The 121,896-nt window shown below is 42.3% G+C and overlaps 1 protein-coding gene across 1 annotated transcript; it reads right to left on the bottom strand.

Annotated features, from left to right (window-relative positions):
- Positions 1-4,304: 4,304 nt before the first annotated feature.
- Positions 4,305-86,683, bottom strand: ZNRF2 (zinc and ring finger 2). Its single transcript, XM_019497765.2, has 5 exons — positions 86,165-86,683; positions 42,213-42,308; positions 12,338-12,443; positions 11,450-11,527; positions 4,305-10,366 (listed from the first exon to the last, which is right to left on the bottom strand). The coding sequence occupies exons 1-4, from the start codon at positions 86,544-86,546 to the stop codon at positions 11,470-11,472; spliced, it is 642 nt and encodes a 213-aa protein (XP_019353310.2). The 5' UTR covers positions 86,547-86,683; the 3' UTR covers positions 4,305-10,366; positions 11,450-11,469.
- Between the last annotated feature and the right edge of the window lie 35,213 nt (positions 86,684-121,896).

Here is a 121,896-nt window from a genome sequence, read left to right as displayed (position 1 = left end):
CACTGAACTTGGATGACATATTGGAAATAGCTGAAAGTCTCGCAACATTACCAGCAGCAATGTTTTTTTCAAAATTCACCGTATCAGCTAGGACAGAAGAACAAATATGAGTGTTCTAGCTCAAGTAAACACCGTCAGCTTTGAAACCATGTTTATACAGTACCAGTTCCATTGGACAGGACATCTCATAAGGATGCCTAACAACCAGCTCCCAAAACAGGTTCTATTCTACCAACTCAACAGTGGTCAGTGCTCTAGAGCTGGGTAAAAGAAGAGATTCAAGGACACCTTGAAGACCAACCTGAAGAAATGCATTAATAACAATACTTGGGAGACTCAAGCACTGAATCTCCTACAGTGGCGACATGACATACAACGAGGCATTAATCCAGGGGCAGGCAATTATTTCAGGTGGAGGTCCGCTTACTGAGTTTTGGCAAGCCATCAAGGGCCACATGGGTAGCCCCGCCCCTTGACAGGTGCCCCACCCCCTGGTTTCCATCTTGGGATCAGAAGTCCCACCCCTTAACACTTGACATTTGCCACCAAAGTCCCTCCCCCTGCCCCTGGAAGTACTCCTTTCAGCAAGGGGTTTTGCCATCTCTGAACCAGAAAAATACTAAGTTATATTCTAAAAATCAAACATGTACTACAACATTCATTAATTTAATTAAAAAAAATATTTTTGTCCTGATTCACATGTGTTTGTGTAGTGCACACACAGGTGATAGTATAATAGCTTAAAATGAAGTCTTGCTCTTGTATATTGTGGGGGGTGTGGGTGGGAAAGATTTGTGGGGTGTGGGAGAGGGTGTGTGCGCTGGATTTGTGAGGGGTGTGGGTGGGTATGGGTTTTGTGGGGGACTGAGTGTGTGTGGGGAGGGTGGCTGGGGAGGGATGTGACATGCATGGAGGGGGAGGGCAGAGCCCCCACCAGTGCTCCTGCAAGCCCAAGCTCTGCATTCCTGATACTCTTGGCCCTGAGGTAGTGAGTGGGTGTGCAGAGCACACCAACAGCCAGGTGGGAGTGCAGGGCCCGCACCAGTGCACTGGGGCCAGTGCTGGTGGGGCCCAGAGTGGGATGGTAGGAGCACCTAGTCCAGGCGGCCAGAAATTCTATGGAGCCGGGGTATGCCGCTCAAGCAGGGAGAGGAGGGAGCTAGCTTGGCTCCACAGAGCCCCTGCCAGCCCGGGCCCCATGCTCCTGCTGCCCCACTCTGGGCCCTGCCGGCACTGCCCCTGTGCACCAGCATGGGCCCCACACTCCTGCCCAGCTATCACTGCACTCCGCGTGCCCGCTCACTGCCCCTTCCCTTCACCGGCCACAGCCATTTCCCCACTTGCTTGCCCACCCACCAGCACCACGTGGTTCCCAGCTGCACCATCATCATCGCAGGAGCCCACCTGGCTGGTCCTGAGGACTGGGGCAATCCCCCACAGTCCTCCCCTGCCGCCCTCCCCCCCACCTTATCTGTATTTCCCTTGGCACAGGGAGGAAGGAACAGTTCCAGCCCAGAAGCCTCCAGAAGCCCCTGATAGGTAGAGGCTTCCCGCTGAGGCAGGGCCAGGCCCGACTTGCTGCTGTAGCTGTTTAGTTCTGTCGCTGGCTCCCCCTGGGTCCTACTGCCCCGTCTCCTGTCATCTTTGACAGGCAGCCAGGGGCAGATAAATATTAATTTAGGGGCCCGGTGAGCTGGATAGAATAGCCTGGAGGGCCAGATCTGGCCCACAGGCCATATTTTGCCCACTCCCGCATTAATCATTTTGAGGAAACTGGCATCACTATAGTGGACAGTGAGAAACACAAAGGGAAAGAGCCATGGCTTGACATCACCAGGATCCACTCCTTCCCCCTGGAACTATTTTCCACATCTGCAATTGACACACGGATCTCAAATCAGCCTCTTCAGTCATCTCTAGACTCACCAGTGACTTCCCTATTTACTGGAAGACTGGCAACAATAATGTGGTGGTGAAAGAATGCCTAATGTGATGCAAGATGGTCTAAGAGAAACTTATTCCTGTCCTTAGAAGTTTATCATCGAAACAGAGAAAATGGGAAAAGGTTGGGAATGGGAACAAATGTAATGGCCTGCCTAGGAACACAAGCAGGCCAACAATAAGGCCAGGACAAAAAGAGGCCTCTTCTAGCCAGTGCTCGGAAACATTAAAACGTATTTGTTTCCCTGTCCAAGAGGCAATGCTATTTAGTGGATAGGCTGGGATTAGGAAGAGGAAAGAACCAAAATCTGCTCCAAATTAAACTGGTTTAAATTTGAAACTGCTACCTCCCAAGGAGTCACTCCAGCTCCACACCTGAATTATAAAGCAAGCTCTGGACCATTAGTTGAACACAACTAAAATTTGCAAGCAAGTTGCTCTCTCTAGACAGATTCGCTTCCCCCACCAAACTCCTTATCTCCAGATGCCACCAAACTTCTTAGCCACGTGGAAAGGAATTACAAGGCAATACAAAGGAAGGAAATTGAGAAACTTTCTAGAAAGGATTTTAGCTGCTGTATGCTCATTACTGAGGCTCACTCAAATCTCCTATCTGGGAAATTGTGTATTTTAAAACATTCCGGATCTGTGTTATGTTTTTTTCCATCAGTTGCAAAAACTGACAGATTAGCAAAGAAATCCTCCCAGCTGCAATATCACCAAGAAACCCAGGAAAGATGACATAGTTTTGCTGCATGAATAAGTGTGGTAATCTTTGTGTGCTGTGAATCACCCCAATGGCTGTTCAGGATCAGGATGCAGGCAGTGGAGAAATAACTATGTAAAGCTAATGGCCAAAATGGCTCATGTGAAGAGCTCATGTCATGCTAGGACTTGGAGGGGGAAGGGACAAAAGGATTTTTCCCTTTAGCTCTCACCTCAGTCCCCTGCAAAATACTCCTTTATTTTGATTTTGCTCAAAATACCAGGAGTTGGCTGTAAAGCACTGCAATTCAATGTGCCATTCACTGTGGTCTCCATAGCAATGCTGTAACAAACCCCCTGTATCATGACGCACATGTGACAGCATTACTGTTTGGATTAGACTCGTTTTAGCATAAGGCATGCGCTTCCACACCAGCGTCAGCACAGACAAAAAACACTGGTAAGAGCTCTAATGACTTTGTTAAATCCTTCTACTTGTATCCACAGTGCACAAGACACTGCCTAGATGAGCTGTCTGGCTTATTATCTGCACTCTGCTGCACAGGGATTAAGTTTGCAAGAAGCCACTTACCTGCACAAATTGCTCTGTCCTCAACAGAAAGAACATTTGCACGCTGTTTTGCCACCATCTGCTTCTTCCACGGCACTGCACAATGATTAGCTCCATTAGCAGCCAACGTGCGTCTGAGGAAGCATGCTGGCCAGAGACAGACGTGGCAACACCAGTGACCATTTGGCAAGACAAGGAAATCCACTGACAGCTGAGCTGCGTACATATTAATGAAGCATTAAAAATCAAAAGAAAGTTACAAAGAATGTTAGTAAATGAGCTTGGATTAAATGGTATTTAATACATGAACCAGAAGGAAGTGACCAGACACATCACGCTTGATCCTCTAGTTTAGATGAACTCTGCTCAAAACAAGACCAAAAAGGGAACATAAGGAAAGTCTCCTGCCACTTTTGCCACTCCCACACATCTAGGACAGGCCAGTGGTCTATGGATGCTCAAACTCGATGAAGGCCAGTTAATGCCAGGCAGGTATCACCACAGTACACAACACACTCACTGCCCTCCTCCCCCAGCCACACACTCTAGCCCATGGATGACTGGTGCCTCCTGAGACTGTGGGGGCAGTTTGTGGGCGGCAGCATTGGCAGGTGACTGCCTGCAGAAGCCGATGGCAGCTGCAGGGGGGCAGCGAGCAGCGACTGTCCACAGAAGCTGGCAGCAGAGGTTGCCAATCTCAGGGTGGCACATGCCCCCCACAATGGCCCCCAGTTGCCTATGCTCTAGCCTGATGTGGCAGAAGATCAACTAAAATAACTCCATGCTACCAAGGAAACTTCTAGCTGATTGCTCAAAGGTCTGCTTCACATCTGCTTTACAGTGCAGAGGCAGAATTGGGGGTTACAGCAGGGGCCAGACAGTGGTACTGTACTTTGAGTTTCTAGCTGCAGGCCTCCAGCCAGCCTTCAGGAGAAGAGTTTTTTTTAATTCCTGTATCTCCACACTGTTTCAACTGCCCAAGGATGCTTTCAACATACTACTTAGGGCATCAAGAAAACCACTCTACCAAATCCACAGCATTATCTGTTTTATCAATACTAAAGTCACCTGGAATCATGATGGAAAGTGTGCTTCAAAAGATTTATTACATATATTTGTACATATTTTACATAAATGGAATGTTAAACATAGAACCCAAAATCAATAAAAAAATATTTCATTCATGATTATGTACTGGCAGACCATCAAAAAATGTACCTTAACAACATAAGTCATCTTCCAATCATACTGCTCAATTACAAAAATTTACAAACATGTTTTACATTAGACATTGCAAATTACATTCTTATTTATGCTTAGGGTAATGAAGGAAGACTTCTTGCTCATTACCACTAAATTAGAGCATTTTGTAAGCTACGAGAGAGTTCCATCTAACAGTTTGGAGACAGTAGATTTTGTGGAAAGAGGTGTGTAAAAACGTGGATACTCTTCATCTTTTACCATCATATAACATCTTCCTAATGGTAAGGAGAGTTAGCACAAGATTCTCCTCAGTCACGTGGAAACATGAATGTTACATCATCACTTGTTGAATGTAATGGTGCAGGTTTTCAGTTAAGTTTAAAATAGTCCTCTCTACAGCTGAGCTGCCTCTCCCTGTTCTCCTAATTTTTTGCAGTACTTTGGCAAAGTCAGCTAGAAGAGTGATATTTGCTATTCAAAGATCAATACTTCAACTTCAGTTCATTATGTATGGGAAAACCTACACAATCATAATGTGATGTCCTCATTAAATTCCAAACCTGTTGAGAGCTTGTGCCATTTATGATTTTAACAGTGAATACTTTTCAATAAGATAAATTGGGGGCGGGGGGGGGGGAAGGAGAGACTGGTTTGAAGAAACCAAGGGTAATAGGATTTATCAAGAGAGGCTATTTACTTACAACATGGGGGGTTTACTTGCATTTGAAATTCTGCCAGAATCAACTGGATCCTATTTATCATCATAATACCTTTGCCAAAGCAAACCTGATGGAGTAAGGATGTCAAACATTTGTGGACTGAAAGCTGCCACAAGCAGAGCAACAATCAAAGAAGCTTCTTTCAAACAGGCAGCAGGCCCACTAGGTATTGTTTACTGGCAACTCATTAGGGGAGAAGATTGTAGCTAACAGAGAGAAAAGGCATACATTAGATCATTAAGTCCAACCTCCTGCATATGCAACAGTTTTGCTAAGCAAGTCTTCAGTATCTAGCAATACCTCACATTAAATTGTTACAATTCATCCAATCAGTGGTTCTGACATGGATATTAAGGTGAGATAGTCTACAGTCTCCATAACACTGTGCAGTGGCTAGACAAATTTCTGCAATAGGAAATTTAAATACTTGATTTCAATTTTGGTGCTGCAACTCCACAACCACCAAATGCATAGCTCAGGTGTAATGAGTCCTCCTTCCAACACGGGGGAAATACGGGGGGAATGGGACACACATTAAGGTCCAATCACTGAGCTGATTTTAGAAGTAAACATGAAATTGTATGGAATTTATTTAGTGAAACATAGTTTAAGTTCTACATTTTACAAAGAAAACTTGGCCACTCATGACAGGGCCATCTGGGATGGCAAAAATTTAATTTGTGCAACCTGTTGTACCTGGTGGTCAAATGCAGTTAGATTAGCGGTTGCAGCAAAGGTTACACTAAGTGCTTTTCTTGCAGGCTGATGGGGTAACATATCATTGACATATCAATGCCAAGAACAGTCCTTCTTTCCCAAAGAAAAAGGGCAGTGTAAGCTCCTAAAACTGTACAGTGTTTGGGGGTCGGCAGAAGAGACTGACATAAAAAGTTTGAGGCATGAAACCATGACTAGCAAAATCTTGCACTGGTAAAGTTAAGAGCCACAATAACCCACTAGGAAACTTCCCACTTGCCCTGGCCATGTTAGAACTTCTGTATTCTGAAGCCAAGTATAATATGTGGCCAGATAACTCCCACTCTGCCATAGATCTGATGAATGTAAACAGCTATAATCAATCTAAATAGAATCACTCTGTTGACTATGATAAAGCAGCTGAAACTCATGGAAACATGGGGAAGTACTAAAGGTGACTTGAGGCAGGGGTGTAACTGGAGATGTGAGCACCATGGGTGGCAGTGTTGCACAGGGCTACGTCACTGGCTGTGCTACAAGTGGCAGCAGGTAGGTTGGTAGCAGATCTGTTGCTATTTTTGCTCCCCAACCCCCAAGAACCAGCACCAAGATCTGGTGCCCTAGTTGGCCTCTCTTCATTATGCCACTAGACCCAGGTTTACCTGCCCCCGCAACAGTGTGTGGCAGTTCTCTTGGAGATCAACAACATTAAGTCTTGAAACTCTTGTTTTTGGTGAAAGATTGGAGAACTGGAAGGAGAGTATTTCTAAAGCCCTCCAATAATAAGATTGGGGTACTGAAATTTCCATCAAGAACGAGTCTCTTTCAAATCTATTTCAGGAGTTAGATACAAATTAGAAAGAAATGTAAGTTTCAAAGCAACCGACTAAAAGTCTCCCTCCGCACAATTGCTTAGGTTCCAGTTTCTGGTGAACTCAGTCTTACTGGATTGCTCATCTTCCACAAAAACAAAACAGCACTGACATTTGTCATTTAAAACATTAGCAGAACTTTTTAAAAATAACCTTCAAGAGCTTTTCTTTGAAACTATGGAACTTTTTACAACATAAAAAGCATAAGAAGTCAAAGAAATCCCCCCACAACTTTGTGAGTTCCTTTCCAAATTCTTCATATACAAATACGGCAGTATACTCACCCTGAAACACAAGAATTAAGACAGATGCTCCTGCTTGTAATTCATTTATGCTTCAGTCTTTTCCCAAAATTAAATACTGCAAGTTTGCAGTGTGCTTCATCTCTTTCCTTTCATTTCCCACTCAAATCAATGTCCAACACATACGCACAAGGAAAACTAGTTTACTATTTTAAAAAAATGTGAAAACAGATGCACTAAATATACATACAGCTTCCTGTAACTGTTAGCAGCATGCTTCTCTTGGAATAGGGTCATAAAATCCAAATCATAGCAATTACACCCCATCACCTTTATGCAAGCTGCTACTCAAGATATATGGTAAGTGACAAGCTTCACCTTTTAGGATGTTATATTTACTCTTCCTCTTCTGGGAAGTAGCATGTTTATGGCAAACCTGAGTATGAAGATAAGCTCACTCTCTTACACACTTGGGCAAGATATAGGCCAAATGAAATTAAATCACCTGAAAGAACTGAAATTGGCAATTCCTATATTTGTAGACAAAGAGTGTGGCACACCCTAATTTAACTTATTGCTTCTGAGTACACAAAGGTGACCTTCTCCTAGACACAGCACTTTTTTCTTTTTTGAAGCACTGTGATCTAGGACCTTGAAAAAGGAATATTAAAAAAAAGAAATTAGAATATTTGAAAATGGCATTGTTTAGAACTAACAAGGGAGCTGTATGTTTTTGTTTCATAAGCATTGGCAGACAGTATTTTGGGATGAAAGTTTACATACATGAACTTCCACATTAAGTTTCAAATCCAAACTCCAGTCTAATCTTTCCAGTCCATCCTAAGTATGGTCCACATTAATGGTCTAATCCTGTATTCCATTGCATAGCCAAAACTTTACCAACTTCAGGAGAAGTTTTGTATGTATCCAGAATTTAGGACTGAAACCACCACAACCATCCAAGGAATCAAAAACAAAATGAAAAAGGGGTTGCTAGGCTGGCCAAGTGACAGAACCCTGACTGCAAAACCATAGGTAAGCGTCTGCTATTAGAATGGCTCTCAACCATTGCATTGACACCGGCCTTAAGTTTAAGTGATGAAAAACACTGGAATGTTTGTTCTTTCAATCATTTACTTGCACATTTAAATGTAGAAGATCAAGGTTTAGAGAAAGCAACATACTGTGAACAGAAATTGGGCTTAAGCTGTAAACAGATTTATGTTTAAAAACCGATCTAACTTAATCCCCAGCGAAAGGACACAAGCTACTACCTTGGAGCACAGGACACCAAAATACCACTAACCTCCTTTGTGTATTACAGTAGTTTCTGCCAGCATTAAGTCAATCAAGAACATTAAGTCAACGTAAATACCAAAACTGCCTCTCTCTCAAAAGATGCAGGTCATTCAAAACAGAACAAAATGTGACCCTGTGGGAGACGATGTTACTAGTAAAATGCTACAGCTGCTGTAATGTTTTCCCTTAATATCAGAAGGCAACTAAACAATTCTGTTACAAAAGAAATTGTGTAGGAAACTGCTGTATGGTAGATGAGATTATACAATTTAAAAACGTGACAGTGGTTCTGCTTGCACTGCTATCAAAGGGAGTACCACTGGGTGCCACAATTAGCGATTCATTTAAAATGGACGATGCAAGAAAAATTTAAAAAGCACCTGGGAAGCTGTACCGCTGGTTGTTACAATTAACTGGTTTTGATTTCTTTAATTTTCAGCATAACAAAAGGCATTTTCACAGCATAAAGTTTATGGGAAGATGTTATCTAATCTAAAATCCCTCTGCAAGCAGAAGAGACTTATAATGTGCAACACAACAGTATTTCTGGGTAGCAGCAGATGCTCCAGACTTGCCCAATATGAAACAGAGTAGCAAACAGAGGGGGGAAAAAAAAGACAGACAAAAGAAAAGCTGAATTAAGCAGACATAAGACATGCTTAACACTTGAAGTGTTTGTGCAACTTAATTTTGCTACTGAAACTTACTAAAAACTGCAGTCATTAATAAATATTCATAATTTTTCCCTGTATTATGAAAAGCTACTATGGATCAGTTCATAATATAAAAAAAATATATGCTTTTAAGCCCTGATACCTTGTCCAGGTTTTCTTTTGTTTTCTAAATTGTGGTATTTTGTAGGTATTCATATTTATCCACAGCTCTGCCTGGCGTATTTCCCTATAGGTATCTCCCATTGTTTTTTAAGTCCTGGTAAAGCCAGTATAACACGGTAGAACAATAAATTAAACAAATATAGGTGCTTGTTAAAAAACAGTCAAATGCTAATCTGTACATAAAAAGACCACTGATGTTAGATGCAAAGACTACAGATCTGCCATCAAGTAAATTTCAATTAAAAAAAACTTGTGTATAAAGTGTTTCAAAAATGAAACGCAAATCCTACCCCTATGTAATCTCAATGCTTAGAAAATTCTTTACTGTGCCCATTGTTACAATTTTCTACCTAAACCTAGGGAGGCAGTCTGGAGATGAAAGTAGTACAATAAAATAATTACCTAAAACATTTTTAAAAAATACCCGTTAAACAAATTACCTCAACTGGCAGCACTTAAAATGGGATAATTCTTATTCTATTAAAAAAATGTTGCATAGCTGCAAGATTATACTCTGCTGCATTTTTTTTTTTTTTTTTTTTTTTTACCCATAAGCAGTAAAAGAGAAATTTTAGTTTAAATTGCAGTGCAATGTGCAGATTTCAACAATCCTATAGCTGGATCAATATTAATTAGTCACCTGCCTTGGCTTTATTCTTTGGACTGCATTCTGACAGACAAAGGATTAGTTATGAAACTCTGAAATACGTTTTTTCTTATGCAGAGGAAGATTACAATTTCCATTCTTGAAATACATGAAGACCATACACCCAGGTGCAACTTCAGTGAATTAATTCGCATAGCGAAATTATTCTTCAGTTGCCATTTAGTCTTCTTTAGCCTATGGAAAGATGAAAAGCTTCCACTCAAAAATCTGGTCATCCTCACATAAATGTTTCAGACAGTACTGATTCAGAATGCGAATTCCATGTGTGGGAAGAAAAGAGACAACCACAACCTGCTTCTGCACAGAACTTAATAAAAGTTAGATTGAAATTAGTAACTTTGGCCTTTAAATACAAAATGTTGTCATTAATGTCCATAGGGAGAAGATTGTTACAGAATGTGCAGCATTTTCAAAATCCCTGTGTGTTCTCTGTATAAATGTTTGGTACACTGAGCTCTATTGGAAAGCAACTGGTCTTCCTGCAGCCATTATTCCATGTGATTATCCATCTTTGCCAGGCTCACAGCAGCACAAGTCTGAAGCCAAGTATGTTCCCAAATTTGTGTTAAAAAATGGAATCTCAAGTCTCCTACATCTTCTGATCAGTGGAAGCAGCTGCAGGAGTGAAAATAAAGAATGATATCTTCAGTTTTACAGTAAGATGCACCCAGTAAGCATAACTTTCCAAAACATGGAAAGCTAAGATTGTTCTTGCAGTCATACTCCTCTGTGGATCATTTTTATCTTCTGGATATTAAATACATTTGATTTAGCAAAAAATCTATAAGCATTTACAAAGACAAACATCTTTAAAAGCATCATGCTGTGCTTCTCCTGTGGTTTAAATACACTAGGGGCAACACGTGAAGCTCTATGAAGGTACCTGTCAAAATAAAAAATTAGTTCTTGCACTGAGCTACGGGAAAAACAGCAGCCTGCACACTGGCAAGATTTTTCTGCTGCCTCTGTGGTGATGTCACAATTATCTCTAGCATCACAGCAAATGTGAGCCATGGCGCACAGTGGTACAATGAAGCGCATAACACTGAGGAATGGTATTGCATTAAAAAAATCTAAATTGGTTGAGAGAAAGAGTTTGAATATCTATCCCTATTGCTTACAATGCTCCTATGAATCCAGGTGTGTTTTGTTACAGCGGGACCTGGTAGCTTAGAGAAAGCTTAAAAACAAGTTACCCAAAAAAATAAAAGTCCATTCATAAACTCTGACAAAGTAGGCTGTCACCTACAAAAGTTTATGCCTCTTTGAACCAGTTGGTCTCTAAAGTGCTACCATGCCCTTCCTTCTGCCAGAAGGATAAAAGTGCTCCTTTGGCCTGTAACATCACCTGAAAATTAAGACATATTCAAAATAAGAAAGTGGGGCTCAGCCCAGAAAGAGATATCAGTGTTTACTTTGCTACGAAAAATTCTTGGGTTTTACTTTAGGGAAATCTAGTTTCCATAATAAAAATAGTCTTAAAACAAGCTGCTAGCTATTCATAAGAACTGCTTCTGGTGTCTTTCTAGTTTAAAAACTAGAATTTATCATTGTTGTTGTGGTTATGAGCATGCAGAAATCTTTCACGCATACCAGATACTTACTGATTAGTATCATCTAGATCTGAACATAGATCTACTTCAATACACTTATCTTATTATTGAAAAGTACAACGTAATACGTAAAAAGAGAAATTACCAATGAACAGGAACCTGGTCTTAATCTGAAGGATGTTCAGGGCAAGATCTATTTACTTCAAACCATTCATCTATGCAGCTGTTGAAGTGTAAACCAAAAAAGAAAATAAATGAAGGTTAAACAAGGTATTCAAGTAGAATAAATTATCATAGTTAAGGTAAGTTGAATAGAGACATTTTATAAAGTGCTTATAAATATAAAACACCATATACAAATACACATGCACAAATCAATATATTGCCCATCCAAATGCCTCCCATAGGTGAAGGAAAATGCTGGGGAAATCGCACTTCAACTGAAATGTGTGGCAAAGTATTTTTCAGCATTCACTGGATATTTTTGTAATACCCTGAACAACAGACGAGACCAGATATATATGATTATTGTGTATAAAATCATATTTCACTCCTCTTTAAATAAGCTATAATAATAGTTTATTTGGGAAGTGTTGCCTATTTTACATGTTACACGCACTTATATGTACACGTTTTGTGTTGAGGGACACCATCACCTTAATCACATTGTTGTATGTCAGTTTTAACTAATGTTGTTGTAATCATGATCTAAAATTAACATAACAAACGTTAGAGAAAATGTGTTGTGATTTTTACTGTTTTCCTAGCGTAGCCAATTTCTCCTTTTGTTTCTCTAGATCTTGCATATAATAATGACAGAAAATAACAAGAAAGAAATTTGACTGTAAGATGAAACAAATTGATAGCACGGAGACCTGAAAAGTACTTTTAACTATTTTTTAAATAAAAAGGTGACTAGATCTTTAAACGATAGTGTCCTTTTAATTGTTCCTTACAAAAAAATGACTCAACACATATTGGTACATGGAATTTTTAAAGGATTCAGTGTATACAGATTATGAAGAATACTTGCCCTTTATGATATATGCATAGACAAGGCAGTCGTGCTATAGTATCTCCTTGCTGCAGCTCTTCCAGGCATATTGCACACTCCCCAGCATCTTTACTCAACACATCCTCTGCAGAAACAGGGCAAGTTTTAAAGGTTTAACACACAACACTTAAAACACCATTTTTTAATTATAACATTCAATCAATCCTATAATAAAAACATTTTTGTATATTTGTTTTAGAGTATGGTGTAAAGTTGAACCTAGTTATAATGATATGTGATACAAGTTTCCCTTGCCAACCACAGTTTTGAGTATCCATGCTTAATATTCTATATACCATTTTGGCTACCACAGTATATACAGTTTTGAGTAACCATGGTTTTCCGTAGCTGCGCATCAGCCCACCACCTGCCATTTTTCCCATAAGCCTTTTGTCTTGTCAACCAGTTTTGCCAACCACGGGAACTTCCCAGGAACCTAACCCCAGCAGTTGGCGAGGGAAACCTGCATAAAGATTTCTTATAGGTGATCAAAATAAAATCTGGATGCGTTTTAGGTCCCATCTGCTTAAACTCAGTGTAGGACAAAATGAAGTACAGTATAACTAAGCAAACACCTGAATTGAGGAGTTACAGATAAAATACATATTTATTTACTGTGGAGCTGCGCTTAAGGATCAGATAACCCTGAAGTTCAGAGAGACTATGACTCATTCCCTGCACGCAGCGTTTTGCTTTGAACCCTACACAGCAAAAACTATAGCCCAGTAGTGCAATGGAGGTGACCCATGAACTCTCTAGACCTGGAAACAGTACACCTGTATTAGCATGGTGCTGTACCCAATCTAATAAGCTCTGCTCCCTAAGCAGAGGTAATTTCCCCAGGCACATCACTGCACAAATATAACTATACTGCTCCTCATTCAGAAGCTAGTATAGGACATCTTAGCATGAGACCATTTTACACTGTCTGGGCATAAATGTCCAGTCTCATGTTTCTTCCCATACTTTCCTCTGCTGTGTGCTTCTGTCTTTGACTTGCCAGCTCTCTGTTTCAGTGTCTTGTCCTTTTCCTGCCTTCTCCCAATTCCAAATCAGTATGTCTGTCTTTCTCTCATTCTTGGCTAGCGATAGAAGTTACAGTAATCCCATTTAAGTAATCAGAAACTGGTTTAAACCTGTACCAGAACAGAAGTTTAGTGCACATAAACTAGTTTCAAAATGGCCAAAACTGGTTTAAGATAAACCTGGTTGAATGTAGTATCAGATTTAACTGATCTGGGTCAAACCAGTTTATGAAACTTCTGTCCCAGCCCCCTCCCTGGTTCAAGTTAAATCACAGTCCCTGAGCATCCCAGCATGCTTTCCAGCCCTGGGCTGGGCTGTACTGTCTGCTCCAGCAGAGAAGGGTTGTGGGGAGGAGGGCAGAGACTGCCTGCCCCCTCCCCCCCAAGCAAACCCCAGCTGGAGTCTGTGAGGGCCAGGGAGGGGGGGTTAAACTTCCCACACACAAACTTACTGCTGGCTGCAACTGTGGACTACAAGTCCCAGAGACATCTGGAAGCAGCCCCTGCCCACGCCTGGAAGCAGGAAGAGTCCTGCTGCTCTGAGTCTGGACTGTAAATTCCAGAGATCTTGGGGGATGTGGCTGCATTTCCTGAGTCAAAAGTAAATGTGTGTCCAGTTGTTTCTCAATTTAATCTCTGCAGCTGAGACTAACCTGCAAAGACTGAATCAAATCAGCCTTGGGCTTTTATACTGTCTGTACTTAGCCCTCGTCACCCAGTAGTTAGGAAGTACGCATCAACAACCTAAATTATGATTTATGTCATCATTATTGGGTCCTATGGTAAATGAGGAGAAAGGCAGCTCCCTGAAAGGGAATAGAACAACTCTAAAATCAAAGATTTTGTAAAAATATTAAGTTCCAGGACTTGTATGAAAGTCTTTTTTTTCTATGTACACTTCTTAGCAGAACTGAATTGTGTCACAAGCTGCTAGTGTTACAGAAATCGAGGGGTCTCGCTACAGAATTTGGGTTCATTATACTTCAGATCCAGGGACTGGTTGAAGTTGACAGTAATCTTGTGCTGTGCACAGCACACTGCACTAAGCAGAATGGCACTTGCATGCATGTTATATAAACAGAGCAATTCACAGCAAACCTGAAAGATGCCCTCCTAAAATGAGGTAACCTATGCATTCATGCTACTGTAATTATTTAGGGCATTTACATCATTTCAAAGCCACTACATAATTGCAGATTCATTTTAAATTGTGATCAAAGCTTCTAAAGTTTCTATAGCAGGTGAGGAAGGTCTTTCCTTTTTAGCTGATGGGAATGACTACCTGAAATGGATTTCATGATGTCCAAATGAGATTCTGTAACACAATCAAGTCTCTTAAAATTGTTCTCTTGGGCCTCTTGCAGATGTTACACTTAACATGTGATTAACCAGTAAATAGTAACCCAGCAACATATTCAGGCAATTAATGGCTTGATAAAACAGGGAATAAGCCACCAAATTATTCCAAAACCCATGCATAATAATTTTGTGTCTGGTTTCTACCAACCACACCTTAAACTGAACGTATGGCAGGGTCCCCATCATGCAGCCTGATGGCATCTGCACTGCAGGCTTTGGGACCAACCCCACTGTGGTCTCAGGATTAATGGTCAGCTGATCACTGGTCTCAGTCCCAGGTCCACATGAGGTAACCAGACACCCAGTTTTCTACTTACCAATTCAGGGACAGTCCAAGGATCATGATCCTAGGCTCTCTCTGCACTGACACGTAGTAATGGCATAACTGGGATCTGATCCCTAATCCCAAAATCACATGTCCTACCAGGCACATGTGGCACAGCAGAAGGCACAATTGTTAGCATCAGGGAACAGATCCCATCACACCATGAAGTTAACATGTGCCAAGAGTCTTAGCTATTTCTATTCCTCTCATCAGCAGACTAGCTAAATGCTGCTTAAAATGATAAGCAGCAAAAAGTCAAATATACAAACAGGGATGGACAAAGCAGATCTACTTTGTATTCATCTTGCAGCTTCTTGGGCTGCTTAAGGGTTTGCTTAATTTCAAAGTCCTTAACTCCAGTATCTCAGTTGGTTACTATGGAATATTGCATCACATACGTAAAGAAGAGCCACCACGAGTACATGAACTAACTAAAGAAACATCATACCCTAATAATTAAGAAAATAAAGAAAACATCAGCGCATATTTTAAAAACAAACACACAACATGTTTTGCTTTTAACAGAATATTAGAAGCTTGCATGAATATTAAGGACAATTGTTTTGAAGTAAAGAAGGCAGAAGCCATACAAAAAGTCTCTTGCAGGATCTACTTTCATCAAAAGGCACTAAGAATTTGTCCAAAAGAGGTGCTGGGGGTGCATGTCTCTCGTCTTAAAAGATGTTTTAATCTGATGCCAGAAGGCAAAAAGGACAAAGACAACTACATTTTTCTGTAAGCAAGAGACTGGGCTTTCTCCAAGGGTTCTCACATCTCGCTGCTTGTCTGCCTCATGCTTCCTCTTTCTACAAGCACTGCCCTAAATATTATTTTTTTCAGTCCCTTACACAAGTCTACTCTCCTCCATTGCAAGGTCACACAAATAAAAGTTTCTAAAAATAATTCACATTCATCACAGTGAGATGTGTGAATTCAGTAAGATTATCTAATAAAGCCATCTGTGCCACTGCCTTCACTCTCGGCAGATATGTAAACAGCATACAGAACCACATGCTACGTTCTTTACTCACAACTTTCCCCAGTACAGTCAGATGAGCACTTTAGTCAGTCCCAAACCACATGGTAGGCATCATGCTTTAAAAATAAACACATGCCCACGTGAAGACAGTCTTACAAGAGAGAGAATCAAATACTAGTCATTTTGACATTATAAATATGTCAAAAATAAGAAAAAAAAAGCTCAAAGATAATGCAATTCATGTACAAATGTTTTACACATATTTTAGATTATGTGTTTGTATTACTATTTGCTATACAGACTGCTACTTCATAGTCCCAATACCTGTTCCTTTACTTGGGGGGGTAAGGAACTCTGATATAACTGGTTCTGCAAAAAGTGTAAATTTTGCTACCTAGCAGCCAAAAGGTACTGTATAATTTTGTAAAATGAAGCATTTATACATATACATGTGTGTACATGATATAACATAAAATGTCCAACTGTTATAAATTCACAAGTGAAACTGGCATGACACATCAATAGATACCAAATCAATATATTCTTGCAAATGATTACATGTATGGAATGATGACATTGCCAAAGTACCTATGAGACTTTATATTTAACTATATTTTGTTTCCTTTAAATGAGTCCAATCAGCAGGCTAATCAAAGAAGGCAAAAACCTTTCATATCTGCATCCAATCAGGATTCCTAACTGTACCTATTTTAAACAGTCTCCGACCACATGGAAGTCATTTTGCGGTCCTTTTAAAAACTGACCTTTAAATGCACCTGTCATGGAAAGATGCAGCAAATCAGTTTATGTCTATCCAATGCAGTGTTCAACAGTCCCTTCTCTCTCTTATATGCCCCATGCAGTGGAGTGGATCCAATAGCTGCACATTAACCCAAAAATTAGTTAAATACTTAAGTTTTTGATTACAGCATCCCATAATACAGTAATATCACTATCTCCAAATGAAAGGTGAAGAAAGAGACAGATCTAATCCCACAACTATACCTTGTACAAAGTAGGAGCCTAGGAAGTAAAGAAACTCCTCCATTTCAGCAGCTGAAGGGCATGCAGCTTCACATTTAGACACCTAACAGCTAGAGGCTGATATCAAAGATGGATTGGACATGGCCCAAATCCTTTGTTTTCTTTTTTGTTTATGTCTAGCTAACAAGGCTGGTATGCCAAACAGTGTGTGCCACTTAGCAGAGATCAACTAAGTTACTGCCCCATTCACCCACCCCAATTTAGGTTACTGCTCAGTAGTAAGCTTCTCTCTCAAGCATGTTTTTGTGTTTAACATAATTTAGGTTTCGGCTTGTTGTTTTTTTAAATACCACACCTATATTTATAGCAAAGTATATAATACTGGATGAAAGGATAAACACCACAAAAAGTTCACAGACACGCACACACAAAAATCAATAAAACCTTTTCTATAAGATTTCATAGACATTAGGGCTGGAAGGGACCTCGGAAGATCATTGAGTCCAGCCCCCTGCCCAAAGGGCAGGAAGTCAGCTGGGGTCATAGGATCCCAGCAAGATAAGCATCCAGTTTCATAATAAAGTCTTTAAAAATTCTGCAGGCATAAATTTTAAGACACAACTGAGGAGAGCTTGAAAAGTTCAGCCAGCAGCTACCAGTCCAAGGTCTAAGGCAGGGAGGAAAAAAATTCCTGTGCTGATGCATCCTTCCAATTTAAACAAGTGGGTCAGCTGAGTACCGCCTGTAATGATAGACAACAGACTGACAAAATTTAAAAAGTATTATTTCTAGACTAGTCAACTACTGGAGTGGCCAATAATAGAAAAGAACATTAGAAAAATATCGTCCTGAGAAACCAACCAAAAGGTATCAGAATATATTTTTACTGATCAGCTCTAAACTGATACAACATTACACGTCTAGCTAAATAAATTATTTAAAATACTCATTAATATCTATTAAATAATGGATTTACTCAATGCTATCTTAACAGCCTCATTAATTACATCTTTCTGGGTTCTATTATATTTTCCTTCTCCTCACCTTTCTCTTATAGTTCTCATTTTCTCCTTTTTCTTCTTTTGTCTAATCCCATATGAGGAGCTCACTCTTTTTCTTTTTTTTTTTTATACCTGCCTGCAGCCAATACACAGTTAATATATTGAAAGCTTCTCTTCCAAGACAAAAATGAACACTCTCCTCCTTATGATTCCTGACTATGAGAAGGCCAAGTAGAGTCCTCCTCCTCCTCAACCAGCTCCAGCATGCTATTACTACTCACAAGTTTCCAAACAGGAACAAAATGAAGGCAAAGCAGTTCCTTCCTGCCCAAGGGAACCTCAATAATATCAGTAATAAAGTAAAGAAGTCAGTCGTTCCTCATCAAAAGACTACCTCTGAAGATTAGGGCAATAGCTTTTTGAACTGTTGCCTTTCTGAAGCCTTGGGAAAGCAGTACTAAAGCAGTTATACTTGGTTCATATGTGGGAACTCCAAAACTGTAAGGGAGGAAAATTTAATTTGTTGTCATTGTATTTTGTTTTTGCTTTAAATGGCAAGTTTACATCCTGAAGAAATTATTAACTCTTGGCCAGAGAAGTTTCTTAATGCACACAGCAAAGTGGAATTTTCGAGCCCACTCTATGAATTTATATATCAACTATTTCTTCTAAAACCTTTTCTTAATATACTGCAGTTCTGGAATAATAATAATAGACAGTCAAGTTACACTTGCAAGTCTGGAAGTTTAGTTTTGGATTCACAAGCAACTTTACTCTTCCACCCATCCTGTATTGGAGAATGATCTGTTCTGACATCCATGCAATACCCAAATATATACACACTGTACACTTACACACAGGAATATACCCCATTACACACATACCTGCATCCCTTTAGGCAGCCCACACGCAAATTCATAAGCTACCCTTGTAGCCCATCTAACCAGGGTACGGAAGTTCTTCAAAATTCATATTTATTCACAGAAACAGATCAATAACTGTTCCTCATGTTCACACACCCTTATGTCCCTGCTACAGAAAAAAAGATAACACTCCTACAAACTCACCCTAAATACAGTCCCCCAAAACCATCACTAACATGTTACTGCTTACCTAGGACGCAAACAACATTAAATAAATCTTTCCCCTTTACAGTGTTGAGTCAAGCCCCAGACATTTATATATATAAATATACAGGTGACCCTCGCCATTTGCGGGGGATACGTTCTTGTATCCCCTGCAAATGGCAAACTCCACAAATAAGGCACTGCATTCATGAATGCAGTGCCCCCCAGCGGCTGGGGGGGGGGGGGGGCGCGCGACTCCAGTGGCAGCGGCGGTGGGAGCCTGGCAGCGGCAAGCACAGTGTTCCCAAGGAGCTTCTGTAAGTGTATAAAGTCTATTTAAAATGCGGGTTCGGCATTCGCAAATATTTGAAACCGCAAATGCTGAACCTGCAAATAGCGAGGGTTTCCTGTACATCCAACTTGAATAACACTTGCTGTAAAAACACTAGCTATAGTACTCAATTATGCTATTGTTATAAAAATGTTATCATATAAATATATCAATACTGTATAGGGATCAGAGGTGACAAATTTGAAAAGGTATTTAAACTATTTAGCAAAGAAACCAATTTACAAAGTATGCACAGTGAAAACTACAAAGGACCATAGAGAGGTTACTGAGATTTAGTTCTACGTTTCTACAATATCAATTGTTTTTAAATTATATTTGAGAAAGCAACCTTCACACATAAAAAGTGTCCTTCAAAAATGATGTTTGAGAAATAGCTAGACATCTCTCCTTTAGAAAAATACTATTTTTATAGTAATGAAAATATCAGTTTTGCTGCAAAAGGACAAAAAAACAGAAATAAGTAGAAACATTTTAAAAGTTTTTTTGGAGTGGGATCAACCAGAGGCCTATATAGCTCCAGCTTATCATGATCTAATTCTAAACTGATCTACCAGCCACATTACATAATTTGGAACAGAAGATATTTTGTATACTGACAAAACATAGATCCTTTGATAACTATAGGACCCCACTTAAGAAACAAGAGACTTAAGGAATTGAAAATGTGCATCATTTTATATAAAATATTTTCATGCGCTACAATACTCCAAAAGACTTTTTGACTTAAATAACATAGATTTTCATGCGACCAATGATACAAAATTAAATATAATTAGCATACTGGTATTTCTAAGCAAATACTTCTACAGTAATGCAGGTCAAAGCAGCACGATTAAAGCAGACAGCAGTAAATAAACAAAATAAAAATCCATATTTAAAAAAAAAAAAAGAAAAAGAAAAAGTTTGCTGCTCTCATGAAAGGCATCCAAAGAAGAAGTCCATGCTTTACTTCCTAATGGGAGTAACTGCCATTCAGACCAAGCATCCAAAACAAATAATCTTTTCAGCATATAAAAAGACGGGCACCATAAGTAGATAGATTAAGATCAGGCATGTTACCTGAATCTTTTTTATTATTATTCTCAACCCCCTAATGATAGCAGTAGAGAACAAAAGCAGCTCATATGGGCACTTCCCCAGAAAATTAAGAGTGACAATGCATTTACATCATTAACTGTTCAACAGCAAGTACGTACAAAAAACATTTTTGTGGCCAGTGGCAGCTGTCTTTCAGCACCTATTTAAATAGGCTGAATGCTATTCTTTGTTCTCTCATTTTTTGAAATGCTGACTTCTAAACCCAAATTTATTTCTTTGCTCCTTACAGAACAGTAGTAGTCAATAATTACTTGTAGCTCATAAAGTTGAAGAGTTTACTGCGTGTAACATAACTGGTTGTCACGCACACAGTAATAATCCCAAAGGTTTATGAGGAACAAAAAAAATTATAAATTTGTGCAAGAGATCAATTGCTCATGAAATCAGAGAGACAGATGCCAAATTAAAGAAGTGGTATAATCCAATGAGTCATCTATGAATGTTTATTTACATATAAAGAATACAATATTTTAAAAATATTAATGAAAGATATGGAGAAGCATGCAAGCAATGTCAGGTACTGACTTGATTCTTAACTTAAGCACAGTCAAAATATATTTTAAAAAGTAGTGAAAAAAAGCATGCAAATGCCATTCTGTTACTACTGAATTTATATTTTCAATTTACTGAACTTGAAATTTAAGTCTGGGATACAGTTAGATTAACAGAGTTTTGTACACAAGGTAAAAAAAAAAAATCCCACCTTTGCTTCCACCAAAGTGGAAATAGCAATAAGACTGAAAAAGAATTGCTTTAAAAGAATCATTTCATAGATGTCAAACATCAGGTAAGTTTTTGGTTGTAGCTGTGTTGGTCTAAGGACATTGGCAGACAAGGTTCTTTGGTTAGATATGATATCTTTTATTAGACCAACTGAGTAGTTGGAAAAAAGTTCTTAGCAAGCTTTTGGGTACAGTCCCCCTTCTTCAGGGACAGGAAGTCTCTCCAGGTCCAATAAAAGATATTTCATCTACTCAAAGAACCTTGCCTGCAAACATCACCTGAATCTCTTGTAAGGAAAGATCCAGGGTGTTCTGCACAAAACAAGCACTATTGCATTTGTGATAAATTTGTTCTTAGTTTTTTCCCCCGCTGTGTTCACAAATGCAGACTTGGGGATTTGATCGGTCAGAATTGGGATGGAGTTTACAGGCTCAAATTAGACCCAATCTAGCATAAGAGTTAGTCTCCTCATTCTTCTTGAGGGATGGAGGTAGCTTTAATAAATGAAGTTACTATGAGGAGCAGAGAATGACACAAAGAAGAGACTTAGGCATGCTAGTGCCTTTTACCAAAACCGTTTTAAAGGATACTTCACATTGCCTTCATACTTCAAAGGTTTGTGTAGTAGAGTAAGTATAGCCCAGATTTCACAAGAACCTCTAGAAACTCCTCCTTCCCCTTGAAACTGATACAAGTTGTATTCCCTCGTGGTAGCACCACTGACAAGTAGCTTTATCTTCCAAAATTCAGCATGGAGAACTCTGCTCTTTGCCTTGGTGAATAAAGTTTGTGGAGTTTGTTTCACACCTGTGCAAAACAAAAGGAGCCTGCACAGCAGCAAGAGGCAGTTGCTTCTGTCTGCCAGAGATGGAGTTAGTGGAACTGAGAGTTACTTACAGAAATGGGTAAGAAAAGTTTAAGGCAGGGGCGAGCAATTATTTTGGGCAGAGGGCTGCTTACTGAGTTTCAGCAAGCCATCGAGGGCCGCATGACAGGCAGCCCAAGACAGATTAATATTAATTTCCTAATTTTTTTTACGGGCACCGCAAGCCGGATAGAATGGCCTAGTGGGCTGCATCCGGCCCCTGGGCCGCATTTTGCCCACCCCTGGTTTAAGGCATAATCATTGATAATGACCCACGCTTTCGTTCAGGGGACTTGCTTGGATGGGATGGGCTATACCTCTCTTCTAAAGGCAAGCGTGTCTTCTCTTCCACGTTCGCTGATCTTGTGCAGCGCGCTTTAGACTAGCTTCGCCGGGGGATGGGGCCACAGGAAGATGTGAGGACACCTCCCAACCAAGACAGGTGACATACACAAGGAGTACCCAGGTAAGCAGCAGGGGTCCAGATAGTCCTGAGAATCGGGGGATAGCATATGCACCAATTCAAACCCTTAAATGCCTCTATACTAATGCTCGTAGTATGGGGAATAAGCAGGAGGAACTCGCCCTCTGGATAGCTAGTTCAAACCCGGACATAGTAGGGCTCACAGAAACCTGGTGGGATTCATCCCATGACTGGGCAGTCAACATTAGGGGCTATAGGCTATACAGACGGGACAGAACAGGGAGAAAAGGTGGGGGTGTGGCGCTCTACATCAAAGAGCAATACACATCCTCAACTAGCAGGATGGGGTCAGAGGAGGGGCAGGCTGAAGTGCTCTGGGTCAGGACACAAGGGGGTCGTGGGGAAAGGGACTTAACGGTGGGGGTCTACTACAGACCTCCCAACCAAGGGGAAGAGCTGGACCGCGAATTCTAGGGTCACCTTGCAGAGGCCCTTAAGGCAAGGGATGTAGTTGTCATGTGTGATCTAAATTACCTGGACATCTACTAGGAGGAGCAGTCAGCCAGGTCTGACTGCTCATGGACTGCTCATGTTTCTGGCTGAGATGCAGGACCTCCACTTAACCCAAGAGGCGCACAGTCCTACCAGGGGGAATGCCCTGCTGGACCTGGTTCTGGCCACAGGTGACAACCTGGTGAGAGGACTCCAGGTCCTTGACCACCTGGGCAATAGCGATCATTACTTGCTGGAATTCACCATCCAGTGCAGGGTGTCAAGGGCCTGCAGCAAGGCGGTAGCCTTAGACTTTAAGAGGGCCAACTTCAATGAGCTGAGGAGATTAGTGGGGGGAGACACTAGGGTCCTGGAGAGTAGGGGAACTAGGTGCCCAAGATGAGTGGTCATTCCTTAAGGAGACGATCAGAGCCCAAGGGGTGACAATCCCAGCAAGAAGCAAAGGGGGCAAGAGTGCCGAAAAGCCCCCCTGGCTCACCAAGGGCATTCGTGAATGCCTGATTGCCAAAAAGGAGGCGTACACCCTGTGGAAGGGAGGGGCTAGCACCAAAGAGGAGTACACCTCCACCACTCAGCTTTCCTAAAAGACCCCCCTACACACCTAAGGCAGATATGGAACTAGGGCTAGGATCAAGGATAACAAAAAGTCCTTTTTTAAACACACAGGGAGAATGAAGAAGGCCCCAGGTAATGTGGGGCCCCTGCAGGATATGCTTGGCAATCTGGTGGTTGCACCAGAGGAGAAAGCAGACCTCTTCAACAATTTCTTCGCCTCTATTTTCTTGTGCAGGGACCAGGACTCCCCTACCGAGATTCAGGATGGACTCGGGAGAAACTCTGCCAAGCCTAGGGTCAGGGAGGACTGGATTAGAGAACTTCTGGAGGAGCTAAACATGTGCAAATCAGCAGGTTCAGATGCTCTCCACCCCAGGGTGTTGAGGGAATTGGCAGGGGTTATTGCAGGGCCCCTGGCATGGCTTTACGAGCACTCGTGGTGCTCTGGCCAGGTGCCGGACGACTGGAAGATGGCCAGTGTGGTCCCCATCTTTAAAAAAGGGAAGACGGAGGACCCGGGCAACTATAGGCCCCATTAGTCTTACTTCAATCCTGGGGAAGCTCTTTGAGAAGATTATCAGGGGGCACATCTGTGATGGGCCAGCAGCGGGGATGATGCTCAAGGACAACCAGCAAGGTTTCATTAGGGGCAGGCCCTGTCAGACCAACCTGACTGCCTTCTACGATCAGGTCACAAAATCATTGGACGCAGGTGTCACAGTGGATGTAGTCTTTCTGGACTTCAGGAAGGCCTTTGACACTGTCTCCCACCCCACTCTCATTAAAAAGCTAGGTGACTGTGGCATTGATGCCTACACAGATAGATGGATTGCAAATTGGCTGAGGGGTCACACTCAGAGAGTGGTGGTGGACGGGTCATTTTCGACCTGGAGGGAAGTGGGCAGTGGCGTCCCCCAGGGCTTGGTCCTCAGGCCCACACTGTTCCATTTCTTTATTAGTGACTTGGACGATGGGGTGAAGAGCAGCCTGTTTAAATTTGCAGACGGCACCAAGATTTGGGGTGAGGTGGGCACGCTAGAAGGGAAGGACAGATTACAGCAGAACCTGGACAGGTTACAGGGGTGGGCAAATGAAAATAGGATGGGATTCAATACTGACAAGTGCAGACTGTTGCACTTGGGCAGTATGAACCAGCAGCATACCTATAGGCTGGGGAATTCCCTTCTCGAAAGCACAGTGGCAGAGAGATCTTGGAGTCATTATTGACTCCAAGATGAACATGGGCCGACAATGCAAGAACACGGTCAGTAGGGATAACCATACCTTGTCCTGCATCCACAGATGCATCACAAGTAGGGCCAAGGAGGTGATCCTCCCCCTCTATGCAACACTGGTCAGGCCACAGCTGGAGTACTGCCTCCAGTTCTGGGCGCCGCACTTCAGGAGCAATGTGGACAGCATTGAGAGGGTCCAGAGGAGGGCCACTCGCATGATCTGGGGACAGCAGGGCAGACCCTATGAGGAGAAGCTATGGGACCTTAACCTGTTCAGCCTTCGCAAGAGAAGGCTGAGGGGGGACCTGGTGGCTGTTTATAAACTTACTAGGTGGGGACCAGCAGGGTTTGGGAGAGACCTTGTTCCCCCGAGCACCTCCCAGAGTTACAAGGAATAACGGCCATAAGTCGTTAGAGAGTAGGTTTAGACTAGACATTAGACGGCACTACTTCACAGTCAGGGCGGCTAGGATCTGGAACCAACTTCCAAGGGAAGTGGTGATGGCTCCTACCCTGGGGGTCTTTAAGAGGAGGCTTGACTTTTACCTGGCTGGGGTCATTTGAGCCCAGTTTTCTCTCCTGCCCATGCAGGGGCTCGGACTAGAAGATTTACAAAGTCCCTTCCAACCCTATATCTATGAATCTATGGATCAGTAAGACTTACCCTTTGCTATATGTTTGATACCTTTGTGGAAAAAAGACTTTGTTTTGAAGATACTATTTCTGCATCACTTCAAACCTATACTGGAACAAGCTTAAAAAATAAACTACTACAGATTATTGCAAGATACCAAGATCAGATTTGGGCCTGTGGGATATACTCATGAGAACTAAAAGCAGTTTACCCTATTAACTATGCCACCAAACATGGGGGAAGGATTGTAGCCCTACTTTGCTATGATTTCTAAGAACTTATATTGGTCTTTATCTTCAGAAGCTTTTCCTAGAAACTGAACCTCTTGACACTCTGAGCTGATGTCCATTCCTTATCAAGGTTTTAAACAAGAAAAAAGAAGTCTCATTTCAAATATTCACCTGGAGAATCCTCCTCAAATAACTATACAGTGAAGACTCAGAATGAAGGCACTGCATTTTGCTCAGATGGACCAGTGTCTACAAATCAGAATGGATGCTTTTGACAACGTTTGTAGAGAATTCAAGCCAGGCCAAAGGTAAAATCTGAGCTGCAAATGGAATGAAAACTTGAAATATGCCCAATGGGTCACAGCAGTAAGAACATACACAGAAACCTGTTTCAGCAGCTGAAGCTAGGAATTCCTACTTCACTAATGACTGCCAAGATGGGGAGAACAGAGTCTTTAGTCTCTTTTTTCTTTTTTGTAAAACGGTGGACTTATTTATGAAGTGCTCAAGACCTCCCCTCAGAAGAAGTGAAAGGAGGTGAAGGATGTAAAAAAACCCAACACTGGAGATGTACAGGATACACTGAGCAAATCTAGGCAGCTTAAGATTCTTCTGAGGAAGAGAAAAAACAGAATCTTCAATGGTGAAAAGCAGGTAGCTCAAACCTGGTTAATTTATCTACTCATTCTGGAGTCCAAGGGTGTTTATACATGTACTCCAGGAGTGGGGAGCACATTTTAATAAGGGCCACTCTAATTAAAGCACCCAAAGCATCACATGCATCAGCGTCCCCACACTGAAAAATGTCAGCAGGGGCGTTTTAACTAAAGCTCATCAAACAAGCTTTAGTTAAAGTACCACCACCACCTTTCAGCATGGGGACACTGATGCATTTGACACTGGAGTCTGCTGGAGCGCAATAATTGCCATGCTCCAGCAGACTCTATTAATGGAGTCTGCTACAACACGCTGTAATTACAGCACGTCGGAGCAGCCTTGCTGCAAGTGTATAGGTGGCCCCAAAGGTGCTTTTGGAGGCAAGTTCTGGGAATAAAAGCTATCAAATCTGAAAGTGGGGCTTAGTTCCACACCCCTTCTTTAAACTCCTTGCGGTTTCTTTTACTAGTCTTTGAAATTTCTTTCTTTAAAGAGGAAGGTGAAACAGAGGGAGTTTGCCCATTTCTCTTACTTTCAGCCATCTACTTGCTGACAGACTTCTGAGCCCAAGTTTGGAGGGAAGGAGTTGTTTTGATGTAGTGTAAATGCACAGGATGAATAATGAAAAGTGGGAGTGAAGGCCCAGTTTCCAAGTGTTTTCTTTCTAATTCATGGTAAACAATACAAGACTGAAATTGGAGGTAAGAAAAACAGTGCTTCTGCTTGACAAGATTGTTTCTATTTCAGTGAAAACAGGATGAATACAAGAGGAGCCTAAGGTACATAGATGGCGATGTCAAAAGCTTAGGTAATATTTCTAAGCTATTTGCCTGACCTCAACAAGACAGGACTTTGCTATTGGACACCATACTGTGAGAATTTCATTTTGCACATATGGAACAAGTATCTGGTATCACCAATTTTGGATCACCAACTTTGAATATGAAAGAAAAACTAGGACAGTGAAGCAAAGCGACAACAAAACATTTCCTCAAGATCATTTTTCCTATTCAAAATGGATTATGTTGTAAAGTACTCTTACTATAAACACAGTCATGTTGGGTATACAAACTTAATTCACAGCTTTTTTCAGAAAAGGGCAACACCCCCCCCCCCCATAATCATTAAAAATTATGGAGTGCTCCAATTATGAGTTTTGAAAATAGTCATTTATTTGCCTGGTCTACACTAACTCGTAAGTAGGGATGTACCAAAATTGTGATTTTGCAATTTTTGTGGAAAATGGAAATCAGTAATTTTCCACGAAATCAGAAAAATCCACAAAAAAAAAAGAGCTCCACAAAAAAGCAGGGCTTAGTGTAAAAATAAATAGTCCCCCCAAACCCCCAATCATGGCTGCTGTCCCTGCCCCTGATTGCTAACTGAGCACTATGCAGTCTGTCAGCCCTGCAGCCCAAGCAGACAAGGACAGGCCCAGCCCTGTTTCCCCACCCCCCAGACAGCCACAAATGCCTAGCCCAGCTAGGCCAATCCCATGGTAAGTGGGTGTTATGGAGGGTGGGGGACACGGCCCAGAGGAGCCGAGCCAAGCCAAGCCAAGCCAAGCTGGGGCAGGGAACTGGGGCCCACCCCAGGGGCAGCAGGGCAATGGTGGCCTGTTCCCTGTGCCAGGCCAGGGCAGGGCTTATTTTTCCCCACATGCAAGCCAGGGCTAGGTGGGGAGCAGGGCCAGGCTGGACCAAGGGTCAGTGGCAGCCCATGTATCTGCTGGCTGCCCCAGCCAGAGGCGTGGGGAGGAGAGATGGGAGGCGACCACGATCTGCTCATGAAGCTGGTGCCTGGGGCCGCAGTGAGACCACAAAATTTGGCCCCTGGCTCCATGATTTGAGTACATCCCTACTCATAAGCCAATATAGCCAGCCACTGACAATTCTAGTGGAGACGAGGACTCACTTAGTTCTGCCACACACCATTCAGTTAGAACCCAAACATTTTCCGATACCTTGATTTCAAAATGATTTAAAAAAATGTATTCTAAGGCAACACAAATTCAATTCTCTAGCTCAATGCGAATTTCAATTAAAAAATGCATACTAAATTCAATGGTATTCTCAAATCATTTTCTACAAACATTCATCAAGGTGATTTGTGTTTGCAACAAAGCTTGTAGAAAGCACAATCTTTGATGCCACCACAAATGCTTATGAATTAAAATTTGTATAATGTACAGCTGTATTTTTAACCCTTGAGGTGAAAATCAAAGATATCAATTTCAGTGGCTCATATCTAAGACCAGTAACAAATTAGTTCAGTGAACAGTTACCATTAGCAATAGTGATGAACTGAAGCAAATCAACCTATAGGTTAATACATATCTGTTTGATAGAAGTGTTTAAATAATTCTCAACAAATTCATAAAAACCAAATCCCATAAGTGGACAGAAAGATAGGTAAATCAAGCTATTTTTAGATGTTCAAGCTATTCAGTAGTTCATTTGACTATTCAAAATGAGAGGATTTATCTGCTAAACTTTGTACTTTCAGGCAGGAAAAAGATTACTTCATTCAACCCAAAAGCACAATATCAAATTTCTGAAGTTAACAGTGTTAGCAAAGGAATATGTAGATAAAAATGAGTCTCTGAACAGAAACTGGTCTTAAAGTATGAACAATCAAGTTTTACTGAGGTTCCATAATGTTAATATAGTTTAATACTAAGGCCTTCCATTACTACAAATGCAGCAGTGCGATGTTTCATCTTTTCACTAGCACTGTAGGCACAACTCAGTAGAATAATAAATAGCCAAATGAGAGACAACTATGTAAACCTCAGAAAGAAAATGAATGCCATTAGTGAGAATATAGCAGATTAGTCTAATACCCTGCAATTGTGTCACTATATAATCAGTAAGTAGACAAAGTTTTAAAACTATTAAATAATCCCTGGATTTAATTATAAATAATGCCTAAAGCTAGTAAAATTGAGGATAATCTCTGATTTATATGAAAAAGACTTTTTTTTCCCCTCACTATTACTGGTACTCTTGTTCAATTTATTTTCAAAGAGGGGTTAACATTTATTTCAAACACTGAAACCACAAGAGGAGAAAAAGCATAAGCTTACCTTATGACTGGACCATCAGTTAGGAACAGAAATACTGCTCAGAAGCGTAACTGGCTATTTCTTTAACCTGGACAGAACAGGGTTGTGCACCCTGCACAGACACTCCCCAGGGCTCATGCCCTTTCACTCAGCTCTAGTTATACTACTGATATTGTTTAAATAAAACCATTGGCACATTCTTGAAGTGGTTTACAATCAAGAAAAAATAATCTAAATAATAGTTCAGAAAATACTCTTAAGATATCCTGCACCTGGGAGAAAATCCTTGGCAACAAAAAATGCTGCTACCAATTTTCTAGTGTTTTAGAGGAAAATTGGAAAATTCTACATCTAAAGGTAAGCTCTTAATGATTTATACTGAAGTCCCTACTAAACCGTGTGTAGCATTCAGCGAGAGAGAAAAAAAGTCCACTTTTACATCTACTCTAGCTGAGTAAAATACATTTTTGTATTTAAATGTATACTTCAAAGTATTTTTCTTCTGAATGAATGAAACCTGAGAGAGGACTCACTGAAGGGAAAAGACAGACACTTTGAAGGTAATCGTTTCCAAAGTAACTACAAAAGAAATAGTTTCTTTTGTCAACAAAATACTAAAATCTCCAAGTCTTAGAGATATCAAATTTAAGGACTGCAGAAATACTCTAAGACAAAGAACAGTGTCTGCCTTGAGGCAAAGTTCTCAGCTATCACAAGATTGCAGCAGTTTCAGACTTAAATTTGTAACACCTTCTGAATGACCTCTCACACACAAAGACTGATTAAAAGGAAGGACATGGTAAAGTAGTTCCTATGCAACTGGATCACAAGACACAGAGTGCAATGAGTCTGTATTTGCCATTGGGCCTGGGTACTTCAAGTTTCTACTGGCTTGCAACTCAACTTCCTTCATTACATCCAAACAGTACATGAGCAAAATACTTTTTTCTAAACTAATTTGGAAGATTTTAATCTTCAACTGTATAAAATATTTTTTCAGACTTAACTCACAAGAAACGTTTAATTTCATGTGGCATCTAAATACCACCATTATAAGAATGACAACTACTTTAGTATGGTAGACATCTAACTCTACTTACTCAACAGGTAAACAAGATCCAGCATCATAAGGAAAGGTGAATTTAGAAATATCCTACAAAGGGAATAATAGTTACTACAAATTTAGTTATTTAATATACAAATGTCTATTTTTCCACCTAAATTTTCAGCAACAGCGACCTCATTTTGTTCACTGTCCTGGGTTAATTTGTCTCTTGGTGTATACATAACAGTCCTGTGGGATGGATTTAGAAAAAGCAGCCAGTAGGCAAACTTCAGAATATCATTCAGATTGTGTGTCAAGGAGGAGATGTTTATGCAGAATTTTTTTCTGTGGTACCATTCTGGAAACTACAATGCCCACCCAAGGACAAAAGGACTGTAAGGGTTTCCTGGGCCACTGAGTCCAATTCCCTACAGTCACAGGAAGCCATTTGTCTACTCCAAACCCTCTTGCATATTATTGCCAATGATATGTGATATGCCAGGGAATCTTTCTGCTCCCACAAACCACAAGCAGGCTTCCTGAAGTATGAAATTACTAGACATGTCCCATACACAAATAGCAATTCAAGACCATCATGCAACTACCAAGAACTTGAATCCGCATGTCACTTGCACTGATTACTGCTCCCTATCCTATTGTATTGTGCCTTCCACAAACTCATCAAGGTCTATCTGGAAGCAATTCCGGTTCCTTGCCCTTATTACTTTGTTTTGGAGACCACTCCAAAACTTCATTCCTCTGACATTTAGAAACCTTATAATCCCCAGTGTAAATTTGTTCATGGCTGGTCAGTAGCTATTTGATCTTACACCAATATTGTTATTTAATTTAAAATCTTAAATAGCTATTCTCCTTCTTTGATATTAACCCAGAGAACATATTTAGAAAAGAGTAATCATATTCCCTTTCAACCTTCATTTTGCTGAGCTAAATGATCCAAGTTATTTTAATCTCATTATATAAAACAATTTCTCTATTCCCCTACCCATCCTACAAGCCCTTCCTTGTCCCTATTCCCATGTAAGTACATCTTTTTTGAATGCAGGCAACCAGATCTGTATATGATACCATGTATCGTCTCTCACCAATACCTAGTACATTGGTGAGAGACAATATAGCCTTTTTCACAGCTATATCACATTGGCACCCCATCGGCTCCTTAAATTGACCAGCATGCTCAAGGCGTATTATAGCATATCCTAACATCTCTTTGCATCTTCAGCATTGTATTTTAATCATTGAATTAAGTAAAGGAAATTTGCAAATGGAAATGATCACCACATGAAAATAATGGAGTTGGTAATTTGCTTTGGTAATCAGTGAAGGAATCTTAAAAGAAATTATATGAGCCTCACTCCTACATGCCTCTTTACACCAAGAGGGGCTGAATAGGACAAAGACTTTAAAAGCATATCCATAACACACTGGCCTTTGCTAGGAAGTGCTGCCATGCAAACATGTCCCGTGCTCTCACTATTGTTCACACATACCATGTGCCAATAAAGCTGTAATGTAGCTTTTTTTTGCATGCACCCACCTGTTGCTCTCAATCGCTCAGGTGTATTTGACTGACAATGTTAAAATAATTTGACACTGGAAGCGTGCAGGGCAGGGGGAAGTGAACAAAGTGCATTTTCACTGCAGTACTCTCTGGCACACACTGACATAGTGTAGACACACCCTCAATATCCATTTCTAAGCACCTAGAGCAGGGCTGTCCAACAGGCAGCCCATGGGCCACATGCAGCCTGCAAAGGGTTAAGATACAGCACCCTGGCTGCCTGGCTACTGCTTCTCCCACTGATCCAGCACTGAACAGCGGCTGGAGTCTCCAGGCTCCCTCTCCCTCCTCCTGCTTTCTGTGCCTGCCCCAGGGGACAAGGCAGTGCAACAGAGCATGAACCTCAGTACAGGGAACTGACGTGAGTTTAGGGCCACATGTACAGTCCAGCAACATGGAGGGGTTCACCCATGGGGCAGGCCACTCAGGGACCTGCTTCTAATTTGCCCCTAACAAATTAGAAGCTGGACAGCCCTGACCTATAGGAAACCAAAGTGGTCAGAAATAGCCAATATGGATTTGACAAGAGCAAGATACACTGACCAACCTGATTTCCTTTTACAACAAGGTGATGGGTTCCATGGACAGAAAGGAGAGCAGTGGACATGATACACTGCAACTTTAGCTAGGCTTTTGACACTGTCTCCCATGACAGTCTTACTAGTAAGCTAAGAAAATAAAGTCTAAACTCTCAACCCAGGAAAGGTTTAAAGCATCTTTAAAGCAGCTTTGTGCTCTTCTGATGCTGAGCTGGAAAATAGGATTGGAAGGGACCTCAAGAGATCTAGTCTAACTCCCTGCTCAAGGTAGGCTCATCCCTTTCTAAACCCTGCTAGATGAATGTATGTCAAACGTGATAAACTTCCAAGGATGGAGTAGTCTGTTCCAATAGTTAACCACCCTCATAAGAAGTTCATCCTAATACATGACCTAGACTTTGCAGCAAAGGAATGTACAGTTTAGCATGGCAGATTATAGAAACTTCCCCAATGCATTTGAATACAATGTAGAATACAGGACATATTGTAACATACTAACAGTACATACAATGCTTAATTTTTGTAAACTGACCAAAATTGTTTATATCCTTGTCTTTTGCTCACCTTCAGAAAGAATCAGTGGAGATTTATTTTTTGGTTTTTGGTTTTTTAAATTATGAAATGACATTTTTGTCCAAAAGCTGCCTTCCCATTTAATTAAGTCTATCTATGAAAGACAGAATGCATCCCATTGGGATATCAATCAAATGCCTCTTAGCCTGTATTAACAGCTCCAACAAATCCAAAAACAAATATTCAGCACCTTCTTAACAAGAGGGGACAATAATAGAGGTACGCTAAACATCAATTACTTCTCGCGTGCATTAAGGCACAGAAAAAATGAGAAGTGAATAATGACTCTCAGAGAACGTCCAATTAGGCTGGGAAATATTGAGAAATGCATGAATTTAATTATCTTTAAGTTATTTTTCCTTCAGAAATTCTGAGCCTCAGTGATCAAGGAAGAGTACAAAAATGTATGCAGTGTCACTGCGGTCCATATTATCTATGGCATTTCATGCCAACAGCATAGGGCCACGCGGTACAGAAATGTGCTCTGCCCCTGGCAAACATGCTTATGCCCTTGTGTTTTCTGAAAGCTATTTGCACTAATATGAGAAAGTCAAAATAGGCATCACCGTAGCAGATGAATGGAGTTCTAGAAATACCTCTGGGATGCCCAGATTTTAAATCTGCTGTTTCACAGAGCTTTAAAACAGAGGCAGCCAGCCTGTCAAAAGGAAGCTATGCCTTGTATTGCAAGTATCCTGTGCCAATTGACAGTGGTTAAGAAACAACCAGGTACATTAATTGGCCCTCAAAAGCTACTGTCTGATGGCTATAAAATGATATTTAGAGGTTTGCTTTTGGGAAGTGGCTCGTAGGTAAAGTAGATAGGCATTATAACAATGGTCCAGGGCAACGGCAAGGGTTAACTGGTTTCTAAAAGCATGTTTGTGACAAGTTTCCTTCAAGGCCCGCTGTGTCAGACACAGGCAAGCAGCAAGAAGAGAGAGAGGCTGGGAGACTGAAGGCATGTACCACACTGTTCCATAACATGAGACAAGGTGGCATTAGGTCACAGCACCCAACTGCAGTGCCTTGGGGTGTCTGGTTTTGGGAAACAGACCAAATTAGGAGAAGACTGGGAAAGCCCAGATTAGACTGTGTGCATGTGATGGGTTTGTGAAATAAAGGAATATGCTGACAGGACAGAATGTGGACAGTATGATGACCACAGGGAAACCAGTCAGCAATGCCCAGAGATGAAGAGTCAAAGAGAAAAAAGAATACAAAAGGAGGAACTTTAGAGTAACAAAGAATCCCAGAGAGGGGAACCCGAGGCCACCATGGACAGAGGGCATGCCCCAGCCTGTCTCATCCACCCCACTGGGGGAAAGTGAGCCTCAGCCTTCGACCTCCAGGCTACTGGCATCTGACATTCAAGAGAGAACCTCAGAGTGAAGCTCGTGTACTGACCAGGTGTACCTTGACTCTGAACTCTGGGACTGATAGATACAGAATTGTTTCATTATTCTTATCTGCTATCACTGTGTATCAATAAAATTTGCCTATTACCGAATGGAGAGGTCGTGGTCAGTCTGAGGGTCTGGGTCTGCACCACGACATACTGGTACAATTCCCAGAAAGGAGCTCAAGTGGCGTTACAGTAAAAGTCCATAAGGAAAGCTTACACCACAGCATAGCATCTCACTCAGGTATAGCTTCTCTTAGGGATTTTTTGAAGGTGCAGTGTGAGAGGGTAGTGAATCTTGTTACCACTGTTTTTCTTTCTCTTTAAAAGAAAAGTGAGAAAGGAGCAGGAGGTGATGGGGAGAAAAAAAATCTAGAGAACAGGTACTTTAAAAGGCTGAAATGAAGATGCAGAAATGACAACGCTGCATTTTCTGTACTGAATTGCAATAAACAAAGAAAACTCCACGAGAATCTGTGTGGCACAGTATAGTTAAGTCATAACAAAAAACGTATAACTAGAAACTCAAATAAGGCATGAAACTGGTGAAAATATCCACAGCTAAGAACCCCAGAACAGAGCCAGAAGAGGTTCCAGCAGATTTAAGTACCATGGAACAAGTAACATTTTTACGCTCTTCTGGAAAGCATCACTTTTGTCAATAAAAGTTTTGTTTTTAGTGGCCACCTCCTCTAAACCACTTGGGAACCATTATTTTATGGAGCCATAAATCATATTCCAAGTCAAATATATCCTCAAGATATATACAACTTCGGCTAGTACAGTTTGCTTTAATTGGAACCCTACTATACCTAACATCTTTCTGTTCCATGACAAAAGTTATATTTCTGTTGCTTTCGAGTCCCATGTGCTCTTAAGAACCAAAAAATATCAGGGAATGCTATTTTAGTATCAGAAGATAAATACCTTCAATACTTGTATTAGAGCAATAGACAGAGATTGTCTACCGGAAGTCAGTCAAGCAGACACCTTGGTTTGATCAGGAACCCTATAAAGTGAACATTCAGGTTCTAGCCAATACAATTTTTAACAGGGGTTTAGCAAACAGCTGCAAGGCAGAAAACCTACTTTTTCTTCAAGTTTTTTTTCTTCTCCAAAATACAAGCTTTTGAATAGGTATGAACTAATAAAAATGGTGCCTTAATTTAGTGTTTTAATATTGCTTTGAGTCACTTATGCCTTTCCCCAGTCACCTCGTTTTAGTCAGCATAGTATTAAGACTGTGTATGTTTATCAGTTTAATTATGAATGTTCATTATGTTGATTGCTTCTAATTCATATAGCAGTGTTATTGCTTACATAACATTTTGACTCAGGCTTCTGTGCCAGCAGCTCACACTGAGGTCTTACTTACTATAATCAAAATATAATACTGGTATCAGTGGTCCAGCAACTTGACCAAACTGTGCACGTGCTCAGGCAATCCTCTACTGGAAAAAATAATAATTTGTAAGTGGCCCACAGATTAGTCTGAGCTGGGCATGCCAGGGGTAGATAGCTGTCTGAAGGACCAGGTTAAATTCACTCACTCTTGTAAACTAACAAATTAAAAGCAACAATGTTACTTTGAGTACATAAATAAAACAGTACAAATATGCACATCAAACACCTGTTAATGTAACACTAACAAATGAATCATACAAGCAAAAATCACCATCTCGAAAAATTTCTGTTTAACGTGCTTGGTACTCCGGCCCACTGACATACTACTTTAGCTGCATTCAAAGTTGCTTTCAGTCCAAGTCCTGCACTGTGTTCAATTGCCAGCTTCCCTTTCTAAGCCCCAAGTAGCTTTAGATACAGCTGATAGGTCAACCTGGTCAAACATTTTCCATCAGATTAGTGTTCCATCATCAAGTTGTGATTCAATTAAATCAAAACATTCCACTGGAATGTGGTAATTACAGAGAGTCACAGAATTGCAGAAAATTAGGGTTGCAAGGGACCAGCTAGTCCAACCCCCTGCTCAAAGCAGAACTATCCCCAACTAGATCATCCCAGCCAAGGCTTTGTCTAGCTGGGTCTTAAAACCCTCCAAGGATGGAGAATCCACAACCTCTCTGGGTAACCTGTTCCAGTGTTTTATTACCATCCTAGTGAAAAAATTCTTCCTAGAAAGTTATTGCCTGGCTCCCAGATTCCTTGACTCCCTGCACGATAGGCTACAAAAATAGACAGTCCAAAAGCACTGAAAAAAAATACACATGTATCCTATTCCTAAAATCTCATAGCCACAGTATTAGTCCACTGAAGAGGAGCAAACAACACTCCCTACAGCAGTAGCTCTTAACCCTTTTAGACTCAAGGCACTCCTTGGAAAATGGCAGCTCTTAGCTTTCACTCATTTTTCTGAGTATGGAAAATAACAGAGCAATTCTTCTGTTGCAAAGAACTCAAAAAGATCACAACAGACAGGGTTCAAATGTTTTTGGCACTATGGATTCTTATTTGAAATCTCAGGATTTATCTTTAACCATGTAAGCATCCGAACACCTAACAGTGCTAATATTGCATGGCACCCTAGAGCACTCTTAAAAGGATGCCATGGGACCCTGTTTGCAAATCACTGCCATACTGAACCCAACAATGCTACCTTTCAAATTCATGTGAAGAACTGCTGTAGTGTATTATAAACCATTTCTCCCTTCCATCTTCACCAAGCACACTAAAAACATTTTCAGAGCTTACCAGGCTGGGATGCAGACAGAAGTGACAATTTTCACCTGATCTGCCCACAGAAAGCAGTTTATAGCCATGACCAAACAAGTGCACAGGTGCAGACATTAAAAAATGGCCAATCAGGTGAAAATCTGAACCTCATCACATTAGGGGTCAGTTGAAGATGTTTCAAAACAGAGCAACTTCTCTAGCTTCTGTTTGCATTGCCAGACACAAAGATCATGAAATGGATTCTTTGTCTGGACTTGAAGTAAAAATTGCAGTTTTGGAAGAACAGTTATGGTTAAACAATTTGCAAATACAAAGATTATTTGGGGAGGGGAAAGAGCAGTAGAAGCAGAGGGCTTCTTAAAATATTTCTCAACATCTTTAAATGAAAATAAAGAAAAATTTAAACACTGATAGCCAGATTTCAAAACAAGATTAGGCTTCACGGTCTGTCAAAAGAAAGTGCTTCTCTGAGATGGAATCAAGTGCCAAAAAACATGTTTCCTTTGCTATTCTGAGCAGTTTTGTTTCCACTCCTTTTTCTTAATGCTTTTTCCATTTAGCATTCAGAACTCTGGGAAAATATTTAGCACGGACTGCACACATACTAATCTATGGTATTATTCATTTATCACACTGAAACACCAATTCTGAAACACTATGAGAGAGAAAGAACAAAGGGTGCTGCACTCTCATCTTCACTTCAGTGTCTGGAGTGGGTCTCCTGATCAAGTTTTGGCTTTCAAGAGAACACAGAAGTAACACAATAAGGAAATCAGAGGCCTAACACCATTAAATAAGGGAACCCAAGACAATAAGCCAAGGATCCTGATGCATATTTCCCTCTAGATTACCAATGAGGCACAACTGGATTTTCATGATCATGTTACTAGGTGGGTGGGAAATGAATATCATTGTGGACAGGAGTGGTTGGATATTGTCCCAGTTAACTGCAGCCAACTGATGAATTGCTTTTTGCCTTTGCCATGAAGAACCATGCAGGAAGTAAATATTAAGGGCAAAGACAGCTCCTCAACTCTAATCCCACCTAAGTATGAGGCCAAACACACTGATCATGAAAAATACCCTTGTGTTTGCCAGGCATGCACACGCAAACAAGAAAACAGACATTCAGGCTATTTTCCAAGGAACAGAAAAATTCAATTTTCTAGCAGAACGTGCTGCTTTCATCTAGCTCAAAAGTTAGTAACTCTCTCTGCCTGTCTGTTCCAGATTTAACAAACAACTTCGTCATTAGGAAACACACAGTGCATTCTAAACAAAAGGGAACACTTTAAAAAATAAAGTGAAGCCTGTCAAAACTCAGATTTTAATTTCAGAATTCTTTTCACTTAACTTCTAGAAGAGGTCAAAAATCTTTCAGCGTGTGTACTTAGTTGAGTAATTCCATCAACATTGAGAGCTAAATTGCTATTAACAAATTCACCTATTGTCTACTCAAAATATCAGTACAGTAGTAAGCGTCAAGCCAAGTTACCAAATACTTGGAGTTCTCCAAACATACTGCTCCTGCCTAACCACACTATAAAGAGCTGTGGAATTTTCTTATAAGACACATTTTGGCAATAATAAAGCCACTGGAGTTTGTGCTTAAGCCCCTCCCTAAATACACCATAAAATGAAGTATAAGAAGTCTCATACTTCTTATATACTCTTTTCTAAGTCCCAATTATGTTCTGAAGAAACTGTGGAGATGGGAGGGATCAGTGTATCTATGCAATGGATCCACACTGGTAACATCTTGTATAAAAAAAAAAGTTTACTGAGAATTAACCTCTCTGTTTTACATAAAATTGTTTCTGCAGTACTGCAAAGCATGAAAACTAACTAAAAGGTGACAACCTCCAAAGAAAAACAGTTTACTCACTCCTCGCCAATCCTGCCTCTAAGCAGAGAGTGCTAACCATATTCCTGCTATGCCAAATTCTGAAGTGGAAACTTTAGATTCAGACAGTTGCCCTGCATAAGCAAAACACTATAGCTGCTTTGCCCAGAGCAGGAAAAAGCTGCCTTCTCTGGTGCCAAGATTCCTGATAAATTTTAGGGGATTATAATGTACAATTAGATTATCTCCAATAACCTTTGTACCAAAATAATATGTTGATTTCTTTCTGAAGAACATAAGCAGCCCAAAAAATCTTTTGAAACACATAAATTAATAAAGGGCGCTCCTGACATGCCAGGCAGAGTAAGCAACATGATTTCCTGTGATATATCATGTGGTGTTGGAAAAAATAAGGCCTACAAGGCATACTGATTTATTTATATGAACTCAGCAACCACTTTCAACCTATTAGGGCAAATCTGTAACCACTTCTTTTTGGAAGAGTACATGAAGCAGGTCAGCTACCAGACACTCTGCAGTTCACTGATATTTCTTGCTAAAGTTGAACTGCCAAAAATTCCTTGCTCGAAGAAGGGTGGTACAGAGAGCAATTAACTCAAAAAAGAGACTCAATAATGTTGTTAGACCCATGCTCACTGTTCAAAAGGTTTATATGTTGTGATGGGAGGAAATACATAACTTTACTGCACTTTTGAATAATAACGAAGACGTGCAGGGAGGAGAAATGTTAGAATTAAAGAATCATAGAAAATTAGGGTTGGAAAGGACCTCAGGAGATTATCTAGTCCAGGGATGGGCAAAGTGTGGCCCGTGGGCCAGAGGCAGGCCGCCAGGCCATTCTATCCAGCCTGCGGAGCACCTAAAATTTTAGAAAATTAATATTTATCTGCCCCGGGCTACCTGTCGTGCGGCCCTCGATGGCTTGCCAAAATTCAGTAAGCAACCCTCCACCCAAAATAATTGCCCGCCACTGATCTAGTCCAACCCCCTGCTCAATGCAGGACCATCCCTAACTAGATCATCCTAGCCAAGGCTTTGTCTAGCCAGGACTTAAAAACCTCCAAGGATGGAGAGACCATAACCTCTCTGGGTAACCTGTTCCAGTGCTTTACTACCCTTCTAATGTAAATGTTTTTCCCAATAGCTAACCTAAACTTCCCTTGCTGCAACTTGAGACCGACCGTTGCTCCTTGTTTTGACATCTGCCACCACTGAGAACAGTTTAGCTCCATCTTCTTTCAAACCCCTCTTCAGATAGTTGAAGGCTGCTATTAAATCCCCTCTCAGTCTTCTCTTCTCCAGACTAAATAAACCCAGTTCTCTAAGCCTGTCCTCAGAAGTCATGTGCCCCAGCCCCCAAACCTTTTTCATTGCACTCTGCTAGACTCTCTCCAATTTGTCAAATCTTTTCGGGGGGGGCGGGCCACAAAACTGAACACAGTACTCCAGATGTGGCCTCACCAGTGCTGAAGAGAGGGGAAGAATCGCATCCCTTGATCTGCTGGCAACGCTACTACCAATGCAGCCCAGTATGCCGTGAGCCTTCTTTACAACAAGAGCCCACTGTTGGCTCATATTCAGCTTATTGTCCATTGTAACCCCCAGGTCCTTTTCTGCAGAGCTGCTGCCCAGCCATTCAGTCCTCAGCCTGTCAGCGCATGGGATTGTTCTGTCCTAAGTGCAGGACTTTGCACTTATCTTTATTGAACCTCATGAGCTTTCTTCTGTTCCAATCCTCCAATTTGTCTAGGTCAGGGGTTTTCAACCTTTTTTAATAAGTGTGCTCCAGGGGTAGGGGGGCAGCAAGCAGCTGAACACCAAGCGGAGGGGACAGGGGCGGGGTGGGCAAGCAGCGAGATGCAGAGCTGGGGAGTGGCGAGTGGTGGAGCGGTGGCAGTGCAGCATCTGTGTGGCCCTGCTCCCATGAGGCAGCGGTGCAGGGTGGCACTATTCCATCCTCGTCCACCCCTGCGTACCCCCGGGACCTTCCAAAGTACCCCCAGGGGTATGCATACCCCTGGTTGAAACCCCTTGTCTAGGTCACTCTGAATCCTAACCCTACCCTCCAGTGTATCTGTTACTCCCCCATCTTGGTGTCATTTGCGAACTTGCTAAGAGTGCATTCTATCCCATCTTCCAGGTCACTGATGGAAGATACTGAACAAAACAGGCCCCAGGATCAAACCTTGGAGCACTCCACTTGATACTTGCTGCCAACTAGACATTGAGCCACTGACTACTATCCTCTGAGCACAATGCACCCTGCCAGTTTTCGATCCATCTTACAGACCACTCATCCATTCCATACTTCCTTAGTTTGCCTGAGAGAATGTTATGGAAGATTGTATCAAAAGCCTTGCTAAAGTCAAGGTATACCACATCCACTGGTCTCCCCGCATTCACAGAGCCAGTCATCTTATCATAGAAGTCCACCAGGTTGGTCAGGCATGACTTGCCCTTGGTGAATCCATGTTGATTGTTCCTAATCAACTTGTTCTCCTCCAAGTGCTTAGAAATGGATTTTTTGAGAACCTGCTCCATGATTTTTCCAGGGGCTGAAGTGAGGCTGAGGTGAGGCTCAGGTCTGTCGGAACTACAACTGAGGTCTGTAGTTCCCTGGATCCTCCCTTTTCCATTTCTTAAATATGGGCACTATATTCGCCCTTTTCCAACTGCCTGGGAATCCTAATGTGCAGTAGTGTTGCATGGCAGGAAGCATGACACGACACTGCTGTGCAGTAGTCATGAGCCACTGTGCAGTTAGCATCATGAAAAGTTGTTCCACAGCACAACTGCGCAGTAACTCTGATTACTGCGCAGTCAGCGTCTCTCAGACGCAGCCACTGTGTATGCTATACAAACATTTCATAATTAAATCTGTAAAAATCATGCATTTTTCTAATGGATTCTGCTGTAAAGTTAAACCATACATACATGAAAAACTTTCCTCTCAAATTATAGTCTTCGCATAGTCGATTAGTTATAAGTGTCTCAAATGGTTAAACAAAAATGATTACTTCAGTTGGGACTTAAAACAAAAAGACATTCTTAGCTTATTTCTTTCTTACCATTGTAGGTTATCCTTGGCTTCGTCAAACACATCACAAGATGCAAATCCATTTCATCTGATGATACAAACTTTGAACATACAGGGCACTTGAATCCTATAAAAAATAAACATGTATAAATATATATATATGCATATCTCAATTGATCAGGGAGACTAACATTCTATATTTGTTCTAAAGCCAATTATTTTTAAATGCATTAAAAACAAAGCGGCAGCTTTTCTGGAATGAATCTCTCTGATGCTTACTCATCTCTGTTTGAACCCACATTCAAAAAGAACACCCTTTTTGGAGAACAGTTTTGTGCTCAGCAACCCTAATATACAATTTCCAAGATTCCATACATCTCTTTTCTGGGCAATAACAGGTGGGTACAAGTCACTGAAGACACAAAGTTATAGCTTCAAAAAAGTTAAATCCCATGTCAAAATCAGACCCAAATTGTATATAATTCTTATCTCCTCCGCACACTGCCACCCCTGGCATGGTAATGCAGCTGTTGAATTCTTTCTGGACCACCCAATTAAGCATTTCCAAAAAAAAATTTTTTTTAAATGACAGGCAGTAGGGAACATCTTATCCTACAGGAGCTGCAAAGAAAATTAAAAAGCTAGAAAGAATGCAGTCACTAAAATCTGACCCTGGACAAGAGCTCCAAGGTAAACTTCATGTTTACAAAGAATGCCATGGAACTGAGGAACATATAAGGACCCCCGTTTTACGTTTCATTCACTAAACTTCTTCAGCAGTAGAGAATCTCTTAACACCCTGGGTTTATATTAACTCAAAGGTGTCATCTCATCTACTAATGCACTAGCATTGCTTCCTCTTGCACTGCATTTTTTTCTACTCCTCTCATTGAAGTACTAACTGGGCATAACCCTGCTTAGTTTGTGAGGTCACAGCCTGAGGCGATACAAAGAAAAGGATAATGAGAGAGTCTGGACTTGGATGTAACTGCATAATATGCATGACACTGCTTAGTTCTGTCATTTCTGTGATTGCTAGTAGCCTTCCAGTTAAAAAACAAGTCTGGCTGGACAAGTTTTTTTATCCACACCTAAAAGGTTCAAGAGGCAGACTGGTTTTTGCTCTACAGAGCAGTTTATGCATCATGGGGTGCATCTACACATGCAATTAAGGCAAAGAAATAAACTCTGGTTCATGATGGAGTTATTGCTCCTGGGCTGGCAAGAGGAGGGGGGAAAAATATGGTGGAAAAAGCCCTGCGTCATACCTTCACATACAAGGAAACTGCCTGAAATACTTTGTCTATCTTTGATCTGCTGCTAAAAGCAGCATGTGCTCAGTAATGGGAATATATAATACTATATAATATATATTAATTTATATCTATAATGTTAAAAATTATAATTACTATTATGACGTTGATTAAATGCAGCAGCCAACACGCGACCTATATAGGCAAACATGCTGATAGGAACCATGTGTGTGTCCATGTACATACATGGGCGCAGCTCAAAAAAAGAAAAAAAAGCTGGGCAGGTATTCCCTCCACAGGGAACTGGCCTGGTATTGTACTAGCACGTGGATTCTTTGCAAAGAGGAGGGGGCGTATATCTGGAGTACACACATACTGAGCAGGGATGAACTGTCAGGTCACCATGGCTTGAAAAGGTGTTGACTCTGATGAGACCCAGCCCAGCGAACTATGTGGTAAATCATGAGCCTTTTGGCTTTGGACTAATACGATGCAAATTGTATTCTAAGTAGGTACAAAAGTGCTGCTTAAAAGTTTGTTCATGAAGTACCTGTGCTAAAACTTGCAGCAGTCTCAAAAGAAGTAAAATGCATCAATTCTGAATGAATTAAGTCTATGGGTACTATATATAAATTGCTATAGTATAGACAGAATCTAATTTCAATATACAGAATAATATATACATTTATATTTATAATGCTAATAATTATATAATGTGAATATATAAATATATATTACTGGGTTTTTGGTTGTAGCTGTGTTGTCCTAAGGCAGGGGTGGGCAAAATACAGCCCCCGGGTTGGACACAGCCCACCAGGCCATTCTATCCAGCCCGCGGGGCCCCTAAAAAATTTAGAAAATTAATATTTATTTGCCCCTGGCTCCTGTCAAAGATGACAGGAGACAGGGGCAGTAGGACCCAGGGAAAGCCCCAGCAGGGCCTAACAGGGGCTTCTGGCCTGGGACCATAGGGCTCTTCAGGGCTGTGCCAGCACAGGAAATTCAGGTAAAGGGGGGAGGGGAGAGGGGGAGAACTGCGGGGATCGCCCCAATCCTTGGGGCCAGGCCGGCTCCTGCTGAGCCCCACAGTACAGCCATGCAGCCAGGAGCCGGAAGGTGGATGGGAAAGCGGGGGCAGGGGCAGTGGAAGCGAGGGGGAACACGGGGCCTCTGCTGGTGTCCCGGGGTCCGCACCAGCGGGGTTCAGAGCAGGGCAGCAGGAGCACAGGGTGTGGGCTGACAGTGGTCTGTGGAGCTGGGCTGGGCTGCACCAGCAGGGAGAATGGGGAGCTGACCTGGCTGCTGCCAGGCAGTGTTTGATGCAGCCACCCACCCAGAGCCTACGCCATGCTAGGCTGTGGTGCAGCTGCTTCACTGCCACTTCTGTGCTGCCCTACGTGGCAGCAGTGGCTATGTGGAGCCACAGGGCGATTGTGCCTGAAAGCTTGCTAAAAACTTATTTCCAACTACTCAGTTAGTCTATACAGGAGTAAGACTTTATTTTGAGCGATTATGCAATTGCCTCTATATACACTACTCAAAAAATAAAACCAGGACAACCATTTTTCTTAAGTAAAATTAAAATATTATAGTAGATATTTTTAATATACATTTTTATCTATAATTTGTTATCTTCTGAAAGATTGTGTGTATGCAACAGCTCACCAAAACTCATTAAGTGGCCCGCCAGCCAAAATTATTGCCCACCCTGCTTTAACTATACATACATCAGGGGCCTAAATCTAGGTCTCTGCTATCAGAGGACCATATTTAGTAATTACTTTCATTAAGCGAATTAAGATCTATCACATCAGTATTTAGGTATTTTGCCCTTATTATTACCATTAGAAAACTTTTCCAGAACATCACTATTTCCATTACTAGGCCCAGCCAGCTTGTGGACAATTTATACCCATTTGTTCTTGGGCCAACCTTACCTTTTAACTAAAACAGCTCTTCTTCCTCTCTGGCACCTATCCATCTCCCCCTGCCACCTCCCCCCACCATATTTATGTAGAGCAATAAAATCCCAGATTTTAAAAGAACATGTTTAAAAATAAACACCTAACATCTCTTAAATTTTATTTTGCAAAATTATCTTTACTGCATGATTTATATATATGTACTGAGCCCATTTCTTCAGTTCTTAGTCAAGTTGAAATCATTTATTTCTGTAGAACATGCATCTTTCTCCCAGATTTTTCTGCCATCAAACACTTCCAATTTCAAATGCAAGTACAATAGCTGTTAATCAACCCACCAGCCACTAATTTTTTTCCGTCCCTCATCACATTTTTTCCTCTTTAAAAATCTGAATAACTAAACCCTAATAACATTTGCTATCCATTTTTGCCCTAAAATCCCATCCTGTATGCCCTGCTATTTAACAGTAACTTCCTTGGGCCGAAATTGATCTCCTTCAAAATATTCTATCCCTATTTCCCTCTTATTTTCATGGATGTGAAAAAGACATCTCTCTCTTTCTACTATGCATTTTATTCTGTCATCATGTCCCTCTCTGGAGAAACTTGTATTAACTTCTTTCCTAGTAAAATTCCAAAAGTGATTCTTTGCACCTCTCTGATTACAACTTCCCAAAACCATTCCTTAAGCTTCACGCCTCACCTTCTGGACACTGACAACTTATTGTTAGTGTTAACCATTAGCAGCATTTTTAGAAGGAAAAATGACCAAATACAGATCATCTTCATTAGTTTACAAAGAAAAGGATCATCATCATTATCAAGTCTTGAATACTTCATGGAGTTTTATACCAAATATTACTCTGGCAAAGTCTTCCTAATTTGGAGGGGTTTAGTATCACTGCAATTTAATTTGACAGATCCTACAGCATGTATTTTAGACAGGTCTTTACTGCAATTTGTTTTCACCCACATTTTGACACTTACTGAACAATTAAGGATAAGACATAAGTTCAGAAGCAGATGAGTTTTAGAATGCCCTTTTAATGATTCTACCAATTTTGAGCAAACAAAACTATCTGGGAAAGAGGCAACATAGTTGAAAAAGGACAAAAATTGAATGTGAATAGTTAAGTGTTTGACTGTGAGTCTAACAATAACCAGAATTGAAATAAAGTCTACAGAAGCCAAAACTATAATCAAGTTAAAAAAAAAAAAAAAAAAAAGAATTAGCCAAACTTAAGCTGCTCTAGGGATGGAATCTCATGTAGAAAACGTGTTTTACCCTATGAATGCAGGTAATGCGGGGTTTCACCAAGGATGGATTGCTCTAAAAATGCCCTGCTTCTTATAGTCTTCGTATAAAGAAACAGTTATTTGCCACCGTCAGAGAAAGGTGTTTGGGCTATACATCATGACTCAACGTGGCAGATCTTATGTTCTTGGTGCTCAGTCTGCTGGAGCAGAGGACAGAAACTAGAGAGTATGAAAAACTTTGAGCTAGTACTCCACCCACCCCTTCCTGTTTTTCAGAGAGGAGAACAAGACAGGAAAAAGTAGCTGAGGAGATTAAGAAGGGGTTCCTCACCAATATAGCTGCTGCTTCTTGCTGCATAGGGGGAAAACAAACAAAGAAAAACCCCACCAAAAAGTTCACTGTTTTTGCAAGCTATGTTTGGAATGAGACTAAACTCCTGAAAGTTTTTTAAAAAGATACAAATTCTTATATAAATAGATTCTGCAACAAAAATTGTGTTCTGCCACCTTCCCTCAGTTCAAAGGCAGTCCTTCCATGACTCACAAGTTATTAATAACTCTTCTGCAAGAACAAAAGCTCTGTTAGTGCTATTGCATAGTAAACCCAACAATAACATGTATTGTCAATGTTTGCTTTATCACCACCTCAAAGAAAGATTCCGATAACCTTAAGAAAGTTTCACATAAAATCTAAGTAATTGCCAACGAAGCAATGAAATACAAGTTCAAATAGGCTTGGCCTTCAAATGACTTTCTATACTACATTTCTTTGGCTGCTAACAGACATCCACTTAAAGGTGCAATGGGATCTGATATCCAATCCCAACAACTGATATCCAATCCCAACCTTCTGCCATGCCATACACAGGGGGACCACACCAAGACTGGTCCCAGACCCAGCCAAAGAAAACAAAAAAAACAAATCAGCTGATTGTTGGCTGATGGGACCGCACCAGGGTTGTGGGACACCTTGGTGTAATCCTAACCTTGCCACACATTCAATTTAAGACTAATCTGAAACCAGGCACAGAAATATTACACATTTTATATATTATTTCTGTGCTATCCTTAATTCCCTAAACACCTGGCCAGATTACTATTTAAGATATCAGACTAATTGTGTCCTAAGTGTAATGACTGCCAGGAGCTATACATAAATAGTGTAAATGGAGATACACTGGGGCAACAAAGATGAAATGACAATCTCTTGCAGCTGTGCTAAACAAATGCATTGTTAGCAATGATTATAGCTTCTCTGTAGTAATGATATTCTTAGAATCTCAGTTAAAACTGAGTTTCAGAAAGACACAATAGTCGTTTTAAATAAAGCTAAATGCTAAGCACTACACACCTCTAAGAAGATAAAAAAAATGTTAAACCATTAAGAATATTATCTAAGCACATATATGGTCACTACATGCCCACACAATATACCTATGAAGCAGGGAAATGTTGCTTTTATATTAAGAGGAAAAGCAATATGACAAGTTTGGAGCTGCGTGGCAGTTAGGTATTGAAGCCAGCTCACCAGAATACCAGTCGCAAGCTGTCATTCCTTCCAGTATCAGACCCTCCCACCACTGTGTGAGATGCCAAGTAAAAGCCAAGAGAGGTGCCCCCCACTGCTTTTTTCCACCTCGGGAAGGAATTAATTCTGCACCTTAGAAAATAGGACCAACTTGATCCAATACATACCTCATTCTAGTGAAAATAATCAACCGTGTAAACAAGGTACTCACAAGCCTGGAAAAAATACAAAGCCAAGAGCAAAGAGGCAGACCAACAACAGAAAGCAAACCCTTTACTGTAATACCTGTCTTGGTGCCAGACTGCTGTGCATGCCTCCACATTGTTTTGCCAACTTCACCCCTCTGGCAGCATCCTTCTGGTTCTACCAAACTTTTGCTGCCAATTCAATACCTTGGCTATGCACTATTAAATATGCTCCATATACGGTTTTTTGGGGTTTTGTTTTGTTTTTTTAAATAATAGGATCTGCCATCTACAAGTCTTTAAGTGTAACTTTACTCAGAAATATTGGACCCCTATGTGTTTGCTAACATTGTAGCCTTTATTGTGGAATACCTATTTTTGTGGGGGTAAACAAGGCAAAAGACGCAATGAAATTATGTTCAGATAGCACCATGATAGGTGCCACAGAAAATGTACATTGTAATACTAAGAGAAATACTAAAGAAATACAAGACCTCTGCAACATGGATTTGCATGTTCAATTACTGTTTAATACTGATCAAGGGTAATCCATGAACAAGCCCAGGACGACAGAGAGTATGATGGCTCAACCAGGTCAAGATTCATAGATGTTAGGGTCGGAAGGGACCTCAATAGATCATCGAGTCCAACCCCCTGCATAGGCAGGAAAGAGTGCTGGGTCTAGATGACCCCAGCTAGATACTCATCTAACCTCCTCTTGAAGACACCCAGGGTAGGGGAGAGCACCACCTCCCTTGGGAGCCCGTTCCAGACCTTGGACACTTGAACTGTGAAGAAGTTCCTCCTAATGTCCAATCTAAATCTGCTCTCTGCTAGCTTGTGGCCATTGTTTCTTGTAACCCCCGGGGGCACCTTGGTGAATAAATACTCACCAATTCCCTTCTGTGCCCCCGTGATGAACTTAAAGTAAATCTCATCCTGAAGGAAAAATCAGCAAGAACATCACAGAATTCAGGCCATTATAGAAGGATTTGTATATCATTTCAAGTTAAATAGGTGACCTATTCCACTATAGGGCTTTTCTACCCATCTGATATTACTACACCTTTGCTTAAGTTTAGAAAATTGTTGCAGATGATTTAATGGTTATTCTTGTAATATTTTTGATAAAAAGTTTGAAAGATGGCTACAGAAAGACAATACTTGTGCGTGGCACAAACAACCTGGAAGCTTCTTACTTATTATAGAAAACAGCAGATTTTCAAAAATATCAAAGACAAATGAGGTCTGTGTCAAGATATGAATTACTACAGAAGGGTAGAAATTAAAAGGAACATTAAGAGGAAATCTAGTCCTGTCCATCCCACCCCCAGGGTATCTATCTATACCACACCTGAAAATTTTTATTTGTTTTTAAAAACCTTTAAGTGAAGGATATTCTACAACCACTGCCTAATACACTGCTAAACTACCCAGACAGTTAGAAAGCATTTCCTAGTATCAAGCTTAAATGTACAAAGTAGGTTGATTTCTTCTTGTCCTACCCCTAGTAGACATGGTGAGCAATCAATTACTGTCCTCTTCATGATGATGTCTTTTTGCACTGGAACACTTATCTGTCCTCAGTCTTCTCTTTTCCAGACAAAACTAACTATTCCTTCAGCCCTTTCCCATTTGCCCTATTGTCTAAATTTGTAACTATTTTTATTGCTCTCGCCCGTTATCTCTGTAACATCTATTTCTCTCTTCATGGAATTGTGTTCAGTTCCAGGCACCATCTCACATGGAGTCCTCACAAGTTCTACACAGAGCCGAGGCATTACCTTTTATATCTTAGATGTTATTCCTGTTAATGCATCTTAGAAGTGCTTTCTAAAAAAATAGCACCACATTATTAATATTCAGTTTGTCAGCCACTATCATCTTCAAGACTGTCTGCAGTACTGCTGCCAAGGCAGTTATTCCCCATTTTGTATACATGCAACTGACTTTTTCTTCCTAAACATAGTACTTGCACTTTTCTAACCGATTTTCAGCTTGTTGGTTTTAGACCCATTTCTTCAATGTATAAAGGTCACTTTCAATTCTGTTTCTGTTCTCCGCAACATGCTTGACAGCTCTCTTAACTTGCCGTCATTTAGAAATTTTATAAGTATTACCTCTATTCCATCTTCCAAAGTGTTGAAGAAAATCCTGAACAGACCTCAAATCAGGGCAGACCCATGTGAGGCCAACCTGAAATGGTTTTAGTGTTAACAGAGAACTACTGATAATTACTTTGACTGAAGCTTGTTAAACATTCGTGCACCCACTTTCAGGATAATATCAGCTGAACCAATTTTCCCTCCTTTACTAATGAGCAAGAAGTTACACAGGACAGTGTCAGAAACCTCACAAAAATATACTATTCCATTAGGTCAGTTATGATATCAAAGAAATTTGACTAGTTTGGCAGGATTTGTTCTTCAAAAATTCAGACTGGCTCTCTTTACCCTTCGCATGCTTATCAATTTATCAATAATTTGTTCCATTATCTTACCAGGCATAGAAGTTAGACTGACAGGTATAAGTCCCCAGATCTTCCTTCCCCACTTTGTAAAGATAGGTATTTTTTACATTCTCTAGTCATCTGGAATCTCACTTCTCCACAGGTTTGCAAAGAGATCAATAATGGTTCAGAGACTCCCTTCAGCTACCTCCTTAAAATACTTCAATCAGGCCTTCCCAACTTAAAACACATCTAACTGTTTAAAATGTTATTTCAAATACAGAGTGGGCTACTGATAACAGATAGGGCTGGGACCTAAAAAGATTAAAGGAATTCATTCCAATTCTGGGTGAGTCAGACCATTATCTTGGGCGAGTCATTTGGCTTCAACAACCCCATCAACTACTTCATAAAATTAAACAAAAAGTTGGTATTCAGTGAAAAGTTACATGCTGTATTAGAACTATTTGACTAAATTGCCTCATGAAACTGAACAGTACAAATAAAAGGGGAGGGTATTTATTTGTCCCCATACACAAGCACAGAACTGTGGCTTCAGAACTGCATTTGGGGAAACTTATCCTTTTAGCATGCACATACATGCAGAGTTCTTTACTAAATCTAAACCTAACTTTCAGACTACCAGAGTAGATATGATGCTGTCTAAATTAAATTCCAAAATACATAAAACCGAGTTTGTAGACCTTCTTTAAAAGTTCACAAAGGATTAAACAAATGTTACTGTGGCCCCATGGGGGCAAGACACAGCCTTGCCATTAGCTTAAGCTACATGGAAAAAAGTTGGGGAAAAGAGAATACATTAGCTCTACACCAACTAGAGGCCTCTTCCACACTGGAGAAAGGCCCAGGAAGGAGGTACTGATCGTCTTTTGCTCCTTTCATATCCCTAGTCCAAAAGAACGGAACATCAGATAAAAAGAGGCTTAATGATTAAATAGATGGAAGGAAATCATCTCCCTAGTTTCCCAAAGAGAAAGAGAAAAATAACAGAAGCTATGGAAAATTCTGCCAAGGCTCCCCAGAACTACAATATGAACCGGTGATATTTACCCTTCCATTCCATAGCACTGTGATTGTGTGTCCATGTTCTAGTTTTTCCCCTTTTATTTGGTGCCCCTCTAAAAGAGAAATTAAACAAATTCTTTGCTGACCACCCGATCAGGCCCTCAACCTTTGGCAGGATAAAGGGGCCTTACAACTGTCTTAAGAGAAGTATCCCTGGAATCCTACAATGAGGCAATCCCATACTGGTACACAGTCTACATGTGCAATTAACGTGCCTGAATTTTCTTCACAGAAAATTCATGCTCATTAAAGCACTCCGGTGCACACGTCTACATGTGCGCTCCTGTCAAGAGCAAATTGCACTCAATAGGATCATCCCAGCTGCTCCTGCTCTGCTCTGTCTCCCTATAGCAGACAAGAGAACCTCCAGGCTTCCCCAGGGGCTGTCAGGGGACACAGGGGCTGGTCCCGATCCCCACGTGGCCAGGAGAGCCATCCCCGCTGGTCAGGGACACTGCCTGCCAGCCACATTGGGATCCTGATCCCCACATGGCTGGCAGGCAGCATCCTACCAAGCCAGAACAGCTCCCCCTGTAGCCCCCTGCTGGCTAGGCTGACCAGGAGCAATTTGGCTCCTGGTCAGTGTCTACACATGCGCTACTGCAAGGTAGCTAGTGTGCTGTTAATCTAGTACCTGTATTTACTGGTACCAGCAAAACAGTGCATTAGCCTAATTTACTGCACAGTGAGACCCACACATGTGTAGACACTGATGCTTTAGTGCTCATTAGTCTAATGCACAGTAAAGCATCTCATGCAGACACACCCAGTTTGATAAACATTACCTTCTCTCTTAAGGCATGAGATTAAGCAAGGACACATTCAGACAGCAGATGCTGCTTTAGGTTTCTACTAGACAGTGTGACCCTAGGATCAGTGGAAGGGAAATATGGCTTAGATCTACCTTGGGTTTGCACCATGCTCCACTCCAAACCACATCCACATAGAATGTGCCAAATATAAGTCTGGTGTAATTAAAGATTAAGCCTTCTAACCACAGCCTTGTATCCTGCAGTCCCTTATCTTAAATACCCATATCAGTCAAGAGAAAAGGAAAAGTTATAGAGAAGTCATCTTTAACGTTCCTAGATAAAAACAAGTTTGAAATAAAACCAGAGAAAGCTATGAAGTCAATTACTAAAGGTAACAAGTTTTCCTAAGTAATCACACCTGTGAAAAGAAAATAGAACTTCTATTACTTTAACTACCTGAAGTCTCCTCACTTCATTAGTTGGCAAAAGTGAAGTTTTTAGTAATGCCCACTGAAAAGCAGCATAATAGTAGACAGTAAAAAGGAAAAAAGTAGGAAAAAATTTTTTTAATAAACAATATTATATCAGCTAGCTAACATCAGTCACATCTCCATATGACCTGCGCCTCAAACTACTTTCCTAAAGATTTTCATTGACAGTTTCACATTTTTGGAAGCTGAGAAAGAGCAAAAACAACTACTGAAGAATAAAAAAGGAATGCCAAAATAAACACCTGTCCCTCCAGGGGAAAGTTGCATGTGGGAAAAACCTGTAAAGTTATTTATTTTTTTCCATCTTTATCCAAAAGATAGGAGAGCAGCTTTGACAAAAAATATTTGGGCTTTCTATGACCCACTATGGAAAAAAAAACAAAACACTCAAAGACCCTTCCTTTCTCAACTCAAAAAAAAATATAAAAAAAATGAGAAGACTGCTTTTAATGCAGGTCAGCCTATAAGGTTACCCATGTTCTATTCATACAGATTGCCTCGCCCCATAACTTTTTATATCGATATGGCTAATGATATTATAGCTGCGTTTGTTGTTGCTTCATCCTTAAACTTTCTTTTTGAATAACCATCCTTGTGCTTTTTGCATAACCCCTCAAATATAAGTCCACAGCACAAGCTTCTCATGGAAAAGATCAGCCTGTAGATTACATAGAACCAATTAAAAGACCAAATAAGAATCTGATACGGAGTTGGTTTTCTTGGTTTTTCTTTTTTCTTTTTTTTAACTTAAAAACAAGACATTTCCTATTTGTAAGAAAATATTCATATCTGAATTATTTAATAAATTCTCACTCTATATGAAAATGTAGCACACTGAAAAATTGCTTGAAAAATCCGCTCACTCCTGTGTCTGTGATAAGTAGACATTTTTCCCTGAATGCCAACAACTTGCAAAGCCTGTGAATTTCCATTTTTTTTAAATGTAGTGCATTGCTTCTACAATTGCACAGATTCACTTCCAAAACAAGATCTAAGGCAATGAAACCATTCCAGTACTACCATCTTCTTTCTTTTTTCTTTTTCTTTTGGGGGGGGGGCAGGGAGGGGCAGAAGGTATACATTATTATTAAAGGAGAGGTATTGGAAGGGTACCATCCATCCCTTCAGCAGTGGTTTACTAAGTGACACCTTTGGACTGCAGAACCTACAGAAATTACTCCACTGCCCTAAAAGAAGGCTGTATGGATAGACAAGGTTCCTGTCACCCCCAAAAGAATCCTGTACACAAAGGTTGGGGGACAGCATTAAGTGGGTGTTCAGAACTCAGCTAGCAGGACATCATTCTTCAGGCCCAATTACTAGCAGAGGACAGACAGGAAGACGCATGGCTTGGGGCACTATATGTTTTTTGGCCTGGTAAACAGGTGGTGGCTGCATAACTTGGAAAATTTGGAGATTTCCTGGAAATTAACTGGTGTTGTGACATACGCATCTGATGAGTTGTGTTACATGTTTTAGTTTCCCTTGCATTCAGCTTATTAGGTCTCTCCCACATTTTAAAATTCCTGAAGTTCTAGCTCCCATTTTCACACCCTCAACTTTCACCTTTCTCTTCTTCTTTGGCTCCCCTTCTCATTATATCTTTCCAGGTCCCTTGGGGCAAGAACATTTTCCTCTAAGCTCTAGAGAGGCCAAGGGATTTTTTCTTCATCTTCCTCTCCAGAGCACGTCTTGGGAAGTAGGTGTTGTAACTTTACTCCTTTTTATAACTTGCTGAGAAAGATTTTCTGCCTTTTCTTCTTCCCACTGTCCTCTTCCTGCCAGTTCAGCTTTGCTCTGCTCTGCAATCATGCTCCCTTAGAAAGGATGACAGGAAGTTGTTGTCAAAGCATGCAACATTTAGACCAGTACCTGGAGCGTAGATGACTGAGGCCCATCTAGTACAGGGATACCAAGTTTCTCCTGAGGAAACTGAAATACTGCACATATACCATGCTGGTTTTCAACCATCTTCCCATTTCAAACAACAAAACTATTTTCAAATGAATATACCTTCTCACATCAGGTTTTATTAATTATATTCATGACAAATCCTTTTGGGAACAGGACTAAATGCTAATATCCAAGACACTCTTTTTCTTCCCTATAGGAAATGATATATATGACTATAGCCTCTGTACGGAAATCTCATTCCTCAGAGATATGTAACTTGAAAGAAATACAGCAATAGAAGATAAGTGGAGGAGCCAAAAGCTGAAATACAAGTTCTAGCATACCACTGCCAAGGTACAAAAAAGGCAATTATCTTTCATAATTACACTTTGTCTGAAACTATGCAGATGCCTCTAGATGTTCTGATGCTTCAAACTTTTGCATTTTTAAAATATATTTAACATTGTAAGTTGTGGTTCAGGTTGTACTTTACAAACAAGTTAAAGCCTATAAGTATTATCAATGGACACATGGTATTTAAAAGTGACTAAATTGTATTGTTTTGGGGCATACCAACAACCTTATGTCAAAAATTATAGGAGGTTACAGGTGGATAAAATACTGTTTCAGGGCTGAAAATATTTTACGTACATACAGTTCATGATGAGAGAGAAAGATCGATCTATTCTTATATTAAAAAGTAAACCTAAAACATGAGTCTTCCTGTGAAGTCAGTTCTCATTTTTTTTAAATCCAAATTAAAGGTCACTGTCTTCTTATTTTACTTAAATTAAGAGGAACGATGGGGGGCAGGAGGAAGACATGTCCAAAAGAAGATGAAAGAAAGTCCTAGTTTTATCTGAAAATATGCATATTTATGTGTCTTGAAGACTAATGCTATGTAATGTGTTGTCCCACCCCTAGCCTGACCCAGGAGCCAGCTTCCTTATAAAGGCCAGTCAGCATTTAGCTCCAGTTTCCAGTCCATTTGTTTTACATGTGGAAAGCTTGTCCCCACAGCAAATAAAACAAGCAATATAAGCAAATGTGCAAATAATGAACAAAAGGAAAACTTCTGGTCTTTCCTCAAACCTAGAGGGAGAAACAAGCCAGGCTCTGTGCTTTTCCCTCAGTGTACCAGCCTGCTCTCTCCCTCAGTTACTCTCTCTGGGAGCTTTAACTTCCATTAGGGCCATCCAATCACCCTTGTCAGCTGGTCCGGTGCTCCTAGGCAGCCAGGCAACTCCTTCTAACATCCTGAAGCTAGGCTCCAGCCTCTCAGCCATGCCTCTTGTTATACATCCCCCCCTCCCAGGAGTGGAGCCTGGGATGCACTCTTCCAATTTTTTTTAATCCCTCCCCCTTCTCAGGAGAAGTCTGTGTACAGAATTGCATGTACAGACACAGGGCAGTGGTGTATCAAAAAAACCCCCGAATGGCTGCAGGGACAGGTACCACCTTGTCAACCAGGGGCTGGCCTCCCACATAGTATTAAGCTATGTTAAAGGGGCATGGTCAGTGACCAAACAAAAATGGGCCCCCCTAGGAGGTAGTAGCAGAGGGCCTCAACTGTCCACTTAATTGCTAGACACTTCTTTTCTATCATGACATACTTCTCCTGGGGAAGGAGATTCCTGCTGAGGTACAGAATGGAATGTTCTCCATCCTTAAATTCTGGGGAGAGAACTGCCTCCAGGCCTTGCTTCGAAGCACCTATCTGCAATATAAACTCTTTGGTTAAGTCCGGGCTGTGTAGTATCGGCGCACTGCATAGTAGCTGTTTTACTGTCCCAAATGCTGCCTCACATTTGGGTAACCACTGGATCCTTTGTGGCACCTCCTTCTGCAGCAGGTCAGTTAGCGGTGCTGTGATGGCAGCAAATTGTGGGATGAATCATCGTTAGTACTTTGCTAAGCCTAGAAATGACTTCACATGATTTTGTCTGTTGGCAAATATTACAATGTCATCCAGATAGGTGGCCTCATATACCCAGTGCAGACACAGTACTTTGTCCATTAGATGTTGGAGCTCCATGTAGACCAAAGAGTAGAGTCCTGAAGTAGTAGAGTCCCCAGGGCATTGCAAAGGCTGTGATTTCTCAGGACACAGGACCTCAAAAGGGCCTTGCCATGTCACCAGCAACTTACCATTGCTCCCCTCCTCCAAGAGTAAGACTTGATCTCCTAACTAGTAAACCCAGAGCTGGCATTCTTATGGTATTGATGAAGTCATTTGAGCCTCCCTTCCTCCTCCAGGGTGGCAGAGATGTCTGAAGTGGGTTTCTTCTTTGGTGGAGCCACTTCTGACCGAGTCTTGAAGGTAGAGGTAATGCCCCTACCAAGGACCTCCTTAGAGACCAGCCCCGTCTCCCCTGCAGTCCCAGTGTCCTCAGGCCTGGAAGTGGCTGGCTTCCCTAGGGATGTCAACAGTCTACTTCTGCCCCGATTAAGTCCTCTAATTTCCAGGTAGCTTCCTCCAAGCTGACCACCCAGCGGCGGTATACCCACTTCAGGTTTCTACTGGGAGGATGGCACAGAACTGTTCTAGGGTCAGTAGCTCTATGATCTCCTCAGCCAATCAGGAGTCCATGTTTAAGCAGCAGGTGTGTAAGTCTTTTAGCTTCTAGGCCGTGGCTTGGGGCCATGCATTTGGGTCTGATGTCTCTAATCAAAATTTACAGCAATAGGCCTCCTCTGTAAGACCCAACTGATCCAGTATGTCTGCTTTGAGGATCTTGTCATACCAGGCTGAATCTGCTCCCATGGCCTGGTATGCGGCTTGTGCCTCCCCCACTAATAGCGGGGCCAGACTAAAAGTCCATGTGTCCTGTGGCCACTGACAGGCCTCTGCCATCTGCTCAAAAGTTTCAAAGAAGATCATCTGCACGTTCTGTCTTGGTGAGGACCCCACTCTCTATCCTCTGGGAACCAGATGACTCACCAACTTGGGTAGGAGACATTCTCAATTCCAAATACTGCTTCAGGAACTCCTGCTGTTGCTGCTGCTGCTGCTCCCTCTGGAACTGCTGCTGCTAGAGTTGGAGCTGCTGAAACAGCTGCTGCTGCAGCCCCTCCTGTCAGTTTAGCAGGGCTCATATCTCCATGGCTGGAGCTAGATTTAGTCTGCCCATGTTCTCCACCACATGTAGCAGGATGTCCTTCCTTCGGCCTGACCCATGAAACCAGATTCCTTATAAAGGCCAGTCAACTCTTAGTTCCAGTACATTTTACATGTCAAAAGCTTGTCTCCACAACACACAAAACAAGCAACAACATAAGCAAGCATGCAAATAACAAAAGTAAACTATCTGGTCTTTCTTCACACCTAGAGAGAGAGGCAATCTAGGCTGTGCTTTTCCCCTCAGTGTACCAGCCTCTCTCCCTCTCAGCTACCCTCTTCAGGAGCTTTTATGTTCCCTAGGGCCAGCCATTCATCTGTCAGCTGGCCCAGTGCTCCTAGGCAGGCAGGCTATTCCCTCTAACATCCTGCACCTTGACTCCAGCCCCTGAGCCATGCCCCTTGTTACATGCTATAACAAGAAAACAATGAATCTAATTATGATTATAAGAAGCATGACAATAAGTGGAAATGGTAGGAACAGGTAGAAGCACCATGCTGAGAAAAGTCTAATTAACAGAACAGTGAAAAGAATGAAAATATGATATGACAACACCTGAGTGATGGAGAACAGAATGATCAAATCTTTGTCATGTGAAACAATTTCCTGCCAAAAGCAGAGGAATCTTATGAGTAGTCTGGACAAAATATGCATAAAGTTCTATCAAAAATAAGTGAGAGAGACAAAGACACTGTACTTAAAAACTGAGCAGAGACAAGAAAGCCAGCGCCAGGAGAAGGCCACATCATAGTGGAACACAGAAATGAGTGCCATTTGACAGCATGCAAATCAATAATGTCCCTCAGAAAACTTGGCTACTACTATCATCCTACTCCACAAATAAGGTGATGATGGAGACCTGAGAACACACAGAATAAACAGACTACTATCTGTAGTCTACAAAGTTTTCACCAAGGAAAGTGAGGGAAAAAATTCCTCACTAGGGAAAAACTTTGTAAAGTCTGATTTAGTTGAAATACTTACCAATAACCTACTGGTTCCTGGAGAAATAGAGGTAGCAGTGATAAAGAAAAAAAGGAAAACCAATCAATGACAAAAAATTCAGAAAGCACTATTAAAAAGTACAACTTGGAAGAAGAAAGCAGTATATGTATGCAAGTGGCTATGCGATTTGTTCACCAGTTTAAATTTTAAGTATTGCAACTTTTTTACTTTAATATTTTAATGGAAATCTTTAAATTATACATAGAAATCTTTAAGCTGTGAGGGTGCCAGAGCATGGCATGCAAAGGCATTTTGCTTGGCACACATGCCTTCGGGTGGATGACAGGGAGGGGGTTTGGGTTCCTGCCGCCACAACACAGATCAGGGCCTTCTTGGCTCCCCCGCCACCTGCCATCTGGCAGACCAACATCTTACAAGTTGAGGTTGCAGGTGTTTTTCCGCACTCTACCCAAAAACACTGCTGACCTCTGGTCTAACCTATTCATAAAAATACATGAACAACCCTCTCTTGTAACTACTAGGTAGAGAGCTCGGCTGCATTTTGACCTTTGTTTCTAGGAGAGATGCAATTAAAAAAAGTTTCAAGATACATAATTACAGCTTTTCTAAAGGAAAAAAAGGTTTGTGTTTAATACCTCACCCATTCATCACTCCTTCATGTAAGATTAGTTATAACAAAAATAATGTGGATTAAAACTCATGTTCACATCGGTGGTACTGAAACACTGCTTGTATACTGTATACATTTAAAACCCAGACTGTGTACACTTTTCAAGTTGACTAGTAAAAGCAATCTGAATTAAATCATTTTAGCTGCCAACATTTAGTTTACAGAAAGGCCTCACTATACCGAATGGAGAAGCAGAACTCATAATTACACCAAATATACGAAAGAGAGTGAGTGTCCCTTTCCTGAAGAGTTTATAAGCTAAAACAGACAGGATAATGGAAGAAAAGGAGTATCATCTCTGTTATACAGATGGAAGTGAGGCACAGAAAAAATTAAGCAACTTGCCCTAGATTACAAAAGACGCTATGGCAAAACCAAAAAGCCAAACACAAATTTCCCATTTTCAAGAGCAATTCCTCCTCCTTTAGCCAGAGTCAACATTAGTCTTGAACATTTCAGTTCCAACCATAGATTATGTGCTTCGGGGGGGATAAACGTAAGGCGTTAAAGTCTTTTATTCAGTATTTTAAAGAGGAAGAAATGTCACTAGAAGTTTTCTTACCCAGTACATAATCCTAAATCTAAACGCACTTAACACAGGGGTAGGCAAAATGGCAGATCTGGCTGGCAGCTAAACTCCATTTCCCAGCAGCCCCCACTCACATCGCTGCAGCCGGTTTCCATAGAGACCCCAGGAGCAGTGGAGCTGACAGTACCAGGCTAAGATTTCCATGGAGACCAGCCCCAGCAGCACTGGCAGGGCATGCTGTTGGGTGGGGAGCTGCTACAGGGCCGGGACTGGGGTTGGGATCTTGCAGTGGCGACAGCATGGTCCAAAGCCAGGGCAGAGCTGCAATCCACTGCCCGCACACCACTGCCCAGGTTGTGTGGATTGCAGCTCTGCCCCAGCTCTGGACCACGCTGTCACCACCACAAGATCGGAGTCCCAGACCTGCTCCCCGCCCTGCCAGCACTGCTGGGGCTGGACTCCATAGAAACTCTGGCCCCATGCTATCACAGCCCCACAACTCCTGGAGTCTCTGTGGAAACCAGCCACAGCAACGTGGGCAGGGACAGCTGGAAAATGGAGTCCACCACAGGCCCAATCCAGCCCATAAGCCAGTCTTTGCCTCCCCTGACTTAGCACCTCAAAAAAGGTGCAGCACAAGAAACTTTAGGATAACTCTGCAGTGTGGATGCTGCTACCTGACACAGACCCCCTGTGTATCCATCCTCAAGTTAGTTCTATGGTGAAAATACTCTTGGACCTGCTCTAATTCTTCATAGTAGTTTTTCCTGAGAATTAAGTACAGGGTCTCCCTGCTTCCAACAGCACTAAAACAGATTTCTTTAAACTTGCCCTCATTTCCTGCTTTCATTTAATCTTAAGCAGCAGGTAGAAGGAGATTTCAAGAGGAACAGACACTTCTGTAAACTCTTACAAAACTCATGATAGTACTTTGTCTCTTTTACAGAAACTGCATCAGCTAAGAAAAAAAAGTGAAAAGGAAGTTCTGCCAATTTAAAAAATAAATCTGATCTTCATTGTTTTCTTTGAGAAATGACGACACTGGGCAGTCCTGAATTTATACGATTGGGACACTCTCTTTGCCATAAGCATGCAAACAACAGACCTTTCATTCCATTAATCTTACAATATACAATGATTTATTTTTTGTATTTTCTACAATATGTAGGTTCAGTTTTGGAAGTTCTCTCTCATTAGAGATAGTATTCACAGCTACAGAAGGCCTGCAGTGGCCTGGGACCAGAGTCCAAATAGCCTTCCCTCCATGAAGTAGTAATCTCTAAAATAGTGGATGCCCTCCATTATGAGAAATAAGACCTACGCTACAAGTAAGAGATGTCTTTCACATTCAAGTGGATCCTCCACTTTGAATCTGAAGAATACTAACAAAATGCTGAACTCTGGTCTTTAGTACAGTCAATTTGGCACTTCACATAAGCATAAGATTGGTTTTAAATCAAAAGAATACTGAAATCTAGCCTATGGAGGTGAAATGCATAACAACTGCCAACAAAGCAGCCCAGATACAAATAAAAGCTATTTTATGAGACCCTATATGACACATGCACAAGAATTTCTAGAATGATTAGTTAAATATGAAGTGAATGTGCAGATTATCCTCCTTCGTTAGTACATGTGCAATACACTATTTTGTTTTTGTTTCGTAGACATTCAGAATTGTATTAAATATGCAGTTTAACAAAAGAAGTTGTCCACCTTTACGTGCATATGAATTGCATGTGCACAATCACCTTTGTTTCATTTGCTCCCTTTCTAAAGTATCAATGAATTCACCAATTTCTCACATTAATCAACATTTGTTAAAACAGATGAAATATGGAGATAAAAAGACTAATCTTACTGCTTCAATATAGAAAATTAACTAGTTATTCCAGAAATACAAGTACTGAAGGACTTTGTTTCTTGAAAACTAAATGTAAAGAACTATCAGAAATCTTCAAATTAAAGGTTTCAAACCTGCCTGTATGTATAGGGACTTGCTAGACTACAATTTTAACATGCCAACTGAGCTCCAGAATCCTATACATACAGGATTAAAACTCCATTGCTAATAGCTTATTTACAACTTTAGTCAGATAGTGTCTCTTGACAAAGCTGATAAAGCCACAGTACCATTTAGGTACTAAAATACTTAAATAAACCAGAGAAATTGTTTACCATTACAAAGTAACATAAAACAGTCTGAAGTATTTAAAAAGGCAGTTATGACTATTCTATTGTCATTCAAACAATACATAATCATATGGCAAGTTTGATCTCGCAATAAACTAGTCACACTAAAATTCTGATTTCAGCTACATAAACACAATGTGCTACATGGTTTTTATATCCAAATACTAGCATGTCAGCGAATTTCATAAAACCTGCAGTGGCATATGTTATAGCAATATAGGTGGACCATCCTTCCTATTGTTAATTCCTATTCCACCAACAATAATTTAGGGAGAACTTGGTCTTCGCTGCTTTTCACTACTTTATCATCACAACAGTTTTCCACCTTGCATACCTACTACTTTTTGTCTTGTTTTGCCTAGGCTGTCAACATCACTGTTTTAATTCCCTCACTTCCTCCACTGAATATAAGTGCCTCCTCCAACTCTCAACCTTGGAACATTTTGTAAAGAATTACAAAAAAAAGGATAAGAATACTTAATACAGCTGAACAAGTATACTAATAAAATAATTTTATCTACAACACCTTAAAGCTATTAACCTTGCATTACTTTATAAATGACTACAACACACATTACTTTTTCCAAATAAAAGGTTTCACCAGCAATTACCAAATAGTTTTGCCACAGTTCCCAAGGATATCTGGCAAAAATCCAACCTAAACAAAGCACAGATCAGGAACCATAGTTACACTTCAGCTACATAGACACTTGACTTGGAGATGTAACTTTTACACTTCAAGGGGAATTTTTTAATTAGGATTTTTCCTCTAGAAATAAAAATACCAGCATCTTACATGAATAGTTTTCCAAGCCCACAAGCTATTTCTCCTCATAAGGGAAAAAGGCTCATTAAAAAAATAAACATTAAAAATAAACTAACAGTAAAGAAGATAAAGCTATCCATCTTCTTTCAGAAGCAACAGCCTAAAAACAATACACAAGTGTGCAGAGGTGTCTTTATGTACTGAATAAGACCTTGCAAAATATTTGTAAAAAGATAACATTAAGTAAAAAAAAGTATAGTTCACAATCTTAAATCAATTCCACTTAAGAATGAAAAATATTCAAACCACAAAAATTCCCTTCAAGGCTTATAAAGAGAAAAAATGAATGGAATATTTACAGAGCCTACATTCATACATGTGAGTCAAAGTATTATGGTGTTTTCCATTTCAGCTTGAAAAGCTATTAAACTAAATGTTTCCATCTTTCTCATCCTCTGCACAAAGATAAACCTAATCTTTGTAACATCAGTGTAACAGGGGGCACGCTCGGGGCCAGGTCTCATGCCGACCCACTCACCTGTTTCTCTGGGGTAGTCTACCCAGTCTCACTTGCCATGACTGTTGTCCTCATAAACTGATGGTATAATGCAAGAAGCTGCCCATTCCCTGCCCCAGTGCCAGGGGGAGCTATCTGTGGCTCCAAACATCCCGTACACTGCAGCCCATGCCTTGCAGAAATGCATCCACATGATGTAATCATAATCTACACCACGACGGGTGCTCCAGGGTCTTACAGGGACTCTCACTACCTCTCTGGGGCAGCAGGTCATTGTGCTTGCCCTTAAGTCTTCCATTCATCCCACTCTCAGCCTCCTTGCAGTAGAGGACTTACCGGGGTCAGGACTCACCCCAGCTCTCTGGTTCAGCCCCCTACTTGGCCTCTGGCCCAAACTACAGCCTCAGGCATCCATGACTATGCTTTGGCCTCTTCCCCACATACAGGGTTCCTACTACACCCCCTCTAGGGCCTCTGCACCACGCCCCACCCTAGGGCCTTGTCATCTTCATGATTAACCACTCATGGGGCTGGCCCTTGCGCTGCCCTTCAGGCTTACTCCCAGTTCAGCCCTACTCAATGTGCCCTTCAGGCCTATTTCTTATTCAGCCCTACTCAGGCCCCCTCATGCACAGCCCTTCAGGCCTACTCCCAGTTCAGCCCTACTCTGTGCAGGGCCACACAACTACACTCCCCATGCTACCCCTTCTAGGGTCTCCAGGATTTCCCATCCCTGTTGGGTTCAGGTGGCACTCCACTTGCCATGCCTGGCCCTGCAACTGCCTCCAAAGCCCACCTGAAGATGGAGACTAGGGTTAAGGTGCCCCTCTTCACCTTTCACCAGGGAGATAACTGGCTTGGCATTTCTTGGGGGCTCCCACGCCACTAGGAGCCCCACCAGGCCACCCATCCCTGGCAGGGTGCAGTTTTAGGTTATGCCCAGGACCAAGAGCTTCTTGCTCTTACCTTCAAGATGTTTCTGTTGCAGCTCAGCCAGGCAATGTTTCTGCCTGGGCTGGCAGCAGCAAACTGCAGCCTTTATATCCCTTGTTCTCAAAATTGCACCCAAAAGTGTCCTGCCACACACAGCTTCACTCTATAAAACAGTTCTCTTCCACAAATAAATTTTACAATTGCAACTTCTAGATATCTTAGACTCTTACTTTAGAAGTTTGAGAGAGAGAGATTTTTTTTTTCCAAAAGTTAAATCTGTCAGAGAACTTTCTATTGCCCAAGTCTTCTCTCCTGTATTAATTCCAACAGTACCAGAATAAAGTGCATCAAAATTTACCCTGCTGTATTTCTATGGAACGTAAATATTTTAATATCATCACTTAAGGAGAAACAACACAGTGTGTGAATGTAACACACTAATCAAAAACAGTGAATGGGTTGTGTGAAGTTAAAGGAACAAAACAAGGAGAAAAAGATGGAAGCGGGATGCATATGTCCTTCCTCTTTCTGCTAAAAGAAATGAAAAAAACAGGCAGGAAAATTCTTACTGAAATGCAAAGTGGAGAATACTTCAGACAAAAAATAGGGCTAGTCCCAAGGATCACTTTATCCAAGTAGAAAAACTAAAAAGATAAGGAACTGAGAACATGATCAAAGACTAGCTTAACTGTCAAAAAAAATATAATCTCATTCTTTTGACAGTTATGATGGCAACAAGAAAATACATTTTCTAGAACAAATACTGAAGGGGCATTTCATGCTCAAAAGGAGGCGAACCTGAATGAGAAGTTCAAAAATTGTAAGGTAACCCAGTGGCTCAGGAGGTATGAGATGAACAGCTATTTTGAAAAAGGAAGATTAAAAATGTGGCAGTCCTGAGACCATGACAGTCTCAGGAAGGTCAAAATTGTTTCCTGCACAAAAAGAATTACTGGGGTTCAACCAGGTCAGAACCCACTGAAGGTACTCCAGAGTCCAAAAAAGAATTCCCTGAGCCCAACCCTAAGATTTCTGTCCCCCTTTCCATAAAATGGCTTACAGCACACAATTCATGGAGATCCTTTGCTTTTTCTAGGTGTTAAGATTGGGAAAATCCTGTCTGAACTTTGGAGCTCATGAACAAAGCTGAGAATTTGAGCTGTCCAGGGCATGGGTGCTGAACATAAGGAAAAGTTAGTAGAATCTACAGAAAACCTGAGTTTTCTCCTATAGTGGGCAAAAGAAGAAATTATTATTATTATTCCTTTGTTATTTCTATATATAATGCTTGCATTTACTCAGATACTATAATGACACTGATAGGTTAAATATGCAGATTAGATCCTGTGAAGACAGACAATGATTCGGTTCCCCTTAGTAGTTTCAGTTTGCTTCCCAAGGAATCAGCCAGCATGTAGATCAAAATTCAAAAATACCTCTAACCTTCCTTCAATCAAGCTGGAAGAGAATCACCAATAACAGCTCCATTTGGAGCCTACTAGCTCCCAGAATGACCATTCTCCCAGGAGAAGTTTTGGAAGCTTTGGAAGAAAATTTTTGCTCAAGATAGTCATGGTATGTGCTACATGTTTAAAAAAAAAAACAGCTGACATTACTGATGCTGGAAAAAGCAGTTTAAGCTTATCATCAAACACAAAGAGTGTTCTGGTACTATATATAGGATGATCTATTTTTAAACAAACTCCATTACTGATCTTCCTGTTTTGAATTTAGCAAGGCAGCAACTGCTAGGGATGTGAAAGAGCAAGCGAGACCAATTGAGTATTAACAGTAAAGTACCTGGTCCAAAAATACTTTTTGTCTCATTTCTACCATGGTCGTCTTAATCAAAGAAAACAGCCATCATCTTAGACACAGAAAGCTTTCTGTTGCACAGGTGCTCTAAAACTAAGAGGCAATTAAAGACTATGATAAAGGCAATGCGTCTCATTTCAGTCATACTTCAAGGCTACAAGGAAATTACTGTTTGCTTATTTATTCTAGGAAATTCTGACAAAAGAAAAACCGAGCAGAATTAAGGGAAGCAAATATTTTTCTTGTTTACAATACAAGAGAGTGTTAATTGCAAATTCATTCACTGAGAAACCAGATAGGAATCTATCAGGAAGAGAAAAAAAAGGAGAGTAGAGAATTCAGTTACCAGCAGAAAAAAATACTCTCCATCATGCACAAAAAATGTGTACTACACTTTTGCTTTCTTTTTTTAAAACCAATGTTTCCCTATATAGTATATTCTTCATTCAAAATTGACTAAGGTACAGAGCATAATTTTGGGAAAGGAAAAAAGTCACTTCAAAGAAAAGACACTACAGGAAAATATGTATGCTTGTGAAGAAGTAGATCTAACATGGAAATAATCATAAAAATGTACACAATAATAGTTAATCAGGCATTTTTCACCATGGCTATGTGCGTGTTTTAATTTACAGTTTAAGAAAGAAGCCTTGCAATGTTGGACCATCTTTTTTCACCTCTACTTTTCTCTTCCTTACTGTTCTCTAAGTAATCATGTTACCCATGATATTATACTGGTAATGGCCATATAGACCAAGTATAGACACTGTTTCTACGAAGATAAAAATCTCCATTCTCCCAGAATCACAAAGTGTGCAGATGATCCAGCTTTTCCCCCTGGAGCAAAATGACAACTCTAGGAGAAAAGTGACTCAACTACAACAAGGTTAAAAATAAATAAATAAAATCACTCCCAGGAGACAGAACAACTGCACAATTTCCCCTAGCTTAACTCTTGGGGACCAGGAGTGAAGCCAGGGGAGAGGCTCCTATGCATTCTAGACTGGGATCACCATGTTCTGCAGAAGGCCCATGGAAGGCAGCAGCTGCCACTGGTCCTTCATAGATTCATAGATGTTAGGGTCGGAAGGGACCTCAATAGATCATCAAGTCCGACCCCCTGCATAAGCAGGAAAGAGTGCTGGGTCTAGATGACCCCAGCTAGATACTCGTCTAACCTCCTCTTGAAGACCCCCAGGGTAGGGGAGAGCACCACCTCCCTTGGGAGCCCGTTCCAGACCTTGGCCACTCGAACTGTGAAGAAGTTCTTCCTTATGTCCAGTCTAAATCTGCTCTCTACTAGCTTGTGGCCATTGTTTCTTGTAACCCCCGGGGGCGCCTTGGTGAATAAATCCTCACCAATTCCCTTCTGTGCCCCAGTGTCCCTTCCTGTAGCCTGGGAAGTCAGGGGACGGGAGGAACAACTGCCAGCTGCTCCCTGCCTGCTTCTCACACCTGCTTCTCACACATTATTTTAAGAAAAATTGCACGTGGAAGACCTACTGACCTCAAAGTGTCATGATCACGAGACTGCTGCTAGCAGTATGCAAATCCAAGTACTTTAAAAGCAGAATTGTACCAAAATGCATCAGTATTTTAAGTTACCATATCTACTAAAAAACTTCACAACTCTGATTGCCCTTGCCCACTGCAACTCTACATAAGTGTTACAGAAAATATGTCAGAGAGAAGTTGCAATGCTGGGAAGGGTACACAAACACTGAAGAAACACAAGAAAACCAAAAGGTGATTTTACACCTTCCTCCCTTTCTAACTTGAACTTGTGCACGTCTGAAATCCATCCAGAGTTATTGATCTGTAAAGCATAAACCAATGACTGAAGGCTGAAAATAGAGTAGGTCTATAAGAAGCAACATGCAACAAAAACAGTGAAAACTAAAATAAGGACATTTACTCTACTGTTGGGTATACAGTGAAGTCAATCAACAAGACATTTATAGAGATCCTTTGAAGAAAAAGACTAACGTAAAAATATTTCAGGATGCGCATGTTTGTTTTGAAACTGCTCAGGAGGACAAGCAGCTATACACACTGATTTTCATGTTAGTGTAAATGTAAATAAAAAAGAAAGATGCTTAAGAAATAGTTCTAAATAGAAAAATGACAAGAAAAAGACTTGCATTTCACATACATATTGATTAGCACAACACTTTTTTTTTAGTTTTTTATTGTAACTTCAAATACTAATAGCACATCTAAGAGATATGCTATTTTTTGTTTGTATCATTGCTGCTTGGTAAAGCTGAAGGGAAAAATCTATACTACCTTAAATGTCTGAAACATATTAGGTACAGCATTAACTTCCAGACTTCAAGCTATTTTAGAAGAAATAATATTTTTCATAGCAAAATAGCAAGTTATTATTTTCAGTATTGTAACAGAACCATGTGACCACGACTCAAAACAAGCAACAAGTCATCAGAGAAGAGATAAAGGGAAAAGGAAACAAGGGATACAAGCCCCACTGAGCTTCAGAGCTTTACTGGAACAGAACATAAGAGATTATAAATTATCCATACATTTTATTGCCATTTGTACCCTACCCAGGAAAATCTCTCTCTAGAAGTAGGAAATAAAAAGAGTGAGGGTTTTTGCTAGCCTGAGTATCTCCATACCACCGGTTCTCAACTTCTTTCAACTCAAAGCACAACTCCATAACTTTTGGGAACTTGACAACACACTAATTGAGAATAACTGTTCCTGCAGCATAAATGGTTATTTCTACTCCCTGGACACCCTTTCCTCCATTAACCACACAGATGCCAGCAATCTGCATGGAGATTCTGGCTGTAAAAGCCTTAGTTTGGCTGTGGCTGTAAAAGGGTTAACAAAATAGCTGTTGCTGCACAGCAGAAGGGAAGGGAAACCAAGATGTCAGAGGAATCTTGAATCTGTCTGGGAGCTTCTAGCCCAGGGGTGGGCAACATGCAGTCCACCAGGGCATTCTATCTGGCCTGCGGAGCCCCTAAAAAATTTAGAAAATGAATATATATCTGCTCCCTGCTGCCTGTAACGTGGCCCTCAATGGCTTGCCAAAACTCAGGAAGCGGCCCTCCACCCTCCACCCCGTTCTAGCCTCTGGGTGAGACCAGAACCCTGCTGTCACTTTGGCACTTCCCATCTCCATTCCAGTGCCCTCCCCATGGTCAGTGCCCGAAGTCCATGCCCTGGTCACCCAGCTGCGACCACGCAGATTTGTCCCTATCATACCTCTGTTTCCAGGAGGAAGTGTATCAGTCGTTCTGGGAAGAGCTGTCACAGAGGGGATCCTGCTGCAGCTGCTTCCCGCTCTGGCACACACACATCTTGGAAACAGGTATGCCGGACAGTTCCACCCGGCCACAAAAGTGCAACACCCTTGAAAACATCTTACAGCCCCCATGTGAAGAACTGCTGCTCTCTACACAGTAATATAGTGTGCTGTATACACATACCACCAACCTCAACTGCTGGTTTGACTAATTAACTAGTGCTGCCAAAATTAAAGATTCAGGTAGGAAAGAACAGCCACCCAAATGAACAAAACAGGAGAAAACATGTGATATCATTCAATGCAGTATACTGGGGATTTGTTTTCTGTAGGGATATTTGATTCAATACTCACAAAAGTAAGAGAGCACAAAACCTGCACTTCATAGATAATATGAACTCCTAGCTTTTACATTGCACTTCCAATCATTAGGTTGCCAGACAATTTACACCTTATTAGTATCATTATCCCTGTTTTGCAGATGGGGAAACTGAGCCATGAGAACAACAGGGTGAGAGAAAACATCCACCTCTCTCTCAGAAAAAATATAAGAATGAGAGGTTCACATGAAGGACAGTGTCCCAGGGGCACAGGACCGGAAAAGGGGGAAGCCTCGTTCAGAGGCAGACCCTAGACCAAGGTGAAAGAAGAAAAAAAACGTACCTGTTGCAGGGGTCTGGAGGAGCGAGGAAGCGCGCTGTGGGAAACCGCCCGCGCTGTTTGTCAGCCGTGCCCATATCCAGCTGGGGCCAGGTGACGTCATGGAGAGACGCCACCCGGTGGAGATAAAAAGCAGCCCCAAAAGTATGGGAGGCAGGACGCCGAGGAGCAGCAGGAGACCTCAGGGTGGAGAGTGTCCAGCCGCTGCAACCGTCAGCGGCAGCAGCGATCAGAGCTGCAAAGGATCCCCGAGCTCGGGAAGCCCGGCAGTGATCAGAAGAGCCAGCAGGGAGACCGGCAGCCAGAACCGTGGGAGATCCCCGAGCCAGAGAAGACAGGTGGGGACCAAAGGAACCGGCAGGGAGGCCGGCAGAGGCTGAGGCGGCAGGAGCTGCAAAGGATCCATGTGTTGGAGAAGACCAATGGGGAATCGACAGGACCACCAGAGAAGTCAGCAGTGACTGCAACGATAACCAGCATGGAAGCCCTCAAAGGCAATGGGTGTTGAGGCTCCAGGGTGAAGGCAGATCCTGGAGGGAAGGGGAGAGAGACCCCAGCTGGGGTGAAGGCACAGATCCCGACCCAGAGGACGTGCTAGCCTAGGGGTGTTAGGAGCCAGGAGAGTACAGGACTCTCCCCGTGGGTGCTCCTCTTCCTGTCCCCTCCCCACCCTGGTGTCACACTCCCCTGGCAGTCGCACTATTAGTTTCCTTATTTTGTTTCATGTTGGGTCACCTTAAGGTGAGGGGTTTGTGGCAAGGGTATTGACTGTGTTCCCCTTTTAGGGTTTGTCTATTTCAGTTCCCTGGCTACAGCCGATTAGCAGAGCCCTTAGCACCAGGCCAGGGTAGCTGGGACTTGTCCAACGGTGAGAAAGGAACCATGTGAGAACCCAGCGAGGGCCAACAGCTTCAGGCATAGACGGCTCAGGACATCAAAGAAGGCAAGCCCAAAGGCCAAGAGTCATCAGACCCTCCAGGTCCAGCCAGGGTCCCAGGTGCTCATCGGCAGGAGTCATCGCGGGGCTGGGAAAGATATCAGCAGGGGATAGCCATGAAAAGGTTTGGAGGCCTGCCTCAAAGGTTGGAGCATGGTCGGGGTATAGCGGATGCTGCAGCCCCGTGAATGTCCGCCGTGACGCATGGCAGCTCTGGAGGCATCCTCAAAGGGGACCCCCCTCCACTGAAGGAACATTCAAGGTCGTGGCAGAAGAGTTTGGGGGTCACCCTAAAGGTAACCGAGGTGCCCTCTGGGGTTTGCACGAAGGTCCCTGGTGAGCAAGGTCAGCGTCTCAGGCAAAGGCGGCGCGAGAGCAAACCATCGAGAAGAGGCGGGCACAGACAGCTTCAAGAATGTTACTTACACATTTTGAAGGGAAATTAGAATCTTCAGAAAAAGCTCCTGGGGAGCTCACCCTTACTCATTCAGTACCACGAAGGCTAGGGCAACCAAAATACTAGATAACTGAGCTTTTTGTTTAACTGGGAACATTTTGTTGAGAAATTTATTAACAACTTTATAAAAGTATTTGCCTCAGCCAGTAGTCACAACTTCGCAGCCACCAAAAATCTGAAGCTATAAGCAATCACTGGAAAAAGTAGCAAGTCACACCAATACCAGTTGCAAGTAAAGTTGAAAAACTTCAGTATTTTAACAAACCATGTCTGACTGTCGGACGGCACTGTAAACTTGTCCAAGTGACATGGCCAAAGTCAACCAAGTCCAATACTTCTGGCAACGAAGCATTTTGTTAGGCATTTATTTTAGTTAGCATGTGCTTTCTCTCACATCGGCAGTCTCCATGGCAGAAACTTGCAGCTTTCTGAGTGTAGATATTTTCTTAACTGCCCTTCTGAAAAGGATTATAAAAGCAAAGTGCACAAACATTTACAAAAACAGACCACTTGCAGAACAAATACTAAGAGGTAAGTCCATTATGCAAGTCATACATACCGCCCTCCAGTGATCTAGTCATAGCAACACCTAAGTTCTACCATGGGTATTTCCCATGCTTCTGGTCTTTGCTGGTTGTCCCTCTCAGTCCCCTTCTACTCTATGAGTAAGGATTTTTTTAAGCCTTCCCAGAAGCATTTGGATGTTGGCTACAGCCAAGGCTAGGGACTTTGACTAATGTGTGCCAATGCTCCTCCTGGGAGCAAAGCCAGAGGTTCCCAGCTAAAGGGTCTTGCCCCTCTGCTCATGGTCAGGCTAATCACCATATTTGGGGTCAGGAAGGAATTTTACCCCATGGTCAGATTGGTATGGACTGTGGGGGTTTTGGCCTTCCTCTGTAGCAGGGGGCATGGCCCTCTGCCGAGGAGTTCTTGAGCATATACTGACAACATTTTATAGAAGCAAGACACTGGCTCCCATGGTTCCACTGGCTTTATCTGTGGCAGGTTAGGGTGTTAGGTCTATGTTGTGTCAGGGTTGACAGTAGCCTAATGTAGAGGTTAGATTATGGTTTGTATGGGATGCTTTGGATAGGGATGATCCTGCCTCAGGCAAGGGGTTGGACTAGATAACCTCTGGAGGTCTCTTCCAGTCCTACTTCCCCTAAGTGTCACATTCATAGAGAACCAAAATGAGAATTCTGGTCCTTTTTTGACTCCCTTAGCTGATAGCAATTTACATTCTAATCCTCTCTTAAACCGTCACTGGAGGATAACAATGCCTGTGTGTTTAGTGCTCCATACTGGCATAATATTGAATCTCTAAGATAAAAACAAAAAATTCCACCAGCACAAAGAAAAAATTATTCCATATATGAAATGAGAGTTTCTGTCCTATCCCTTTTCTGCAATGTCATGGTATTTTTGTCTCATCAAGAAACTAAATGCCAGAGTTTGTTTTAGTACTCAGAGCTTATTTGTCCAACAATGTAACCTGTATTTCCTCTAAATTTAGAGCTATTACATTATTAGATTTTCCTGCAGAAGCAGACACTTTGCATTTTCCTTTCTGGGAGAGAGCCCTGTGGCCATTTATTCTTTAAAATGCTATGGATTATAAAACACAAATTCAAAAACCACAGATAAAATATAAACTAGCATATTTATGGCTGAACTAAGCTAGACAAAGAAACAAAAAAAAAAACAAACTTACATTAACATACTCCAGTCGAACACTCAAAAGTTAATGTCTCATCATGTTATATCCTCTATAACAGTTGAGTTATATGACTGTACACTGTGAAAAGTACTAAAATATATAGTCTTTTACAATGATAATATAATATTTCTATATTTTTTCATATGTCACACTATTCCAGTGTCATAACAGTCCAGGGGGACATCTTCTTTCCAAACCCTGCCCCCCCCACCCCCGCACATTCCCCCTCCCACCCAGCGTTTAATTCAACTGAATAGGTGAGGCAGCAAACTAATTTTATATATAATGCAGTTTATAATCTCTGATAAGAATGACAATTATTTCATTATTAGCCTGTCAACCTACCTCTAATCTCTTGTACAAGACTTATTATATGCCTTTAATGAAAGACACCTGTATTGACCTATGTGAACAATCTGCCTGGCACAAGCTGGCTAGATTTCTATCACAGAATCAAAGAGTCAGAAGGGATGTCTGGGGTCACCTGGCCCAACCCCTCTATATGAATGCAGGATGTGCTATTATTATATCATGTCTGACCAATGCTTATTCAGCCTCCTCTTGAAAACTTTCAGTGAAGGAGTTTCACAGCTTCCCTAGCCAGTTTATTCCATCACCTTACTGCTCTAACAGTGAGGAAAATTTTCCTGAGCTCTAAAATAAATCTACTTTCCTGCAATTTAAAGCCATTGTTCCATACCCTACCCTTCGCAGCCAGGGAGAACAATTGTTCTCTCTCTTCTGTACAGCAGCCTTTCAAATATTTGAAAACTACTATCATGTCCCCCCAACCCCTTAATCTCCATTTCTCCAAGCTGATGATACTTACCCGACAACAGAAGTGAATAAAAATATTTGAGAAGTAACCATCTGTCTCTAGTTCCTTTTCAACATATCTTCAAATCTACAGTCCATCTTGTACACAAGCACTGTGACTCCACCTAAAATTAAATGAAGTCATGAGAGTTTTTTTGATCCTGCTTCAGGGATGAAATGGGTCCATAGGACCCCAATTCATTTTTGCAGAAATTGGAAGGTGTGAAATGGGTCAGGGATGGAATTTTAACCCATGCTCAATATGAAGACCTGAACACCTTGAAAAGGGGATGACAAAGCCTTGAGTTAGACACCTTGCATATGATGATCCTACTGAATAAGGCAGAGGCCACAGAGAGGGGATATTCTAATTATTAAGGCAGCTGAGCGTCAGCCTGGAGAACTGGATTCTATTCCTGCCTTTACAACATAATTCTTGTGTGATGCTTGGCAAGTCACTTAAGCCCACCTTTTATGCACCTGACCCCCAAATGCACATTCCTCATTTGTTGGGTGCCTCATTTACAACCCAAGGGCCTGATCTGCTTAAGAGCTGAGCGCACACGGTTGCAATTAAAGCGAATGCAGTCTGTGTTTTGAACATGATGTGCTATAAGGCTAAGTACACTGATAAATCAAAAGGGGTACTTCAAAAGGGATACTGTAAAATAATGGATACTTTCAGGTTTTATTTTCTCTGTACCTCAGCTCTCCACAGTACAGCAAGAAAAACACCTGCTAATCCCCCAGAGATGGTCCAAAATTAAACCAGCATTTGTGAAACACTCTGATCCTCACAGTGTTTTGTAAAAGTATTGTAGAAAAGGTGATGGAGGAAGTGAATAATTCTGTTATAAGAGCAGGGTCTCAATAGTATGTAATAAGTGAGACATGAAACTGAAGAATAAAGAATATCTATCTATCTATCTATCTATCTATCTACCTACATATAACATATATGTATGTTATGATACAATTTTTAATTATGTGATCATGTATTTTTTCTACAGGACCTCTGCTTCCATACACAGACTGGAGTGTGTTCACTTTTAACACCCCCCCCCCATCTAATGTATATATATTTGATAGGGGCGGGGGGTGTTAAAAGTGAACACCCTCCAGTCTGTATATGGAAGCAGAGATCCTGTGGAAAAAATATATGATCACATAATCAAATATTGTATCATAACATACATGGCCCCAAATTAAAAGAGATACATAGGAGGCCAAATTAAGGTTCCACAAGTGGCAATATGAGATACTGTCACTACTACCTGTGTTCTCTCTTGTTCGGTAACTTCAAAGATCAAACTTCTTAAATAGGTGAGAAAGGCCCCAAGATACAAAATCATAGAAACACAGACTGCCTATACATGTGCTTAGGAGGTAAGGGGGGAAGTGGGAGGCATTTTAATTACAGAAGTTCCTGGGCAGCTGCTCTAATTAAAACGGCTCATCATCACATGCATTAAGCCCCCACTGCGTTTCAAAATGGCCATGGGGGCACTTTTAACTAAAGCTTATTCAACCATGTTTAATTAAAGTACCCTCATAGCCATTCTGAAAAGTGGGGGGCTTAATACACGTTACACTGAGGCAACACTAGAGTGCTCCAATTAGAACATGAAGCAAGCTCAATTAATCAAGTCTGCTCCAACATGTTCTAATTGAAATGCATTGAAGCTCATCTATATGCAGCCACAGAGAAGTAGGGCTGGAAAGGACCTCCAGAGGTCATCTAGTTCAGCCACCTGCAAAATGCAGGTGCACCCCATCCAAACCACCCTATAAAAATCAATCTTCTAACCTATTACCAAAACTACAGTCAAACCCAACACAAACACAAGATATACCAACCTAACCTGACATGGGTAAAGCAGAGGGCTGTTAAAGGTTGTTTAGGGTTGTTAAAATACACTTGAGAGATCCATGGAAGAGCTTAACACACCCTCCCTCCCGCACTACAGAGGAAGGCAAACATCCCTACAGCCTGTACCAATCTGCTCATAGGGTAAAATTCCTTCTTGAACCCAAATACGGTGTGATCAGTCTGGCCCTGAGCCTCTAACCACAAGCCTCCAGGTTTCAGTCCCAGCAGGAGCACTGACACACCCAGTCAAAATCCTCAGCCTTGGCTCCAGCTAACACTCAATGCTCCTAAAGAAGGTGTAAAAAAAACCCTGACATGTAGCAGCAGAAAGGGGGACAGGGCAGGATTCCTTCCCAACCCAGAAGTCAGCAGATCAGAATGTATTTGAGTGAAGATAAAAGGTGAAAGATGCAGCACCAATATAATGGTGGGGATGTAACAAAATTGACTTTTATGTTTGGCTATATTGCTGTTCTAGCAGATGACCAGATAATTGAAGTTTCCTATCAGTACCATCTCAAAATTTGGATAATTTTGTCACTTCCTTGAAGAGTACCTCACATTCACCTCTTCTCAACTTGGTAGCCTATAATAAATTCCAATCATCATATTGACAGCTTTTATTTTCACCCAAATATATTCTTCCTATCTTCTTCCTTCTGAACCAGAGAACAAGTGTATGTGTTTCTGACATTCACAAAAAGCTTATATTTAAAAATATGCATATTGCAAAAAGAATATTAGCCCTCATAATTGAAAATATCACTTAAAACTGTCTCTTCTGCAGCAGTGGGTGCCTCTGAGCTTGACTCAATAATAGTAATACACGGTATTACCATATTACAAACCAAAGGAAGTACTTATTTTTCAGTATGCTCCTGCCCCACATTAAATGGCTGGGGCACTCCCTGCAACCAGTTTGAGATCTTTCAGCTAGTTAAAGTTACAACTATATTCACTTTGTAGCTAGAGATTCAGCTACTCAACATTCAAACAACAAAAGATGTGAAATGTTCAGAACGTAGGAAATTGGGAAAACGGGTCCTGGGAAAACAGATGCTATGGTCCAGGTGGTACAGAGGATGACTATCAAATAAATACAGCCTATTTTCTAACCAGTACCATTATTTCCGATCACATGGGGGATAATTCAGAATTGTCAAAATAAAACATTCTTTTCAAACAAGCAAACAGAACTTCAATAACCTATGTAAGAAGTACTTCCAGGTATATAGCTTTCTGCCACATTTCAGCACAGACCACATCTTCATCAAGTTATAAAATGTTTGAAAAAGACCATGTTACAGCAACACTCCACTATAGGAATATAGAAAAACTGAAACATATTAAGAACAGTCTTAAAAGGACAACTATTTTGCTGCATTTGTTGACTGTGGTTCTCAGTGTTCTCCAAGACTGATTATTTTGTTATAAACCTGTCTCCTTTCATGTTGATTTTCCTGGGTTTTAATTTAACTTAAACATATCTAACAAAGTAGGCTATAGCCGATGAAAGCTCACGCATCTCTAAACGAGTTAGTTTATAAGGTGCTACACTGCACTGCCTGCTGTTTAAATAGGTCTGTTACTTTTCACAGAATAAAATCTCTCTGAACAACTGCAATCTGCTCCATTACCACTCTCAGGGCACATAGCATGTGGAAATTAATGGAGGTGATTATAGTAAGTAAAGAAACCATTAACAAGAAGTAGATGAATTGCAGGAAACAAAAGAGACCATCATTTGGCTAATGCACCCAGAATTACAGCAAAAAATAAATAAATCAGCAGAAAATCTGGACTCTATGCAGGATTATTAGTAGTCTAAAACAACATCAGCTGATGCTGTTTCAGACACTGAATCAAAAACATCTTCTTGGTGGGGCCACTTGTATGACTACCGTAGCTTCAGAAGGAAAACTTACCAAATCATACTGAGATCTTTAGTAGACAACATGTCCCAGAATTATTTAAAGTACATTCCGATTCTTACTGGTGATTAAAACAATTCATAAGACCACACAAAGAAATATCACTTAAAAGGCTGCTGGAAACTTGTCTGCTATTGTGTAACAGAGAGAGAATGCAAGGGGAGATATTCCAACAGGATGGGTGAGGAATTCAGAAAAAATTAAGAGAAGGTTTTGTCGGAAAAAGCAAACCAAAATTTCTATCAGGTACTGCCACTGTCTGGTAGCCAAAAGAAATATTTGCACATCCTATTAACATTAAGCAGTTTATTTCTTCCCAAGCTCAAACCTATTAGATTTTTCTTCCCAACATTGCTCCTTTTATTATTTGATTCCTCTATTCTATTTCTGTTGGGGGAGAAGGAAGAGAAGAGGACCTCTTCAAAAATGCTCTCAATTTCCACTCTTTTCCCCCCAGTCACTTTTATGGCCCACCCTTATTTATCCCTACACCAGAGGTGGGCAAAATGCAGCCTGCAGACCAGATACAGCCTGCCACACCATTCTATCTGGCCCGCGGGGCCCCTAAGAAATTTAGAAAATTAATATTTATCTGCCCCCAGCTGCCTGTCATGCAGCCCTTGATGATTTCCCAAAACTCAGTAAGCAGCCCTCCGCCCAAAATAATTGTCTGTCCCTGCCCTAAACAGTAGGTAACACAGTTCCAATACACTGAGGGCACCTATACACGTGATCAGGTCTGTTGGACCATGGTAGCTAGTAATTACCATACTTACTGCACTTCAGCAGACTCCAGCGTCATGTGCTGAAAAATGGCAGCGGAGGCTCTTTAACTAAAGCTCATTTGCCGAGCCATTTTTCAGCCTGTGTACAGTGATACACATGACATTCTGGGCACTTTAATTAGAGCAACTCTCTGAGTCACTTTAACCTCCCACCCCACTTGTCAAATCCTCTCTGGCTACTGAAAAGGATTAGCATTCTCTGTCCTCTCAACTGTTCTATGTCCAACTATGGTAGTGTAAGAGAGATGTAGCCATGATGGTCCAGAAATTATGCAAGAGGCAAGGTGACCTGAGGAAGAATGTGTTGCATTTGAAAGCTTGTCTAACTCTATCCCAACTACATAGTTGTTCCAATAAAAGGTATGACCCTAAGAAATCCTGGAATCTGTCCAATCACACATTCTACAAGCCTCCTAGGGACTGCTTACAGCAGACATCTCAGCTAATCTATCCACTCTTCTAACTTATGTACACACACATCTTTCTGCTACACTTCACTTCCAGCCCCGCCTCCATTTTGATCCTCTTTCATAATTAATAGCTCCAGAACCAGCTCCTAATGCTGCTCCTCACACCTTTTCAAGCAGAAGCACAGCCATATTGAGAGAATTCATGCCTATTTCCCTTCTGAACCCAGAGTTCTAAATACCAATAATGAAAAGCTGACTGGTCAGTGTTCACTCAGTTACAGCCTGGGAAAAGCTATGAATGGCAGCCTGGGCATGTACCCAGTAGTTCTACCTACACTGAAGCTAGGAAGTTAGTTAAGGAAAAGTTTAGATTTTCCAGGAACTTTTCTGCTTTCCCTGGAGATGTTACCTAGATGAATAGATATTTCTAGCCATACAAAAATGCAATAGGCTAAAACAGCAACAGCTAAACAGTATCATTGCTTCCAACTGCACTGTCTCCTAACACAAAAGGTCTTGTACAGCAAGGTCTTGTACCTTACATTCTTTCCCCCAAAACTCACTACACCTTCTACCCTCTGCAAAAACAGATAATTAAACTGACTGGAGTGTCAGAGTCCTTTCTACTGCTCCTTAAAGCAATGGTACCTATATGGCCTCAGGGGAAAATTATCAAAAGGAATGGAGGGACAAGAGAAAGTGGAGCCCTTTCCCTTGGCAGAGGCAGAGAACACAAAATAAGTAAGTGCAAGAGCATCACCATCTCTCCCTCACCAGTCAATATCAGGTTTCCAGTGAGGAAAGAAGAAGCTCCTCTCCTAGAAGCTATAAAAAGTTTGAGAAGTAAAAGGGAAGGAGACTCTAGAACAAACTCCAAGTTGACTTCCCACTTATACAAGTCAAGCAAAACATCAGGGACTTCAGAGATAGCAACACTCTAGTGCAGATGTGTCAAACTCATCTGCCCTTGCAGGTTGAACTGGGACTGACACTGTGCTGTGGCGCCAGGTCCAACCTGCGCGCTACAGGCAGCACATGCTAGTCCCAGGGCTGGTTGTGCACAAGGCATGAAGGATCAGCAGAGTGCATGCGCTGCCTGTGGCATGCAGGCTGGATCCAGAGCTGCAGGCAGCACAGGCTAGCCTGAGGTGCCACATACAGCCCATACTCCAAACCCCATGCCACGTGCACTGCTCAATTCAGCCTGCACCCCTTGCTGACCCTGCATGCCATGCACACAGAAAACCCTGGGGCCAGTATGTGTTGCACACAAGGCTGGACTGGCTGCAAACCCTCCACACAGCACAGGGTGTGTGCTGCATTTGTCACCTTAATGCACCAGCCCTGTGCGCTGGCTCCAGCACGACCCAAACCAGACCAACCCCAGAACCAGTTCACAGGGCCTGTCTAGCAGGGTGCCACATGCAGTATGCATTCCAAATCAACACTCTGTTTTGTAAGCAGGGCATGCAGTGCTTGGTCCAGCCTGCATGCAATGTGATACCCAAGAAAGGTATGCATGAGTGTTGGGCAAGGATTCTGACACCAGCTATGTTTTAAAATCAAGTATTTATAGATTAACATTCCATCAAAATAAGCTAAGTGCCAATATAACATGTATTCATTTAAATGAACATATGCAACTCTTTAAAATTCAGACAGAAGTGTTTTTTATCTTAAAACTGATTTAATACCTCAAGCTCTTGGAACTGAAAGAACATGAAAAAAAAAAAAAATCGGTAGTTTTCAATTTGACAGTATGCTATGCATAATCAACTTCTGAAAGTCTTTTTCTACGGCAAGGAAGAAATCAAATTCAAACAGAAATATACCATTTTTATTAGGTTTACAGTTAAAAAAGCCACTTGAGAGGCAGCATTTATGAAACTTTTTATAGTTTTTTTAAGTTACAGTATCACCATTCAAATCGACAATGCCCTTTTAAATATTTTCTTAATTTTTTTAATCAAGTTAAAGTAGCAGAATTAGAACTGAAGTAGAAAATACAATTAGTACTTAGCATTTTCTATGTTATTCAAAGTTTAGTCCCACCAAGAAACGTTTAATTTGAAGTTTACTTTCTTCTCCCTATTCGTCTTTCTCAAAAAGAAGTTTTGTTACAGGATTCAAGCTGTTTGCACTAGGAATTTTTCACCAAAAGTTCTCCTTGCTGTGATCTCTAGTTCAGCTTTAGAAGTAGGAGCACTAAACTGGGTCTTTGGTGGATACTACTTTTCCAATGATAGTCATTCAATACATCCATCAGCAGCTACATCAGTGGTCTCCAACCTTTTTAAGTAGGAGATCACCTTTGGCATTTAAAAGCAACTCAAGATCTACCATGCACCGCAGCCACCCTCCACCCCATCTGGCAGGTAAGTCTGTGGGGAGGGAAAAGGGAGCAGATCAAGGGAGAGGAAGAAAAAAAATGATTTCAGGGTGCACCTCCCCAGCAGGTAAGTCCCACGCAGCAGGGGCCCCACTTAATTTACCCCTCCTCCTGCCTCCGCGGCACTGTCCCTCACTGCGGGGGGGCCTCCATGTAGCCCCTGCCACTTCCCTGCCCCACAGACTGACCTGCTGGGCTGGGGTGTGGGTGCATGCATGCAGGCACTCGGCTCCCCCCAGCCTCAGATCAACTCCAAGAGGTTCTGAGATCAACCAGTGGATTTAGATCCACCTGTAGATGACCACTGAGCTACATGAAGCCCAGTGTACAATTGAAGCCTCCATTATTGGAACTGAACTGGTTATTGAAATGAGAAATTATTGCTTTAAAAAAAAAAAAAGGCCTATCTTAGTAACTTGGTATAATATAGGGATAGCTTGCATGATATACAAGTTAGTTTTGACCTGAAGTAGTGATACAAATATAAATTATGTAGTTCAGGGTAGTTAAACTACATCATCTCTCCAAGGCCAAGTTTTAAACAGTTGTTAACAGGAAATCTGATGCAAAGACTGGTTTCTCAGTCAAGAAACAAAACTTAGCAGCTCTTACAGAAAGAATTTAATTACTAAACTTTATCTCCTCACATGTAGTTGGGACTTTGTACTATGTTGCAAGACAGAGGTTATAGAGCACATTTGGGTTTAGAATCTACTTCTAACTATAAGGTAAGGCACAGAGTTTGCAGACTTACCCACATGCTTAACGTTATATAATCTAGACTTAAAAACAGAGCCATATGCATACTTAATACACTGAGAATAAGCACTTGCTAGATCTGTTAGTAAACTGAACTGTCTAGAATATAGTAACTCACAAGATGCACAGCAACATTCGATTCAGTTGTACTTTGATCATAAAGGTTTGTAAGCCTCCAATCGGATGTGAACACAAGAGTCTATGAAGTAAAAGAGAGCTCTGACTTTTGGAAAAGATATAAAAATATTAATTATAATATGTTAAGCAAAGGAATGTAGCAAACATCAGATCATACTTTCCTATATCGCAACAAATGACAACATTTAATTCTTTGCATTGTAGTGTACAACTAATACTATTAGCATGATAATGTTTAAAATAAGTGACACGTCAGATAGCTAATACTTAAACCTTGTTCAGGAATGCAAACCTATTCAGTAAAAAAGTGACAATGGAGTACAATTTTATTACAGCAAATTAATTATAGTACTCGAGCAAATACAGCACCCACATGTCACTGATGGATGAAGCCAAGCAGTGTGCCTGAAAATATAAACACTTTATTCTTTGCACATTAAACTGATTTTCCAAAGAAACTGCTGAACTGATACTCAAACTATAACTGTCAGTATAAAAAGAAACTTCATTTATCTTGCAGGTTACAAAACAAGAGAGGATTTTTGAGGCATGCTCACAGTATACAAAGTAATTGCCAGGCACCACGCCTAGACAAGCTTGAGCTAGTCACCAGCAGGACAAAAACAGTCCTCCAAGTTATTTTCCACTAGAGTCTTATTAACTTATCATCTCCAGCAGGGCCATTTATACCAAGCATCTGATAAATTACACATGCACACAGACCTATACTGGAATTTACTCAGGTAAACGTTTTGGAAAGTTATGTTGCTGATGTTACAGAACATTTAGTTACATTGCAAATATATATATTCACACGTACAGGCACAAACATGCATTAGACAGTTGTGCTGTGTGAGAAAGTTTGAAAAATAAAGGTCCTCCTGTCCTAAGCAGCCATTCATTTCAATAACAAAGAACAAAACTCAGGAAAAAAGTTGATTCAGACTGATTCACATGTACAGCTAATTTAGCTGATCACATTTTGTATCTTGATAATCAAAACCCTAACATCCAGGACCCATCAAAATCATCTTAAAAAAAAAAAAAGGTTATTCAGCTCCAGTAGGGCATAAATTCTATATTGTCTCAGACAATTAACACTAATGCTTTATCACTCCGGTTTCAAATGCTGATGGGAAATAAGACATAGCGAGCAACCAACCAGTGTTCTACAGAAAGCACATTTATGCAAATATTATCATCTGAATTTGGAACAAGAGGAAAAATATGGCCTGCAATTAATTAGGTAAAATTCTCATGCTCAAGAAATCTCAACCAATCACTGGGAGGGAAGGGGGGACACCCAAGCTGCATATTTTGATCTTTGATTCCTACCCCATATTTTATCCCATTTCTCCTTGCAACTATGCAGGCTCCACTGAAAGATTTAAAGGGCAAAATCATTTTCTTCAACAAACAAATTACTAAACATTAAGTTTTAATCTCTCTCTCACTATATTTTAGCTGTAGAATAAGCAGTGGCACAGCACCCTTTGACTGCCGAGGGAATTGTACACAACTGTTTTCCTACATACTGTAATATTCTGACACAGCAACCATCCTTACACCAGAGCCCTGATCTGATTAAAGTCGATAAACAGAGAGTTAATAGATATGCAGCAGCCTGGCACTATACAAACACATATGCTTATTTTTTCTCTTTCAAGGACAAACGCTCCTTAGTAAGGTAGCCTGACACTTTCCATTCTTGTGTTCAGCCACAGAACTAGGAAGAGACAATAGCAGACTGAGGAGATGACAGGACTGTCTTCAGGTCTAAACACACAAAAAGGCAGCCAACAAAGAAGTCTATGTGTTGAGAGGGGTGGGGGGTGTCACTCATGCCAATCAGCCAAGAAGCGTAAGGACTGGGAAGAAAAAGATCTTAATTTGACCTTCTGTTCTTGAGATTATGCCACTTTCATTAAGGACTGAGAATGAGTTTCAAAAATAAACCCACAAGATATTCCATGTCACAGAAACTATGTTCGATGGCAACAAACAAATAGATTTAGCAGCATAAATGGATAACCTTTAAGACAGGCACTTTGCACTGAACAACCTTTCCCCCAAAACAACCAGTTTTGATCTCCTTTCCAAGTCAGCTAGTCTTTGCACATATATATTAGGTTCCTATAGCTTTTAAAAGAATGACCCCATCAATGTCCCGCTGCACCGCAGCATTTGCCCTTCTGACATGAGTGGCCCTTTGATAGCCAGTGTCACTGAAGGAAGTCAGCTCAGCTTCACCTAAAAACTTATGCTTGAAAGAAATGGCTTAGTATATGAACTCCCCCCGTACCCAAAACTATTCATTCAAATTGTACTGTAAAGAAAAAAAGTCTACACCCAAGAGATTCATTGTTTACTTTGACTCTGCTCCCTGTAAGTTGTCAGTGGTTTTCAACCTTTGTTCATTTGTGAACCCCAAAACAATTTTGAATGGAGGTGCAGACCCCTTTGAATTCTAAGTGTGGGTAGTCACAGACTTTTGATTGAGTACAGTCATCTTTCGTGGACTCCATAGACATAGTCTGCGGACCCCCACGGGTCTGTGGACCACAGGTTGAGACCCAGAGTTAAGTAGTTTTGCTCAACCCTCTGTCTGCAGCTTCAAGGAAATACACTCTGGTACACCAGAAATGAACTCATATAGTGTGGTTTTGGTGAGAAGGGCTCTTTAAAGGAACTCAGCTCATCTATAACATCAGCATCTCTGCGGGAAGGAAGAGAACCCAGAGAAACTTGCAGTTACACTACTGTCACTAGCAACCAGCTTTCATTGGAGAAAACCCCAAGTCTCTGGACCAGGAACAAGCTGTGACCACGTGGTTTTGCTTTGTTGGGGGTTTTTGCCTCTCTGAAGCCGGATTTCTGCCCCAAGGAAAAGCAACAGCACCAACGCATGATCCAATTAACTCCTAACGATGTAAGGAACAGGCCAGGGTATTTACCCAGTCACTGATTACAGCTATTAAAGTCTGAAGTTCTAGGCCAAAGCAGCTTCTTTCCCTCTCACCCCAGCGACTGCTGCATTGCTGTGGGGTTTCATTTCTACATCCCCCTCCCCCCTCCCTCCTTCCGCTTTTAAGCCTCCTAGAATAAGACCAGCCCCACACGGCGGGCCCAGAAGCGCGGGAGCGCCCTGTCTGGGGGAGGCTGTGCCCTGAAGTCATGGTTCACGATGCACAGCCATTAGGGGCTGGAAGGGGCCTCGCAAGATCATCGAGTCCAGCCCCCAAAGAAGCCCACCCTCAAATCCTGTCCCCCCCGCCGCAGCCAGGTGCCGAGCCCCGCGCCCCTAACACGCCGCCGGCGGGGCCGTGACGGGGGCAGGGAGAGGACGCAGGGCTCCGCGGGTGGCGCCCTGCCCCTGGGGCGGGACTGGGCCAGGGGGAAGCTCGTTACACAGCCTGGGAAAGTCCCAGCTCCTAGGGACAGACAGCTGCCTGGTCCCGTGCTCCGTGGCTGGGTGGGGAAATGCCCCCCTCAGCCCACCCGGCCCTGGCCCCACGCTACCTCCGAACAGGTGCGGCGAGAGGTGCGCTGGCAGGGAGCCGATGAGCAGCCGCGCCGCCCCCCCGCCGCCGCTGCCCGCGGGCCGCTCGCGCCCGCCGTCCTCGGGGCTGCTGTTGACCGAGTCCTGCGAGCCGGAGGCGCCGCCGCTGCTGCCGGGGGGCTGGAGGGGGGCGGACGAGGCGGCCCGGGCCCCCGCCGCCGCGCCGGCCGAGCGGCTCCTCGGCGCGCCCCCCGCCGCCGCCATCGCGGCCCCGCCGCCCGCCGCCGGGCTGCCCGACAGCCGCCCGTCCGCGCCGCCGCTGCCGGAGGGCACGTCCCCGCCCGAGTACGCCCGGCTGCGGCCGGCGGCAGCGGTGGCCGGGCCGCTCTGTTTCGCGCCCATGCTGCGGCCGGGGCCGGAGCTGCGGGCTCCGCGCTGGGTGTCGCCGCCACGCGGCTCAGCGCCACCATGAGCCACCGCCACCTCCCGCCCCGCGGGGTCTCAGCTCCGCCGCCGCCATGCCGCCGCGCTGGGGGAGGGGCAGCACCGCCTCCGCCGCGTCGCGTCGCCATCCTGGGGGCGGCGCTGCGCTGCGCTGCGCTGCGCTGCGCAGGGGGCCCGGCCCGGCCCGGCTCGGGTCGCGCGCGGGGCCTCTCGCCCTAGCCGTAGTCCCAGCCCCGCGGCGAGATACGCTTGGGAGCAGCGGGCACCAGGGCTGCGCCGCTCTGGCCGCGGCGGGGACACAACTCCTTCCTGCTCCCTCGTGGGTCTGGCCCCGAGCCTCTCCCCAAAACCTCCCGGCCTCGGTCCCAGCGGCGGCACTGGCACACCCCGCTCAAATCCCCCACCTCGGTGCTTCTGGACCCCTTGCCTCCCCCCAACTTCTAGCTAACCCACCTCTCTGCTTGTCCTGACACAGCCCCCTCCCCACTTTTCTTTTTTATAATATATTTCCTGTTCCAGATCAAATCTGCTCCAAATCGTATCAATTCAACCCTTCCAAAATCGGTATGGATGGAGCAGGCAGAGCTCCTTCTAACCACCATGTATTGGCACTCCAACCAGCGAGCATCCTCTGTCCCAGCCCTGTCATTCAGGAACTTCAGAAACTTCTAAATCCACTGGCAGACATCCCATGTGCAGGTCCAAGCCCAGACGTCTTGGGGTTCAGATGCCCCTGGATACTACAGGCAAGCATCCTCCATCCCTGACTTTAGTCCCACTCTTCAGGTACTCCCTACCATCGATCTTAGGCCACAAGAGGCCAAGAAGCAATGAGGGACTTGAGGCAGCGTTGGGGGAGCCCCTGTAGCTGCTGGGCAGGCACCTGGGAGCATCCCCCCTGCCCAGGCCCCCGCTGTGGGGAAAGGTCTGTGGAAAGGAGACAGGGGACCATAGGCGACTGGTAGGGGGTGCACATGCCCCCACTGACAGCCGACACTGATGCAGTTGGTAGGGCTGGTGCCCCCCTGATGGCCACCGCCTTCAGCAGCTTCTGTGGGTTCCCCACCCCCAGATTCAGGAGGCACCAGTCACTCATGCAGAGGACATCATGACAGAGCCACAAGAGCCCCCCACTTTGTCTTCCCCTTGCAGGCTTGGAGAAGAGCTGAACCACCCACGCAGCAGCAGGACCTTGGCCGCCCTGCTTTACCTGGGGCAGGTCAGGGAGCGAGGTCTTGTGGTGCTGACTGGGTAGTTTTGCTAGGAGGTCAGGCCCTGGGTTTGTAGGGGGTGGTTTCGCTAGGGCTGAGCCTCCCTCAGGCAGGGGGTTGGACTGGATGACCTTTAAAGCAGCTTTTCTCAACCTGTGCATCACGACCCAAAAGTGAGTTGCATGAATATATTAAAAGGCCATGAACAAACTTTACAAATGGATTCTCCTTTAAAGGAGAAAAACATGGGAAACCATGGCTTTTTCCCTCGCAGGCTGGCAAAGTTCCAGTCTGCAAGCGGCTGTTTGGGCCCCATGCCCCACACACACACCCTTGCCCCACATACAGGGGGTGAGGGGCAGTAGGTCGGAAGTGAAGGGCACTGGGTCGGGACTGGCCATTGATGTTTACAAAGAAGGTTGGTACAAAAAAGGTTGAGAACCACTGGACTAGATGAGGTCCCTTCAAGCCCTGCTTCTGTTATGATTCTGTGAAAACAACTCCCAGTGTTGCCTCATCTGGGGTTTCCTTAAAACCCCAGCTGCTGGAAACAGATGATTAGCTAAGAATCCCAGTTCTCGGGGGTTTCAGGGAAAGAAGTTGTTCACCTTCACAGTTGTGGAGCAAACCTGAAAATGTGAGTCCAGGGCTAGAGGCTTTACTGAAGATAAGAAATGCAGACATCCATATAGTTACACCTGGTTGAATTGCTCTCATCTCAATCTTAATCTACATCATACCTGATATCTAGATCATACCATATTGGCGGTCAGGAAGGAATTTTACCCATGGCTAAATTGGTTTGGACAGTGGGGGGTTTTGCCTACCTCTGTAGTGAGTGGCGTGGCCCTCTACACAGGATCTCTAAAGCATATATTGACAACATTTCATAGAAGCAGGACGTTGGCTGCCATGGTTTCCCTGCTTTGCAGGTTAGAGTGCTAGGTCTGTGTGGCATCAGGATTGATAGTAATCCTATGTGGAGTTTAGATTATGGATTGTATGGGATTGTTCAAATAGAGATTATCCTGTCTCAGGCGGGGGTTGAATTAGATGGCCCCAGGAGGTCCCTTCCAGCCCCACTTTTATATGATTCTATATAATGGAGGGGAGGGGGAGAGGGTGGGAAGGATTTAAAAAGCATAGTACATCACTTCAAAAAGACAGTTGTTCATGTGCCTTAAAGCTAGAAATGCACATACATTTGCTGGTTACCCTGCACAGAAATAGATATACACAAGCGAATACATGCAGGTCTGTGCTACCTAAAAAGGGAGAAGCTACAAAGTACTATTATGCTCTGAGCATTTTTGTTCAAGTACAGTTTCCAGAGGAGTTAAGAAGAAATCTGCCCACACATCTAGGCAACTCTTAAATGAATGAACATCTTGACTAAGAGTAGCGAGATTTCATTGAAGGTGACTGAAATGAGTTCCTATGAGCTATAAGTACAGAACTGTACAAGGAGGCACGCTGAAGATGTATCTAGGATTTTAGGTTCTGAACCACTGCAATATTTCAAGGCTCAGGAGGCAGACTTCTACCGATAGAAAAAAAAGTGATAGTTAGGAATACAACAGTGGCTATTCCATGTTGGACCCTTCTCAGGAACAAGTTTTAGGTTCACAGATTTTAGTTTTTCTAAGACAATGGGGGCCAGCTATTTTAGCAGGTGTGCCACAGATTAAGCTTGTGCTGTACCTGAGTGCCATTCTGATCCCCTTCCCCTGCTCAATCTGATGTCCTGTTCACTTTTCTCTACCCTGTGTTCCCTGTCCACTCTGCTTTCTGCTCCCTGACAGTGGCATAAATAGGGCAGGGATACTGGAGCAACCACCCCAGGTGCTGACAAGGGAGGGAGACAGCGGGGAAGTGGCTGCTGCTGGCAACTGTGTGATCATGACTAAGGTGGCCACCAGACACTGCTGCTGCCCTGGGTGCCTTGCTGCATCCCTATGCTGCTGCTCTACCTGCCTTGTGTTCCCCTCGCAATATGCTGTTCTGCTTTTACTTCCTGCCCTACCTGCAGCTTTGACCTCTGCCCGCTCCCTCATCTGCCATGGGCCACACGTACACAGGCTACCTATGCTACTTGTGGCATGTATGTCACAGGTTAGCCATTCTGCTTTAAGATACGAACATTCAAACACCAATCATGTTTTAGCATTAAATAGTTACGTTAATTTATCATTTTTGGTAACCAGCTTATTGACAACAGATTCTTAGAAAATGTTCTTTTTCACTCGGTATATAGTTATAGCAACAGGTTATTTGTTTTTAAATGAGATGTATCATTTCAGATTTTCTACAGGACCTGCAGGAAGCTGCAGGAAAGAACGCATTACTTTTATCAAATCAGCATATAAACCTAGAGGGCTGTAAGGTGGTTCTTACTCAGCCACCCAGCTGCAGTTCCAATAAAGATATACACTGACTGAGAACTGTCAAAGTTGCCATTTCTCGATGCACCCTTCGCTCTTCCCCTTGATGTTTTTTGTACACCAGAGCAGCAAGAGGTAGTTCTGATCTTGTTACAGGATTGAAATGTTTCCCAGCTGGACAAATTCTTTCCAGGCAGTTCGGTCCTGACTGCAGCCTTTCAGTGTTACCAGACTGATGTAAAGAGATGGGAATACTGGGAGAAAATCTTGTTGCACATTTTTACTATGGGCAAAACTTGTTACAGGGAAAATCCTACAGCCATTAGTCCCTTACTCAGATGAAACTTTAATGAGTCTTGCATAAATAAGGATATATGGCTTTGGCCCTATAAACTGAGCTAGCTATCCACATTAGTTCAATCTCCACATGACAAATTGCAGCATAAATCATTTACTTCTTTAAAAATAGAAAATATGATTGAATGTCTCTGCATCCAATATATACGAGCAGGATTCCTACAATCAGTCATCCAAAATAAACTGTTTATATAGATGACTGGCATAAATAAAGTACATAACTGCATAGAGGAGCTTCATATTTTCAAGGCTCTCCATGGCTCAGTGAGTTCTATTTGAATAAGGATTCCAATGAGCTACATATACATCAACATCACAATGGCTGTAGCTTCCAATTTACTGCATAAGCTTTTCCCCCCCCAAATACTTGCCCACATTAAAAAAAAAATATCTAAAAACATATTTTGTGTATGATATATTAAGTTGCTGGGACATCTTTTATACCAGTCATCAGATGTGATTAGATGCAAACAAGCCTTTTAAATCCGAAAGACTGAAAAATGTCTGAATGCAGAAGGAAATCAAATCTTGGTCAGTCATGCTAATAAAGTCAACAAGGCATTCCATGGGCCCATGAATCCACCTGAATAATGTTATGTGCAGGTCTCAGCCCTAGCTGCATTATGAGCCATGACAGGAGACACCCTGCATTTTCAGGAATGTTGCTACTGCTGGAACCAAACACAGGCATTTTTGCCACTGTGTTGTCCAGCATGGCTCAGGGCAGATTTCGAGGACAGTGTGTTAGCATACGGCTAATGCCTTTGCACCACTGCCATCATCAATGCAGCTACCTCCAGAACTAGGCCAATAGTAGAAGAATTTCTAAAAATCCTCTTGCTACACTGAGTATTTCATGAATTTACTCCACCTTTGATCTGTTAAGCATTCATTGTTAATATAGGCAGCATTTGCCTCTCAAGAGTATTGAACATAACTTGGAATTAAGAAGGCCTGTAAAACAAGTTCAAGGTGTTCTAATCGTTAATTAGTCTGACAAGTATAAAATTAATCATGTACAGTAAATCCATACAACTCATCCAGCTAATAAATCAAGACAGGAGAAAGCTTCTTTTTTTTTCATCTGACCCAGGGGCATGCCTTCAACTCTTCCCAAAAAGCCCATAAAATAGCTGAATATAGGTGTGGAAATTTAGCACATTATATTAATAGTAAAATTAGATTTGTGAACTACTATTTCCTTTCATTAACAGCAAGGGTCTGTATAGACAGGTATATGGTATTGCACCCCCACTCGACCCATTCATTCGTCCACCTAGTGTGAAAGAAGCGCTCTAACAAAAAACCTGTAAGAGATGGTACCAAGTATGGAAAGTGAGGAATATTAAAACGTGTACATTTAGAGCCTGGTCTTGCATTCATTACACTAACAAAATTCCCATTGAGTTAAAAATGTAGATCGTAAATGTACAGTTATATAAACAAGACAGCATTTCCAAATGGCAGGTGCTATTGTTCTTGTTCCTTGTTCTATAAGGAAGCTTTTTTCATAATTAAAAAAACATTCAAACAGAACAGAAACCAATCCTGTTGTACCTAGTCCAGGTCAACAAAAAGACTAGTCTGGATTGGTGAAATGTACATAACTATTCTTTGGAAATAACTGCAGACCTGTGTTTCAGTTTTGGCTGCACTAATTTATCTACTTAATATATAATTTATAAGTTGTCTCGAATCAGTTTGCCTGCAAACACCATTGCTCATAGGTATACTCCACGATGCATTTTGGGAACAGCATATACATAGATACAGTGACAATGCTGGACTGAATGTACTGATCATGTTTGGTTTTAGAAGCTAAGAAGTCCTGGGACTGGATTGGGGGAATTTGGAATCCCAGGCACTGCACATGCAGGTAAAAGAGGCCTGGCCAAATACTTGCCCAGTACTAAACTATAGAAATGGAATGAGTAAGGCATTCAGCCCAATCATTGTTGGTGAGCTGATAAACAGGAAGAGGAAAGAAGGAAGGACATGTATAATTACATTGTGTGTGCAATGCTGTACTTTTTGGAAAGTCATGAGGAGATGAGGAGGAATTTAAGCAATGGATCAGACAGATAAGTCATCGTTTCTTCTACTCTTCTCTGGCTTTTACAAAAAAAATCAAGAAAGAGGGAACAGTTCATTTTTTGTCCAGTGCATCTTACCTTGATTTAATCAATCTATCTGTGACAGGGTGGCTGAAGCACCCTGCCACAGGAACATGAGGATTACAACAAAGAAAAGAAACTTACCGGGAAATGCCGCAGAAACCGCAGTGAGCCAGAGCAGGAAAGACGCCATGCCCCAACTAATTAAGGGAACCAGCTGGGGCCACGGCAGTTCAAAGGCTGCCACAGCAAACCCAGCTACCAGGGTTCAGGCCTGAGACAGGGAGAATGATGCAGCCAAAGAAAAAAAAAAAAAGCCGTGCCAGAAAGTTAAAGGGAAAACAGCTGGGTCGGGAAGGCAGTGAATCAGATGCTACCACAGCAGACCCAGGTGGCTGGGAGGGAAATTTAAGGGGACACCAAGGGAACATCCAGGGTTGGACCGGAGAAAGGGGAAATCCAGGAGAAGAGAGAGAAGGCAGTGAGAGCTGACAAGAGAAGGAACTGACCCCGGGGCTTGAAGGAAAGCCCCGGTCCCTGACTTACCTGGTGAAAGCCAGCGAAGAGACAGAGGAGACTGCTTCGTCAGTGAGTCCAGTCCTGAGGAGTGAAGGTAACCTTTCTGGGAGCCTAGAGGAAAAAGAGACATAGGTGAGATTACACCCCAAGGAGGGGTAAGTGCATCCTGACCCTGAAGGTTAAAGGCAGGATTGGAACTAAGAAGTGGCTACCTTAGGACCCATGCAGTGAAGAACGGGGCAAGCAGCCAACTTAGAGGAGGCCTCCTCAGTGGAGGAGTCCACAAGACTAAGACCAGACCCTCGGTACCATAGGCGAGTAACAACACACCTGGAACATCTGGTGTGGTTAGGGCAGGGTATGGGGATAGTGGAGCCCTGTGAAGATAAGCTGACCTCTTGAGCCTATAACTGATCCTTTTGTCTCCCAAAAGTGTTTTGGCACCTCTTTCTAACATCAAGACGTGGCAGACAATTTTTCCAAAGGACAGAACACAACTATTCCAGCAGAGAGACAACTCGGCTCCAGGCGGCACGCCACCAACCTCCCACACTATCCCTAGTTTTAAACTCCAATGAGATTGATCAGCAGCTATCTCTGAAAGGGAGAAAGATAAAGCAAACATGCAATGCAACTTAATTTTAAAATAATTCATGTGGGCCCCTAGTAAGACAACCATATATTCTGGTCAAATACCAAATTAGAGATTCCAGTTGTCACTGGAAAAGAACCTTTACAAGTTAGTTCTCTCCTGCAAGATGCTTTGCTCACAGATCTCTTAAATCAACTTTACATTTTTGTAAATATTAGATACTAACAACAGTACACCCTCCCCAAATATTGAAAATAAGGACTTTGAAGTGTCCTGGTCCCTGGAGAGGTGAACAAGACAGGACAGCTCATTCCTTTTGCAAAAAAGGTAGGAAATGTATGCATTACATGTTTACAGCTATCATTAAACTATCAGCCAGATTGTTGTAAAATCTGTTCATATTTGTAAGCCAATGAAAAAAACTGCTAACCCACCCATGCCAATACTGCTGCCTGCAGTACACATATCCACCCTAGTTTGAAGGTTTTCTTTCACTCTTTAGATTCCTGTATCTCTCCAGCTGTAACTGATGTTTTGATTACAGGACACTATATGCAAACTAAAAAATTCAGCATTTAGCGTATTTTTGTGGCTGTAGATACTGTTACACAGAATGAGCCAAATTACTGAGTCAGACAGGGCCCAGAATACAGTAGTTGATGAACAAGCATGAAGGTGCAACAGACTCCACTCCCCCAAGCATCTTAGTGTAACATGACTGTATGCCAATATTGGTGAAATTCATGCACTGAGTAGTCCTCATGGAACATAAGTATGTGATTAAGTCTGCAAGAAGGGGTCCTGCAATGTTCTGGAAGGGTGTGGATAATGAAGTTTTTAATTAAAAAATAAACAACCCTTTTCACAGAAAGCCTGTTACAATAAGTCAGAGGTCTGCCCAAACCTAAAGGGCTAACATGCTTAAGATGCACTAGCTCCTATAGAAAACAGCACACAAGGGAGCGATATGGTTAGCATCTGTCTGCCTGCCCTCGACTCCCAGCCCCAATAACTAGGTACCAGTTGCAGCTGGGTCTACTGGGGGCAGCCTTCGGCACAAGTCCCAAACAAGACTTCAAATCCGGTTTTCCAGAGCCAGAGCTCACCTTAGCCTCTCTGACACTCTGCCCTGGTAGACACTTTGTACTGTAAAAATAGAATTCAGGCATCTATCATTTAATGAACAATGAATTGTGCCATATAAATTTAAACTACCCAAATGGAAAAATAATGATTATAGGAGAGACAGAAGACTTAAAAATGCATCAAAATTCTGGCTAGACTTCTTGATCATTTTTTTGCAAAGTAAGAGGTATTTTGAAATGGCTTCTCTGTGAGGAAGTGGCTATTTTTCTGTGTACTCTAGCAGGTGTTATATTTAATGAGTGGGCCAAATAGTGGATCCCACAGGTGGCCAAATTCCATTTCCCAGCAGCCCCTGGATGCAGGGCTGAGCTACAATCTGCCTGCACAGCCCAGGGCATGTGGGAGTTGGACTGCAGCTCTGCTTAGGCTCCAGACCACACTCACTGCTGCAAAATCCTGGCCTCAGCCCTGGAGCAACTCCCCTCTGCTAGCGCTGCTTGGGCAGGTCTCCATGGAAACCTCAAGCCCTTGCTGTCGCTCCAGGGTCTCCATGGAAACCATCCACAGAGACACAGGCGGGGCTGCTGGGAAATGGAGTCCACCGTGGGCTGAATCTGACCTGCCAGCCAGACATTACCCACCCCTGGGATATAACAGTATCTCAAGAAGCTACATTTTATTATAATTACTGTGGGGACTCATGATGGGTCCATCTAGTCCAGCCCAGCCCCCTGCTTAAGGAAGGATCATCCTGGACTAAACTATCACAGTTAGGTGTCTGTCTAGCCTGCTCTTGAAAATTTCCAGGAATGGAGATTCCACAAGTTCTCTAGGTAGCCTGTTCCAGTGCTTGATCACCCTCATAGCCAAAAAGTTCTTTCTAACCTCCAACCTAAATGTCCTCTGTTGCAGTTTGAGGCCATTGCTTCTAGTGCTGCCCCATACAACCACAGAGAAAAGCCCCTATCTATTGTCTTTATAATCACCCTTTAGGTATTTGAAGACTGTTATCCCCTCCTTCCCTGCTCAGTTTTCTCCTCCCCAAGTTCAACAGTCCTACTTCTTTCAGCCTTTGCTCATATTCATAAGTCATGCTTGCTAGGCCTCTAATAATTTTTGTCAAGCTCAGCTCAATTTGTTTCAATCTGTCCACATCTTTCTTGAAGTGTGGGGCCCAACACTGGGCACAGTATTCCAGCTGAGGTCTCACCAGTGCCCAATAGAGCACTGATTTACAAGTCACACTCCTGTAATACAACTCAGTATGCTGTTAGCTTTTTTTGCAACAGAGCACACTGTTGGCTGAAATTCAGCGTATGGCCCACTGTAACGTGCAAGTGTTTTGAATGCAGACAAGGCCACACATTCTAGTTTGAAGGTCGCTCTCCACACAAATGGCTGTAAATCATATTTGCACTTTCCTGGGGGTGTTTTCAGACTTGGACTTGTCAAACATCCTGCACCCCCACCAAGTGCTGATTTTTTTTGAACTGCACAACCATTGTTACAGAGCTAGACAGCGGTAATCTGGGAAAACAGATCTTTGTAAGACCTCTTGCATGTTTCAGAGTGACAGAGTCCAAGTCCCTTACTCCCCTTGGTGAGCAATCGCTCCCTTTGGTTTCTGTGGGATGACTTGTGTGAGAGTTTCTTTCCTAACAAAGCGAGCAGTTAAAGATTTTTCAGTCTGGCTCAGGATATTAGTGAATTGAATCACAGTCTTTGGAAGCGGGTTTCAGAAAATTTCAAATCAAGCACAGGTTCCCATACAAGATGTGCTGTTCTTTAGATATGCTAATTTCTTGCATGCTGCACATCTCTTGCATATTTGACAGGGTTAAGAAGCTGCTTTAAAGAAAGAAGAAAAAGCCAAGTCAGAATAAAGCAATACTCTCCTTCCTTCCTTTTTCATGTCCTTGTGTGACAAGGTATACTTCAGTACTGAAAGATGTCAAATCACAGCAGGTGGTAGATCTACAGTTTTAGGCTTTCCAAGTACAGCATGTACTCTCTCAAATATAGTAATATTAGCCAAATATTACCTTAACCCTACTTCACTAAGTCCAAGAGAAAAAATGCCTGGCTTCCTTGCCTATATACTTTCAAACAATAGTCTTTAGCATTATACTTTTTAATATTTTATACCCTTCTACATACAATCTGCCACCGATGAGGCTAGTTATCACAGAGATGATTGCTACTCATGCAATTTTTTTTTTAACTACAGCAGCTTGGGCAATCATGCATATATGCTATGATAGTTTCTTGAGACAGAAGTCCACAGGTAACTGCAATAAAAACCTTAAAGTATAATGAAAGCAAAATGTACTAGTGCATGTTTGAGGGTGGTTCTTTATTAACTACTGTATAGGGAAATAACACAAGGCATCAACTAGATTTTCCTAAAAGAGACCTAGATCACGCTCTGAATAAGAGCCATACTGCCCCAAAAGTGCCAGAGAACTGAGCCAGGTGGACACATTTTCACTAATGCTGCTTCTGGGCATGAATTTTATGCCAGCCATACGAGGCAGGTGTAAAATGTTCTGTCTAGTGCACCAGATCTGATCTGCTTGTTGGTGTATGAGAGTCACAATGGCAAGGGGTGAGAAAACAGCCCTATGGAGGCTACTTCTATCCAACCCCAATGCCCTTTCCCAGCATACTCTTCTTCTCTGGGGGCAAAAGGGCAATCCACAAGGGGTGGGGGCAGAGGGAAGCTAGGTAGGGAAGCAACTCTTCATACTCTTTCCTCTCTGCCCTTGCACAGCAGCACAGAGATTATTTACAGTCTGCAGCAGAAGGCTAACATTTTTTAAATAAAATGTTTTCAAGGAGAGCTGGAGTCCATAGCAGTGTAATCATTTAGAAGACAGGAACACTCAGCAAGCGACCCAAACTATTCAGTTTGGTCTCCAGAAAGTGCCAAACTAATTAAACAAGTTCAAGTTGCAACACTAATTGCAAGTTTACAGTGAAGATGTTTCTAGCTAATACGAAAATAACTTGTATAGATGCCATCTCACACCACCTGCTCACACTGATGTAAGTAACCCTTTAATCACTGGATAATCAAACCAAATAGCACATATACACCCTTACCTTCATAGACTCATTGCAGTTTCTGTTCAAAGACATATCAACATTTTCACATGGTTCCCCTTAGATTTCTGCACCTTGTTTTTCCAAGACTCATGGTGGATGCTATTCGTACCAACAGTAATATAAGCAGCCAGAATGGATTCTAATAATCTAAATCAAGGAAATAATGGAAATACTTTCTGTATACTGAAAGAGTAATAAGGAAAGGACTTAGGTACTGGTTAGTACTAGAAGCATGGTACCAGCCAAAGGAGACTTGCTGTGATCCAGCAGCATCTAAGGAAGTGAAGCTTGTGCTACAAACACACCTCTGTGTGTGTAGGTGTGTAAATATATCTATATAAAGTGTAAATCTACCCTGCTTTATAATCCAGGATGACAATTATTCCTCTTATGAAAAAAAAAGAGAGCAGGCAATCTAGTATCATGAGTCCACACTGACATCTACTGATAAAACAAAATTCATCGCTACCCAGTGTAAAGGAAAGCAGCGCAAGTGTGGAGGATTGTGTGTAAAACCAATGGCACAAAGTTTCCTTTCTACTTGGGCTGAAGGGATTGAGGTTCTGAAGATCTCTCCTGTGTGGAGGGAGTTCTGTGGCTCCATGTCCCCTACCTTTAGGTACTGTAAGATCTCTCTGCAAAACTCCATAGGGAATTGGGTCTGCATGTTCCCAAGCACAGAGGGGGATCTGGCAACCAGCCACTCTCTGTATCAGTTCCCTGCCAACTGTGCAAATTGCTGTGTAGCAAGGCCATGAGAAAGAAGCATGAAAGCAATATCAAATCCTTCTGTGTCTTCTTTGTGGCTACTACAACAGCGTCACAGGGGATTTAGCCAATGGCAGCATGATTAATAATAAAGCCAATCTGCTACAGGCAGAATGGCCTCTTGCAAATTTTACTGAGTTGAAAGTCCCCGTGTTTCAGGGGACAAATCCATGGAAAAATCAATTTTTCTGTCCCTTCTGTGAGGGACTGACTTAGACTAGTGAGTGCTTCTAGTGGTTAAAAATCTTCCTGCCTTATATTATCAGGAATAAAACATTTGTATTGTCCATCTAAAAATAGTTTATTTTTTATTCTTAATGAGCTGCCATATACTATCAACCTTTATGATGGGAAGACTGAAAACAAAATGAACTAGATGAAAATAAAATATTTGTACATTTTTTTTCCATGATCTATTTTCAACAGAGAATACTTTAAAAAAAAAAAAAAAGGCACAGAATAAATCATGGAGGAACAGTTGTTTTTTCTGGAAGAATAGTCATGACTACAGTGCACACTCCCCCTTCATGTCACTGGGGAAAAATCCTAGGAAACTCATAAGGATTAAAACCATCTGTTTAATATGCTTGCAAGTGATACACCCATGTCAGTACTCCATAAATAATAATAATAAAAGAGCCTGATTCAAAATCCAATGAGATCTATGAAAGATTTTCCCACTGCTTTCAGTAAGCTTTGTATTAAATCCTATGAGACTATTATGATTCCAGTAGTCACTTTTAGAGACTGTAATTCAGATGCGGTCATACTACAAGCAAGTCAACGCAGTGAAGTAAACCAAAAAGGTTTTCAAGTGTCTTCTTGTGTTGTTAAAGGATAGGATTCTGTAGACAAGTGCAGTTGAGGACCCCATTTGTTGTTTCACTGAGTGGAAGCCAAGTGCATTCTGATATACCACTTGTCAGCAGCATGCACATACCAACTCTGTAACTAGCCATGCAGCAGATCAAATTTCCTGTGTTGTGCACCTTGGACCATTAGTCAAGCACATCTCCTACCATTCAGCTTTGCCTGACTAGCTGCATATCAAACTCTTTTCCTTCTGTCTTCTTCCCACACACTGCAAATTGCGGCAAAAGGCAGGATTTGGCTCTTACATTTTTGTGAAATAAAAAGAAAAACAAAGCCTCAGAAGGAAATGTGGCTTTCATCATGAGAGCGCCCTTCCTGTCATTACAGTAAATACCCTGTATTTGTTGGCAAAAAAAATTCTACTTTGTATTAGGAGTGCACCAATAAAAATTTTCTTGGTCAATACCAAAAGCCAATTATTAACCAAACATACCGGCCAATCCGATAACCAATATTTAGTAATAATGCAAGGCATTTTAAACCAGTGACAAAAATAAACATTTTTTTCTTTGGCCTGCGCCAGAAGTTGCCTGCATCTCATGTATCAGCATCCCCACACCTAAAAATGGTGGCGGGGCACTTGAACTAAAGCTCGTCGAACAAGCTTTAGTTCAAGCGCCCCGCTGCCATTTTTAATTGCAGGGACACCGATACCTGAGATGCTACAGGAGTTTAATTAGAGCAGCTGTTGAAGCGACCTTCAGTGGTACTGGCCTCATCCTCTGCTGGGTGTGTGAGATGTTAGTTTCTGGATTCCTCATTGTTCGAACAAGAAGGCCAAGGCTGCTCCTGTCTCCCCAGGGTGGCAACACAGAACACACGCGTTCCTTCCTTTGTCTGTCACTTTTGTAACTTCTCTCATCCCACATTGTTCAATCTCTTGACTCTGTGCCAAGCATTCCTCATGGGGAAACTGCTGTCGCTTGCTCGCCTACTGCTCAGTCACAGCACTCACATTTCCCAGTGCCACAGAAGGCACTCTGTTCAGTTTTGTTGCTTAGTTGTGTGAAGGCCTGGACTATGGCTAAAAGCTTTAGCATAACTCAGTTTGCCAGCTACAGGCTGTGCAGAGCCCTCCAGCCCTGCTCTTCTCCGTGATGTCCTTGAACCCCAGCCCAAGGGCAGCTGCCTGAGCCTGCCCAGCATGGCTGAGGGGGAAGGTGTGAGCCTTCCTGGTGCTTAATAGTCCTGTCTAGGTGTGCTCCTTTCCCTCTTGCTGGCTCAGTCTTCCTTTTCCCCACTTCTTACCTCACAGACATGTTGCAAAGATATGTAAAAGATTGTGAGGCATTCATATTAAATAAGGAGGGGGCATAACGTGTGCCTAGGGCAGATAACATAATGCTTCTAGATACTAAGGCAATTGGTATTTTAGCAATACCCAAGACACAGGTCATGGATAGAAACTGCATTAGCCCTGTTGCTCAAGTACAGTTCTTGTTACAAGCATTGTGCTAACACAAAGTACTTGGGAATGAACTATAAAAATAAGTCATGAGCTCATATTCAATGATATGTAGCTGAAAACTGTGTCCAGAAATATATATTTCTGTCAATCAACAACTAACATAAAAGCACATACATTTGAAAAGGGCTGCCTTTCCATCCAGCAGAGTACATTTCAGAGTTGCAATGGGGGATGTTACCACACGAGGGTTGAGTTTTGGTTTTATTTTGTTTTGTTTTTTGTGGGGGAGGGAGCGGAGTTGTTCATTTGCGGGTTTTGTTTTTTTTACTACCCTTATGACTGGGTGTAAATGTTGTATCAGAGCATTATCTGGGAGGGAGTTTGCTCTTAGTTTTGTTGCAGGTATCAAAACTGAGATGATGAGACGGGGAATTCAAGGGCAAATCAGAAGGCACAATATATAAAAGTTTTCTGTAAATAGATCCTCAGTAATCGGATGGGGAGAAGGCGGAGAATGAAAGCAGTATACCAAATGGAGACCCTCTGCAGGTAACCTGAGCTTGGCCTTTTCCCATATTAAAAGCAGGGAGGTAGCTGTTGTTAAGACTTATTAACTCAAAAGGCTGATATAAAATGCTTTGCAGAAAAACTCCCTCTAACTAGAAGTTATTTTAATTCCTGCTGGTTCAGGTTGATTGATTCTATCAGCTCACAGTCAAACTCCCTGGAGCATGCCCAATCACCATTGCTTTCACTGTAAATTGCATCTGCTCAGAGTTTTCTTCCTATGAAGTCATTTCTTTAGGCCCACCTACATGCAGTTTGGACATAGATTTAAGAAAGCTGGAACAGTTTAGAAGGCGATTTAGTTAAATTAGTGCTCAAACTATGTTCAAATGTAGAGGATTCTTGACCCACAAACAAAAGCTAAAACTTCTCATTGGAGAAACCTGAGTTATCAGGAAAGCAGGTCATTAGCTTTGGTTGAATAAGCTTAGTAGCATTCCCTTATAAGAAGCATATCATTCAAATGGAATTTTGTAATGTGGAAGCATCCTGGCACTGTCTGTAGGTCAGCTGGGCAACATTCGCAAAAAATCCTGGCCTACAGCCTACAATTCAGGTTCTCGCAGAGCCCATGGGATATTTTCCCTGGCTGCTCCTTCCAGATCTGGGATAGATGCCAACCTCTGGAGTCTCTAATGGTTAATAAGTGTCTGAAAGTAAGGCTATTATTGGGATGCCTGGATATCTACTATGTGCCAGAAAATGGAGATGCCTAGAAGTAAAAAGCATCTAGCTTTGCATTGCCCTATATCTGACCCATTTGTAAAGAATTCATTGTGAAGACTGAAGATCTTGGATAAGAAATGGGTTATCACATTTTCTCTCACAGAAAAGGGAACATCTTAGACAAAAGCCAGATTTCTATTGACAATACTGACCTCCAATAGTTTTCACAGGAACAGGGGAATATATTTTCTAAGGCTGTGCAAAGCTTCGGTCCCTGATTCAATTCAGTGGAGATTCAACCCAATTTGGTGGCTGAATCTCCAAATCCAAACAAATCAGAGGACCCTTTAATCTCTCCGAATCGAATTGGAACCCTCTGAATCGATTTGGAGAGATTCAAAAAGATTCAGCGATTTGGACATAGACACAGCTTTAAATGTTTTTTCTACATACCTCTAGGTAGCAGGGGCTTGTGAATGCTGTGATGCTGGGGAGGATGGAGCATCCCACAGGAGTGCGGGGGGCTCCCCAGCACGCTCAGCAGCAGACCCAGAAGTGGACCAGAAGCACTTCTGGTCCACTTCCGGGTCCACCAGAGAGCGCATGGGGGGCCCCCCAGCTTGGCAACTGGTGCCTCCTGGGTCTCAGGGGGTACCCAGGGTCCCCCCATGGCCAATCACCAAGCTGGGAGGGTCGGGGGGGGGGGGGGCAGTGTGCTCCTTGGTGGATCCAGAAGTATTTTCAGTCCACTTCTGGGTTCACCACTGAGCATGCTGGGGGGCTCCCTGTGCTCCATCTGCCCCAGCATCACAGCATTCACAAGCCATGCCTGGTATCTTGAGGTATGTAGAAAAAATATTTAAAGCTGTGTCTGTGTCCAAATCACTGATTCTCTGAATCAGTATCAAATCTTCAGATTTATATTCGGCCTAATCGAATTGGGGACAGTGATCTGAATCAACTAATCGAATCACTTTCCCCGATTCAGGCTGAATCCAAATCAAATAAGGCCCATTTCACACATCCCTAATGTTTTCCTCCTCATTTAGAGGAGCCATGAAAATCTGATCAATTCCTTTCTGCTCCAGAGCAAACAGCGTTAAGGTCCAACATAATTAACTTTATCTTGTATTATGTACTAACCGCCCAGAACTGTAGGAAGCCTGATTTCCCTTGTAAAAAGAGTCTGTGTATTTCAAACATATAATAAAATGCTACATTATCAACATCACAAACATCTCAAAAGTATTTTATACATAAATTAGGGAACGATATATATATATATCTTGGCATGTAATCATACTTCTGTATGTGCAACATGTTGCACAGTTATTTAAATAGGAAGAGGCTACATAGTGCTTCTGGAAAGCTTTTTCTGTGTAGCGAGAAACTAATATTTAATTGTAGTTGTGCCTGTTTAATTAGGCAGTGATATGCAAGTTTGTCCCAGAGTTTATTGTTCCCACGCACAACATTTGCATGCACCTGGGACCATAGCACATTGAGCTGGGGCAGAGCAGCCCCAGCCAGCAGGGAGCTGCTTTGACCTGGCTCAGCATGCTGTGGAGGGGCTGGCTGGGGCACACAGGTATTTCAATGTGGGGCTAGCTTACAGGCAACCCCTATACTGAAACACCCTCATGCCCCAGCCAGCCCCCTCAGCATCTACATGCATGTTGTGGTAGAGTAAATAACTCTGCTGTAGGATTTGTGTCTGTTAGTCCTGTCATATGGCAGAGTTAATTAGTTTACTCCATCCTAATAGCACCGCATGTGTAGACACTGACCTTTTAGTGCAGAGCTAATTAAGCAACTGCACAGTAAATGTCTCATGTAGATGTGCCTACTGTATAGTTTACTAAGTTGAGTAGCAATCAGGTGTAAGCACCTGGTAAAGATTGCTGAAATGTAAGCAGCCACACTGCTACGCCATACTAATCTGTCTGCTCATCTGTATACACATTGCTGCTGTCGTCACTCATTCTGGACTTCTAGGACTTCTTATAGCATAGTCCATGGTTCTTAGCAGTGCAGTAACATGAGCCATTCTATGATTCTTTCCCAGTGAACTGGAAATGAACTTGTCTGTCTTTCTGGGCACACTTGAATAACTGTAAGAAGGCAGGGGAAAACTGTTAGCACTCAGACAGGTTACATTGCAAAATGGAAAGGTTACCAGCCTGATTAAGAATCACATAGGCTTCAGCTTATACCCCATGACAAGCCAGTTAGACCAAGAGTAAATCACCCCTGCTCTCAGGTGAGGAGGCTGTATGCATGGACAGGATCTAGGTTACTAACACCCAAGCTAGGGCCCAAATTAACAGTGCAGTGAAAATAGGCCAAAGTCATGCAAGCATAAGCAAATGGGGCAACCACTTAAGTTCCTAATTTCTTGCCATAAATATATTGCTGACTCTTTTGCTACTGTCTACCATGCACCAAGTGATACCAGTATCCCCAAGAACATTATCTATAAGCCTGGCTTTGCCTGCAGAGGGTAAATAGAAGCACTTTAGGATATGTGATGTGTGATAGCTACTCTCCATCCATTCCATGAACCATAAATGATACATAAAGATTGTTCAGTCATTGTTTTTTGTTGTGTATGCATGCATTTTAAAGATATAGCCCAGTCCCTTGAGCAGACTATAGCAGAATCTTCCTTGATTTGCATAGTGATGAGAATCACAGTAGTCTGCTTTTTATATAGCAATGATCACTGTATCATCAGGGTGCATGGCCAAAGAAAGGAGCAGCCAATGAACTTGTGTGCAAGACCAGCAAAAAAGAAAGGTAGATCAACACTTTTTCAGAGAAAAGTTTGCATCTGAAAGGGATTATTGGAAATGAGCTAAATGCCAAATAGCAAGGAGAAGAATTAAGATATACCTGATGGACTATTATCTGTAATCCATGCGTATACCTGTAACAAGAACCATCATTGTTTAACAAGAACCCATGACCCAAACCAAATGTGTTTTGTCATTAATGAGTGGACCCACCACAACTCTGCTGGTGCAGTTCTGCATCCTTTCACTCTCTCCTACCTGGGATCTAGGTTTACCTTGTTTCTGTGGTCTGGAGATGCTGTCTTGCTTCTCATAGCCCATATAGGTGGAGGGAGAGGCACATGCTGATTACCCACACACTAGGTGGTCTCTGCTTACTGGTAAGCTTTTTGTGGTATTTGAGCAGATTGGAGCTTCAGCAACACAGCAGCCACACACCATGGTAGACCTCACTCAGTCCTCCAGGATATGTTTCTTTCCCAAAAAAGCAAACTTCAGCAGGAGCTTGGGCATCTTTTCAGGGTACATGTGCCACCACCAAACCTGGCCAAATCTTCTGCAGAAGAAGAGAAGATATAGGACCATGTTCCCAATATCCCACTTATACACTTTTATGTAGTGTGGCCCCTGCGTTGCAGAACAAATTTATGAAGTATCATCTACACTACAAACTTTGAAGCCTGTGCCAGGCCCAGACTATCTGGAGTTTGAGTTCCAGTGCTGTAGGTTTGATAGCAGTATCATATTTAGCCAGCAGCAGACCCAGACTGAGAACTGGGGCTCTAGATCTGAACTTCCCCAAGTGTGAAGAGATTACAGATGTGTTGCTCCAAGTCAGGCTCATTTCCACACTAATCTGGAAAGAGTAGAAAAAGAGAAAAAGAACAAAGATTAATATGGTAATACATCATCTCCCATGTGGTAATGTATTCACCCCCTAAGCATTCTTCATAACCAAACACCTACCTTGGTTTTGCATTATAAAGAATAAGACAATGAGCTCTGCTAATGAGACATAGCAAGTGGATGTTAGACAGCTGTGGATAGACAGTGAACACGAAGAGAGGCATAGATGCATATAAAAGCACATAGGCTGAGAGTGACTGACATGCACCCTCCTCTAATCTAACAGAATCATGAAAATAATTGGGACCTTTTTTCATTTCCCATTTTCATAGAACAACCTACAAGGCCTTCTATTCAGATCCTAATAACTGGTGTCAATGAATACAGCTAAAAACCATCCACCAATATTCACTGGAATTATTAGACAAATTAAATTTGTATAGTCTCAGTGCCTCTTGCCTCTACTTTGTTCATATGTTATCAAGGAGTTCACTGCCAGGAAAGTTTGGAGAAAGAAATATTAAGCAAAATTTTGGAGAATAGTCATGAAATTCAAGTTTGCTTTTTATAAGCATATGCTGGCATGCTTGACTTTAACAATTATCTTCCTCTACACCATGTGTCCTAGCAATTATATTTGAAATATTTGCAAACTACTGAGGAGTAAGCTTCAGATCAAAAATCATTTGAAGATATTATTTAGTGAATAGTTTCAAGCCACAAACTCTAGAAAAAAAGTCAAACCATCTGGACAATGCACTGCACCAGAAGTAGTGAAATTTGTTAAATAAATCCACTACAAATTATTTACCCATCTCAATTAATCATCATCAGAGGTACAGTGAATCAGTAATGCAACACTGGCTTTAGCATTATGGCAGATTTCCAGCAGCATTCACTCCACTGATGCAACCTGAATTAGAATCTGATTGTTTTTCCAATCACTCTTTAGAGGACCTCTAGGTCTGAACAAGAAGTATCAGGATTTCTGACCTTTTGCACCAGCACTGTTGTCCCATGAAACTGTTTTGCCTCTTTTGCATATATGTGGACCCATACCAATGACCCTTAACTAGATGACCTGTCATGAGGTGAACCAACAGTGACAGAAACATGAATAGATTTCCCCTAGGGATAGAATCTCAAGTCAAACAGCAGTGGCAAGCATGAGCATTTCTTGTGGCCATTTGAAATATTTGCTGTATGGATATCTAAAAATGGCAATGACAGATAGTTTTTATAAGACAACCTGTAAGTTCCACATTGGAAGACACAGTATACATGCTATTTTTCTAGTTGTAATAGGCTTGGTCCTACAAACAGAAGTTTCATGGAAGTCAGTGGGAGTTCCAAGCATGAAGCAATTGCAGGATTTGGGTTAAGGACTATTGACCCTAATTATTTCCTCTTGATGAGTGCTCACTGCTTTTGTTATGAATGCTTTTCTTATTTTTTTTTTTTTATAATAGATGATCCTACTACATATCTCATCTTGTTGAATGCAGGAGCCTTTTAATATTGGTGTCGACAGTTGTGCAAACATTAAAATGCTTCATTCATCCTTGCTTGCATGATGCCAACAGCACCTTCCCCTGCCCTGTAGGTCATGAAGAGGTGTCCTCTTCCCAAGCTAGGAGAAGGTAGGCAGTGTTCACATAGTAGCCCTCCCTACAAACCTTTTAATGTGTGTGGAGGTGTGCTGATCCATTCCTTCCACCCTAACCCCTAGGCCATGCTGGTCATCATGAAGCTTTATCAGCTGTTGGCTTTCTATTAGAGTGGGAACCTGTCTTTGGGCAGACTTTTGCCATTAGGGTCCCAAAAAGCATGATATGTGAGCCCTTAAGATGCTTTGTGCCCTAGGTAATTGCTTGAAGGTAGGACAGACAGTGATGGATGTTTCACTGGTAACAGACTAGTGTTTCCACCTGTGCACACTACTCTTAACACATGCTTGGATCATCTCAGAACTGTTTCCATGACAACTAATTATTTTTCCCTTAATGTAAATCAAGTTTGTCAGATTTGGGCAGGCTCACATATGCCACTTGCTGAAGGCAGGACAAGCAATTCTGAAATGGATTGCAAAAAAACTGATGTGCAGTGTTTATGGAAACGGGGTTAGACGTCTCAAAACAGAATGGATCCCATGTATTGTAAATGCCTTCTTATGGTGCCTGAACATGTTAGCAGATTTAATTATGAGGAATAGACTGTAGTATAAAATGTAGGGGTGGCCTGTTACCCTTTATCCACAGAAGAACTGTCAGGCATCTCAATGAGAAGTTTTCACAAAGATCAAAAGATAAAATACAGTCTTTCTGTAGTAATTAAGGGTGCCTATACACATGCTCCAGGGTGGGGGAGAGGGCTTTTTAATTAGAACAGCTCTCGTGAGCCTCTCTAATTAAAAAACCCGCAGTGACTCGTGTATTCAGCATCCCGCATTTCAAAATGGTGGTGGAGGTGCTTTAAGTAAAGCTCAGTCGATGAGCTTTAGTTAAAGCACCCCTGCTGCCATTTTGAAATGCAGGATGCCGAATACACAAGATGCTGCAGCACCGTAAAAGCACCGTAATTAGTGTTCTAATTAGAACACTCCACCAGACTCGATTACAGGTTTCCCTAACTTTATGCGGTAGATGCATTCCTGTAAAACTGTGCATAACTCAAACTTGCATAAAGGGAACCCGCTTTACAAGGTAACGAATAGGGATACTGTGACAGGGTGCAGGAAGCACCCTGCCACAAGCAGAAATAGGGAGAACTAGGGGAAGGAGACTTACCTCAGGGAACCGGAGGAGTCGCGGCAAACCCCAGTGAGATCCAAGTGAAAAGAGACACCAGCTGGGGCTGGGGCAGATCAAATGCTGCCATGGCAGACCCTGCTGTCAGAAATCAAACAGGGAAAGATGATACCAGCGCAGGAAAAGAACAAAGAGAAAGAAAGAAGAGCCACACCAGCAAGCTAAAGGGGAACAGCTGGGTCAAGCAGGCAGTCAATAAGGAACTGCCATGCAGGACCCAGCTGAAAGGAGGGAGATTTAAAGGATGCCAAGGAAACCCCAAGGAGGCAGGAGAAGTAAGGGAGCAGAGAGGAGAAGAGGGAGCCAGCAAGCGAAGGAGATCTTACAGAAGAACCCAGGGTAAGCTCCAGCCTTGCTACTTACCAGGCGAGTTCCGACCGGGAGCAAGATCTGGTGAAGAAGTCCGAGCGATCAGTGAGTCTGAATCTGGGGGGGTGAAGGGAACCACTCCAGGGACCTAGAAGAAGAGGAAAGCAGAGGGGACCTGTACTCTCCCAGAGGGGAGAAGAGAAGAGAGGGAAGACCCAGCCTCACGAGGCTGATGAGGAGGGAACCCGAAGAAGAGGGAGCTGTCTTGGGACCGGTGCAGTGCAGAACAGGACGAGCAACCACTTAGACCTGGGCTGTGGATACAAGCCTTCAGGTCAAGCTAATAATGAACCTTAGCGGCAGTCAACATCACCCAGAACATGAGGTGTGGTGAGGGCAGGGGTGGGGATGGTGGAGTCCTGCGGAGAGTTGCAGAAGTTCTGAGTCTCTAGCCATTCTCCATTGCCTCCCAGTAGTGGCTAAATATTATCTCCCATAACATCAAAGACATGGCAGGTGATTTATTATAACGAGCCACTACTGTTACAGCTGGGAGGTGACATGACTCCAGGCGGTGCTGAAGACGCTCTTACAAACATATTCCAATACCTCGACTATATCAGCAGCAGGCAAGTCTGCTGAGGCCAGGGCAGTGCCAGGCTCTTCCTGGCAGGGGGCTGGGCCAGGCTGAGCTTGGGGTGGGCTGTGGTAGTGCTGGGAGGAGGGGGGGGGGAGCTGCAGCCACCCCAAAATTCACTGTAGTCCCCCCTCAACTCCCTTTCCAGTGCCACCTCTGCCTGCCCTGAGCACAGCGTGGCCCGACCCCCCACCGCCAGGAAGAGCCTGGTGCCAGGGGCTGGAGTGAGTGGGGCCTTGATCTGATCATCACATAAGAACAAATTCGCATATACTGTACAGAACCAGCATAAAGCAAGGGAAACCTGTTATCAGAATGTATTGGAGCATGTGTAAAAGTGCCCTAAAGCTTTATTTATTATTCATTCAGCACCACAGTGTTGCATTCACTGTCACTCAGTAGGGAGATGTATTCACCTTTATGACAACTGCCATTTTGGCCTTTTGGTCCTTTTCCTCTCCCACCCCCATAAATTTCTTCCTCCTTTCCATCCAAACATCCTTTCTTTATTCCTTCTGTAATTTTCAACTTGTACCAACTCCCAGAGCCCTCCCACTACCTGTGGCTTCACATCCATTCTTTTCCTTCTACTAACATGCCCAGTTATTTAAAAAAAATATTGGCATTCATCATTGATGGTCACAGTCTCTTGATACGAGGATGGCAGTCGTCCTGTAAATAGGGAAGTAATTCATGAGTCCATAGATGACTGAGAAAGCTAAGCTGACAACTGCATGTTCGATTGCAGACATGGCAAATAGTTCCTGGAGGAACGAGTAGATTCTGGTGGTGTAGAATCATACCTCTTTTTCTTTGTGTCTCTCATCTAGCTGCCTCCACAGTGAGGCAAGTTTGCTCAAAATGATCGATGCTGTCATAGATCATGGTACCATTGGGGATGAGTCAATGCTTGAGTTTCCCAGATATTGATATTAATATTGCATTTCTTCAGATTGGACTTAAGGTGACTTTGAACCTCCTCTTTTGTCCACCTCTAGAGCAATGACCATTGAGTTGGGAGATACTTGTAGTATTATCACTGGGTTTTCAAGCTCATGCCCTGGTGAGAACAACTTGGTTTAAATGGAGATCACCCTTCTCATGGCTGTTGTTTCAGGCTATCTATAGGCTCAGGAAGAAAATACAACTTTAGTTTATGCTTGGTTCGCATATGTATGGTTAGAATCATGAGGACTATATAATCATGAGGACTAAAAACTTATTTCCATTTTTAAATATAAGCTTGGATTCTGCAGAATACAAATATCACACAGGAATAACAAGTATGTCAAGCGGACCTGGTACGCTTGTATTGCAACAGTGTTAAGGAAGCCCAGTCCTAGAATAAAATATATGGTCCCTGTACCTAAGAGATTGCAATGAGCCTAAAATAAAAGAGGACGTCTAAAGGCAAATAGCTAGAAGGGGGGTGCATGAAGAAACAATAATTACAGTATTTTCTCACAGACACTACCCACCTTTTTTCCCCAAAAATCAGCTGCTGGAAATTAGTGTGTATTATATGCAAGAAATATGGTAAGAGCAGTTTCTACCACGCAGAAGTGAAAGTAAAATCTGCACAGGACTGGCAGGAAGCAGAACAATGAGCTCCATTCTCTAAGCTATTTACTACAAAGAAAGAGTTTTTCTCTTCATTTTACTTTTCGAAAACAAGATATATATTTTATGCTGGGGCACACTGTATGCGAGAAGATATGCCGTTTCAGCCAGAAGTAGGAGCGCTGCCTTAGCCCTTTCCCCAGATTTAAACATTCCAATGAATGGAAACAGTTCAGCCAAAACATTTATTTTCCAAGTCTGTGATCCCAGCATAGAAAAGTCAAATGCCTACCTTCAGGAACCGTCAGTCCTCATTGTTCTTTCTAGGCAGTGCACCAGTTTTGCCAGTTCCCATAAATCAAAGTGCAGATAAGGGATGCCCTTATTTCTCAAACTGTTTGAGAGTCTGACATGGCTCCAAAGAGCAAGAAGCTTATAGTCTTACTGTGGATCTTCCACAGCTTGAGGGCTGGAGAGAAACATGCTCTTTCCCATGGTTCCTCCCTACCTCCTTCCTCCCAGTCTTGGCCTCCCTCCACACAGCCTGTCAGTCACATAGATATTTTTTAGAGGAGAGAGGTACCTACAAAACGAAGGAGCATTATATATAGTAACTTTCCCTTTCCATATGACTTGTCACAGCGCACCCCCAGCACTTGTAGCCTGTTGTTTTTGGGTTTTTTTTAAAACCCTCTGTGGTACCCATTTTTGGTATGATTTATCACCTTGTCTCAAAAAACTTGACAGGTTGAATCAAGAAGTATCACAATACTTTTTTGTTAAAAACAGCTTTGTCTTGGAAGCAGAAGTGCTGGCCTGTTTCCTGTTAGAGGTCACCTACTCTGTGCATTACACCCACAATCTATTTTTGGCTTATTATTTATTCACACCCACATGATTCAACCCACCTTTCACAATCTGTCATCTGGCCTGATTATCAAACGTTTAGAAGACCTTGCACTTCCTATGAGGAGCATGGGAGCTAAGGCCATTCAGCACCTTGCTGGATTGTGTTCTAATTTTTCTGATCAGAGGAGTACTGATAAACTTTACCTTGACGCAGCTATCGCCGAGTTTCCGTTTTACACCCATGCAACTCCTCTGCATTTCTCAGCTGTCATCAGTTCATAAATGCAAATAACTGCAGTGCATTTCATGAAATATTACCCTCAGAGCAAAGAGCTCTGTTTTACACACAGCATAATTTTTTAGATTATCCATTCAGCAATGTCTATTAGAAAAATCTGTTTAAAGCAGGTGCCAGTGATGTGCAACCAGGTTTAATAACTATTGATCCACTTTTGTTTAGTGTAACAATGTCAGCCTAGAGTGGGAGCTGTGGTAGCACCGGGGAACCCCAACTCCTTAGGAGACAGAACCAGATAGAGAACAGATGGTGCCACTGATTCAATTTAACTATGAGCATCCACAAGGGTCACTAATTCTTCTCTCAGCAGTTTGAGAATCCTTATCACTGGAAACTTCTTTTTTGGGGAAAAGAGTAAGGACAGATTTCTTTCCAGCTCTTGAGGTGGAGCTGTCAACAGGTGTAAACCTATGCTCAGGGCACTGCCTGTCAGTGCCTGTGTAGGAGCCTGGGAGCCACCAGAGAACAAAGCTGTCTCTCTTCTTCTTTCATATGGCTTTAAGAGCAAAAGCTATCATCCCAGTTTTAACTCCAAATTCCCCAACCAGACCAATGCCATGCTGGAAAGCAAGTGTAACTCCAGGATGTCACCTTTAAACAGGTATCTGGGGCAGAATGTTATTATGTGCACCACGGTTTGGTCAGGGTTTCCACAGCCGCAGCCAGGTGAGGTTTTTAGGCACCACTTGTATATCCATGAAAGATTTTCATGAAATCACATGATGAGTTGGGAGATGGGGTACATGGTGACAGTCTTCTTATGGCCCACCCTATTAAGCAGTCTCTTAACTTCTTGAATCTCTGAATTTCTGAATTCCTGAGTCCACAACTACTGTCACCAAAATGGCGACCGAATGCCTTTAACTGGCCACCTGGTCAATGGAGCAAAACTCAAATCCCCTCCTCCCCCTGCAAAAAAACCAAAAACCAAAGCTGTACTATTGCTGAATATGGAAGCTTGTCAGAATGCTAGCAGCGGTTGCAGCAAAATAAGTAAACGTAGCCAGTGGGAACCTATCATGGTCTAAGGGGCTCAAACAAGCACCACAAATTTTCTTCCTGGTGTCCTTACACACACTGTTTGCATCTACATGAGATGCACAGTAGCTCATTACTACTGCACAGTGGTGTCACATGGCACGAAGTGTGATGTGATGCTGCTGTGCAGTAGTAACGAGCTACTGTGCAGTCAGCGTCACCAAAAAGCCGTTTGGAGACGCTACTGTGCAGTAACTCTGCTTACTGTGCAGTCATTTAGTACTTGTGTATGCAAGTACTAAATGACTGTGCAGTAACAACTGCGCAGTCAGTGTCTGATGTAGATGTGGCCACTAAGTGGGACATTCCTTCAAAAGTTTCCTCATGGATTACATGGAATGACTTGTGAAGATACTACTCGGTGGATACATCTAGTCAAATAGCCTCAAAAAGGACAGATGCCTGTAAAAGAATTGGTTGAAGCCCTGCAAAGAGCTAGCCTCAGCCTGCCTAGGTCATACATCTTCATTTTGCACCTGGTCACAATTTTTATACATTTCAAAATTATACTTTGACACCCTCAGTATTTCATTGCAGAATTATGACTGTGGCATGCTCTAATGCGATACTGAGTGATTCATGCTGTGATACCGCTGCACTATCGCATTGGGATGTTATATCATAGGACAACATGTGTCTCTCTAGAGGAGCATATTGCTTGTTTTCCTTAGTTATTTATAGTCATTGGGATGGGACTATTTAAAATTATAGATGTTTTATACATTTTGTAGTTGGGCTATATTTAGTAAAGCTTTCAGTCTGTACTGGAAGACACTTTCCAGACTGAAATAAAAGAAGAAATCATGTCATATAAAAGAAAGCAGGTATTGGGAAGACACTATAATTGAAAGAGAAACATGTTCATTCATAAAACCAATGACAGTGGGCAAGGGAAATGAAAATAAGCACAGGACAAGTTCAAAAGATTTTCAGAAGACACAGTCAGTGAATTAAGAAATAAAGGAAAGCTGTGCCCCATAACAGGGACTGCAGAGGAAAAGAAACTGTAACATTACTAGGCACTGTACAGTTTAATGCATAATACAGTGGACCAGATCCTCAGTTGATGTAGTCTGTCATAACTCCATTAAAGTCAGTGGAGTTACATTTGGAACAAGATGTTTTTGTTATAATCTGAATGAACCATTGAGTTGGTGAATTCACTACAGCTTATCTTGTTTAAGTGGAACACTGTTTTAGCCAGAATTAGTCTGCACTGATGTCAGTCAATTTATAATCCACTAACCGTATCAGCGTCATTGCTTTTGCTTTTAGCACTGATGTATGTCGAAGCACCAGAGTAACATAAAACAAACAGCACGCTGTGTTGTAAGCAAGTCATCCAAACTGAGCAAATAGTAACAAGCTGTACACAACCAGAACAAACTATGCATTTAAAAACAACCATCCAGACCTGCCTACTCTCATCAGGATACACTTGGGGTTGACAGGACCAGAGGCAGTTGGACAGCCAGCACTTTCAGACGATATGCTTCATCTACTCTGACTGCCAGCTGCTACTGTTTATCCATGGTTTCCAGGGGTGTAGTAGCAAGTAATTGAAAATCTGTGCACATGCTGGCCAATCTGTTAGCCCACCACATGCAATATTCCCATCAACTCCCAAGGCAGACCTATCTTGCCTAGGTTTCTCACAGCAGGTTCAGGCAGAAATGGATATAGCACTTTGTGAATACAAGGCCTAATGGCACTTGTAATGACAAACCGACCTTGCTAGTTTGCCACAAGAAATACTGTCTCCATGAAATTAAAAATGATTCTCCATAATGTACACGACACATGAACCTGCCAGAAGTGGGGGACCAAACCATCTATCACAAGGCAAAAACACCACAAACTTTAAGAACCTAGGGGCTCTAATGCAGATGCTCAAGCCACTCCTATGAACCCTGTTTCAACAACATGAAGGGAGGGAGGGAAAGATGACTCCCAGCCTGATCTATTCCTCCTTCCACTTCCCACCTGCTTACAGCTGTGCCAATCGGAAGCCATCTGAAGGAAAATATCTGCAGTGACAATTGCCTAGATCAGCTCTGAGGGTAATCAATAAAGTCTCTCTCAGAAAGCATAAGGTTTACTGTGTTAAAATAAGTCATTCTTTCTTGTCTCAGACTGGAACTGGGCAGGCAGTAGTGCATGCATGAGAGAGAGCACGCCTGTGCATGCATGTGCGCACACACACAGTTTTGTCTGAGTTAGCCAAGTGTTTAGGCACAAGCTGCCCTTCCTCAGGACTCCTGGAGACTCCAAGGACTCCTTGTCTAACTTCTCACCCAGCTATACAGTGGTCCAAAATTAAGACAATTGCTCGCAATAATTAGATTCCACACAAGGAAAATTTTCAATTTGGTATAATTTTTATAAACTGAAGTACTGATAAAAATTATAGCAATACCAGTAAGTCCTAAATTCAACATTAACTTCAATTGCATTCAAGCATTAACTTAACTTAATCTATTTTAGGTTCTGTCTTGAACCTGGTGAGTACTATTCCTTTCTTAGATCCCACAACTTAGGATTGGTCACTTCCACATGCATCTTCACTCTCTTCACTGTTCTCATCTCCTCCCCCATCTTCCCACACAACATTGTCTTCAGTTCCATCCACGACATTGGATTTACAGCACTTCTTGAAGCCTTTAATAATGCATTCTGAAGATATCATTCCCCAGAAAGTCAGAATCCATTGGCAAAGTAGTACTATGGTTGGCTGCTTAGTCTTCCCACCAGGTATAAGTGCATGGTTCCCTGCCAAGATCCAGTCTGAGGACTGATGCCATAAATGAACCTTAAAGGGCTTATTAACTGTGACAGCCAGTACTTGGAGCTGAGATGTCATACCAGCAGGTATGACTACAAGATCACAAAATTCACTAACCGAATTTGCTTTCACACCTGGTGTTAAAGCAATGCCCTCTGAATGAATCTAACACTAACATTCCTCTTTTCTTTAGCAGTGAACCAGGTCTCTGTTTCCACACAGCAGCTAACCAGTCATTCATCAGTTCTCTTGACATCCATCCTTGTTCCTGGCACTTAACCACTATTCCTGGTGGCAACTTTGCTTTTGGCAGTTTTGCATTTCAAAATCATGTAGGGTAGCAATTTTCTCCCATCTGCCATTATTACTAACATCACTGCCATTTGTGACTTTTCATTTCCTGTATTTTTCATAATTATAGATTTTGCACCACTGGGCTGCATGCAGGCATTAAACCCCCCCACCCCCCAAATCTGCTTTACTAGAAGAAGCAGCATGTTACTTCAACCTGGCTCTGCAGCGTCTGTAATGATCAGGTCCTTCAGTGGGGCTTTTTGGTGTGTTTAGCTAATGCTGAGTCAATCAGCTACTACATAAAAATGCCAAAAAGCCCCACTACAGCACCTGATCTTTACAGACATCAGGGGAGCTGGGTTGAAGCAACGTGAGGCTCAGCACAGGAACATGCCAAGTTTAAAGTAAAGCGCTGTTATTTTGGGGTTTTGGTTTTTTAACATCCTCTCTTATCTCATCCTCGCTCACTCATCTTCTGATTTCTGGTAAGATGCACTTAATTCTAAAATGAGGCTTAATGTTCCTCATTTTGAATAAGGAATAAAGCATAACTCAGAATGGAGTAAATATGGTAATGTTGCTTTACAGATGATAAAAACACCAGTACTTAAAAATGTCTGTTACATTTACAGGTGGCAACTATGTTAGAGCTAGACAAGAATCCTAATGCCATCAACAGTAATGGGACACAATTAGCACAAATTATAGGTATAAAGCCAGTAAGGCTGTTAAATAAAATACGTGTGTGATGTAACATAACATTATACCATATGTGTTCCTAATAATTGGTTAAAATGCTCACAGTTGCTAGAGTATGTTTACCCATCCATGTGCTGGCTTACATCATATACCTAACTTACTACTAGTTGAGCTGTTATACAGCATCCAGCTGAAAGTGTTGGGATAATGCAGTTTCCCTAGATCAGTGGTTCCCAATCTTGGGGTCACAACTCCATTTGGGGTCTCAATAATACAAAATGGGGTTGTGCAGTCCCAGGGAGGGAGGCACAGGGGGCACATGCCCCCCAGATTTGTGCACAGAGCAGATGCAGGCTGCCCACTGCAGGATTGGGGCTCCCCATCCTTAAGCCCTCCCGCCCCCACCTGCACAGCAGAGCGGAGTGGGAAGGCTTGTTGCTGCTGCTGGGAGCCCCACACCAGTTGCACTGCCATGACAAGGTGCCCCCTGCCCAGCTGGCAGCAGTTGGGGGCATAAATCCATGCTGCTGCTGCTGCTGTCAGGAGGGCAGGTGGCACCTTGCCATGACAGTATGACTAGCATGGGGCTCCCTGCAGTGGCACTGAGCTTCCCCACTCTCCCGCACCAGGTTCAGCCCGCTGGACCATGAAGGCCCCAGAGAGAGGGCAGCAGGGCAGGGAGCTCTGAGCCCACAGAGGGCATCCCAAGTCCTCCCTCCCATGGGCTCCACTCTGGCCATGCTGCCCGTAGGGGAGGAGGGTGGGGAAGACGGGCTTTGCTCTGTGCTTTGGCCTCAGCAGCCACCGCTTCTACCTCCTACAGGCAGCAGCTGGGGCTCAGGCACTACTGGGGGGGCAGGGGGCTCCAGGCCCGGGTCCCATGGCCCTGGCAGCTGCTGGGGGCTGCAGGTCACAAATGAAGGGCACCAGCAGGGCTGGGGGGTAGTGGGGTCTGTGAGTAGGGAGTACGGGACACTGGCAGGGCCAGAGGGCTGTGGGTGGGGAGTGAGGGGCACCTGGGAGAGTGGGAGGAACTGTAGGTTGGAAGTGAGGGGCCATGCTGAGGAAGTGGGGTCATAAATGGGGCCATGCTGAGAAAAAGTTTGGGAACCACTGCATAAGGTGCTGCTCTGAAGAAAGTTGACATTTGTGCTCTCTTGTTTAGGATCCTCAATTAAACTTCTCAATAACAACAACTTCATAATAAATTACAAAAATAATTTCTAGTTAACCTATTAAGTGTTAATTACTCTTCCACAGATGAAGGAAATCCACATTAAAACACACTGAAAATACCTTCCGTGGAGAATTAAACAAGAAACAAAAAGACTGCACATACATCAAGGCACATCTGGGATGCTACCACAAACAGCAATACATCATTTCACATTACTGACAACATTTACACCTTATCATACGTGAAACAAGAAGTGTATATGGCTGATTGTGATCTTTGCAAGATATATTTGTTTTTATGTCCCACCTCCCACCCTGCAGTGTTGGCAACCAGGGCTGCTTCCCCAGCCACCCCTCCCACCCTTAATTTTGCTACTGTTCAATCCAAAAAATTTTCAGGATCATTCCCAAAAAGATACAGCTCTCACTTTATCCACTGAAGTCAATGACAAAGTTCTCATTGGAAAGGAGCACAGTTTCAAGAGCTCAGCACCTGCTATTGAAGTGAGACACTTCAAATATGGTTCTGAACAGTTACATATTTTAGGTTGCAATCCTGATAACTTTAAAGGGCATGAGTAGCTCCACTGAAGGCAATGAAATCAAATGAAGTCCAATGAGCTCAGACAAATCCCACTGATGTCAGTCACTCTTAAGCCCCTGTTTGCAAGACTGGGCTCTAAGGCCCAGATTCTTAGAAGTATTTCAGAATTTAAATCCCATTGATTTCAGTGGGAGTTAGATACATAAAGGACTTGTGCCTAAGTTACAAATATCTCACTACCACTGTAAAAAGGCTGCAACAAATGCTCATCCCAGGGGTGGCCGCAACAAGCCCTGGTGGCCGCTCATCCCTTGCCACACTGTCTCTTGGGCACTCCTTTTTTCACCTGCCTCACCTCAATATTATTCTCATATAGAAGGGAAGCTGTCCCAGGGTTTCCCCAGTCTGATCTTGTTCTTATAACCACAGGTGGTCATGATCACTGCCTTAAGGTCCACTGGGTGGGCTCCATCCTCCCCAGTACCCACACCCATGCCTCACAGGTGTTATCAATCACCAGCCCTTTTGGGCCACAGTCTCAGCCCTTGTAACTGGGCTTCCCCACCTGGGCTCTTCACTCACCTCAGCTACTCCCAGGAATAATTGCCAGGCCTGCCTGCATTCCCTGGATACTTCATCTCTCCCAGCTACTCCTGGGAGCAGCATCCTTGCCTGCATTCCCCACCCAGGCACTTTGCCTACGCAAACTACTCCCAGGCCCTGCATCCCACCCTATCAGGTTCCTAGCCCAGCTTCTTTCTGGGCTTTGGGATGCTGGCCCCAAGCTCCGGGAGGCTTTGCCCTTGCTCTGCCCCTCACTGGGCCTCAAGGTGATATCCTTCGTCTATCCTTTCCAAGGCCTACTCTCACCTGGGGTTCCAGCCCAACTCCCAGGCCTTTGACCATGTTTGCCCTCCTCCAGGCTGTACTCCCAGGCTTGTTGGGACCTCCTCCATCCCTTAGTTCCTTCCACAGCCTCCAGAGTTTACCCCCGACTCAGATATTAAGGAAGATCCTGGCTGTAGCCCTGCTGCCCAGGAGCTCCTCACCCTGCAAGTCTCAGGGCTAGGTGACCTGACCAGCTCAGGCCCTGGGCTGATACAGCTCAAGCCCAGCTCCCTTCTGGGCAGGTGTCTTCTTAATTGGCCCCTGCAGGCTGCTTCTCAGCAGTCTCCTTCCAAGCCTGCTGTCACAAATACCTAATGCTTTAAGTCCATAGTGTAATTAGGGATGGGTGAGTGAGACACCAGCTCCAGGCCCTGACTTTGGGGGCACAAAATTCGGTGACTGCTGCCATTGCCCCAGCCCACCATTAGTGCCCTAGATGCAAAAATTGCGTGTTATGCCTCTGCTCTGTATTATATTGTCATTTAGTGATTCCGGTGTTTGTTTCTTTTGCCTTCAACTTAGACTGCTGTGTATGACAACCTGATTGAAACGTCACTAAAGCTAAAAGGAGGTACCTTTAAACTAACAGTCACGGAGAGGATTGGTTATGACATCCAAGATTTGGCAAGTTATTCAGTGGGAAAATAAATTCTGTCACAACAGACAGCTTCCCACTAACTTATGTGCTTAATCCTTGCCACTCATTTTGGTCTGATCTGTCATGTGCTGACATGTTGCATCCTCAGAGAACAGCAAACAAAATGGCATCTTTATGCATTTCTTTATCAAGTGCTTTCTATCAGTTAGTTCAGTAGGCTCTTGCTTTGTATTGCTTGGGGCCAGGGCAGCATCTGACCACAAGCTTGGATCTCTCACTTCAAGTCCTGAAACGCTGCCTCTCTCATTCCTTTCATTCTGTCTATTCTGTTCCGCTGCTTTTCCTCCAACCACACACTTAGTTTCAGTTTCTTCTTCCTTACACTCTTTCATATATGATTTTGGTACCCTTCCCTGCCCCCTGCCCTCCCAAACACTTGTGGTTTCTTTTCTTTTTAGTGTATTTTTTTGCTCCTTTCCTTCCCCTCCCCACATGTAATTTGAATGTATTTCCTATCACCACATGCTTCTCATGGCATGCAAAGGAGGCAGCGACAGAGACCCAGAGCAACCAGGTAGTATTTACTCTCATAGCAGAGTAGTGTTGTGCATGGGGGAAGCAGAGAAAAGGCACTTCTCTTATCCTGGCTTTGACAAACTGCATTTCCCCACAGCTCCTCTTCTTACTTGCTTGGTGCTATAGGAGTTCTTGTTTCAGGTCTTGCTATAGGAGTACCTTGCTTCAGGTCTGGTCTATAAACAGGTACAAAACTGAGTAACTAATATGTGGATCATGGATTTTAATAGTACCAGCCTTCGAGTGGGAGAAGTTATACTAGAATAATGATGTCCTCTTCATGTTTCCTATATGCAATAGGCTCTACTTGTTTTAATGAGGTTGTACCGTACTTGTGCCCCTACCAGTGGAGTTGCTCCACCTTCAACAGAGCAGTTAGCAGGACTTTACAAGTGGAGCAGAAGCAAACAGTGTGCGGTTACAATCTCTGGCACACCACATCTTGGCAGGTCTTCTCGTAAATCAAAACTTGTTTTCAGCTCATTACAGTTTAACAGAACATGACATGAGGTATCAGAGATGTAAAGTGTTTCTTTTGAAGTCATATAAAAATAGTTCCTCTATGCAATGTGTTTATGAGGTTTCTTGTGGTTAATATTTCTAGACTTTGACCAGTGTCAGGACACTCCTCAGCAATTTAAGTGAGTCTAGTTCATTTAGCTCTCCTAATTACTTGTCATTTTGTTTGTTGTTATAATTTGTCTCTTCTGGACCCAGGCAGAGATGTTTGTACCAGAGTAATTTGCCTTTACACAGGTATGAACAAAGAAAGAGTGGAGAACACCATACAGCCCTACCCCAGCATAACTTAAGTGTTATAAATTTACCCTTGGAAAAAATCAGGAGTAAAACTATACCAGTGCCACTAACATCGTGTTGTTTGTCTGCTTTATTCTGGGCTAGGCATTTACTCCAGGGGTTTCAAACATAAGGACCGCAGGCCAGATTCAGCCTACAGAACCCTATGA

Source organism: Alligator mississippiensis, chromosome 5 (genome assembly GCF_030867095.1).
Source record: "Alligator mississippiensis isolate rAllMis1 chromosome 5, rAllMis1, whole genome shotgun sequence".
Classification (NCBI taxonomy): Eukaryota; Metazoa; Chordata; order Crocodylia; family Alligatoridae; genus Alligator; species Alligator mississippiensis.
Note: the sequence above shows the minus strand (reverse complement) of the source record. Positions and strands in the feature narration are given on the sequence as shown.

Excerpts from the sequence above, each read along its gene's own strand:
- ZNRF2 (XM_019497765.2), bottom strand. The coding sequence starts at position 86,546 with ATGGGCGCGAAACAGAGCGGCCCGGCCACCGCTGCCGCCGGCCGCAGC. Across the intron at positions 42,309-86,164 it reads CTCGCCGCACCTGTTCGGAG|GATTCAAGTGCCCTGTATGT; the intron begins GTAGCGTGGGGC and ends TATTTTTTATAG. Across the intron at positions 11,528-12,337 it reads CTATGCATATATCATAAAGG|CTGCATAGATGAATGGTTTG; the intron begins GCAAGTATTCTT and ends ACACTTCAACAG.